We start from the raw sequence: 121,896 nt of genomic DNA on the forward strand, positions 1-121,896 counted from the left end.
GATAAGGGACTGCTTATACTTCCAGATAGAGTGTCCGTGATTAACTCCCGGTTTTGTAGGATTTCGTATTGCTTAAACTTAAGTTTCGTTATTTGCTATTATATTGACACTAGTTTTTTTTATAAAACTATTTATCAAAATTAGTCGTTACTTATTACTTAAGACATTTTTTGTATTGCTTGTAAAATGTAAATACAATAACTAACACCACTAGAACATTTCCCAAAACCACAAAAGCTTCAGCTGGATAACACAAGGTCTGTGCAACTAATGGATTGCTAAATTATGCTCGTACAAAGCATGTATCATTTAACCACCCATCTTTACAATACACATGTTGTTCTACTAACCGGCACTCAAAGACATTAAGGACTCTTATTTATAAGAAAATATCATCTTATTTTGTCTTCACTTTTATAAACTATTTAAAGCCTTTAATTACTTGTAAAATCTCTACATTATACCAGACTTGATCGTAATAACTATATACATCTTTACATTCAATCAATTGTCTTTCGAGCAATCAAGTTGTCAATAAAACATGCAACAATTACACAGATTATGCTGGAAAATATTGATTTAAACAACCATCTTTTATTTCTATAATTTTATATATGATCTAAGAGGTTTGTTAGCTAAACATCAACGAGAGAACAACATAACAACACGTAATTTCAAAATATATTTTAATTTAACATATCGCTGTCAGTCAGAATCAAGTGTCGATGCAATGTGTCAAGATCTTAATCGCTCCTTATCATAGCAAATTCCCCCTCTATCATATCAATCAGTAGAATTATAAAACATACATAAAAGAGTAAAAACCAGTATAGTTGAAGACTGAATAGTAGAATACCAATATAAAGGAAATCAAATAAATAAAGTACCCACACTACAATAAAACGCAATGCCTTACAAAAAGTCGCTCAAAGTTACGATTGGTAACTTTCCCATCATAAGTATATAATACCAATTGACACACTCCATTTAAGTTTATATCCGCTTTGTGCGTATTTGAAGTAGAGTTTCGCACTTCATTGATCTCAATATGTGTATTCAAATAAGTAAGAAGATACAAGGGAGGCTATCAAAAACCATAAAAAAGTCAGATAAAAACCGAAAAATAAAAAAAGACAAGAAAACCACACTGATCAAACTGACCCCTCGACAAGACAATGAACTCACATTCCTAAGGACCATTGTCTGACCATGACTCATTGCCTTACTGTATGACAAACAATCATATAATAATGGATCGGTAATTGTCTTCCATATTGCCCGATACATTGCCAAATATATATATACAGATGTAATTTTATAAAAACTGATTTTAACTATATTAAAATGAAAACTGTTCCTTTTTCTCGACAAAAATCGTAAAAAGATAGAAAGATGAAAATTGCATTTACCAAACGCATAGGGCCCACATTGAGGAAGAATATCACTTGTAGGGTTTTTTAAATAGTAGTGTTATTTCCAAACCATTCTTAGACGTGCAAAAAAAAATGAATGGAGTAGTATTTATTAGCTCAAAAGACAACTCTTATGTCATATTCTTTTTACGTTTTAAATGGGAAAGGTTAATGTTTTTCGTATTAAAGAACGATCAGTATTTATGTTCGCAAGTAAATGAAAAGCTTTTCTATCAACCATCATTTTGCATGTTAAACGCAAAACGGCTTTGTTGTTAATAAAAACAACCAGTTTATGTGGTGCATTTTACGGATGCTATTATAAAAGTACACAGCTTAATAGGAAAATGCGGATAATGGTATCATTACAAAAATTTAACATGATCCATGTTGTAGCACATCACAATATTAGTAAGTCGTTTCTATCAGCTTAAATAGACATGGATTAGAGTTCGTCTTTCATTTTGTAATACATTAATTATTAAAGATTCGAGGTAGCATATTTGATTAATTGCTTTCAAGCAAATTATATTCATTAAACATTTGTTTTTTTTTTTTAGAGTTAACCCTTACGAAAATGGGGAGTGACCGAAGGGGCTATCATTCTCATAATAAAAATAATTGTTGTAATGACCAAAATAAAGAGACAAAAAACAAACAAGTCCCCAAATCACATGAAACTGAAGATGAGAGAATTAATATTTATCCCCACTAAAAGCCAAAGGTGAATTCAGATAAACAAATAAGTGTAATAGTCTAATAGTGATAGACGTCTAGACGTTTGTCTGTTCATGTAATACGACGGTGACTAGTTATATTTTTTGAAAATTCTTGTTTAAAACAATCTGTGCAAAATTTGTAACATGAGGAACCTTAAAAATATACCAATATTCATATTTATCTCGTATTTGAATGTTAAACCAGTCAAAGGATGATACATGTTCATGTATACGTGCACTTGCGTAAGGTTGATTTCTGTCTGACGCAGCTCAACTCATTATTACGTTCGTATCGACGGGTTATTACAATTTTATGATTTGGAACTTCTGGTTCAATATCTTACCTGTAAGCAGCAACCATCTATCAATGAAAATATAATAAGCACGTCAAATGTGTAAATAATGAAAAATCATTTACTGATCGGGTTTATTTCACAAATCTAAGGCAGAAAAAAATATTACCATGTTGTGACCATTTAAGACAAAACTTTGTGAGATGCGTTTTTTTATCAATAATTTTAACAGTGTATTTACAACATTTAGACCAGTTATGAAAACAATCCGCTTAACTCATTAAGTATACATATATATATATCAGAAACTCCTCAATAAAAACCGGCTTACAATTTTGTAACCAATCGGAGCGTTGAGTGTACAAAAGACATAAGTAATGCTCTAATCAAAAAGGTTAAAAGTCCAAATAAAGTGCGAAGTTTAAATGCATTGGGGACGCAAATAAAGAAAGGCTTTTGTCAAATGCAGATAAGATCATCATTTTCTGGGGATATATAATCATTTGTGTTTCGAACAATTCAAAATTGTCTGTTAACTTTGGCATTTGAAGAACTTCCTCAAAATTGTGTTGAATTCGTCTTTCTATCTCCTTCAAGAAACTTAAAGCTTTATTGACGTAAATTTATCTATTCTCTTTATTTCTCCTATCAAGAACAATTTAATTACTACTTTACTATTTACACAGAAATTTCTGCATTTTGATTCACAATTAAATTATTTTTATGCAGGATTGTATCCCAACTTTCGAAAAGTCTGATTAATATGCCACTGTAAAAAAGTGTTATGAGCCAGATTACATAGTTCATCAATAACACATTAAATATTGAAATTACTGTCTTTCCATTGACGAAGATGGCTTAATTGTGATGATAATCTGCAAATTTATTCCTTTCTATTGTTATACAGGCAACTATAGGCAAAATGAGATTTTTATTTCATATGATGCGTGTTTCTTGTTCGCACGATGTATGTAGACAGCTCTTCTACATGTTTGAATACTATAATGAACACGATTTATATTCCACATACGTCAGAACTGATCATATAAACAGGTAATATTTTGATAATCGGGTTCATGTTTTTTTTTAAGAAACTCCTGCTTATGACAATGGCAATTCGTGATGACTTTGTTTTTATTTCATGAATTGCGCTGTGATCAACTGTGTCTTTAAATCATTCAACAAATTCAAAAACGTTTCATTGTTCGTATTTAGACAAGGATACAAAATATGTCTTTCGGAAATAAATAGAAAATTCAGTCACAGTTAACTGTATACCGCTAGGATATCTTCCTCTTAATGTTTTAATTTTATAACATATAGAAAATAGGTTAAAGAATCAATCAAATGTTAAATAGTCCTAAATAGTCTTCATAGGTTAAACTGTTGACAAAACAAAGTTATTGAAGCGTCGTCGGTGCCTGTTTCTCTTTGGACAATAATTCCACATGGCTTAGAAGATAAAAAAAAAATGACTAATTTTCAGAACTATGCATTATTATATACATGTGATTCCATGTCCAGATTTGGCTATACTTTAGGTTCTTATCCCTTATCCAGATTTGGCTATACTTTATGTTGGTTCTTATCCGTTGTCCTAATTTGCTTTTACTTAAGGCTCTTATTTCATGTCCAAACTTGGCTTTACTTTAGGTTCTGATCCCTTGTCCTGATGTGGCTATACTTTAGGCCCTGATCCTTTGTCCAGATTTAATTTTACTTTATACTCTGGTCCTGATTTTACTATACTTTAAACTCTGAACCCTTGTCTTGATTTTTCTCTACTTTAGGCTCTGATCCTTTGTCCGGTTTAGCTATACTCATGATTTGATTGTTTGTATAAGATTCGGGGTTTTCAAAAATTTCGGGTTGAAGCATCACTTAAGAGACATTGATTATCGAAATGCAAATATATGGTACAGTTTATGTTATTTCATCTCAATAAAAGGTATAATTATGGCTGTGCGATCTTTGCAATGGGTATAGGAAATATGTGTATGAAATTCTGTTTCGGAAAGAAGAGCGAAAGATACCAGATAGACATAACATAACAAAACAGTCAAACTCATATATCCAAAATAAACTGACAACGCCATGGCTATAAAAGAAAAAGACAAACAGACAAATAATAGTACACAAGACACAATATAGAAAACTAAATACTAAGCAACACGAACCCCACAAAAAATTGGGGGTGATCTAATGTGCTCCAGAAGGGTAAGCAGAACCTGCCCCACATGTAACAGCCTTTGTATTGCTCATGTTATTCTAATTCGGTAGGTCATATTCGTGAAAATGAAAGGGGATTGTAGTGACGACTTAATGAACATATCCGATATCATAAGGAACATATCCTACATAAGGAACATATCCGATAACAATCGGAAACTGACATATTGTAATTTATATGTTTTATATGTATTTCACATCTTCGTGTATTTATTATCATTTGGCTGCAGTGACTTAGTTTCTTTGTGTTCCCTAAAAGTTAGTCTTATACATAGAAACAAGAAGATGTGGTGTGAGTCCCAAGTCACAATGTGTAAAAGAGAACAATTATAGGTCAAAGTCAGGCCTCCGTTCATGGCATATTCGGTCATATCGAACAGAAAGCTCTTAAGGACCCTAAATTGAACAGGTGAACCAACGGTTAAATTTAAATATAATAAAACGAGAAACGAGAAACACATAAACAAAAGACAACCACTTTACAACAGGTTCCATGTCACACGATAATAGAAACTATATTTGTTTATGATTATTTTTGCATCCGTTATATTATGTATCCTGTCAAACCTTTATATTTAATCTCTAAAGCTACTTTTATCTAGCGGTATTGTGAAAATTAAATCATTCATTTGTGTCAATAAGCCAAGCTTTACTAATATTAACGCTGTTGCACAATTTTTTTAATTTTTCTTTTTTCATTTTTAAATATGAAATATGCATTTAAATTAATAGGCACATGCGTACAGATAAATAGGAAGGTTCGGGAAAGAGTAAATAAATATCTTCAATCCTATTAAAATTAGAACGCTTCTTTATTTTTTTTCGGAAACTGCAGCATTTTATCATCCCTGACATCTTATAAGATTCTTATATATTTTAAAAACTTAGCATATTGACATATATTTATTGATATGTAATTGATGTGTCTGTATGGAGCGACAAATACGTCAAAAGTAAAATAACAAAGATACCGAACTCTGCAGAAATTTCAAAACGAAAAGTCCGTAATAAAATGGCAAAATCAAAAGATCAAAAACATCAAGTACAGCAGTCTGCACTTTTGCGTTTCCCTCGGTTTTGGTTTGTGACCCGGATTTTTTCTATCGATTTATGAGTTTTGAACATCGGTATACTACTGTTGCCTTTATTGACATGAATTATATTTGTTATGAATTTAATTATAAATCAAGGTTTGAGATCTCACAAACATGTTTAACCCCGCCGCATTTTTGCGCCTGTCCTAAGTCAGGAGCCTATGGTCTTTGCTAGTCTTGTATTATTTTAATTTTAGTTTCTTGTGTACAATTTGGAAATTAATATGGCGTTCATTATCACTGAACTGGTATATATTTGTTTAGGGGCCAGCTGAAGGACGCCTCCTGGTTCGGGAATTTCTCGCTACATTGAAGACCTGTTGGTGACCTTCTGCTGTTGTTTTTTTTTCTATGGTCGGGTTGTTGTCTCTTTGGCACATTCCCCATTTCCATTCTCAATTTTATGTTAACAAAACTTTGAATTTTTGAAATACCTCAGGAATAGATTATCTTGGCTGTAGTTTGCAAAACGTTTGGGAATTTCGGGTCCTCAATGCTTTTCCACTTCGGACTTTTATGTCCTTCATAACTTTTCGAGCGTCATTAATGAGTCTTTTGTCGGCGAAACGCGCGTCTGGCGCAAATACAATATTTAAATTCTTGTATATATGATGAGTTTATATAGACAATATTGACAAAAACTGCAGGCCTTTATAAAATATATGTATGAATAATTTGTATAATATTCATTTTTTTTATATCTTTTTGTGCTTTTTTGTTTTAGCACTTTAACATTTGTTTTTTTATGTAATATCATTCGCGTTGTTATACTTCAAATACAGAAAGGAGCTGAAACAAGGTTCAAGTAGCCGCAAAGTTACTATTTGATCTTCTCTAAAAAAATAATCAGAAAAAATGGAACTGCCGTACCTTTATCCCAAGTAACCACTTACATACTTCTTACAAAACGATACAATGTTAAAAAAATATATTTCCGAGAATTTTACATATCTTATATAATATTTTGAATTCGGTAGTTTACTGGTAGTTAAAAATGAAACATGACTTTTACGATAATCCATTAAAATACCATTTATTAAAACACCACAGAGTAACAGAATTCAATACACAAGTCGGAAAACAAGTATCAAATAAACTCGTCATTTGTTACCAATAGTTAAAATAAGAATAAATATCAATATTTAATCAGCAGATATGAATCTTCACAGCCTTTCATGTTTATACAATAAAATGTCATGTACAATAAATATAGTCTATCAATTGAAATTACAGATTGATATGTCACCAATGCTAATCGACGTCAAGAACGATAAGCTCCAGTATACAATTAAACAAATATATGATGTTTTCAACATCTTAAGTTTTATTTTAAATTATCGTTTGAAATAATATGATATTAAAGTATTTTTTTACGTGTCTTTTTAAAGTTTTTTTTTCTAGAACAAGTTTGAATAGGAGTTTTTGCTTGTTTCCATTTCTTTATATTTTTTTTAAATCGTTAGTTCGGAAGATATCAAGTCTCAAGATGACGCGATAAATATAATTTCTACATGTTTTGATAAATATTAGATTAAGGTCGATGTTAAATGATGTTTGGATCTGCAAAATAAGGGCGCATGCATATACAAACTCAGTAGGTCACTATGATGCTTGCAAATATGAACAAAATCTCTCGTGTAAATATTATTTTGTACGTCCATGTAAGCTCAATTTCTCATTAATAAACATATGTCAACATAATCATTGCATAACATGTATGGTTCATTACAATACGTTATGTTGATTGGCTGAGCTCAAGTTCGCGCCATTCTGATATAAACATTCATATCAAAATGAATTGTGACAATCATGATGACATGAGGTTACACAATAAAGTACGCAAGTGAATAAAAGAAAAACTTGATCGAAATAGTGCTTTCATGATCCGAAATAAAAAATAAAATGAAACTATTAGTATTGAATGCTTCTTTCAGTAATTTTATAGGGTTTTGAAAGGTTTGACCGCACATTTTTAGAATGGAGCTCTTCCTAAAAAATGTACTTCGGTCAACGATTCTTAAATGAATGTTTGATTATATGATAATAAAGGATAATAGTTGTTCAATGCTAACCATAATTAATTAGAACTCTCGGCTCGGGACAAGATCTTAAGGAAACATAATTAGTATACATATTTTTTTAACAGTAACTTTAAATCAGTAACATAATTAAATTTTACGATTTACTTTTGTTCTTATATTGTGTAGACCTACATCTGAATGTGCAATCTCCGTCGTGCAAGGCTTTGTCATACTTTTAACGAAATGCTAACTCAAAAATTGTGCAATGCAAACTAATGTAAATGTAATCAATGTATACTTAATCATTTCAAATTGAACACATTATTTTCGGAGCCAACAAGAGAAAAAGAAAGAATCATCGGTTTCAGACATATTAAATTCTGCAAGATAAATATTTTTTTTATTTTTCAATCTGAATTTAGTACAAACGCCGTAGTTGTTATGGTGTGTTTGATTATCAAAAGTCAAACTTCTCCAGGAATCTTCACAGACAAGCCTTATTATACCAAAAGAGAAACTTCAATTCATCGTATTATAAAAAACGTAAATAGATATAGGAAGATGTGGTGTGAGTGCCAATGAGACAACTCTCCATCCAAATAACAATTTTAAAAAAGGTAAACCATTATAGGTCAGTGTACGGCCTTCAACACGGAGCGTTGGCTCACACCGAATAACAAGCTATAAAGGGCCCAAAAATTACTTGTGTAAAACCATTCAAACGGGAAAACCAACGGTCTAATCTTTATAAAAACGCTTGTCCGAGTAATCGGTTAGTCAAAAGTGAAAGATTTGACAACACTAGTGTCAACAAATGTTAATTAATTTTATCAGTACACCTTGGTCCGTTTTGGGGATCAATTGAGACTGTTTTCCATAAATTAAATGACCAATGTAATACTTTAAATATTTATTTACCTAATATTCTGAGTTTTTTTTCCTGTATCCTAAGAGTGACTGTAAGTCTTTGATTTTACCTGATCTTTTTCTTCGGTAATACTTTTTCTGTCTCTAATCTTATTTTATCTTTTGGAGCACCTGGATTTACCCCCAGGTGTTTGATAAGAGTCGTGCTACTCTGTCCATAGTTTCTATGTAGTTTTTGGTGTACTGTTCTTTGTCTTTTTCGTCGTTTCTGTCGGGATTTTTTTCGCCTTGGTATTGTCAGTTTAGTTTCTGCTAATGAGTTTGAATATCTGTTTATAAGACACTTTCGTCTCTCTTTGGTAAGTATATACCTTTGAACTAGATAAAAAAAAGTACTTGTTTGATTTGGTGAAATTTATTTGAGCTTCATAACGAATATTTTCTATGCACTGCAACCAAAAATAAGAAATGGCTGGATAATTATTGGCAATCTGGTACCTTTAATACTGATACATTTATCGATGTTATATTTATTTCTGTCTTTTTATTGCATGTACCCAGATATATGTAAAATGAATTGTTAATTTTTAAATATGATTTAACTTCAAGTCAGTGGCTTATAGTTTTTAAAGACCAACATAAATCGATTGACGAACCACAACAGAAATACCAAATGCACTCTATATCTTTATTCGTTATCCATAGTTAATAATTTAAATTAATATCCATAGATTATCAATAAAAAGGAATCTTCACATCCTTTGATGTTTACATGTCATTCTCACGACAGTAAATGACTTCCTTTAATTGGAGATTGATATGACGCCATTTATTTAAGACAGAATACTTTAATCTGTTTTAGAAGGACACTTTTTTTCAACACGGCTTAACTGAAAAATTCAGTCCACGACCATTAGCACTAGAATTATTGATCCAGTCTATTTTATAAGTTAAATACTTGATAAAACTACCTTTTTATGTAAGATTATGAAAAAAAAGATAGCAGGACAGTGAATCCAAAAATAAATGTAGAATATTGAAACATGCATTACAATCGCTTCGTCTTCTTCTAACCTCGGACAAGAATGCATTTTTCACTGACAGCATTATCAGACACCTTCAAAATAAAGCGAGTTAATTGGAGGGCAGAGAAAAGGAAAAGAAATACTGTCATAGCATGCATTGCAATGTATTTGAAAACCATGCATACATGAACATATCTTGAGTCATCTTCATATTATATTCCGGAAGTGAATTTTATGCATAAATGTGACCTATCGAATTAGACTATTTACCGGATTTGATATCTCAAAAGCAACACGACGGGTGCAACATCTGGAGTAGCATCTGCTTACCCTTCCGGAGCACCTGCGATCGGTAGGGTTTGTGTTGTTTATTCTTTAGTTTCTATGTTGTTTCATGTGTACTATTGTCTGTTTGTCCTTTTCATTTATTGCCATGGCGTTGTCAGTTTATTTTCGCTTTATGAGTTTGACTGTCCCTCTTATATCTTTCGTCCCTCTTTTAAGAGATCAAACCTGTTTATACTAGAAGTAAAAAGTCAGGGTCAAATCTCAACATAGCTGGATTAATGTTCTATTTCTCTTTCCTTCAAAAGTGTTCTAAATCTATAGGATTAGATATTATGGCCGTACACAGCACAGAATATATTAGTGAAACTTATTATTTTGGATAAACTGTAAATGCTGTCACCTTTTGAAAGTTTCGTTTCATATTGAGATTTACCCATAAAGGTTTAAAAAAAAAAATTAAAAATGTTATATACAAGTATATTGATATTCAGATGAGTAAAACATATTTTTGGGAGGAGGGGAGAGCATTGATGTGCTGATGCCAGTTTATTTTATTGGAACAATATGGAAAAGGCAATGTTTAGCTACATTGTTAATATACCACGTATGTGGTGTCCAAATATGTTTGCAAAAGACATCATTCACAAAACTATCTTATCCTATTCAATGTTTTGGAAAAATGGCTATTGTAGCTTTACAGAAGCCATGTCGAATTAATGCGGAAGTTTAATTCAACTTGTTCGGATTTGAAAAAAAGTATTATTTGACAATCACTTATCTATGTATTATTCTAATTTACCTCCTATAAATTAATGAGGATACGATTGGTTAACATGTGGTGACTATGTATATATATATTCCATATAGGGTCTCCTAAGAAATACATGGTTAGTTACTATACAGTGCTAGCAACCATTTTGGGTTAGTAAGGAGTTACTTCCCTTTCGAAACAAAAAAGATGCCACAACCCTTTATAAAATAAATACGGTGGTGAGGAAAAATCTAAAAGGATTCAACAGACGACGAAAATGACGATGAAAGGTTTACATAAGTTCATAAAACATAAAGCTAATAAGTTGTTATTGTTGGCATAACTGAACTACTTCTTTTTTCAAAACAAAAGAAGATATCTGAAAGGATTCAACAAACGAATAAATTGATTAATGTAAAGGGAAATTGCAGCTTGTATAAGACAGATATGTGAATTCATATTCTTGATTCTGAAATAATGAGCTTTTTACTATCAATCAACGCTAATGTATTATCCACACCCATTCGGATAACATATTTTAGTCTCTCCTATGTTTACATTCATCATTTGATTATTTAAAAAATTTGACCAGTTTCAAACCTCAAAAGTGCTTTTCTGGAATTTTTAATGAAGCGAAATAAGTTATAAGTTTACCACATGTTTATTTCGTGGTCATTAGTTCCATAAAAAAGCCAGTAATGGTATCATTTGACACAATATTTAGGTGCACTATTATTCTGCACTGCATGCAAATATATCAAATGATACAAGTTGTAACAATTGATAAATAGTATCAATAAAAAGTCCTTTTCAAACGTCATTTTGTTGTATTAAGTAGAAATTAAATACGCTTTCATGCAATCTCTTTGGGAAGTACTGATTAGGTAACGTAAACAAATAGGTACTTTTACGCAGACCTTACATTGTAAACTGATGCGTAAGTTAGATTTTCCTTCTAAAGTAAATATATTGAGTTATCCTAAGCGGTCTTAATTACAGTAAATGTAAACACTATGTTGATTTTAGGAGACAGTTTGCCAAAGTTGCCTTTCAAAATCCGAGTGAAATATGGATGATTAATATGGATGATGATTATCAAGAAAAATATTTATTTTCACCTTCTATCTCTCGTTTAATATTTCTTTTACCTTATTTTTGTAATTTATAAATTTCAGTTTAACTTATCCAATGAAATTCTTCTTTTTAAAAAAAAACAAGTAGTATATATTTATCTTGACAAATCATCTCAATATTTTGCCATGTTTATAGCTTAAAATAGAAAAATATATCAATGGCAATTATTCATCTTATCTTTATCTTAGCTAATTTCCTTTAAAATCTATCAAGAAACAATAAAGAACCTACAGCTAAATCTTTACAGGAAAGCACTTTACTCTATCAAAATGGTATCATAGATAACCTAACGATTGTAAGCAAAGCCACAATAAATACTGTATAAATAGTGCTTGTAGTCACTTAAAATGCCAAACGTTTCTGAACTACTTATGTAAAATGACACCGTGTAACAATCTTATAGAATACAAGAAGACACAATGCTAAAAGTAGATTTAAATCTATTGTGCAGCCGTTCTCGCACCCTTTGAAGTTCATTCGATTCCCTCAGTTTTTTTATTTGTTTCCTTGGTTTGTCTTCTAAACGATTTTTTAACATCGGTAAACTACTGTTGCCTTAGGCATGTTAGTATAGTCTAGTTTTAAATATCCTTTTTTAACAGTTAAATATCAATACGCAATTCCCTTATCAACTACAACTTTGTCAAGCAAAACATAATGAGTTTGATAATCAATTACTTAATATGTTAGCTTTAATAATGACACAACGGTAGAATTTCACTTGTTGATAGCATAGACCCTTTCAACAAGTCGACTTTGAAGTCAGAGTCAGAATAAAATATGTATCATTATACTACATCATTATGATACAAATTGATGTTTAGATTAAAGATTACTATAGAGGGCTTAAGAACGGTTGTTTTTGTTTCTGCATTTTGAAATTATCGAACTTCCTAAGTCCTTATATTCATATTATCATTCTCTTAAAATATGAATTCGAAAATTTCAGATGCAGGCGATGTGTCCATTGTGTAATTGATATGGTGCATATTATAAATTAACTGTTTACAAAACATTTATAGAAAATAAGAATTTTTACCTAGTAGATTACAATATAATGCGGCAGTATAGTTCGAAATTTGGGTCCTCAATGCTACTCACATGCATATTTTATTTGGTATTTTTAAACTTTTGTTATTGAAGCGTACATTTACCTGATGGGCCTTGGTAGACGAAAATTTCGTCTTCTGTACAAAATTTGAATCCTGATATCTATAATGAGTTTATTTTAGACAATTCTGGATTGATGGTCTTAGTGAGAGAAATCAATGGAAGTCATATTGATCATAGTTTCATAGTAGCCTTTTTTTAAATTTTAGATATGTTTCCCTAATTTTTGTTTACGTTGGACTAAGAGTGTGGGAAATTTGTACATTTGTCTCCCTTACTGACTTGTTTATTTCATTGTTTAATACTTTTATTGATATAAGTACTATTATTATTTTAGATTATTTATCACTCAATGATGTTTACGTTTTCCATAGCAAATCTGACATCGGCTTTTCTTCAAACATTTAAACACAATTTGCATCTGCAACTTCTCATTAATTACAAAGTTTATTTCAATGAATCCTTATCAGACTTTTAAGGACCACTTTCAATCATTGCAGTCGTCATTTTCACAGCTAGAAGTCTGTTTTGGTTTAAATCATTGTTGTCTCATTTGCATTTGATATATATGTATTTCAAAGCTTATCTCTGAAGTTCTGAGTGGATACATTACAATGTTTTCAAGAAATGCATGTTGCTTTACAGCTCATAAGATGGCTTTTTATTTCTTTTTAGCACATGTCTGTTTGAAAATTTGCAACCTCTTTATACAGATTTAAAATTAGTTATCTTATTTTTAATTGAGTAATCCTATTCTAATTACCATGATTTATTGTAGTTTGTCTTTTATTTGTCGGGCTTCATGACAATGTTTGCTAGACTTCTTTGTCCGATAGAAAGATGGGTATATTCCGCATTGGTGATTCTTATTGAATTAATATTATTAATTTCTGCTGCATGCAAAATACAGCTTACGATAAACTTACTTTGCAATGCAAACTTATTTTCAGACGTTTTTATTTTAATGTAAATATCACCTACACAATATATAAGTTAGACTTGAAATCATTCATTGTATTGTTGTAACGAAACAAAGGTATTCAAACGCTTCTAAATTAATTCTTCATGAAATTGATTACAAATGGCTTGAATACAGTACAAGTTATGTGTTATAGGTAGTTAATGCATACTTTTGTTTCCGAATCAAATTTCATTTTTCAAGTGAAATTGATGGTTATATGATTTTATTTCCCTATCAACAGTAAACACGGTAATTCATCAATACGAACATAAATTTCCAGGAAATCATTACCGATCAATTGCATGAACAATACTAACAACTGACAAATGACAAATCATGACAAAAGTATGAATTTATCAATGTTGATGTCATCGAGATTTCTGTTTGTACGTTTATAGAAATTCCAATAGCCTTCATTTGATCATTTGTGAAAGGATCACCTCCGAAATATAATAACATAAATACATAAATTAAATGTATATAGAGATGGAAAATATGGTCATCCAGTATGGAAACTATTGTATTTATCCAGTATGGAAAATATTCTATTTATCCAGTATGGAAAGTATTGATCCAGTTTCAGACTGTAACTAATGAGTCGAATTATAATGACAGAACTTAAGAATACTTCATCAGAGACGGTCAGTCCGATTGAACCTTCGTTTCATACTGTTGGCATGATACGAACATTCTCGCTGATCTCAGAGTCGCTGATGCGGTAGAAAAACATTGTACGTTGCAAATCCTATCCTGAATAACACTAAGATTAAGTTATGTAGCTACGGATCAAACTTGCATGAATAGAAATTGAACATAAAAGTTGAAAATAAGTTATAATACATAACAATATATATTATCAAATATTCAACATTTATATCCATACCTCGATTTATTGTCTGTGATTGTTGATATTTTACCAAAAAGGGTATAACTGCCTACTTATAAATCCCTTAAAGTGCTCTTCGGTTAGTATTTTGTTATTATATTATAATGTTACGGAAATTATTAAATCAATGCATGCATTTATTTCACTGAACTAAGTCCTTTGTGTACGATTTTTACATTGATAACCAATGGCTACGTAAAAATGGTTAAGGTCACTACATACTGAAAAGCTATCGAAGAATTGGAGGAAGGGCAGAAAATGATTTAAGATAAAGAATTTTCTTCAACAATAAAGTTCATGTTCACTTTTTTAATAGTAATACTTAGCCGTTCAAGTATATAAAACTTATTGGGCGTTAACGTCACTTTTTTGACAATATTTGGAAGAAAAACACTTTCGTGGACTACTAGTATAAGAAATACTTCTAAAATAATATCCATCTTCGATATCAAAAACATAGATCAATTATTTTGATAAAGTATGAAAGAAATGTGAATTGTATCGATTATATAACATACAATAACTATGTACTAGTATTAGGTAATTCCCTTGTACGAGCGATTATATAGAGTAACAATTACTTTTTGAATGCAAAAGACACATCCATATTAGAGTTGAATTAGTGCTACGTTAACCGTGGAGAATTGAATGCATAATAAATAAGCAAGCAATCAAGCGGTAGCATAACATTGTTTAGGTGGAGATGAAGTTAAAATTACAAACAGATATCCTGAATTCCTGGTTTATATGTCGGTAACACGAAAAGAGATGTATAAATATAGAAATAACTACTTCAAAATAGTGTATTCTCAAGAACGATAGAACCATTACTCAAGTAATATCTTAGGGTTAATCAAAACAATGGCATGATGAAGACTTGAGTAGTCTACTTTCCTCTAAGTCTCCTGGCGTAGGAACCCGATTAATTATAAGAGAAGATAAGTAACTACTGATGGAATCGGATATTGAAAGATCTTTGTGTTCAATTGTCCGTTAAGGCCTTACTTACTGGAAGTTCCTTAGTTACCTTTGCCTGGATTTTAATGGACTTCTAAAGAATCTTAAGTACCAAACGTTTTTATATCTAACTAATTTGGTATCACATCTTGAACAGTTGGTAGCCATCTTGCACCATCATATAGTTCAAAATCACATAATTGATTATCTGAGTATGTGTTTATAGTTCATATATAGCAATGTATAGTCATTCATTATTTTCAGTAATACAAATGATTGGCTATCATTTTCTTCACTTTCCATGAAGGTAAATCAAGAAACGCACGTTATATGCATACGATTTGATCAGTGTAATATTCATTTGAAAAAAACATATACAAACCGTTTTTATGGGGTTTTTTTACAAGTCGTGCACCTTTTTGTTATATGTCGCATCGAAGGACACCCTTAATAAACATTAACTAATGTATGTCTGAAAGTTAAAAAGAGCGTATTTGTTTTTTTGCAATATTTACCAAAATATAAAAAAATATAATAATTGTTTGAGCTGGGATTTTTTTCTTCTTTTTTTGTAAGTTTACACGTCAATCATACTTCGTGATATTGTTCGTATCTTAAAAAAAAAAACGCGCATAACGCAGTGATACGCTCAATGTAAGAATAGATTGAAAGACAGTTTTAAATGGTTCTGGTTTGTAATAAATTGATATGAATTTGGTCTTGCTGTTTAACAGTTAACACGTTCAACGAAAATATCATTTGTAAGAATTGTAAACGTAAATAATTCATAGCGACAAAAAAATATCCCTCAAACACAAAATGCCACTTACAGCTAAGGATGCAACGCGTTCCTGTTGAGTAATTTGCAACTGATGACATGTTATACTATAACCAAATTACAATCCGTAAGATACAATAATATTATATAGCTACGCATAAGAAAGCCTTTTGGGTGGATTGAGAGTTAGGTAAATAATTTCGTTCACTACTTGAAATGAAACATTGAAACATTTATCATGAATCGGACATGAATTAGAGAAAACAAGCCATCTTATGTGCAAACAATCTTTTAACCTTTGTTAAGTTATACAGTATATATATATAGACAGTATTGTCCTTATCTGTGATGAATAATTCACCAACCTATAGAGGTAGTCAAATAAAGAGACACCAACCTATGGAGGTAGTCAAATAAAGAGACACCAACCTATAGAGGTAGTCAAATAAAGAGACACCAACCTATATAGGTAGTCAAATAAAGAGACACCAACCTATAGAGGTAGTCAAATAAAAGAGACACCAACCTATAGATGTAGTCAAATAAAGAGACACCGACCTATAGAGGTAGTCAAATAAAGAGACACCAACCTATAGAGGTAGTCAAATAAAGAGACACCAACATATAGAGGTAGTCAAATAAAGAGACACCAACCTATAGAGGTAGTCAAATAAAGAAAAAGTACACCTGTACAGTATCAATACTATACAATTATAGCATTCATCAAAAGTTAATATCAAAAATTATTAAAGGTTTATTTTCCAGGATCTAACAGGTTATTTTATAATCATTATTATCATTATTATAAAAAATACTATAATCTGGTATTCTGCTGTCTTCTCATTGCTTGGAATATAAAAAAAAATGGTTTTGTCAAGAAAGATTGCTAAAGTTATAATTATAAGATGGTTTTAGCTATAACGATAATCTTCCAAGTGAAATATTTAACCATCAAGTGTACGGACTGTAGTAAAGACGTATATGTAATGAAATTGGGTGTTAGCATGATATTCCAGCGGAGGACAAAAATATCACATATGCAAAGAAAATGTAGCAGACGAATTTCACTATCTTTTTTTTTTGGGGGGGGGGGGGGGGGTTGAAAGGATTTTTGGTCGTAGACGTAAAGCGCGTTTGGCGTAAATATAAATTTTCAATCCTGGTATCTATGATGCATCTACACACAATTATTTTCATTGTCTTTCTACTAAATACTATGGTATCTATTCAAATTATTTGAATATGGCATAAAAAAAAACCCATTAAACACCTCGTCTTAGCAATAGGAACATTAAAAATGATATTGTTCCGGAGAAACGCTTACAGGCGCTGCATTAATCTTCAGCTAGGAAAGAACTTATAATGGAGTATTATTAATAGTTTCAATGTTTCCAATCACGAAAGACAAGCATAACTCTGACGTCATTTTCACAGACGCGTGTAGACGAAATAGTGCTCTTTTTATATTTTAGATTAATAATGACAATATTCCTTATAATCGTTATAAGTACACGTTTACATATGAAAGCCTAAAAGAAGAATTTGAATCCAACGATTTTTTTCTGCTACATGATCGATTATTCTGTGATATAGTATTTGTAAATATTAAGAACGTGCAAGAACAAGGTAATAATTATCAAGTTCCATTGTATAACATAAAACATGTAGGATACGGTATTATTATTAACAGTACTATGCTTATAAAAAAATATATGTCGACAAGCTGTTGTTGAAAATAGCACATTCTTTTGAACAAAGTTTTAAAATAGAAGAAGAGCAAACTTACTAAGCCTTTTTCGGCTTAGTAAGTTAGATTTTACGTATCAAATCTTTATTAGGTCTTTCCACTTTTCGTGGAAAGACCTTTTGTTTTTCTTCTGATTATTTTTATGCCCCACCTACGATATTAGAGGGGCATTATGTTTTCTGGTCTATGCCTCCGTTCGTCCGTCCGGTTAAAGTTTTTGGTCGAGGTAGTTTTTGATGAAGCTGAAGTCTAATCAACTTGAAACTTAATACACATGTTCCCCATGATATGATCTTTCTAATTTTAATGCCAAATTATAGTTTTGACCCCAATTTCATGGTCCACTGAACATAGAAAATGATAGTACAAAGTTCAGATTTAAGTTTTTGGTCAAGGTAGTTTTTTGATGAAGTTAAAGTTACATCAACTTGAAACTTAGTACACATGTTCCCTATGATATGATCTTTCTAATTTTAATTCCAAATTAAAGTTTTGACCCCAATTTCACGGTCCACTGAACATAGAAAATGATAGTGGGAGTGGGGCATCCGTGTACTATGGATAAAGGCAACAGTAGTATACCGCTGTTCAAAACTCATAAATCCATGGACAAAAAACAAAATCGGGATAACAAACCAAAACCGAGGGAAACGCATTAAATATAAGAGGAGAACAACGACATAACACTAAAATTTAACACACATAGACAAAATCCCACGAGAATAACAAATATAACATATATATATAACATCAAAACCAAATACATGAATTTGGGATAGACAAGTACCGTGACACGTCTTATCGCAATGTGAATTTACACTCAAAAATAAGAGAAAACAAACGACACAACGTTATAATGTAATACACACAGAAACGAACTATAATATAACAATGACCATATTCCTGACTTGGTACAGGGCATTTTTAAAGGAAAAAATGGTGGGTTGAACCTGGTTTTGTGGCATGCCAAACCTCGCACTTTTATGGCCATATGAAATATAACATCAAAATGACAACACAGGACTACAATATAAATAAATTGGAGAACACAATTGACAAAGAATCACACGAACAACAGCCAACAAAAGGCAACAAGTTCAAATTTTTTTATACGCCAGAAGTGTATTTTGTCCACACAAGACCTATGTGTGACGCACAGATACAAAAGTTTGAAAGCCGAAACGAGTACAAAGTTGAACAGCATCGAGGACCAAAAGATCAAAAAGGTTGTGCCAAAAACGGCAAGGGTTTTCTGTTAAGTTACCAGAAAATCCCTATAATTTAGAGTAATTTATACTTTTGCAAACAGTAAATTTAATAAAATGAATATACAAAAGATGTACATGATAAAGCTGAAGTATTAACTAATTACAGGAAACAACTGAAATACATTTACATAACCAGACATTTGAAACACAAAAGTAGACACATCCGAATACGTTTAAACCTCTACGCCAAGTGACGTCCTATTTGAAACTGAAAAATGACGAAAAAATGACGTCATTTGAATTAGTAAAACAGAGCATCAAAAAATGAAAAATGACGTCGCATAAGAATGAATAAGATAGAATTAGGATTAATTTAAGATTATATATTTGAACTAAATACTGATATTGCATTTAATAACAAAGCACATTTTAATTCTTATTAATATAAAACTGAGGTAGCAATTAACTATATTATAAAACTATGTCAGGTTTGTTATGAATCTAACTTCAAACGTAAAATATCGTACTGATTACTTTGAACGAAATCAAATCTGATAAATGAAGGCGGTGATTAATTTTCTTTACCATAACACATAAATATAATAGAAATGGACACATTCTTGTTTTTTTTTTCTTCTGCCGTCTGAGATGCTTTTTTGTCTTACAACATATCAAATGCATTTTTTGGCCAATGATGTTGTACAATAATGGGGGTTTCAAAACTCACCCTGTGTGATCGAAAACTTATTCTTATAGGAGTTATCTCCCCGCGTCCCCTTTTTCTTGTTATCGTATCTCTAAAACCGTAAAAGATTTTAGCCAACAGTTTTCACCTAATTGTTCGTCTACTCTTGAGAATGATTTGGTTTATTTGACTTGAGTGATCTGAAGACATCTGAAAATCCAAGGTTTTGTGGAATACTACTGGACATTTGAAATTTATCTGCACTGAAGAGTGCACCGATAAAAAAAAAACAGAAATGTTATTCAAGACAGAAACATTTAATGACATAAGTAACAGATTTTAAATCAATAATGTGTAGATCCATATTACCCTCTTGAGAAAATTTAAAGAAAAAAATAACGAAAATAAATGGTAACGTTTATTCACGTAAATTGCACTGTTTCAAATTCAGCGTCGATATGTTTGTTAAGATAGGCAGCTGCACACGTTTTGAAAAAAAGGAATTTTTGTTGTATTGTGGAATTGTTTTTGTTTTTATTGATTTCCGTTTTAAACCGTATCTGGACCTGCAGTTGATTGAAGACAACTCATCTCCTTGTTTTTTATATTATAACTCAATAGAATTTAAGCTACACTAATAAGCAACCAATCAGATCTCAAGAATAATTTCAAAAAGGGGAGTCTATCGACAGAAACTAATGGCTCTACTCCGTGATTAGTAGCAACTATTTATATTCATAAATCGAACTTGCGTTATAGATAGTGAGCGGTTGCTAGATTTATGAATTGATTATTAAATTACATGTATGTTTCATAATAAGTAGGTTAATATGTGATTGACTAATATTAAGCTCGCGTCATTCTGAAATCAACCTTCATTTCAAAATGAAATATATCTTTCGTGATATCTTTCAGTTTCCCCAATAAACTGAACAGGTAAAAAAAAAAACTTGAAAGACATTTTAATTTTATTGACCGAGCCAAAAAATGTATTTATAAGTATTGAATGCTTCTTTTGGTATATTGGGTTGTCAAAGTGTTGACCGTGCGCACATTTTTAAAATGAAGCGCTTCTACACTTCATACAAAATGTGTTTTGTTCAACGCTTTTACACCCCAATAATTTTACAAAAAGAAGCATTTAATTCTTAAATCAAAATCAAAAAGGGATTTTGTATATATATTCAAAAAAATCACAATCAATATTTGTCATGTCAGAAATAAGTTATCTTACTATTGCCTTTGTGCTGTTATGATTCCACAAATCTATCTTAAAAGAATTTCCTGCGACAAAATCGAGAAATACATTAAGACATTAAGGGTCAGCTCTCTCATGTTGAACTTTGGTACTGATGTCAGTTAAAGTTTTTAAAGCGGCTCTACGTTACTTTGAGGTTGTTAATTTAGCTGGCATCAAACGTTCAATATAGTTCAAATAAACTGTTTAAAATACTGAATAATGTTACAGCTGGATTTACTTATGTATTTTAGTATCGGCATTGGTTGATAAGACAGACTGGTCATGAGTAACTCTGTATAATGTTGGGAGTTTAACTATTAAAATAATATAACTTCTCAGTAATCTATTCTGGATGTTTGAAAAAAAAACCATGATACAATCACCAGACGAGTTTGAAATGATGTATTTCTTTCTTTTTAGGGGTAACATAGAACAACCTATAGAAACACCTAGTAAACGAGATTGTGCGGGATTTCCATGTATGTATACACATCTTTCAGCAAAAGCAGGAAGGGCATCGTTATATAGAAAATTGGCAAGACTTATAGACGACTGTATATCTGATTTAAACTGTAATCCAGGTTGGTATATATTTAAACCTATATGAAAATCAAAGAAAATTAACACAATGTTAATATGCATACATCTTCTGTACAGAACTATTTGGAAATACGAGACGTAAGCAACATCACACACTATTATACTAGTCATACTTCTATCAGTCAAAAGTTGAATTAGCATTTAACAAATTATCTAGAATCATCCAAATGACAAATTAAACTAACTAAAACTAAATTTACGTTTTTCGTATACCCTCTATCTCGTCTTGTCCAGCTACAAATGTTTGAAATAACGAGAAAATGGAATATTCGAAAACAAAAGGTATGTAAGTCGTTTGGTTAGGCTGAAAGACAACGCCATTCCAGTTAAGACTTTATAGTTATATTCATAAATTGCTTTATGTGTGTTATAAATGTATAGATCGTTATAGGTTCAGTGAATCGCGCCTCTTACAAACATTTTAAAAGCTATATTACGAAATGGAAAAACCTTGAAATTTGGAACACATCTTAACGTTTTAACTTCAAGGTTTTTCCAGTAATTCAAAAGAATTTCTAGGCACTTCCAGGTATACACAAACTAACCTTGCTTTGAACGCCTCTACATACATGACATATGTCTACATATAATCTGATATATTTAAATAAACTCAATAAAGATACCATGATTAAAATTTGTGTAACCCTGTTGCACAAGCCGTCCACAAAAGACTCATCGGTGAAACTCGAAATAGAATAAAGTTAAAACGGCCAAATAAAGTACAAAGTTGAAGAGCATTGAAGGTTTTGCCAATTAAAGCTAAGGTTATCATTCCTGGAATACAATCCTCAGTATATGAATCATGCCCATATAAATGATAGTTCATGTCAATACTGAAGTACTTGGCTGTTTGTCTACTAACACTGGTATCAAAGTGATAACCGTAATCGGAATTACGACTATCCCAAGTGACTAAGGAGTTGACTACACCTGGAATATTTTTTTGAGTTAATTGTAATAATCAGATTTACTTGTCTGACAACACTCATATCATGCAGTTACTCATGTTTTCGGGATTAGCATTAAATGTAGTATACAAAGGGTTTTTAATTATTCATTTCTTAGTTAGAAGCAGTACGTAATTATACTGAAAACTTAAGTTTGCAAATCAGACAAGTACAGCTGACCTGGGCTAATTTTTGCTTTCATGTTTATGTGATATTTGTTTATTTGCCTATGAATATAACGTTAACATTTATCTATGGTGTGCGTATCTTTGTTATCTTGTAGCACTTAAGTGTCCCAATAATAGAACATGCAAAGTTTAATACTTTTGACTTTGTATTTTCAGGAAGAAGGAAAAGATCTATAACCAGTGCTTTAGAATTACTGACAGTCAGCCAACAAAGTTAACAAGAAATTCACCGATAAGGCTCACATATCATTCTGTTGTTCAGTTTTTGTTCAAATTTATTTATTCATTAAAGAATGGAAGGGTAATAATTTATGTAAATCAATACTGAATTTGATTTAATGCGGGTGAGAGAGTGTAGTAGATTTTTATTAAGTCAGGTTATTATATATTTTGTTCACTGTTTAAACTGGCTTATATCTTTTCCTTTAATATTCGAACCGCATTCATATTAAATGCTTTAATATTCTTATCTATTTCATGATTTTTTTTTTGTTCTTTCGTTTTATAAAAGAATATTATATCTATTAAAAACTGTAAATGATATTCTGTAGTGTTCCTCTTTCATATAATCATGATGGGAGTCATGTCCCCTGCCGGTGATGTTTTATTACATGGATGTATTGGTTAATAATATTTTAATATCATTTTATCTTATTTCATTGTATTTTTTTAAGTTACATGCTTGATTATTTTGATTATAAATATAGAAACGTTCTACAATTTTACATGATGTCATATGCCTTCGAATTGAATTGAAATACTAAAATGTTTGCCACTGGACGTTAAAAAACAAAAATGAACAAATTGATAATTGAATACATATTTTACAGATACTTGAGACTATGACTAGTTTTGGTTAAAAAAAAATATAGGAAACCCATCTCAAGTCTGCCTAGGAATGTCCTCTAATTTTTCTTTTTTTTTTATGTTTGCAATTGGTTTTTGTTGGATTTTAGTTTTCAGGAGAGAGTTGATTAAACAAAAATGTTTAAAAATTATGGTATTTTGACTGTCTTAAATCAATTCATGATTTTATCTTGAATTATTCATAGAGTGTCAAATCCTGAAAACGCACATTGAACAATGAAATAGAGGATTTTCGTGGTTTTTTTAATTGGCCTGCTTGTAAGTAGAATACGCCCATTTGTAGCTTTCGGTTGCTAATACTCTTTGGTCAGGTTGTTGACTCAATGACACATTCCCCAATTTCATTCTCAATTTTATACTGAAATACTCCCCAACGTTTATTTTTAATGAGGTACGTATACATGATTAACTGATATATAATTTGGAAAATAATGTCGGTTAAAGTTTGTTTTGTTCTACTAATGCTGTATGTAAAATTGAGAAAGGAAATGGGGAATGTTCAAAGCGACAACAACCCGACCATAGAGCAGACAACAGCCGAAGGCCACCTACATTGTTATAAATGTTGCCCTGAATGTGAAGTTTTAGCTTTCCTAGCAATGTTTGATTTCATTTTTATTTATCATGTCAATTAGTGTATGAACATATATGATCGTTTTAAAAATAACGTTTAGTTTTATTAACATTCTCATGAAAGCTAGCAATAAATGGTTTGTCGAATGTCTTTCAAATACGTCTATTGCTTTTCTAACGCCTGTTAATTGTCCTGTTCATTAATTTGTCTCAAACTAATGCCTAATTTTCCAATACATTGATGACTTTAAATGGTCTGTTTTTCTTTCCATATATATTAAGTATTAAAACTCCTATGCTGTAGAAGAGGGACATTACATTGTCGTGTGTGCGTCCTTCTGTTAGTGCTTCCGATACGTGTTTTAAGATGTTTGACGGTAGTTGATCGAGAACTTGATACTACATTAATTTTAAACTTAATACACGTATGTATTGAATGTGTAAATTTAATTTTTTATTAATTTGGTATAGCTTTATCATTACCAACAATTAATTGTTATTTTAAAAAAGTGTTGTTTAACAACATGAAAGATCGAAAAACAACTTTTATCAGATAATTTCTATTTAGCAGTCACTGCCTTACCGTCATACTATTGACGTCTAGCCATTTTCTTACTTCCGACTAAATACAGGCTTAAAACGTAACGGAAGAAATGAAAATATAGAATAAAAACTAAAGTACCAAAGTGTTGATATTATAAGAAACACGCACGTTCAAAACACAGAAAAAATGCAACATTCCAGACAATTGTATACCTAAAATAAATGATGTTAACGATAGATGTCAGTATTTTCCCCCCTACAATATGTCAAAAAAGTCACTTAGGAAATCTTATTAAAGATGGATCAACTATGCATTTGGTAAGAAAATATCTGAACATGCGTGTCCTGCATACACCATGATTGTGAATGATCAATTTGATTAATGGCTGTTTGTTTAACATCCACTGACAATGAAAAGAAAATAAAACTTTATATAAGGGTGCAGTACTTATTTGGAATGTTTAAACCCAATAAATTGAAAGCCAACGATGCATAAATACACGATCAATAAATACAAGATATTGACAAATAGTCCATTCATATTTACGTCGAGAAACTCTCATACCATACATTGTTTATATATTACATTGAATAATACGAGAATGGAATTAGTTTGACTTACAAATTCATATATCGACTCTATATCTAAATTTAAGAAAAATAATTTAAAAAATGACGACCTTGAAAGCCCTCGAACAGACGGTTTTCCCGGAGTAACTATCTTCTCTATCAACCTCTCAGCTAATTGTCATTTATATGCTATGCCGTCAACATTTTATGGGAACGTCTGTGAGGGTAATGGCCAGTAACAGAGGTCAAATAACAATAAGTGTTTAACATAATTAGTTGGTTATGGATTATCCGTTTCACAGATGACAACGGATATATTTCAATTGTCGTAACTGCAATCCCATCCCCTTTTCTCTGAATGTTTTCTACCGAATTAGAATAATCCCCGGGTTTATTTCAAAATGAGCAAAACGACGGTTGCCACAAGTGCAGATGGATCTGCCTACCATTCCTTACAGAGATCACCCCCAGTTTTGTTGGGGTTGGGGTTGCTAACCTTTAGTTTTTTATTTGTGTTTTGTGTTCGTCTGTTGGTCTTTTCTTTATTGTAATGGCGTCGCAGTTTATGTTCGATTGATGAGTTTGAATGTTCCTTTTGTATCTTTCGCCTCTATTTTACATAATTAACACTCTCCATGTTAATTTTACTTAAACGTTAAATAATTGATACTAATAGGGCTTTAATGAAAATAAGATATTGTCTTACAAGTTGTTTATATTGACATTCACACAACATAATAATTGACAGTTCCACCAGGCATTGTTGTTTGTAGGTAACACATTTTTGTTCCATTGAAGACCGTGTTAAATGTCTTAGCATCGTTGTCAGTCACTTCAAAGTTAACAATCCTGTTGTCATGGATTGTACTCGTAACAACAATGTATTCTGACTGTATTGTACCTGTCCGACGTACCAGTGCATTCAAAGAGGAACTAATGATCTCTTGAGAGTTTGAGACAGTTATATCAAAATCTACAGAAAAAATTCAAATCTTCAATTTCCTGGGTTTTATTTTTCTTAAATCGCTATACTAGTAATAAAAACAACAGCATATTTGTCATTAATGTGACTGAAAAACGTATACCTATCAAGATAATTTACTCACATTAATAAGAATTCAGAGGTACCTATGGTTGTTACTTTATCATTTTATAAATCGTTTCCCACAATGTTTTAGACAATTGATCTGACCAGATGCGAAGAATAGATTTAGAAGTTTAAGAGTTTGATAATATTTCAATCAGTGTTCTGTATAATTTTATGATTTATCAATTTGTTTTAAAAATGTAGAAATGATAATGATAACAAATATCGAAAATATGATACCAATAACAGGTGTTTATATCGAGGTTTCGGTAGATCAAAAGGAACGGTACTATATGAATCAACAGTGTTTTGAGTTTAATGTTGAAAACATTCAGGGGTAATGTTCCTGATATTGGCTCTTAAGTAATACAGAAAAGCACATTATTGAGATGAAGAAAATTCCGCTCAATACTGTCAGCTCAGCACTATTAGTTGACTACATTTCATACCTCTTACGTGACCACCGGTAACTGTCCAGGGAACATCTCCTTTACAGAGAAAAAACATTGCGTTATACCACACTCGGCTTCCCGTCATTAAAGCGGATTTGATATCATCAAATGAATGCAACTGTTGTGGTTGTGATGTTTCGTCTGCAAAAAATCTCAGAACGTTGCTGCTGAAACAGAATTTTCATAGGCAATAACAAGTCAGACATCATAATGCATTTTAACCATTGGCTACGGAAAATACCAATCTGGAATTCTAGGATGAATTTGCGCGAGTTACAGTTACGAAACGTGCGTCTGGTGTAAGTACAAAATTTAATCCTGGTATCTATCATGAGTTTATTTAGATACATGTTCACCGATTTAACCCAAATTTCATTCTTGATTTAAAAAGTCCGAAAAATAATAAAAAAATAACAAACAAAAAAAACAACAATTAACAATGCATAGACTCATTAAAATGTATTAGCATTTGTGCGTAATTCAGATTTAGACGCCATAATAATATTATTCACCGAGGCTGCAGATAGTCACATAAATATAAAAATAAATATAATATAGACAGACATGCACGTGCATCGTTTTACCTGTAAAAGAATATTTTTTGTGGGCCGTCTCAGTCAAGAAAATTGTTATTTCAGGTGCCTCCCCGATTTAACTTTTCAATGTTGACATTCTTTTGTTTTATTGTTTGTTGTTTTTTACTGTGACCAGTTTTGCTATTCTGGATAACGGATCAATATCCATGTTCGTAGATGCCTTAAAATGCCACTCAGGTACAGGTAAATGGTTATACTATGATGCACCGACTAAATGTTAAGTTCAGCTTTAGTTGATTTAAGTATGTTTCCGATTACTATACATACTTAAAAGGGCACATAGGAAAATTCAATCACCGTTGGAATAACAAAAGCTAAATTTGCATGTTCGGTGTGTTAATCATTGCAAATGCATTATCATTGTCATTTAGCAATCTCTGATTCATTAGATCTTGCTTTAAGACTAAAAAGACTTATATGTACAAATACACTTTGTTCTTACTTTTTTGTATTGTTTCCAAATGCGCAAGCAAAGGACCAAGATGAGATAACTTCAGATTTGTCTGGTGTCAGAACTGATACCATCCAGTATGCTTCGTCTGTTTGTGTTAAGAAAGCTTGCCGAAGAATGGTTACCAGACCTCCTGCAATAAAAGTATCATTGGTTGTATATAATGTATTTGCAATGTGTGCTGTATTTTATTGATGATGAAAATATGCAATTAATTTGATTGTTTATACTTTAACAAAAAAAGTAGTCATTTAACTAGCAATAAAGAAAACACTTACATTAACTAACGATGACCAAACGAGATCAAAAGGTAAATAAACTCATCATAGATACCAGGACTAAATTTAATATATACGCCAGACGCGCGTTTCGTCTACAAAAGACTCATCAGTGACGCTCGAATCCAAAAAAGTTAAAATGGCCAAATAGAGTACGAAGTTGAAGAGCATAGAATTGTTTTCAGGTTTCGCATGTACCATTCATGTTTGTGGTAAATAAGGAAAACAAGGTTCAATCAATATTTTTGTTATTTCTGTATAATTAAAAAAAACGCCACTGTATAGTATGCTGCTTAACTGTTGATAGTTTGACTGCCAATAACAATTTGAGTTTTGTATTCCAATTCTAGCAATACGAGCTTAAGGTACCTGTGGAGTTTCTTTCAAATTTTGACATTGAGAATTGCGCTGTCAAAACATTGTCTTCAGTGTATTGGAAGTAGAAGTCAACTGTTCCACCAAAGGGTTCGTGAAATTCTCCAGGCAAAGACGACGGGTCATTACAGTCTGTTTCCGACACATAAAATGATATTCTGTAGCCACCAGCCATATGCATCATGACGTCTTGGAAACCAAACAGTTCAACCCTTAAATATATCATAAGTATTTATATTGTCACAAGAATACTAAGTATCCTTGCTAAACAGCCAAGGCAATTCGATAATCAACCGACAACAATCCTTATAGAAGATACTACACGTATAAGTCCAGTATACCAGTATACCCTATTTTGCCAATTTTACCTGAATTTTATGTCTGTTTTGTTCACGCATCGTTGTATTGTAAATATGACGGAACTTGTGACTGTAATACAAAGTAGAGGTTTAGCGTATAAAACAAGGTTAAATCCATCATTTTCTACATTTGAAAATGCCTGTACCAAGTCAGGAGTATGACAGTTGTTGTCCATTCGTTTGATGTGTTTTATCTATGCCAAGTTCTTCGAATCGATGTAAATGCTAAAAGTGAGTATTTGGTTTTAAAATTATATAAAAAGAATCTTTGCTGCGGGAGAATATTAATACACAACACTCTCAATACTATGAAATGTAACTGTATAATTAATTGTACTCACGTAGCGTTAGTGTTCTGCATTTTTGACATCCTGTCGCCATAAATAATGTAAAAGCAACCTATATGATAAACAATTTGTCTGTGTCATTTAAGACATCTAAAACACTTCGTTAAAGTATTTCTTAAAAAGAAGTGTTATATGTTAAAAACTCATCTAAGATACCAGGTTTAGTTTGATAGGCCACACACGCAATATGTCTATAGAGGACTCACCAATGGTGCTCGAGTCAAAACAAATAACAAGTCCAATCAAATACAAAGTAAATCTTCCCTTTGTTGTATGAGAAACTGCAAAAATTACTTAAATCAAAAAAATAAAATGACATATGAAAAACTTAACGCCTTGTAGAAGAACGATGACCGTGGTAAAAGACGACAGACGTTTTTCATGTGTCGCTTCAATCGAATGTTGTCAGGCTATACTTTAACGCGACACAATTATCGATAGAAATTAATGTTCATGTGACCCTTAATTTAACCTATAAGCTATATATCGGTTACGCATGTATAAGTCGTGGTCGGCCCATAAAAGAAAAAGAATGTCAACATTGCCTGATACACAAAAAAATCACTTTTACACAGGTAAAAATGATGATCAGCTTATCATCTAACCTATAACATAAATTAAAAAGTCCAATTGCACGAGGTCACTGTTCATTTATATTCATTTTTATAGTAGGTAATATAACCGTCGGCAGTCTTCAGAAATTACCTCGATCGATGTTTAATTAGATTGCGTCTAGACAAGCATACAGACAAAAGCCCGAGAAATATCGTCGAGTACTTGCATTGCTAATTGTTTATTTCAGAATTCTTGTAATTTTGATATACGTTTTAGTAATTCATAAATCAGCTATGAGAATTTGAGTCAAATCGATCAAAAATGAATTTGACAGATAATACCCCTGTAAATTTCTGATTTTACATCAATAAAAACCTACCAGACAACGAAGTTAACGCAAGTGACCGGATTTAGAAAGCTAATAATAACTTCATTGTCAATGTTATAAGCTGATATCCTTTCACTGTTAACTGCTTAGAAAAGAGGGATGAAAGGTACCAGAGGGACAATGAAACTCATGGATAGAAAATAAACTGACAATTCCAGGGCTAAACAGGAAAAAGACAAACAGACAAACAATAGTACACAAGACACGAGCTTATAAAACTAAAGACTAAGCAACACCAAAACTGGAGTGATCTCAGGTTTTCCGGGAGGGATTCTTGTCCACATTGGGTACCTATCGTGTTGCTCATGTTACTACAACCCCGGTAAATAGTCAATTTAGTAGATCACATTCGTTGAAATGTAGTTACGACATTAGGAAAATATCCGATATCATCTGTGAACGGATATTCCGTAACGGTGAAACAAACTTGTGATGGCGTCCGTAAAACGTACGAAGGGGGGATGAACTTCACCATTTGAAATTTCTGAAACATTTGATTATACTTAATGATTAAACTTTGTAAAAATAGTTATTACTTGGATCATAATTTATATATTAATCCTCATTTCGTATTTTTAAGTTTAATTGTATTTTTTTTCATATACAAATTATTTTAACTTGTGAATAAAGTTTGACTCACATATTGCACACACTGTCCTGAACATTTTCCACTTTCAGTTTTAATGTATCAGAAGATAAGACATGATCACACTGATAAGGTTATTGTCCATAAGATAAATTCAGCTGTCCTTAAAGTAACATTAAGACAAAAACAATTAGTAGCAGATTTCGATGGTTTTGATATATATATAGTTACCATGTTTTTTTTTTTTCTAACGAGCAAAAAGAAAATAAACGTTTCGATGCATCAAAACCAAAATGCTGATGTCGTTGTTAAAACTCTTCAAAGATGATATATAAGCTTATAGACATTTACGTGTTTCATCTACAAAACTCGCAAGTGGCGGTGGAATATTTGGAAAACCAAATCAAATACGGAGCATAGCTTTAAATCACAAATATTCTGAAAAGTTGTGCCAAAATATGCTTAGTAGTCGGAACTTCGGTACGGACATCATTCTATAACAAACCTTTCTAAAATTGTCCGTTTATAATTTTTTTAATTACAAAAAGTCTACTAAGGCATATCCAGAAAAGACGCACGAAATAAGGTGTTGTTTTCATTTTATGAGTGCGACTCTTTGATTTATAAGCTCTTAATTTTTGAAAATTAAGTAGAATTTTAGTTCCGAACCATTTCTTTTTTTTTTTTTTGTCATAATTTTGACAGATTCCAGTTGACGACACATGTAGCTGAACAAGAGTGCACACGCTGAAATGTCTCGCCTTCTATACTAATCATTAATATTATGTTGATAGTCCTAAGTATAAAGCTAAGCTTTATTACAACTGTCACATAAACTTAACATTAACCAAGATAACTAAACAAAGACCAATGAACCTTGAAAATCAGGTCACGGTCAGATGAACCATGCCAGGCAGACATGTACAGCTAACAATGCGTCTATACAACATATATAGTTGATCCATTACTTATAGTTTGAGAAAAATAGACCAAAACACATAAACTTAACACTGTGCAATGAACTGTGAAAATGAGGTCAAGGTCAAATAAAACCTGGGCGACTGACATAAAGATCATAAAATATTTCCACACACCAAATATCGTTGACCTATGGCATATAGTATTAGATAATAAGACCAAAACTGAAAAACTTAACTTTGACCACTGAACCATGAAAATGAGGTCAAGGTCACATGACATCTGCCCGCTAGACATGTACACCTTACAATCATTCCATACAACCAATATAGTAGACCTATTGCATATAGTATGAGAAAAACAGACCAAAACACAAAAATTTAACTATAACCACTGAACCATGAAAATGAGGTCAAGGTCAGATGACACCTGCCAGTTGGACATGTACACCTTACAGTCCTTCCATACACCGAATATACTAGCCCTATTGCTTATAGTATCTGAGATATGGACTTGACCACCAAAACTTAACCTTGTTCACCGATCCATGAAATGAGGTCGAGGTCAAGTGAAAACTGTCTGACAGACATGAGGACCTTGCAAGGTACGCACATATCAAAAATAGTTATCCTATTACTTATAATAAGAGAGAATTCAACGTTACAAAAAATTTGAACTTTTTTTTTAAGTGATCACTGAACCATGAAAATGAGGTCAAAGACATTGGACATGTGACTGACGGAAACTTCGTAACATGAAGCATCTATATACAAAGTATGAAGCATCCAGGTCTTCCACCTTCTAAAATATAAAGCTTTTAAGAAGTGAGCTAACGCCGCCGCCGTAGCCGCCGCCGGATCACTATCCCTATGTCGAGCTTTCTGCAACAAAAGTTGCAGGCTCGACAAAAAACTGATATATGTGGAAAATTATAGACTAAAAAATAGTTTTCTGTTAATACTTTGTTGAAAATAAGAATATACCAAGGATGCAATCCAGAAACAATAGATTGATAAACAACCTCATCTTAATAGCACGTTTCACTTCTCTAGGTCTTTCTGTATCTTAAACAATGAACGCCCTCTAATAATCAGTAGACTTATTTTAACGACTGAAATCTTTTTGTTAGTAATCTTGTATTATCGATAGTTTATTATTATTCTGTTTATAATTTCTGGCTTTCTTTTAGCAAAGAACCCCAAAAAGGGTAAACCTAAATTCAGCATTCTAGTAGAGGCAAATAATCGTATAAGAAAGACAAGTTACAATAGATCTAAGATATAAAAGAACATATGGAATGATTACCAATGAGACAACTTTCCACAACAGATCAAATGACACAGAAATCAACAACTATAAAACACAATTGATTCATTATAAGGAGACCTTACTCATCATAATTAATTTTTAACATTGTATTGAGCAGGATCTGCTTACCCAACAGGAACAACGGATATCACCCCCAGTTTTCGGTGAAATTCCTGTTGCTTAGTCTTTAGTTTTCTATGTTCTGATTTGTGTACTATAATTTGTCTGTTTGTATTTTTCTTTTTTAACCATGGTGTTGTCAGTTTAATTTCAACCGATGAGTTTCAATGGCCCTTTGGTATCGTTCACCCCTCTATTTTCTGTATGAATTTAACCTCATAAGAACAGGTCTTCAAGATGGAGAATAACTAACTTCAATAGAAATGTTGACTTGTCGCTAAAAACATACCCTCCAAATGATATATTCAATCCAGAATAATTATCAATTTTAGATACAGCGCCTCAGGGAGGACTTTAAAATGGATAATTTAACTACTAGTATCCAGCTTGGACAAATCTAATAATCCAGGAGTAACCATGGAAGAACCCGTTTCTCTATAAATTAAATCAATTCATTTAAAGAAAGTACCCTTTGAGTGCCTTCCAGATTTCACAAAGTTGTCAATTTCATGAACACCTGTTAGCATATTCTGATTTATACAGTGAGCTGATAAAGATTGTGACCCTTAAACCCATCCATTCATCTTCTGAGATCACTGGAAACTTTACCGAATTAGACTATTTACTGGATTTGTTATCACATAAGCAACACGACGGGTGCCACGTGTGGAGCAGGATCTGCTTACCCTTCCGGAGCACCTGAGATCACCCCTAGTTTTTTGGTGGGGTTCGTGTTGTTTATTCTTTGGTTTTCTATGTTGTGTCGTGTGTGCTGTTGTTTGTTTGTTTTTTTTCGTTTTTAACCATGGCGTTGTCAGTTGTTTTGGATTTATGAGTTTGACTGTCCCTTTGGTATCTTTCGTCCCTCTTTTATGAAATATTTTCAACCCTGATCAGTATGGGTCATCTATGTGATAAATGTCCACCTGGAGTCATAGAAGAATCATTTATAGAAAACCTACATGCATGATGAAAAGAGTTTTTTTTTATAATGGTGCAATTTGACAAATGAGAAAACTCAAAATGTCAAATATTTTTTTATAACTGATATTTCATGAATTCAATTTTTTTTATATACACACAGTTTAACCTGTGAAATCTGAACACTGGGGTATCTGAAAAAATGTCGGATTAAGCAGAGCATTCGAATACTCAGGTTTTTTTCTGCACGGATAGGCATATTTTGGGACTATGAAAATGTGTAGGTTCAAGCAGGCTGTTGGAATACTCTGTGTTGGACTAGGCAGGTTACACTGTAAATTAGACCATTGGCTTTCTCATTTGAATTATTTTAACATTTGTCATGTTAGGATCCTTATATAGCTTGCTATGCAGTTTGGGTTTTGCTTATTGTTGAAGTCATACAGGGTTCTTTATTTGCTAAAATCTAAGTCACTTGTCTCTGGTGGATAGTTGTCTCATTGGCAATCACTCCACGTCTCCTTCTTCAACACTCTAGATTTTTAGTACCATCTAGCATTTGGTAAATTTCTATTCAAATCCTCGCATCTTAATTCTGCAAACAGAAAGAAATCTGCACCAAAGACATTTCTACAGGTAGATTTAAATCTGATTTGAAGCATCTTCTAGATTAATATTTCTCATAAGGCTAAATGCAAAAGGATGACCAACATAAGTTAAATGGTCACCTCTTGTCAGAGAATAAAGGGGTAAATCAGTAGAATGATACTAACATTAGAAATTTGTAATTTCCTTGATGTGAATAAGTAACCAAATGTAATGACTTAAGAAGAAACAAATGCTGACTATCCACATGTTTAGAGCTTGAATGACAATAATGGAACTGATCATTTTCAGACTTTCTGTTAGTCATAAAGATGGTTGAAGACTATGACATGAACTTTATTGTTTTGATCTGATCATTTTGGTTTTTCAATCTTATATAATGGTGGAACCAAAACATGATATTGGCCTTTTATAGATGAAAAAAGATGCAGATTTGATTTTGTCAGCCAGTTTTAAGCACATGGCTCACTGAGCTGAACAAATCAATGTTTGTTTGCCTGCCTTTCTTACCTACAAAGCTTTCAGCCATTTTAACATTAAACCTCCTGTAGCTTCCTTCAATGGACCATTCTCAATCCTGAACATTTTTTCTATTAACCAAGGTAATGTTTAGATTAATGATTAGGTATGCCTAACTTTGCTTACTGCCACCACTGACATATACAAAGCCATTACAACTTCTCCCACTTAAACATATTACATTGTATTACAATCAATTAAATTGTCACTAACATCAATCATCTTTGAATTCAATATCTCCCACAACAGTCATTGTATTGTCTATATTTAGTGGAGGTTCTTCTGTGTTTAAATCTTCACATGTTAATGATGATTCCTCTGTGCTCAGTCCACATTCTTCTCCAGCATTCACAATATCATGTACAGAATTGGACTCTGCCTGGTGCTGCTGCTGAGCTAAATGCTAGAAAGAAAATTATATTTATTTTACAAATACAAGACAAACAAAAAAATCACAAATCTTTGGCATAACAGGTATATCTCCAAAAAAGACAACTACTCTCAAAATATGAATGGTATGAACCATTTTCCAATGTCATGCCAATCAACTCAGTGCAAATTGTTAAAGATATTGCTTTGACAAATGTTAAAATAGCAAAAGTCTATGCATTAATGGTGGTAACTTTAAAATGTTTCAAAGAGGTAAGGTCAATTTCATATAAAATCATTTTGCTCTTAAATAAATCCTCAACCTTTTATAAAATATACAGCTTTATATGGGGTTTTTTTCTGACAGCTTTAATAGTATGTCCTATATTTGAACATCGCTTTGTCCTAAAATGAAAACTTGCAGAATTCAATGTTGAATCTATTTACTTAAATAAAACATGCTGTTTAAATTAACAATATTGTCCAGTCATCTGTAATACAGCCATGACAAGACACATAAATAGGGAATGTGTCCATGGGACACAGATGATGACCCCTATTGCATATAACATTATAAAGGGAAATAACTCAAGAACTGTTAATTACAGATAACACGATGATCGTACACCTGTAAGGTCTCTATTCTTCAGAACAGCAGGAGTCTTACTTTTAAGAGAAACAGTGATGGTACAAAACTTACCTGTAAGGCTTCTAGTCGTGAAGGATCAGTGATTACATATACATGTTGTCCATTTTCTAAAACAGATATGGCAGTGACTCCTCCCTGCTCTTGTAGTTGATCTAGTGTCATTGTTCCAGGGAGGGTATTCTGTATAACTGTTGTGTTATTATCTGTATCTTCCTGAGACTGCTAAATAATAAATAAGAATGAGTGCCAATGAACCAACTTCTATGTATATTTTTATGCAACACAATTTGCGCAAGAGAAGAAAAGGAAAGTTTAAAACAGGGGTAGAAAAAATCCCTGGTTTTCATATATTTAAGTGTAGAATTTCTGATGTATTTTTTTTTTTTTTGCAATATCTAATTGTAAGAAAGAACAATGTTGACCAATGAGCTGTCTATATTAAGTCAAGGTTAGATGAACCCTATGAAACTGACATGTATAGCCTAAATTCATTATTAAACTGCAGCACATTTACAGTTGTACACTCTACAATTATCTTTTAAACTAAAAATAATTGACTTTCTAATTGAAAACTGAACTTATGTTTGAATATCCTTCAGATATATAGGTGTGGAGGCCACTTACTGTCTGACCAAAATATACAAATTTACCATGTATATATAGGTCTGGAGGCTACTAACTGTCTGACCAACATATGCACATTTACCATGTATACAAGTTATTCAAAATAAATGAAAAGACACAAAGATGTCTCATTGGCCAACATTCCACATCTCCTTACTTTTGCATGACCTAAACATCCTTTTTATGCAATCACTGAATCATGACAATGAGATCACAAACATTAGACATGGCATAACAGATCACAAGGCTTTCAAGAAAGTAAATATAAGTTGCAATAACTTGTTTCCTGATCCACTATAAATAAATATGCTTAAACTAAGAGTTGAATTGATAAATATCTATCCAAAGACAACTGATATATGCCAGACCAGACAGAAAGCATCTCTTTCAAAGATTTGGATTATCGATGTCTTCTACCATATTATTTATCATAACTGAATTTAAATTACCATCTTTTCAAAGACCACAGATACAAAGGCCAGACAGGAAGCATCTCTTTACAAGATTTGAATTATCAAGCTTTACATAAAAAATTTTTATACAAAAATGTATTTTTCATATTTGAGGTAAAACTGTTGAAGGCTGTGGAAAAACTAGCCCCTTCTCCAGTTTCTATGCCTTATTTAAAAAAGTTGACATTGTTCCTTCAATGACCTTATATAATATTGTATATTTACCTGTAGAGATTCCATTCCACTGTTTCCATTATTTATCACTAATGTGTCATTTCCTTCTGTGGTTGTTAAAGCGTACTCAAATTTAACTTTCTTGGCATGAGGCTCTCCAGTATCACCCTCACTTCCATTCTCTACAATTAAAATGCTTCAGTTAAAATGACATTAAAACAATATCAAACCTTTAGGACAGTGTATGGCAGGGTTTTTAAATTTTTTACTTCCTGGATCTGCCGACCCTATCTTTCCAATTTGCAGAATAAATATAAAATTGACATTGCATGCTCTTTTTTTTCCTGCCAACCCTCACAAAAACATTATCCCTGAAATATAAATAAAAATATTTTTTTGTTATGAAATGATTTGCATTAAACACAAACAGAATTGATAGTGTGGTAAAAAAAAAATTTCAAAAATTAGTCTATGTCTACCTATCTAAAAATACACAAATCGATCATAACTGGCTTTGAAATGTTGTTTGCCCAAGACCATCCCAAGTCACATTCCTATCAAACTTTATCAAAACCTGGTAAATTCCAAGCAGGAGCAGCATTCCAGTCCAATTTAATCTTATCCAGGAACATTCGAAGCATGAGGTCATTAAGAGCATTTTAATCCAACAAAATCCTAGCAAAGAACAGTCCATGCAGGAGGTGCAATCATATCCAACTTAATTCTTACCAAGAACAATTCATGCAGGAGGAGCATTCCAATCCAACTTGATCCTAACCAGAACAGTCCAAGCAGGAGGAGCAATTGAAAGATTAAATTGAGCAGAAGCAGAGTAATAACTCATTAAAGTTAATCTACAAGCATGAACATTTCAGGTGCGACATAAGCTTAAATGTCAGAAATCATTTTGAGAAGATTCAATTTAATATACTCATACATAAACTGATATATCTGATCTGACAAAGAATTTAACTGGACAACAGAGTAGAATATGATAATGGTGGCTACCCGTAATATGTTGTTGTTGCTGAGCATATAGTTCTGCCTCACTTTCTGCAGTGACCTCCTCACCATGTGCTGTACGTTTATGCATGGCTAAAGTGGAAGTCTGTCTATATGTTTTACCACATCTATTACATATGTAAGGTTTAGAGTGAGTATGCACTACATGGTGTTTATATAAACTGGAATATTCTGTAAACTTCTTTCCACAACCTGCTACTGTACAAACGTAAGGCTTCTCCCCTGTAAAAAAACATGGCAAGTATTAGGCTGTATCAAAAATTCTAAATTATAATCAAAACACAATAGGGAGATCTTGGAATGTGTCAATTTAAAATATGAATCACACTTTCCAAGGAAAATATCATTACTATTCTAAAGACTCAGTAAATACAAAATTCTAATAGCAAATATTTTTTATTGCTTTTTTGTGGACAGAGTTTAAATAATTTGAAACTGAAAATCTAATTTACTATGAATTTTTAATAATCTTTGTTGGTATCATTGTTGTGCCAATAACCTAATATCAGTAGACGAAGTTCTATAGAAAACTGTTGAGAGTGTAATAGTGTGCCACCTGTATACAACTTGAACCTCTGATCATAACACCGCAACTTACCTTAGAATACTCAATAAATATATAGAATATGGCATATTTTTATGTTTTTGATAATGACTATATCATTAAGAATATCAAGCAAGCCTACTGGTATTAATCTGTCTTATCAATTTTGGTATTTGGTTTTGATGTTATATTTGTTATTCTCGTGGTGTTTTGTCTGTTGCTTGGTCTGTTTCTGTGTGTGTTGCGTTTCGGTGTTGTGTCGTTGTTCTCCTCTTATATTTAATGCGTTTCCCTCGGTTTTAGTTTGTTACCCCGATTTTGTTTTTTGTCCATGGATTTATGAGTTTTGAACAGCGGTATACTACTGTTGCCTTTATTTATCAATATTTTTCTTGGGGTAGAATATGAAATTACAGTTGTTTGATAGTATGAATAACAATCCTGTGAATGCAATTCATTTATAAATTGATGTGAATGGTAATAAAAAAAAGTCACATTGATGCCTAATTTGTTCATTACAACACTATCAAATAGTTTTTTAGTAATGGGACCTATCCTTGTCCTAATCGAAACATTTGGCAGTATGATTATGGGCAAAATGTATAAATAATTGATTAATTATCAAATCTCCATTCAAATTACCTGTATGTATTCTGATATGATTTTTGTAATTTGTAGCACTGGCAAAAGCTCGACCACACCCTTCTTCAGTACACACATACGGTCGTTCTCCAGTATGTGTTCTTATGTGGACTTTTCTGATGTTTGATGTTGTAAATGATCTATCACAGCCTTCAAACGGACATTTAAATGGTCTCTCTCCTAAAACACACAACATTTACATTTTAATCCAAAACAAGACAATCAAATCACTATCCTAAATCACGTAAGGGTATAAATATGTATGTACAACAGATGGGAAAAAATAGTTTGTTCTGAAAACGCTATTTCTGTGGGTTCATTATTATTCATTGGATACCAATTTTCGTGGATTTTGTGGGTATAGTTAAACCACGAAATAAAATTTTCAAGGAATGACAAATGGTATAAAGGCTTGTATGAAGACTTCGCAAAACCACGAAATTAAATGTCCACGAACATGCAAGTTTTTATTCATCCACCAAAATTAATGAATCCACAGTAATTAGCTGTTAAAAAGAACCAAAAAATTTCGCTGAATTTTTTTTCAAAATTTTAGTTATGTGCAAAAAACTAGTGAAAATAAACATGAAGTATGATTTATACCTGTATGTGTTCTCACGTGTTTCTGTAAATCTCCTGATGTTTTAAAAGCTTTATCACAAACCTGAACTATGATTTGTACCTGTATGTGTTCTCACGTGTTTCTGTAAATCTCCTGATGTTTTAAAAGCTTTATCACAGTCTTTCTCTGGACATTTATAAGGTTTTTCTCCAGTATGCACTCGTGTGTGACTTTTGAGACCATATCCAGTAGCAAAAGCTTTACCACATCCTGATATTTCACATTTAAATGGCCGATCTCCAGTATGGGATCTCTCATGTACCTATAAATAAAAATTGTGTCACAATATCAAATCTTTAATCTCAATAATAGGTCACTGCGCTAGATTTAATATTATAAGGAGAAAGAGATGAGGTATTATTGCCAATGAGACTTCTATTCAGCAGACACCAAAGGTTGAGTATTTAAACAATTAAAGGACAATGTATCAAAACCCATACCATATGGTAAGCTATAAAGGCCCTGGCATGAAAAAATGTGAAATATTTCAAGTGGAATCCAACTGGCACAATTGAAATATGAAGGGTGGTGATTTTTAAAGAATTGTAGCCTGATCTTATACTGAATATCATCTTATTTAAAGCTTGGTAAAATAAATAGTGAAACTGTGAGCTATGCTCACTGATAATACCTACCATACATTTGTTGGACTGTGAAACTCAGATCAGGAGATTTAGAAATTTTGGTCAGGAGATTAAGACTCAGGTCAGGAGGTTTTTTATCGACATAAATTTTGTCATAAATGTAACCGTATGATGCAGAAATTGCCTTTTAAAGTTTTTTTTTCATCAAATTTCCATCAAATGATATATGTTTATATAAATGTAGTACCCTTGTTGCCTTTCTATTTGAATGATATATCACATTATCAAAAAAAATTAATTGAGAAGAATCTATTTCTTGTTTTGTTTTTTGTTTTTGATTGTTCACTGCTTGCAAATAAATCATTATGACCTTTTCTTTGTGTAAAGATTTGTATTCATGGCTCCATCTCCTTATCATTGGTAACTGTATAGACAAATAAGAAAGAAATATTCTATACATGTATGTTTATAACATGATAAATTAATTAAAAAACTAACAAACAATATCAATAGTATTGCATGGTCTTTAAGCATTATGAAAGTCATATTTCTAGAAGACTTTTAAGACTGAAACACTTACAGTGTGAAATGTTTTGCTAATTTTAGCTGAATCACTGAATATCTAATATACAGACAATTACTACTTTGAAGGACAAGTGAGAGGTAAAACTGTCAATAAATTTTATTCTTCTTAGAATATAGAAAATTGTATAATTTATTTTCAATGTCATAGGTCAGACTTTTATATAAATTTCAATTTAATCCTTGAAAAAAGTCTAGATTCCTAAAATAATTTATAAATTTATATTTTTTTATTTGTCCAAAAACATTTAAATTCATTTAATTACCATCCTTATATGGTTATTTGATTAAATATTATTCATTTATATTCTTAAATATTTCAATACACAAAGCTCTTATTACACAACGGCAGTTAGCCAGAGGTAAACATTGTTGATAACCAGTATGTTTGACACACATGTATGACCTACGCTAAATATTTCAGTTCACAGGGAGTAGTTGAGTGATGACTCTGAAAACGCATCACATGGTATAGCTGACTTTAATAAAACCTGAAACCAAATTTTAGAAATCCTTGTTCTGTAGTTCCTGAGAAAGATGTCGGGAAAATATTCATGAGACAGACAGATGTATAACACTATACCTCCACTTTTTTAAAGCATGGGTATAAAAAGTGCCTTTCAACACCTACATACAGCCCTAATCATAGAAAATTACTTTCATATTCATTACCCTCAGTGAAAGCTGGAATTTTAATATATATTCCAACCTACTTTTGAGGCTTGATTTTATATCTTTTTGACAGGTTTCCTATTCTTTTGTAGGATACCTTTATACTCAGTAAACTGAGAGCAACATAAAGAAGTGAAATTAAGTTTTCAATCAGTACAATTTTGGGCAGAAGATAACTTTTTATTTTTTTTTTCACACAACAAAATAATCAGAAAACAGTTAACTTTCCCCCAAAATTCTCCCACATCCATCAAAGTTACATCTGAAAGCTCTCTCTCCAATATTACTCATGAACTTCTCTGACAATGTTTACAGTACAATCTTACCGCAACAAAACTTTAGATGATGTTTAGTAGTAAATAATCTCCCACATCCATCAAAGTTACATCTGAAAGCTCTCTCTCCAATATTACTCATGAACTTCTCTGACAATGTTTACAGTACAATCTAACCGCAACAAAACTTTAGATGATGTTTAGTAGTAAATAATCTCCCACATCCATCAAAGTTACATCTGAAAGTTATCTCTCCAATATTACTCATGAACTTCTCTGACAATGTTTACAGTACAATCTAACCACAACAAAACTTTAGATGATGTTTAGTAGTAAATAATCTCCCACATCCATCAAAGTTACATCTGAAAGCTCTCTCTCCAATATTACTCATGAACTTCTCTGACAATGTTTACAGTACAATCTAACCGCAACAAAACTTTAGATGATGTTTAGTAGTAAATAATCTCCCACATCCATCAAAGTTACATCTGAAAGTTATCTCTCCAATATTACTCATGAACTTCTCTGACAATGTTTACAGTACAATCTAACCGCAACAAAACTTTAGATGGTGTTGAGTTGTAAATAATCTACCACATCCATCAAAGTTACATCTGAAAGCTCTCTCTCCAATATTACTCATGAACTTCTCTGACAATGTTTACAGTACAATCTAACCGCAACAAAACTTTAGATGATGTTTAGTAGTAAATAATCTCCCACATCCATCAAAGTTACATCTGAAAGTTATCTCTCCAATATTACTCATGAACTTCTCTGACAATGTTTACAGTACAATCTAACCGCAACAAAACTTTAGATGATGTTTAGTAGTAAATAATCTCCCACATCCATCAAAGTTACATCTGAAAGCTCTCTCTCCAATATTACTCATGAACTTCCCTGACAATGTTTATAGTACAATCTAACCACAACAAACCTTTAGATGGTGTTGAGTTGTAAATAATCTACCACATCCATCAAAGTTACATCTGAAAGCTCTCTCTCCAATATTACTCATGAACTTCTCTGACAATGTTTTCTCTGGTCCCATACCAGCTGTGATTACTGTCTAAAACACAAAAGAAATTTTCAATTTAGAAATAAATAGATGTACTCTTAAGCACATGATACACAATCCACAAGTTAAATTATGTCAATGATCCTGTATTATTAACAAAAGGAAATTAATTCAACACAATCCTTACATCATTCAATATACAACAGAAACATAAACCAGATGCTCTGCAGGGCGCAGCTTTATACGACCGCAGAGGTTAAACCCTGAACAGTTGGGGCAAGTATGGACACAAGATTCAAGCTGGATTCAGCTCAAAATTTGGATTGTGATTAAATAATTGACACAGCATAGGTTTCTGACACAGAATGAATGTGGTCTAATGAACTTAAAAAAATTTTTTGCCTTTGAGCAATTCACTATGCTGTTGAATACTAATCCTCTCAAAAAAATGTTTGAAGAAATTTTCTCTTTATTTATGAAATCTGAAATGAGAAAAATTTACCCCCCCCCCCCAATTTTTTTTCTCACATCCCCCTTTTCCTTATTCCGAAACTGATCTCAATTCAAATTTCTAATGGAGTTTGCAACAATAACTACTCATTTAAATACATCATAAATTATCAAAATGTAAAAAAAGTGCTTGTAATCACTGAATGGTAAAGATTGTTTTAATCTATTAGTTGGTAGTAAAAGTGAATATACATTGTATATTGTATAAAACAATGATTTAAGTTGATTCAATTACTTTTCTGGACAAAGAAAGATAACTCCAATTTTCAAAGAATATTTTATAAAAACTGTGCAATTGAAAATTTCTTCCTATTGCGCAATATTGTGCAATTAGATATTTCTTGCTATTGCGCAATACTGTGCCATTGAAGATTTCTTGCTATTGCACAATACTGAGCCATTGAAGATTTCTTGCAATTGCGCAATACCGTGCAATTGAAAATTTCTTGCTATTGCACAATACTTTTAAAATATAATAATGTTGGACACCGATTTGGACCAATTTGAAAACATGACCAAAAATTAAGAATCTGAATACACGGTTAGATTTGGCATATCAAAGAACCCCAATAATTCATTTTTTGACTAATTCGTTGGGACCAAAACTCCCAAAATCAATCCAAACCTTTATTTTGTGGTCATAAACCTTGTGTTAAAATTTCATAGATTTCTATTAACTTATACTAAAGTTATTGTGCAAAAACAAAGAAAAATGCTTATTTGGGACCTGTTTTTTGCCCCCAATTCCTAAACTGTTGGGACTAAAACTCCCAAAATCAATCCCAACCTTCCTTTTGTGGTCTTAGACCTTATGTTAAAATTTCATAGATTTCTGTTTCTATACTAAAGTTATTGGGCGAAAACCAAGAAAAATGCTTATTTGGGCCCTTTTTGACCCCTAATTCCTAAACTGTTGGGACCAAAACACCCAAAATCAATCCCAACCTTCCTTTTATAGTCATATATTGTGTTTAAATTTCATAGATTTCTATTTACTTTTACTAAAGTTAGAGTGCGAAAACCAAATGTCTTCGGACGACGACGACGGACAACGACGACGACTTGCCAACGTGATACCAATATACGACCAAAAAATTTTCAATTTTTGCGGTTGTATAAAAAAATGTATTTTAATTTTTTAGAAAAAAATCTTTTAAAAAATCAAGGACAGATAATATAATGAGTTTGATATGACAATTTGTGCTATTTAGATTTTTTTAAGATAGTTTGGCCTGTGACCACATATTTTTATTAAATATTTCAGTAGATTTGTATCTCTATCTGAGTTTTACTCAATTCTATAGTTAAATGTTTCCTTAACTAAAAACTAAAACCAAAGTCCCTGACCCCCAATTTAGACACCCCAGCTACCTTAACATGTTATACCAACATTTTGGCATGTCATAACATATCATAGATGATTTCTCATTGCCAGAGGTTGACAACTATGGAGACGAACCTGAACAATAATTCTCACCAATGAAACATAAAATCAGCTTCATTTTCTCCCATTCTTTAGAAAGGGGAAATAACTCTGCACTTACTATGTGTCCTGGTAATATCTGTCCTTTACTGAACTGTAAGGATTGTAGACTACCCTCTTGTTTAACTCCATCTGCCTATAAAAAAAGGTTAAGTTGTCACTATCAGGAATTTTATGGTACTTTCACAAACACTGCAGTCATAATAAGTTCTGTATACTGAAGTAAAATAATAGATGATAGTACTAATTACTTTAAAACAGGCCAAATAAAATAAATTGTTAGTCTCTCATCTCAGTCTTCAAGGGATGTCAATTTGTTGAAGAAGGCTGTCCTTTTTATGTAAAAGTCTCTCATAACTCCTTTGAGAGTGGCTCTCGAATGTTTTTAAGATTGTTTTGTACTTTTAATTAAAACATGTTGTATATATTGTATTCATGTTTGTATTGTACATGTAGAGAGGTGAGACTATAATAAAATATTTGATTTGATTTGATTTGATTTTATAAAATGCATTTTTTTTAAAGTTTGGATAGTTGAAACAATACATGGAAATTAACAAGGTATTGATAATCCTAAAATATTCAAATTTTGTATTCTGCCTACATAGAAGTAGTGGAAAAAAGAATGAAATTGAATTTTCAATCTTCTAGAAACATGACTCTCAATGGTTATCTGTATAAAATGTATATATTTAGCTATAATACTATGAAACTACAACAAGACTTTACTATTTTGTGTTAAAATAAGCTTAAAAAGTCTTATTGCCCAGTATTACCCAGTATTACCCATTTCTGGGAGTATTGCCCAGCCCGGGAAAACCCGGGAATTCCCGCCTGGGTTTTCCCGGGCGGGTAATACTTTGCCAACCCTGGAAGAAGCACTTATTGAGTAATTGTTGGCTTTACCACGCTGCTCTCCTGTTTAGCCCACCTCTTTACCCAGGCATTTTAAATGTAAATTAAGAACAAATATTCAAAACATTTCCTGATTTATGATAAATAAAGCTATCTGTCATTGTGTCTGTTAGGCATTTTCAATAAAATTTAAAAAAAAAATAAACATGTTAAACATGTAAATAAAATAGAACTTTAAGGCATCTTGAAAGCTTTTCTGGATTTCCCTGCATTGGGAATGCCTAAACATAAATTTATGAAAGCAAGGGATGCATTTCAAAATATGTGTATATGTTATTTAAATCATGTCAGTTCAAAAGCTCTTACTAATGAGAAGATGATACCATATGTGACTAACAGTCAACCAGCATCAGAATTACTGGTAAATTATATAAACACTCTATACATTGTGTGCTTTCAAAGATTTAAAGAAAGGTAATCTTTAGAGATTTATTGTATTCATGAGTTTGTTGTTTTGCAGTAAAACGTTTTGTTTCCATGGGTTTTATTCCTGTAATAAAGCTCATTGTATACATTTAACACTCTTGTACAGCATTCAGATAGTAGAGAAAGTAACCGTATTGTTCTGATATTACCTGTGAGGTGAATTGTTCCAGGTTGATTCCTGATGCATCAAGGGTATGTTCTCCAAACAATGAAATAGCTGATGGATGTGTAATATAAGCTGTTGTGCCATCTTCTAGTTGTAATGCTTGTATGTTAGTGCCATCTAAAAACAAAGCAACCAGATTAAATTCTTAGGATGGTAGAGTTTCTTTTAGTAGATTGATTAGTTTTCAAGGTATGTCACTTTGCATGGATTTAAAGAGGACAATTCCAGATAAAAGACGGAAGGGTTGTATAAACCAATATAAATAGAGTTGCTATAATTCAAACTTACATGGCCTAGCACTAAACATGGCATATGAATTTATAATGAACAATGCCATCAAACCTTTCAAAAACTGTTTTTAGACTGATTTAGAAATTAGCAGGGTTTCAAAAGTACACAGTGCAACAACATCTAAATAAAGGTTGGTGCCCCAGTGTTCTAAGCAGCCTAACTACTGTAATGTATTACTGAAGTTGTGAGTTAAGATCCCACATGTGGCAGGTGGCCTAGACTCCAATCTTCATGGACTAGGATTATCATTTTTCCTTAGATTGATGGTTTTCTCAGGGCACTCCAGCTTCCTCCACCAATAAAAAACTGACTGTTACAAAATAGCACAATAGTGCTGAAAGTTTAAGTGGTGTCAAAAGTCTAAAATATTTCTTATATACTTGATTTTCATTTAAAATGAAAGTCCTACAAAAGATCAAATAATCGTTGATTAAAAAAACTATTTAACTAAACAGAGCACCTTTGGTCAGGGTTTTTTTTTTGTATGAAGTTTCATGTAGGGTACTGTTTTATGGGTGACTATTGGCCTGTTTATTTTTATTTTAAAAGTTGTGTGTTTTTCATCAGTTTTTCATTGCATTAATAGGATACATAACTTCGTTAATGCTGACATCTTTCAAATAATAATGAATACATCTATCATAGTTTATCTTAGTTTACCTTTGACTGAATTTTGAATGTATGCTGTTGTTCCATCCTCAAGCTGGATAGAGTGGTCTCCCTGCACAGAGTTCTCCAATGTTGATGTATTCTCATGTAAAATTGTATCTGCATCAGTTGCCATAGATGATGGGTGAACTGATAAGTTAGTAACTGTAACAGATAGTCAGACTAAATTATCTATAAACTGTTGCTGGTGAAGAAAAATATTGTACCAAGTCTTCGTAACAAATTTCCCTCCACAGAACCACAAATGATGAGTGTTCTCCCCCAATGCACCATAGACATGATAGGTTGCCAACCACTGTGTTTTCTGAATAGCATTTAAAATATCGTAATTATGGTGCTATAATTTACTGGGAATTGCTATTTGAAATACCATGGTGTTATTGGAATATACAAAACTAGAGGCTCTAAAGAGCCTGTGTCGCTCACCTTGGTCTATGTGAATAAGAAACAAAGGACACAGATGGATTCATGACAAAATTGTGTTTTGGTGATGGTGATGTGTTTGTACATCTTACTTTACTGAACATTCTTGCTGCTTACAATTATTTCTATCTATAATGAACTTGGCCCAGTAGTTTCAGTGGAAAATGTTGGTAAAAATTTACAAATTTTATGAAAATTGTTAAAAATTGACTATAAAGGGCAATAACTCCTTAGGGGGTCAATTGACCATTTTGGTCATGTTGACTTATTTTTAGGTCTTACTTTGCTGTACATTATTGCTGTTACAGTTTATCTCTATCTATAATAATATTCAAGATAATAACAAAAAAACAGCAAAATTTCCCTAAAATTACCAATTCAGAGGCAGCAACCTAACAACGGGTTGTCCGATCCATCTGAAAATTCCAGAGTAGATAGATCTTGACCTGATAAACAATTTTACATCATGTCAGATTTGCTCTAAATGCTTTCGTTTTTGAGTTATAAGCCAAAAGCTACATTTTACCCCTATGTTCTATTTTTAGCCATATCAGCCATCTTGGTTGGATGGCCGGGTCATCAGACACATTTTTTAAACTACATACCCCAAAGATAATTGTGGCCAAGTTTGGATTAATTTGGCCCAGTAGTTTCAGAGGTGAAGATTTTTGTAAAAGATTGCTAAGATTTACGAAAAATTGTTAAAAATTGACTATAAAGGGCAATAACTCCTAAAGGGGTCAACTGACCATTTTGGTCATGTGACTTATTTGTAAATCTTACTTTGCTGAATATTATTGCTGTTTACAGTTTATCTCTATCTATAATAATATTCAAGATAATAACCAAAAACAGCAAAATTTCCCTAAAATCACCTATTCAGGGGCAGCAACCCAACAACGGGTTGTCCGATTCATCTGAAAATTTCAGAGCAGATAGATCTTGACCTGATAAACAATTTTACCACATGTCAGATTTGCTCTAAATGCTTTGGTTTTTGAGTTATAAGCCAAAAACTGCATTTTACCCCTATGTTCTATTTTTAGCCATGGCACCCATCTTGGTTGAATGGCCGGGTCATCGGACACATTTTTTAAACTAGATACCCCAAAAATGATTTTGGCCAAATTTGGATTAATTTAGTCCAGTAGTTTCAGAGGAGAAGATTTTTGTAAAAGATAACTAAGATTTACGAAAAAATGGTTAAAAATTTACTATAAAGAGCAATAACTCCTAAAGGGGTCAACCGACCATTTTGGTCATGCTAACTTATTTGTAAATCTTACTTTATTGCTGTTTACAGTTTATCTCTATCTATAATAATCTTCAAGATAATAACCAACTAGAGGCTCTAAAGAGCCTGTGTCGCTCACCTTGGTCTATGTGAATATTAAACAAAGGACGCAGATAGATTCATGACAATATTGTGTTTTGGTGATGGTGATGTCTTTGTACATCTAACTTTACTGAACATTCTTGCTGCTTACAATTATTTCTATCTATAATGAACTTGGCCCAGTAGTTTCAGTTGAAAATGTTAGAAAAAATGTACAAATTTTATTAAAATTGTTAAAAATTGACTATAAAGGACAATAACTTCTTAAGGGGTCAATTGACCATTTTGGTCATGTTGACTTATTTTTAGGTCTTACTTTGCTGTACATTATTGCTTTTTACAGTTTATCTCTATCTATAATAATATTCAAGATAATAACAAAAAACTGCAAAATTTCCTTAAAATTACCAATTCAGGGGGCAGCAACCTAACAACAGGTTGTATGATTCATCTGAAAATTTCAGGGCAGATAGATCTTGACCTGATAATCAATTTTACACCCTGTCAGATTTATTCTAAATGCTTTGGTTTTTGAGTTTAAGCCAAAAAACTGCATTTTACCCCTATGTTCTATTTTTAGCCATGGCGGCCATCTTGGTTTGTTGGCCAGGTCACCGGACACAATTTTTAAACTAGATACCCTAATAATGATTGTGGCCAAATTTGGTTATATTTGGCCCAGTAGTTTCAGAGGAGAAGATTTTTGTAAAAGATAACTAACATTTACGAAAAATGGTTAAAAATTGACTATAAAGGGCAATAACTCCTAAAGAGGTCAACTGACCATTTTGGTCATGTAGACTTATTTGTAGATCTTACTTTGCTGAACATTATTGCTATTTACAGTTTATCTCTATCTATAATAATATTCAAGATAATAACCATATAACGGTAAAATTTCCTTAAAATTGCCAATTCAGGGGCAGCAACCCAACAACCGGTTGTCCGATTCGTCTGAAAATTTCAGGGCAGATAGATCTTGACTTAATAAACAATTTAACCCCATGTCAGATTTGCTCTAAATGCTTCGGTTTCAGAGTTATGAGCCAAAAACTGCATTTGACCCCTATGTTCTATTTTTAGCCATGGCGGCCATCTTGGTTGGTTGGCCGGGTAACCGAACATATTTTTAAACTAGATACCCCAATAATGATTGTGACCAAGTTTGGTTAAATTTGGCCCAGTAGTTTCAGAGGAGAAGATTTTTGTAAAAGTTAACGACGACGGATGACGCCGGACGCCAAGTGATGAGAAAAGCTCACTTGGCCCTTCGGGCCAGGTGAGCTAAAAACAGCAAAATTTCCCTAAAATTACCAATTCAGGGGCAGCAACCCAACAACGGGTTGTCCAATTCATCTGAAAATTTCAGGGCAGATAGATCTTGACCTGATAAACAATTTTACCCAGTCAGAATTGCTCTAAATGCTTTGGTTTTTGAGTTATATGCCAAAAACTGCATTTGACCCCTAGGTTCTATTTTTAGCCATGGCGGCCATCTTGATTGGTTGGCCGGGTCACCGGACACATTTTTTAAACTAGATACCCCAATGATGATTGTGGCCAAGTTTGGTTAAATTTGGCCCAGTAGTTTCAGAGGAGAAGATTTTTGTAAAAGTTAACGACGGACGACGGACGCCAAGTGATGAGAAAAGCTCACTTGGCCCTTTGGGCCAGGTGAGCTAAAAAGGGAGAGAAAGAAGGTTTGACACCATTTAAACTAGGTTTCACAGATTTTATTTATAACTGTTATTAAAATTTATGTGCATGTGTGGATTTTGACTATTACAATTATTTCATAGTCAGTGCATTTTTACTTATAACTGCTTCTTGTGTATTAATGTATTTCCAAATAAAGCTTAAATTTCAATATCAATCACAAGTCATTTTTTATATTTAGAATAGATGAAGGTAAAAACTCAATTTACTATAGTACAAGTTATGGAAAAAGGGGTTAGGATCCTATATGGATCTTTCATCGTTGGCACTTGAAAGTAAAGTTATATTAAAAATTAAAGAACCTTAGTGAGCACGCTCACATACCCCACGTCCCCACATTGTCATTAGAGAAATTAAATAAGTATAAGAAAAAAAAATTGTATAAGAAAAAATACTGAATAATAATTTCCTGTCAATATACACATCTACATAGTATGTCCTTATTATCTACAAAATTTCATGAAATTCTGTAGTGTGTTTTCAGAGGAGTTGAGATGACAAACTGTTGCAGAAGTACATTGAAGCAAATAAGTTCAAAGGGGCATAACTCCTACAAAAAAATTGAATCGTAATTTCCTGTTGATATGCACATCTACATAGTATGTCCTTTTTATCTGAAAAGGTTTCGTGAAATTCTGTTGTGTGGTTTGAGAGGAGTTGCGATGACAAACTGTTGCAGTAGTACATTAAAGTAAATAAGTTCAAAGGGGCGTAACTCCTAGAAAAAAAATTGAATCGCAATTTCCCGTCGATATGTACAACTACATAGTATGTCCTTATTATCTGAAAAGGTTTCGTGAAATTCTGTTGTGTGGTTTGAGAGGAGTTGCGATGACAAACTGTTGCAGTAGTACATTAAAGTAAATAAGTTCAAAGGGGCGTAACTCCTAGAAAAAAAATTGAATCGCAATTTCCCGTCGATATGCACAACTACATAGTATGTCCTTATTATCTGAAAAGGTTTCGTGAAATTCTGTTGTGTGTTTTCAGAGGAGTTGCGATGACAAACTGTTGCAGTAGTACATTAAAGTAAATAAGTTCAAAGGGGCGTAACTCCTAGAAAATCAATTGAATCGCAATTTCCCGTCGATATGCACAACTACATAGTATGTCCTTATTATCTGAAAAGGTTTCGTGAAATTTTGTTGTGTGGTTTGAGAGGAGTTGCGATGACAAACTGTTGCAGTAGTACATTAAAGTAAATAAGTTCAAAGGGGCGTAACTCCTAGAAAAAAAATTGAATCGCAATTTCCCGTCGATATGCACAACTACATAGTATGTCCTTATTATCTGAAAAGGTTTCGTGAAATTCTGTTGTGTGTTTTCAGAGGAGTTGCGATGACAAACTGTTGCAGTAGTACATTAAAGTAAATAAGTTCAAAGGGGCGTAACTCCTAGAAAATCAATTGAATCGCAATTTCCCGTCGATATGCACAACTACATAGTATGTCCTTATTATCTGAAAAGGTTTCGTGAAATTCTGTTGTGTGGTTTGAGAGGAGTTGCGATGACAAACTGTTGCAGTAGTACATTAAAGTAAATAAGTTCAAAGGGGCGTAACTCCTAGAAAAAAAATTGAATCGCAATTTCCCGTCGATATGCACAACTACATAGTATGTCCTTATTATCTGAAAAGGTTTCGTGAAATTCTATTGTGTGGTTTGAGAGGAGTTGCGATGACAAGAAACAGGACTGACGGACTGACGGACGGACGGACGGACGGACGGATGGACGGGTCAAAAACATTATACCCTCCGCAACCCGTTGCGTGGGGTATAATTAGCCCTGTGTTAAATACTGTATAGCAGGCTATTTTAACAGGGTGTAAATTTTTCGCTTATTTTCGCGGATAGAACACAATCCGCAAAATAAATGCCGTCAATTTAAAAAGGCAGAGGTAAAGGTATTGAGAAAAGTTTTGAATCCACTAAAATAATAACTGCCAAAATAATTTGTATACCTTATTAAATTAAAATTGTGAAATTTTACACCCGCATAAATAACCCGCTATATGGTATATTAAGCTTTCCATAGCAACAGGTAAATACCTTGAACAACTGCTGTAGTACCATCCTCTAATGTAATAGTCTGTCCTTCCAAAAACTTGCCACCTGGTAAATGAAAATATCAAAATATGTGTGTGTTTATTTATACTACATGTAATATAGTTGCACAAAAGTATCTTCACAAGTCTTCCAGTTACTTATAAGTAAGCTTTTCATTTGGGAGTTTTTCAACATACTTTATATAGGGTTCTGCAATTGTTCTGAACAGTTCATATTGGTATTTAACATATTTAAAATGTATCTACTACGTCCTTTTGATCAAGTAAAAGTACCCATTACTGTACAAATGTATGCAGCTAGTTTACATAAAAACTCTCATCTAAAGTTTGAAAGTATTGTACTGAGATTTGACTGACCTTTTGGATGCTGTATAAAGGCTGTAGTTCCATCTGACAGAGTAACAGCCTGTACCGTCTGAGATCCATCTCCAGTTATAATGGCTGGGGGTGTTACGGAAGTGTTTAGTTGCTGTACAATATGACTTATATCAACAACAGTAGATGGAGTGTCCAAGGAAGTAGGGAAACTCATTACATTCTGGATATGTTCCATACTAGTGACCTTGGCATTGGTAATATCAAGGTGATTAGACTGATCTGACTGAAATAAAGTATACAGGTTACTCATTATTGTATGACCTAGCTTTACAGGTACATGTATATTTTGATTTTCAATGTTTGGTCTCAAACATACAAGATGAGGGCCATAAAAGCAAACCTGTCCACTAGTTTTGAATCCACTTAAAAAAAAAAAGCAACTAGTGGACAGGTTTGCTTACTATATGGTCTTTTCTGCCAATAGTAGACTGCTTACTCCCCAAGTGTTGACACAATACAATTGATAGTTTTCATTAACAAACACTAATTATACTAAAAGTAAGGTTACAACATATAACTCCCTCATGAGAATCACATCTTTCATATGATCATGATGATGACGTGTACAGAAATCAGTATCATATTAGCACAGAAATAATAAATTGCTCTGCTGAGCACAGCTGGATACGACCGCAGAGGTCCAACACTGAACAGTTGGGTCAAAAATGGACACTATGTTCGTGCTTGATACAGGTCTGAATTTGGATTGTTATTATATATTTGATACATATTAGGTTTCTGACACAGAATAACTGTAGTCCAAGAATTAAGAATTTGTTATATGATTTGAATTTAAAAATTGTTGCTTTTGTGCAATACACTTTGTCTTTGTGAATTGATAGTTATTGTCCAGAAACTAAATGTGTCTTCGGAGGACGATGCAGACAACGACGACGCAGACGACATGATAGCATTATATGATGCAAAACAAGTTGTATAAAAATGTGGTATTATTTCCACCAAGACAACCTTTGAATGCGTAATGGGATGTGAGCATTTTTATTTTACTATTTGTACATTTATATATCTATTAGGCAGCCTTGTAATACAACTTGTAATAAAAGGATGGATATATTAGGATGCAAAAGAATAAATAACTTCAAAACTCACTGGCAATGTTCCTGCATTTACAACTGTTGTTCCAGCTAAACTGCTGGCAGCAATCACTGTACTCCCTGTCAAACTACCATCTATGACAGAACTTACTACCAAGCTGCTTGCATCAATTACAGTACTTCCCTCAAGACTACCTGCATCTATGACAGAACTTACTACCAAGCTGCTTGCATCAATGACAGTACCTCCATCCAGATTGCCTGCATCAATGACAACACTTCCATCTAGGCTGCCTGCCTGCATAACAGTACTCCCAACAAAACTATCCACAACTGAGTTATCTGCCAAGCCATCTGTAGTAAGTTGGTCAGATGTCTGTAATGGTGGATTAGAATCCTCCTCTGAACAGTCAGTTATTGGAGTCACTTCATCATCCACAGTTAACTGGTCAGGAATTGAAGAAGGTATAGTTATTGTGTTGCTCTCCATTTAATCTTTTTTTCTTGGTATTTTCTGAGAGAGAGAAAATGTATCAGATTTTAGCATTTTAAAAGTTACAAGTTGATAGAAAGATAATCTGGATGGGCAAGAGTAAAACCTTGTGTGCAAGCTTGTTTTTAATAATTCTTTTAGTGCTGTGATTTTGTCTTTAAAAAGCATGATTTTTTTGGCAAATGGATGGTATTTTCTAATCAAATACACTGTGATCACTACATATTACATGTGTAAACCTACTACTTCTTAAACTTTTTAAAAGGTGTTGGTGAATAAGATAAAAACTAACAAACAATAACCTATACTTGATAGTACATTAGTCATGTCAATCTCTTTCATAAAATAAAAAGAAAATTGATTTATATGTTATTATGTACAGTTTTCAAAATAAAATCTTAAAATCTGTTAAAATGGGTTTTTTTGCTTCGGTTGGGACACAGATTTATCCAGTTAAATTATCTCCCCTGAATTGAAATCAAGTCAGCTGTAGTATATTTTTATATCTTTAAAGAACAAATAGATCCATATGTATGTATGTGAGATATGTGCACAGGAACCAAATGTCATAAACAACATACATTTAAACATGTTAAACATGGTTAAAGTCACCATCATGATCAAAGTCTTCAACAAAAGACTATATTATGTCAAGCTCATCCTGTACATATTGAAATTGTTGCAAGAATGAAATGGTGTACTGTCAAAGTCTTATTGTCATGAAAATTAGAAGTTACTTCATAACATGTGTTTCAAAATGGAAAATACTCTGATCTTATATTATTTTTACTGGAACAAATATAACAGTGTTTGTAACCATTGGAGTATTTTTTTTAAATTGAAAGGTAGCTTTACTTTTCCAAAAGCTCCCCAAAAAATGTGAAAGGTCTTAAGCAAATAAATCTAGACATACTTCAGACAGTACTTTGACCTATAATGGTTTTTCTCAAAGTGTGAGTTAAAATTGGATGGAGAGTTGTCTCATTGGCACTCATACCACATTTTCTTATATCTATTCAGTTAATATTTGACATGTATAAAAAATAATCATGATAATAAATTAAATAACTCCTAAGGCACAAATCAGAAACCCTTGTAGATTCTTTGAAAAAGAGTAGGCTAATGCCACTACAAGGCAGCACTCACACCCGCAAAGTGGAAAGGGATTAATATAAGTTGCAAAACTTGTTTCCCAATCCACTATAAATAAATATGTTTAAACTAAATCAGAAAACTTTCAATTTTTAAAGAACAGTTTCAAGTAAACCAATCCAAGCATACTCAACTTATAAGTAATGTTGTCGAATGTTAAAATTGCTTTTACTCTGATGATTAATTAGTTCCTAATCTCTGGAATGACAAATTTCAAAATCAAAAGGAAGATTTCTTAATTCTACTTTGACAAATATTCCATGCAAGTGTCATCCAAAAATTAAAGGTTTGTCAAGTTTTTTATGATGGGTGGATGACAGAAAGAATGACAATGGTTTACCATTTTGACTGCCACTATAAAATAAGGCACAGGAAAGAAATGTTGCCTAGCTAAGGACTTCTCAAAGAGTTGTTGCAAGGGTAAAATAAATGGTTCTATACCAGGTATGACAAGCCTTAAGTTGCCCAGTTAAGAAGAGTCTTGATTGTAAACTGTCATGATATATTCATTGATATTAGTTGCAAATGTGTGAAGTTTTTCAAGGACAGAAAATGACTACCATTTGGACAGATATTGTATATATATAATATGTCGTGTACATGTTATTATTTTGTACAGGTTATTACTTGTACAAACATTTTGTACAAATAATTACTTGTATGAAGCCATCATACAGGTTATTACTTGTACAAATACAATTGTACAAGTAATTACTAGTACAATTTTAACTGAAAGAAAGATAATAAGTTGTACAAATCATTATTCTATCATGGCCTATTTGATGTTCACATCAAATCATTTCCCGTTAAACAAATAGTGTATTAGGTACTTAGCCTAAATGTATAAACTTTCAACATGCGAGTACTTTGTATGATAAAAACATATGAGCAAAACATTTCAGTTTAGTCGTCAAAACTAAAGTGTAAAGATGGAAAACAGTGTACAAAAGTAATTTTATGATGAAGTAATTAACTTGAGTCATGACAATAAATCTTCTGATAGTTAACAAGTGGCAAATACAGATAGACTATAAGTATTGTAAAGGAAATACCAGGAAGACAAATTAAGTTCCAAAAGAGGGATGAAAGATACCAGAGGGACAGTCAAACTCATCAATCGAAAATAAACTGACAACGCCTGGCTAAAAATTAAAGAAGACAAACAGAAAAACAATAGAACACATGACACAACATAGAAAACTAAAGAATAAGCAACATGAACCCCACCAAAAACTAGGGGTGATCTCAGGTGCTCCAGAAGGGTAAGCAGATCCTGCTCCACATGTGGCACCCATGTTATAACAAATCCGGTAAATAGTCTAATTCGGTAGGTCATATTCATGTCATCCTCTTGTAGCACCATATGTGTGCCTTAGTTGTAATAAATTGTCTTGTCTTGAATTGAAAGGGAAGGGGATTGTAGTTACTACGCAAGGAACATATCCGATATCAATTGTGAAACGGTTATTCCATAAAGGTCAACCAACTCGTGATGGCGTCTGTAAAATTCCAAATGACACCATGTCCATACAACCTAAGACTCTTTCATCTTGCAATAATTTAAAAACATTTGATTTTTCTACACTTTAAACAAGTATTCCCTATTCCAAACTTAAAGACAAATTGAAAGAATTGGTATTGCTTTGTTCCATTAAAAAGAAAGGCCAACGTGGACACAAGTATCTTGTCTTAGGGAGGGATACATCCTACTTTGTAAAAAATAACTCTGGATTCAAATAAAATATTCTCTGAATGTTTTTCAACAAACTATTTGTATTCCAATGAGAACAAATTGTGCTCATCTTCTTGCCTACTTGTTCCTTTATTCTCATGAGGCTGACTTCACAAACTTCTGAGACAGAAAGAAAAGAAGTAAGCAGTATCCTTTAACTTTACTTTCTCTATATAGATGATCTTCTCTCTCTAAATAATTCAATAACTGAAGTAAACATCAGGAAAGCAGTACAATTGCTTTTTTATGGTCCTGAAACTTTTTTCTATACACCTTCAGATTTTGAGCTGATTTGAGACTACAACCATGTTTGTGTCCACATGTGTTGTTGAAATTGCAGATTTTTCAACTTTTTGAGTTCTAGTTTTAATAGGCCAAGGCTATATAAACACTTGAAAGAAAAGAAAAACTAACACAATAAAAATTTCAAAAATACATACGCTGAGTGATATCTACTACTATATAATCTACTTAGAAAAACTAACACACTAAAAAATTTTAAAATACATATGCTGAGTGATTTCTACTAAAAAAAAATAAACAATCAAATAAATTAACAAGAAAAAATATTAAATAAAAAAAATTACCCCTAACAAATTACAAAAAAATCCCAATCTAACAAAGCCAAACTAGAGGCTCTAAAGAGCCTGTGTCGCTCACCTTGGTGTTTGTCCATATTAAACAAAGGACATAGATGGATTCATGACAAAATTGTCTTTTGGTGTCAGATGGTGATGTGTTTGAAGTTCTTACTTTACTGAACGTTCTTGCTACTTACAATTATCTCTATCTACAATGAACTTGGCCCATTAGTAACAGAGGAAAATATTTTGTAAATTGACTATAAAGGGCAATAACTCCTTAAGGAGTCAACTGACAATTTTGGTCATGTTGACCTATTTGTAGATCTGACTCTGCTGAACTTTATTGATGTTTACAGTTTATCTCTATCTATAAAAATATTCAAGATAATAACCAAAAACGGTAAAAAATTTTTAAAAATTACCAATTGAGGGGCAGCAATCTAACAACCAGTTGTCTGATTCGTCTGAAAATTTCAGGGCAGATAGATCTTGACTTGATTAACAATTTAACTCAGTCAGATTTGCTCTAAATGCTTTGGTTTCAGAATTATAAGCCAAAATCTACATTTTACCCCTATGTTCTATTTTTAGTCATAGCCACCATCTTGGTTGGTTGGCCCGGTCACCCCACACATTTTTTAAACTAGATACTCCAATGATAATTGTGGCCAAGTTTGGTTAAACTTGGTCCAGTAGTTTCAGAGGAGAAGATTTTTGTAAAAGATTACAAAATACTATGAAAAAGTGGTAAAAAATGACTATAAAGGGCAATAACTCCTAAAGGGGTCAACTGACCATTTTGGTCATGTTGACTTATTTGTAAATCTTACTTTGCTGAACATTATCGCTGTTTACAGTTTATCTCTATCTATAATAATATTCAAGATAATAAGCAAAAACTGAAATTTCCTTAAAATTACTAATTCAGGGGCAGCAACCAAACAACGGGTTGTCCGATTTGTCTGAAAATTTCAGGGCAGATAGATCTTGACCTAATAAATTATTTAACCCTGTCAGATTTGCTCTAAATTCTTTGGTTTTAGAGTTATAAGCCAAATCTACATTTTACCCCTCTGTTCTATTTTTAGCCATGGTGGCCATCTTGGTTGGTTGGCAGGGTCACGCCACACATTTTTAAACTACATACCCCAATGATGATTGTGGCCATTTGGATTAATTTGGCCCAGTAGTTTCAGAGGAGAAGATTTTTGTAAAAGATTGCTAAGATTTACGAAAAATGGTTAAAAATTGACTATAAAGGGCAATAACTCCTAAAGGGGTCAACTGACCATTTTGGTCATGTTGACTTATTAGTAAATCTTACTTTGCTGAACATTATTGCTGTTTACAGTTTATCTCTATCTATAATAATATTCAAGATAATAAGCAAAAACTGCAAAATTTCCTTTCAATTCAGGGGCAGCAACCAAACAACGGGTTGTCCGATTTGTCTGAAAATTTCAGGGCAGATAGATCTTGACCTAATAGATTATTTTACCCTTCCTAAGATTTGCTCTAAAAGCTTTGGTTTTAGAGTTATAAGCCAAATCTACATTTTACCCCTCTGTTCTATTTTTAGCCATGGCGGCCATCTTGGTTGGTTGGAAGGGTCACGCCACACATTTTTTAAACTAGATACCCCAATGATGATTGTGGCCAAGTTTGGATTAATTTGGCCCAGTAGTTTCAGAGGAGAAGATTTTTGTAAAAGATTACTAAGATTTACGAAAAATGGTTAAAAATTGACTATAAAGGGCAATTACTCCTAAAGGGGTCAACTGACCATTTCGGTCATGTTGACTTATTTGTAAATCTTACTTTGCTGAACATTATTGCTGTTTACAGTTTATCTCTATCTATGATAATATTCAAGATAATAACCAAAAACAGTAAAATTTCCCAAAAATTACCAATTTAGGGGCAGCAACCCAACAACGGGTTGTCCGATTCATCTGAAAATTTCAGGACAGATAGATCTTTACCTGATTAACAATTTTACCCCCTTGTCAGATTTGCTCTAAATGCTTTGGTTTTGGAGTTATAAGCCAAAAACTGCATTTTACCAGTTGTACAAGTTACTATCTTTTTCTCCACAAAAATTGTACAATTAATTACATGTACAGTTGTACAAAGTTTTTGTACAAGTAATAACCTCAGTGGCGGATCCAGCCATTTTAAAAAGGGGGGGTTCCCAACCCAGAGTAAAGGGGGGGTTCCAACTATATGCTCCCATTCAAATGCATTGATCGGCCAAAAAAAACGGGGGGTTCCAACCCCCGGAACCCCCCTGGATCCGCCACTGAACCTGTACAAAATAATAATATGTACACGACACATGCATAAAGTTTTATTTTTTTTCAACTCTAGAATTTCATAGCTTTTGTTGTGTGAATGAAAAAAAACTCTCACTAATTATGCTAATTTGGCAAGAATAAAGGTTTCCAGAAGAGCATTAAATTGTATAAAATAAATTAATAAGCTTGATCTAAAATTCTATTTTGTGATCAAGGTTTGACAAGAATTGCAGTCTGCCAGTCCAGTGTTGTAATGAGGCTTTGACATGATCTAAAGTCTTCTTAGGTTCAATTTTACCTTGGAATCGTGGTTTGACATTCACTAGTTGCTGGCTATACTTTGATTGTAAATTGTCAAACTAGGAACACAACATGGGCATGATGGGCTAGCAAACTAGTGGACATGGTGTACTAGCACCAAATTGTCATCATTAAATGAGTAGGCTTTTCAGTGTCAGACCATGATTGAGGACCTTTGTGAATATATAGTATAAGTAGTCGAACTACTGTATCACTATCATTAGGCCAGAGCATTCACCATGTTCAACTCCAATCTTAATTGACCAGGATTGTCAGTTTCTTGCTTTTCTCCAGGCACTCCAGCTTCTTCCACCAATAAAAATTGACTGCTACAAATATCACAACATGCTGAAAGTGGCCTGAAACAGCAATCAAACCATTATTACATGGCCACTTCAACATGGACAAATCGGACTTGCAACCTTAAGTGTTTGGCAGTGATCACTTTCAGGGAAAAGAGAACAGGATAGTGTTTAAGACAATTAAAACATATATCAGTCACCATCTGTGAAGGAGATATTCCATATACTTTAAACATGTGAAAGGGTTCAAAGGTCAACCAACTCACAACGGCTGTTGTCTGTAAAAATTTTTAGGGGTCATTCCAATGCTCACATATTGTTGTCAATATAATTGAATTCTACGAGATTGTCATGCAAGTGAACACATACATGTGTAGTTCAGTCAAACTAAGTGTGAACCATAAACCAATTGCAACAGCAAATATGTTAGTTCTAATCTATAGCACTTTATAGGCCCAAATAAACACAGAAAAAAGTCCTATAAAAATCAACTTGAGGAAACCTCAAAATCATCATTTTTACATTGGAAAGGGAGATAACTCTGCCAAAATAGTCCTTTTGTCAGTTTTTTGGTTGATTTTCTTAAAATTCATATAATGTATGATACTTTGACCATGATGGGGTTATCAGTTCGTATTTGACTACATTATATAATCATCTGCTCGTGAAATGTACAAACCAAAGTGTTATGGGTATTTTTTTTGTTTTTTTGTTGTTTATTTTTGCGCATTTTATATTAATGAAATTGCAAATGTATGGCTTCTTGACCATTTTGAAAAAATAATTTGAATATTTGGTACTGTTTATATCTGTCAATTATATTTGTTCAGCATCAACATTGTTTCAAGATACTTTAAGCCACAAAAAGAAGAATAGATGCTTAATTAGTTTTATTAAATTTGAGATTCTTTACCTTGACATGTTGAAAAATCTAATAAATGAATAAATGGTCAACTTATGAGTTATGAAATCTAGGTTGTAGCTTGATAAAAGAGTTGTTTGTTATACCCTAAAGACGGCTAAAATATCACGTATCAATACAATCTGTTGAATAAAAGCGGTAAAATTATAATATATTGTATACATTTTTATTGATATTTCTGCCTTTTTTGCAGAGTTATCTCCCATTTCAAAGCAAATCTCCAAAGGAATTTTAAAATCGTTTTTGATAGTTTTCCTCAAGTTAGATTTTGTTGGACTTTTTTCTGTGTATAGTTGTGGTATAATACTAAAGATTAAAACTTAAAAACCTTCTGTTGCAATTACTTCAAGGTACTGAGGCGGATTTAGAGGTTTTTTCAGGGGACCCGGGCCCCCCATTTTTGAGGGAAAAACTTGGTTGATATTATAGGGAATCATTGAAGCATTACTAGAGTGGGCCCTCTCTTAGGCAGTCAGTGGGCCCCCTCTTATGAAAATTCCTGGATCTGCCACTGAGGAAAGGTTTAAATTTATGCTAGATTGACTGGACTATGTATACTTCACAATTTTCTGTACTAAGTCAGGAATTTGACAATTGCTTTCTATTCGTTTGATGTGTTTGAGCATTTTATTTCGATAAAGTACTTTCCGTTTGAATTTCCCTTGTACAAATGCACGGAATGCTGGAAATTGGAATGTTGCTGCATAGAAAAGGAAAGTGCATATAACCCCCCCCCCCCACCCCCCCCCCCCATTCATTGAATGAATGTAAAGGTGCTATACAAATCCTTGAATTTATATAGCATCATTTATTCAACTTGTCAATTACAAAATTGTATTATCTTACACCAGTTTTGAGTTTCTAAACTTTTGAAAGACAAATCTTAGTTGTAAACATTTTCTTGTGTAGAGAATTTCAGTGCCGGATAAAATCATTTATTGTTAGATTATAGGGAATCACTGACAGCTTTTATACAGCACTCAGCAGGATACAAAACTCATAGTCGTACATGCAATATGAAAATTGGAAAATAATTTAATATGACAATATTGGTGTGATCATTATGTTTCGATTTTATCGACTACTAAAATTTTATGAAAAAATATCAACTAACGGCCTATTATAGTAGTACTCGTCAAGATTTTCTGGACACATTCCAGATAGAACGATGTGCCAAGTAATTCTGTGTCCACCATTTTGTTTTGTTTTTATTACTTATATAAGTTATAACGACAACAGTGTAAAATTGTTATTTGTTTTATTAAAATTAAACTCTGTATCTGGTATCAGCATTACTACTACTGTGTACTTCAGTAAAAATATCCCAACAGCCTCTACTACTGCTGAACACTGGGAAAACTTACCCAAAATCCTTCTCACCAATCTAGACCGCCATGCATCATTTTCCAATAGGAAACGGACTGGTTACCGTTTTCTACTTCCTTTGCTCGTAACTAAAAATAAACCAGTTGTATGACCCACTCGATCAAGCTCTATCTCTCTCTTTCGGTTGGAATTTAGATGTATTTGTTCATTAAATAAGATAAACAGAATGTTAACTAAATAAGAATAAGACAGAGACGGCAGTATCCATTGATTGCCCGTGTTAGGATCAAATTCCGTAATATAAAAAAATGAGGCCAAATACCGTAGAGTTTCTAAATATGAGAGCAGAACTCGTATTGCCTGTTATCAGGTGACGACTCATCACTCCTAAATAAAATACTTTCCTTTTGTTAAGAAAAAGATTAAATCCAAGCACAATTTTTGGTGAACTTGAAAACGTAAGTGAAGTAAGGAAACGTATCCGATAGTAACAGAAACAATATTTAGTTCAGTGCCGTTTTTCCAGAGACTTTTAATAATAGTAAATAAATTATAAATTAGCGTCTGTCTGTTTACATGTTTATACATGTAAAAGATTGTAAATATTCTTTCAGATATAGTAATATACTGAATATACCAGAATGACATGTAAAAACTTTTTAACTTTTAAATTTGCTGCTGCTACTCTGGAATTACCTGACCATTTCAATTGAATTTTTACTGTTACGTTACGCACGCTGTTCCTGCAACCCTTAGGATTTGTAACACAATCTTCGAAATTTCCTCCGCAAAACAAAATAAAAATGTTAGAAAACACGAACCACTATTAAAACAAATTCAATATATGTTTTAAATTATGTTTTTATAGCTCTTGATCATATACTAAGTAATATCTAGTATATTTGAGGATTAAAATAACAAAGCTATGTGAAAAAACGGATGTCCAACGTTACATTTATGAAAAACTGTTTTGACTCTTATGTATAGTGATCATATTTCTTATTCTCTGATCTTCCGGAAACTTTGCAGGAACAACGGCATGTGTCGGTTCTTTGTGGCATTAAAAAAAGCCGTTATTTTGCCAAATTTCATTTGACTCGGTGGCCGCATATTAAGCTGGAATAAGAAAAATGTCCAACGACGTTTTTCGGTAACTTAACGACTGAAAGTGAATTTTATAAGTAGATATAGCGGAAAACGAGTAAGACAATAATAACATCTACCAAAAGTACAAATATTTGCCTCATTGTTCGTGAGCTCAAATATTGCAGATTTTATAAAATCTTCTCTACTCAGTCGTTTTTCAAGCGGTAGCCATTTTGTCCAAGTTGATATTTCATTTTTCAAAGCAGTTAACGCGTATTTTTTAACTGATATTTCAATAAGTTATTTATAATTGATCAAAACAAAAGTTAGATACACGAAGAGTACAAAATGCCAAAATTCTTTTCTTATTAACTACATATTTGGGTCTTAAAGGAATACATTTTTTCAACACATTACAAAACGGTAGCCATTTTGTCCAAACGTCTAAAAATCCGAAAAACGCTATTTTCCGACGTTACATGTCCTAAAGTTTCAATTAAATGTTCATGATAACTTAAACAAATCGTTTGGTGTAATTTGGAAAAAGATGTTGATGGCTGCCGAAAAAAAAAGAATAGTGCATGTTGCTACATGTATAGACTCCGGCCGGGACATAGATTCGACACAAGTTCAATTTCGCAATTTTTATTTATCGTTTATAGCTTTTATCAATTTATTTAAAAGAATCGTGAAAAGGGAAATTAAATCTCATTACATGAACTTCGTTCAACTTTTGCAAAGACAAATTGGAAACACCAAGACAATCCTCTAAATGTAAAATGCGAATTTTAATTTATGTTGCGGAAGGACTACGAAATAGATCATTTAAAGTCGTCACTTCAGTAAGGTGCATTCACCAATTATATTAAAAGACTTAATACAAGTCCATAGAATGTTTTACTTCGCAATTTGTCCTGCTATTCATGTTATAACTGAAAGTAATTCCTGTACTATATGAACTAGCGAAGCCGGAACTTTTCGTCAATATCAACTTGTGCATGAAATTGAGGTAATTGAAAGACAAATCCAAAACAGCGACGAAAACCGTTTCATTGAATTAATAAAACCCGGGATTATATTAGCCGTTTTTACGGACAATTCAGGAGTAGATTACTATATTTTAAAATGTATATCAGAAGTTAAACAATTTAAGCAAGCAACTTTAGAAGACTTGGAAAATAATTCTCAAGCCAAGATTCAAGAAATTGAAGGGGTGTATTTCGACAAATTATGTGCCAAGGAAAATACAATTCTATTCAAATTAATCAAGGTTAAAAATGTTTCGATTTACTTGCAGAGTGTCAGATATATTTGTATTGGGGTTGAATTAAGATATATAAATTCTACAATAACAGATGATATGCACCATGAAAGTTAAACATCCTATGATAAAAGTTTTGCACATTATTTATGGAAACCGTATACATGTACTTCCGTCCAATTTTTCCTTCCTACATTACTTGCGACAGTAAGCACTGCATTTTTAGGTGAAATAACTTAAAAGGTAAACATTATTAAATCGATTTCCACAACTTTAGGTAATTTATGATAAAATGATATCACAAAAAGGACAGAACCACAATCAACCAACAACATATAAAAAACACATGAAAAACGAATAAAACTTGCAAAAATTAATCAAAGTCAAAAACCCTCTTTGACGCCGAATTTTTAGTGTAACGTCGTGTTGTAGGAACATCGTGTATTAATTCTGAGCCTTATACAGTCTTGGAACGGTTCAAAATGTTATTGTTCTGCATGTGGAATCAAAATTAATTTGGTGGAACCATATAGTAAATAATGATACATCGACAAATTAAACACAGAATGGAAACTTTTGTCTAGATCATATAAAAGAAACCGATAGGTGAAAAAAAAACACTTCAAAATAGGTGCAATTTGAGAACTCTTACGTTCCTTGTATATTTTGAATTTTCATTATTTTTGTATTGTCCGTATAACATTGTTTAAAATGAATATATAACACTTCCATGGTATATACTAGTCAACAAAAGAAACGATGCAAGGCAATAATCGATTTTAAAAAAAAATCTATATATCATGCAATTGGTACCAAGGTAAATATTTGCCCATTGGTCGATCAAAGATTCATTTGGTCTAATCGATTTAAAGAGTGTTATTTTCTTATCAAAACTATTTATATAAGGCAAAAACGCTAAATAAAAATTTTGACAATGTTCTTAATCGTATTTTTACCCATAAATTATAAAATCGATAGAAAACTAAATTTTGATATTCATCTATTAAATTATAAGTGTCGACTTTTGTCATCATTTCCCGCCAAATAAATTTGCCCAATATGTTCAGTAACACGTTATTTTCGCGGGTCCGTGACTGAATATAAAAAGTATATAACTATGCGTAAGTCTTATTTTAGTATTGAGATTGCAGAGGCGGATCCAGTAATTTGAAAAGGGGGGCGAAGATTTTAAAGATCGCCGAGCGGAGCGAGGCGAAATTTTTTTTGGACCTTTTTTGGCCGTAAAAACATAAAATAAGTGTAAAATGCACATTTTAAACGGTTCCTGGCGTGGGGCATGTACATTCTATATTTGCTGTTAAGTGTATGTGTTGGACATTTTTATGCTGTTTTCTCCCTATTGATTGTCTATCATAAAATGATAGTATGGATCCAAAGCTATGTACTGATATATTTGATGTCGGACTTGTCAGTAAACAATAGACATGGAAAATTCTTGTTTGTTTTACATGTATGTTAAGTTAGCATAACCTCACAGATTTCTTGTTGTAAACAAGAAATACGTCGGGCTATAATATTCGATGAAATGTACAATACGACCGACACGAGTTAAAAAGTCAAACAAGCAATTTTCATTCAAATGTTTGGTTGATATGTTTCACCCGACAAAATTAAGGGAGGTGAGGGGTTCCAAATCAACAAAAGGCTACGAATGAGTCTGAAATGACAACGAATTTATGAATGACGGCCGATAAATGGAGATATAAAGGCCACACTCAGCAGTCAGGTTGCAGTCTGGTCTTGAAAAAAGTATTCAATATATCAGTTCGACGAAGCAGAACTTCCGCCGCGTCAGACATGCAAACCCCGGCCTAAAAAAAAATACGCCCGTTTTTTATTCATCATGTTCATTTAAGGCTAAATAATTCTGTTGGAAATTTTCGTTTCTAATAGCAAAAAAGTGGACAAGATTATTGTTTTCAATCCAGATACGGCCAGAATTTTTATTTAATGCAAAAATCAGAGTCGTATTTTTTTCTCTGAAATACCTTAGACTGCCTCCTCAAATCAAATGGTTCGTACCTTAGACTTTAAAATTTAAATCTATCTAGAGCTTATACTGACTGGGGATCATTTTTCAGCTATCAAGTTATTTCAAAATAGGCTGGGACGTTTGGGGTTAAACATGTTTACGTAGGTAAATAATATTGCTGTGTTTTGGTTTTTTTTCATGAGAGGGTTTCTGTTTGGTTGAAATTGGGAAATAGAAGTCACTACGTTCTTTCTCAATCTTTTTTGACGCACTGGTCAACTCTATCATCACGCCCTCTACGCCCCCCTCTGAATCCGCCACTGGATTGTCATCTGATAAAGTCATGCCGATTATAAGATGCTTTCAAAATCTTTCTGTTTGAACCCGTCGACCTGGAACTTATCAATCATTGGTATTATTAATATTTTGGACAACAAAAGGTCCTGGAATGGAGTATTTTTTTAATCAACAGCATTGTCCTATATTAGTTATAAATAAAGTTGAATTCTTTGATTCGCTGTTTTACTTCATGTCTGCTATTATTTTATTACGCCTTATTTTAAGTCCAGATTTTAATTTTAATATTCGTATTGTCATCTTAGAAAGTCTTACTGATTAAAATACTACAATAGGGAACAATTTGACAATGATTGAATTTAGTAGTGTTAACCCTGTGGTTATGACCCGTGTATATATAGCAAAATCCGAAATATACACCGTTTGGTGTCAGATGCGGAACGTAGAGATTAGACTAGAATTCGTGAACTTTGCCATTTCCTGTGTACTCTAGGATTTATTTTTTGCGACAATTCTTTACTTATAAAGATATTTTCGCTGGAATTTACTCATGTACAAGAATTATGGACATTTCAAGGCGAGATAACTCGTGTGAACTTCTATTCTGGTTCCCATCTTGTTCTCATCGTCTGGTGACCAGCAGATAAGAAAAGAAAACTCCCCTAAACAAACACCCCACCATCTATGTCGATTTGCCGTTAGGCATATCGCGTAATTATTTAATGATATTAGCAATTATACGATAATTCCAGACGCAATAGATTTTAGAAGGGATCCCCACTATGACTTTAAACAGATGAATGGTGAGAAACTGCTGACAGAAAAGAAATAATTAAAAAAAGAAAAGTTTTGCCAGACCTTTACGATGGACATACCAGAGACATATATATATACACATATATATGACTCTGGACATATCAATAATAAGAAAGGGGGAAAAAAGGCTAATGAAAAAGTTCTAATTCGTTGACAGATGACCTTAAAAACTCTAGGTCAGCGAAATAAAAATTAATGATCCTTGATTTTAGAAGAAATTTCCGAGGCAGATATCAATAATAAATTATCTGTTGATTTTGTAAATATGAACAAGGAGGTTATATGATACAGACCATTCTCTTAAATTGTATTTGAAAAGTAACGGTGTAAAAACAAAGTTGTGGAATAGAGAACTTGAAGCTGTAAAGTCTGATTTTGTCATTGAAATTTAAAATTATTTGCTTAACTATGTATTTATTGTTAATTCTATATACTTTATTTAAGACAAATGTATCAACAAGTTTTGATTCGTTTATTCTGCATTGGCCAGAGGTACAATGTATAGCGAGAGTGTTGAATTCTCACAAAACATGTTTCACCCTGCCGCATTTTTACGCCTGTCCCTAGTCAGGAGCTCCTGGTCTGTCTGTTATTCTTGTGGGTTGTTTTTAATTTTAGTTCATTTATGTGTTTAATTTTTGGAGTTTAGTGTGACGTCCATTTTCATTAATTCATTCACAAATATTCGAAACTCAACTAGACCTAACTAATCCAACAGTGATAAACACAAAGTAGGAAATCTTCTTTGTTCGCAAGTTTAATAGAGAAAATCGCATATTATTACCAAATACATGGTATACACGGAACAGAAATTTAATACATTTTATGAACGAAGAACCAGTAATGACCGCAAATAAACAGAAATCCTGACACAAAATTGTTGTGATTTAGGAAAGATTGTAACCCTCCTACGGATTTATTGAGTATTTCCAACAACCGCTGTCAGTAAGCAAATACACGAAAATAATTCAAAACAGAAACAAAATATCTAAAAGCGCATAACATTTGTCAATGAGGAATGTCATGACACACGAAAGTCAGGTGCTCGTTAAGTTCACCCCTTTTTTTTAATTGTTTGTTTAATCAATTTTTGAAAATATTCGTTCTTATTTCAACGTTTCTAAATTTATTTTCACTTAATAAAATACGTTTTTTATGTATAACCCTCTGTATATTCTTATGTGTAGAAACAAGGAATTGTATATTTAAATATACAATTCCTTGGTAGAAATAAGAATACTCTTATAGAAAAGAATAGAGAACAACAATATAAATAAGTATGGTTAAATCGCCAGAATAAGAGTTATACAAGAAAGAAAAAAAAATGAAATATGAAAATTAAAGAATATTTTCAAATAAAACTTAACCAAAATAAAATGAAAAAAGGGGGCACTCAACAAGAGCCTGTGTGTGAAATACTTTTTTTTTCAATATAATACTTCCATGATAAGATAAAATAGTAACATATGGTATTGATTTGGGATACAGCACTGGAAAGGATTTGTCGTGGCCCCATGGGACGCTTATATATACTATGTAAATATTGACACATTCCTGTTTATATGGCATTTTAGATCATGGAAGTATTATATAATACTTCCATATTTAGATCGATAATTATGGAGCTTTCTTAAAAAGGATTTTCGATGTATTTTGTCATTTTTATTATCAGACGACATTTTATGAATATACTAAACAATTAAATCAATGAACGAATGAGAACATACAGATAACATATCCTACATGTACATGTACCAATGATTTTGACGCTATACTGTCTTACTGTTTACATTCAAAATACTTGCATTTACCTCATTGATCTCTTTCATATAATGACAATAACAATACCCCCTAAAAAATAACAGGCAACTTTAATTCATCATAAGACAAAACGAATAACATTAAAATTTCACGTTGCCATCTATATTCTATTTCAATTTACTTTTTCAGATTATGTAATTAATTGTTTTTCAACAATACAATCATTGTGTATTCAATTAATTGATAACAATTAATGCTATTGTTACTTGAAACTAAATAAGTTTATTTAGACAAAGCCTTTTTTAGAAAAAAAAATCCTTTTTCTGTACTTTTCTCAAAGATGTCGACAGAACCACACTACTTAACTTTGATGTTACTTTAAAGACATCTTTAGTATAACAGAAAATAATGTATTGCTTAAAACCTAACTAGATATATTAAATAATGGATGTCAAAAAGAAAGGAAATTCACATCATAAAATGGAGAATTCAACTTATAACACCAACCACAATTCGTCTTTGAATACGGTCAATCTTAAGTTGTCTGAATATACGTTGTATGCATAACAAAAAATTATGAAGTTCCACTTTTAAAAGCATAGGGACAACAGTAAACATTATTTTAAAATGATGATTTTTATACCATTTGATAGGAAAACTTTTTGCCAATATTGTATAATTTATTAATTTAATTTACAATAAAAAATGAATTAAATATGATTTTTTTTATTAGACATGTATACCTCGTATTTGCTATATTCAACCAGAAGATGACCCAACGTTCAACACGATGAGGACACCAGTAAATTTCAAGATAAAGTGAATTTTATTACATCATTTTAAAGCTGTAAAATTGGTGCAATCTCTATAATTTGTTAATTTTATATGATATATATAGTATAGGCAAAGTATTCGTTTATATAACTAGTGGTCATAATTCCTCATAGACAATAACGTTAAAAAAAATTCGATGATAACTGCTCTCTGTGGGATAGTTGATAAGGCCATCCAGCTGAGCTGTCCGCAATTCTTGTGTATGGATTGTCAAAGTCATGTGATTCGCTATAGTGGAGTTGACCAGTGCGTCGAACAAACGTCACTCAGTCATTTTGAAATTCAAGTTACAGTAATACATTGCTTAGGCTGGGGATGACAATCATAACACCTTCAAAGCGACAAAGGATTGAGCAAGAACGTATTGACTTCTACTTCACTATACCACCAAACAGAAAGTAATACTCTATATAAACTATAACACTCTCATGAAGAAAAAAAGTTCCACAACAATATCATTGACACACGAAAACATGTTTAACTCCAAACGCCCAGCCTATTTTAAAACAATACAGCTGAATAATAATCCCAAGTCTGTATAAGCTCTATAGAAAGATTTAAAGTCTAAGGTACGAACCATTTGATTTGAGGAGGCAGTCTTAGATATTTGTCAGAACGGCAAAATTGAACTGGATTGAAAACAATAATCTTTTGCTATTAGAAACAAAAATTCCCAACAGAATTATTTAGCTTTAAATGAACACGATGAATAAAAACGGCCGTATTTTTTTGTGGCCGGGGTCTGCATGTCTGACCGGAATGTCTGTTTCGCCGAACTGATATATTGAATTACTTTTTTCAAGACCAGACTGCAACCCGCCTGCTGGGTGTGGCCTTCAGTCTTTTTCCATTTGTCGACCGTCATTAATAAATTCGTTGTCATAAGACTCATTCCTAGCCTTTGGTCAATTTGGAACCCCTCACTTCGCTTAATTTTGTTAGGTGAAACAAATCAACCAAACATTGGTATAAAAATTGCTTGTTTGTCTTTTTTTACTCTTGTTGGTCGTATTGTAAATTCCATCGAATAGCAAGGCGTATATCTTGTTACAGCAAGAAATCTTTGAAGTTATGATAACTTAACTTACATTATGTACAAACCAGCGAGAATTTTCCATGTCTATTTTTTACTGACAAGTCCCACATCAAATTTATCAATACATAGATTTGGATCGATACTATCATTTTACGAAAGATAATTAATCTGAGGGAGAATACAGGATCGAAAATGTCCGACCCTTACGCTTTACAGCAACTACAAAAAAAACATGCCCCACGACAGGAACCGTTTAAAAATTGCATGTTACACTTTTTTTGTGTTTTTTTAGCTCAAAAAAGGTGCCTCATCTTTATAAACTTAGCCCCCCTTTCCAAAATCCTAAATCCGTCCCTGAAAAGGGTCTGGTGTGTTGTAATTTTTAATCTTAATTTTAATTTTTAATCGACACCATTGTCCTTTCTTGGCTATATATAAAATTGAATTCTTTGATTTGTCGTTTTTACCCCATAACGGATATATAACGGCTGACAAATTGGACCTATTATAGATATGTGGATAATGTGCATGTTTGTTTTGCAAATGCCGAATGTTTTTCTTTAGATAATTTAACCCGATTTAACATTGTTTCCTAATTATTAGACTGTATCTGAGACTACTATTATAGTAGTCTCAGACTGTATGTTGTGATAAATTGGTGTTCAAACTTGTGTATTGATACTTTTGTTGACTATTATATTATTTTTGCATTTAATCCTGAATAAATAAATTTGGTGTATTTACTGTCTTCTGATTGGTTAAAAGTATTAGTTTTATTTTCAATGTTGTCAATTTTTATGGCGACACGCCCACTCTGACGTTGTGTATTCATACGCCAACATGTGTGTACGTACGTTGTTATTGTTAATATAAGAAATATAAAAAGTTCTTTGAGCCTTATTTATGATAGAAATTTATTTATAATGCATGGCAATAATTTTTTTTGAATTTATTGAACCATAAAATTAATTTTTGACTCTTCACATTGAATAATCCTGAATTTATTCCATGCAATGACATTATAGATTAATTGATATGATAATTTTTACATTTACGGTAAATAAAAATACATTTGACGATGACTTATTACTCGGGCATTTCCGTGACTCAACGGAGTTCTCCGGTGTTACTAATTCATTACCCATAATCCACTTTGGCTTTCTTTACCAAGAGGGTTTGGTTTTTGCATAACAAACGAAAATTATTTTGAATTTCAGTAAGTATTTAGCGTAAAAAAGTAACAGAATGTATTTCAGAATGAACTGTAAGATATTATATTCGAGGAGTCTACATATTTTAATACACGACTCTCTCGAAAATAGAAACTACGAAGCAGATTGGACACTTCATTTTTTGTTACGACTCGAAAATGAAAAATATCACTTTCAGCATCATGATCCTTTATATAGATCTACAACTCTTTTTTGTTTTCGGTGTGATGCCTTATTGTCAATGATGAAGATGTATATATTGAAAAACACAATTATAAATCTGTGAAGGAGGATAAATAAACAAAATAATATTGAACTCGTGCATCAACTATTTTCTTTGTTTTAAAAAAAATAATTTAAAAATATCAAAAATGAATCTATGGTACAAACTAATGAATCAGATTGGACACTTCTTTGTAGTGAATTAAGATAATGTGATAAATAAAACTTTCTTCATCATTTTCCTTTATTCAACATGTTTGATTCAGAATCACGGGATCTCCTGTCAGCTGGCCTTCATTTTCCTGCTGTGAATGAAAAAAACTTATCTGAGACCCATATGGTAAACATTGATTTAGAATTGGGCTGCTTTTCACCCCAATTGAAATAACATGACTTTTAAAAGTTCTTATTTGAAAGGTTTTCCTCCGAAATTACATGCACTTTTATTATGATGTGAATAATTTATCTTTTTTTTACTGTATCCCAAAAATCCTTTTCCATTGTTGTTCCCTTAGCATCTTGCCATAAACCTTCTAGAGCTATAAAGAGTCAACTGTAATGTATAATTTGTAATTATGCTTGATTTTATTCAGGGGTTAAAATTTTTTGTTACAGCTAACTAGCCCAGGACTTATAGGCAGCAGTATTTTACTAGCCCTGTTTGAAGAACTGCTTGTCCATCAAAACTGACTGGCTAGTCCGAGTATGCCTTAAAAAAAAGATTTTGCTTCATAATATAACAAAGTGGGTGTCCCTGTTTTGAAGGCGATATTATACATTGTATTTAATATTCTTTGTTGATCTGCTATTTATTCTGTTGGTGCTTAACCTAACTTAGTTGTTCCCACATACAAAGCAGGCTTTTTATTGGCGTGCTTGGGGAAATAACGGCAATATTCACAGAGCATCGTCTCTGGGTTTTTTTCATCAACAACAGCCGACCTTGCCCTGGGGAATCAATCTGTAATTTTTTTCCCCCTGCTTTTCTCGGTCGTATTTGGCATATTTAGGGGACGAATTTTCAGCCTCGTTACCCTCTTCATCTACAGTTTTTCGTTTTGAAACTGACGAAGTTCCATGGGTGCCTGTACTAAAATATTTAGAAATATTTTGTTGCATGGTTTAATTTCGTGCTCAACAGCTGTCCGCAACAAGATGATCAATTCTCCATACCCCCAATACGGTTAATTGAAAAATCTCGGCATAAGCATTAAGCAATCAAATAAATGTACATGTACAATACCACAGGCCATGATATGAGAAATCAATTTTTAGAATTGCAATCAATACATGATACCGGACCACCCAGAGTTATTTGTTCTATTTAAAAAAAATATGTACAAATCCATGAGTGTACAAACCAGTTCAAATTCTTGGAATCCAGGATGATGTACATTGTAATTGAATCTGATTGGCTAAGATAGAATAGTGATGAAAGGATTTTCCACTTTCTTCCTTTTTATTTTGGAAATGTCAAAAATCTTTTATTACTAGTCCCTCTGGCATATTGGGTTACACATTTTGCGCCAATGTTCGGAACTCATTTGAGTCAATTTACCTGTACAAATATCTCATAAATATTAATGATTAATATTTATTCCTATTTTTGACTAAAAATTATCACATGTTCGGAGATATTTCACCATCAAGATGAGCATCTTGGGAGCAATGACTTGAAATGCATTAGACAGTCTATGTACAGAGAGAGAAAAATACTTATTACCACATATGTTGATGCCAATGTGCTTTGTTCCCACCATCCGTATGGGCTGAAACGCTATCTACCACAAGACCTACCAGTAATGGAACAATGATTCCACAGGAAATTTTAAGATGTTTTATGCATTTCATCCCTCAATGTTTGTCTTTTTGGCAATAACGTGAAGTTACAAGCTACTACATACATTAAATTGGGAAAAACTTATGCAACAGCAGTAAGAAGAAAGAATGTTTCAGAAAAGGAAACATTTGTTGTTTAAACTGCTGGTTCCAAGTCCGATTAAAGGAGGAGGGAAGTTATTTTTCTTCTAATTGGCACATTCGTATGTTTTATTTTTGGCGCAAATGATACAATGTAATTTTAAAACGGGTGGCACAAACTTAGCAATGGGGAAAAAATGTTGTGGTGCAAAAGGACGCATTTTTGGCACAAACGGATCTCTCCCCCTAAATGTACAATATGTGTATTTTATCAAAATATTTAACATCATTCCATATTGATAAAACTTAAGTAGGTTTTTCTATATGAATGGGATTTTGAATAAATAAGCATATTCATCTGTGGAAAAGGATATTCACGCGCAAAACGTCACATGCTTTTACATGTATAATTTTTTTTAAAACGTTTGATGTACAATTGGTTTTGATACATTATTTCCATTACATACATTTCTCTCGGAATATGGAATAAAACAATAACTGTCTTTTGTTTTGGTTAATATGTGGTTTAATTGACTTTTGAAAAACTGATATTTACTTCGGCCGTTGGCCTCAGTGAATATCATTTTTGGGATACGATTGCTTTCAAGCAATCTGTAGACTTATACCAGTGGCTCAGTACAATTCCCTCACGTCAACCGTTTTATTCTAAACATAAAGGACCATCTCAGGTTCTTATGATTGTCTTGGTTTAAAAGGTAAAAACAAACAAAGGGATTGAACTTGAACAACTTTCCTATAATGTTCTTTTCATAATCTTCATGTTTGATATTTCCCTTGACTTATATGTGTGTTTTTAACAACACGGAAAATCAGAATCAAGCAGTATTTATATTTAGTGTTTTTATAAATTTAGAAACACGTCAGAGGGATTTCCCCAGTTGTGATAAAAATACGAGAGTTCTCTGAATTCCGATTAATCTATTTCTGTCATATAAGTGAAGTGGAGTTTTACTTATATGTCACCGTTATTAAACTGATATTTGATATTGTACTTCCATAAAAAATAAAGAACCATTTAGGTTTAATATACATTCTTAATACAGGGTTTGTTTAGGTAATTATGCGCATGCGTATAGTTTTCTTGACTTCAAGGGGTACTAGGTTAAATGGTTGCTCTGGATTCCCCGCTCAATTGATTAATTTATAACTCATGGGATCCTTTCTTTGTATATCTGCTATTAAGGTTCATTGTTGTTGCATAATTTTAAATCATATGCATCATTTAAATTAAAAGAAATGTAGTCCGTTACTTTCAACACCCCTTCAGGCGAAATGGAGTCGTCCATATTATCGTTTCGAGTTTCCGGAAGTCATTTCCGTGAATTCTGAATCAAAACATGTACAACACGTTGAGAAAAATTATATCGTTCTGTCGATCAACGTCGTATTATATTAAAAACGATCGCAATTTAAACCGAGGAATGTGTACGAAAAGGAGTCATGATCACTGACCCAAAGGAAATTAAATATTTAAAGAGTTAGGCATGGGATTCCTCCTAGAATTAACGTAGGAAAATAGGTGATAAGATACGAAGTGAAATACTTCTCTCACTCTGAGTCTCAGTGACTGCTGTGGAAAGTAAACTTGGAATTGATAGTACAAAAATAAAACACAATAGGCCTAAGTACATTGTTCATACACTTTTAACCGGGATTGGCTTTTTTGTAACTATTCAGATTACGTAAATATTACATTTTACATCAGTTGAATTAGTTTTGAAAATAATATTATCCAGCTACATGTATACATGTGTCAATGAAAACAATGGCAATCGTATCCCTCAGAGCAATCTGCTCTTTGATTTCAAAAGTCAATAAAACTACATATTTACCTCACCAAAAAACAGTAATATATATTGTAATAGTAATATATTGTATAGTATTGCTTAAAATTGTTTAATCATTATATAATTTGAACAAGCTCTTTATATATTTCTCTTTTATTGTTATTTTCAGAGACGAAAGCAGTTTTTTATTTTATTTATTTTTTTGTTGTTTGCTGAAGTGTGATCTGTTAATAGAAACCAGCAACATTCTGGACGGACAGCAAGGACAGGGTGGTGCTTCTCCACAAGTAGGAGGAAGGTAATTTCTTTTAATAGTAATAATGAAAATTATATTTCGTTAATAGTGTTCTCACCAGGTCCAGGATTTTTCACAGTGCTGTGGTAAATTTTTAACATCCAAGAAGGTGCTATTTCGGCTCAGATTTTTAGGGCACTTTCTTTTAAGTGAAATTAATATATCCTTATAAAATATGAACCTATAAAATTTGGCAATATTAAGCTATTTTGACAAGTTTATCATTATTGGGCTGTTACCACATCTCCTAAAAATAAAATTCCACATCTCTATTATAAAGGACAAGGTATGGTAAGGGCTATTTTTGGCCCCCTCTCCAAATAAGTTTAAATTGATATCAATGATGGTCTTAGTGTAGACACCTAAAAAAATAATGATTTTATTGTGTTCCGGTGAAAGGAAGGTTGCCTAGCAACGGTTTTTATTAAGAATGAAAATTATCACATATTAATTGCTTTATCAGTAAAAATTTAAATATTTGCACATGATATTGTTTGTCCAAGAAGAACTTGAAGTCACAAATGAAAATACCCTTTGATTTTGTTTATTATATGCTTAAAAACAACCTTGGCAACAGAAATGTTGCCTAGCAACGGTTAAAAAATTGGTTCTTGCCCCTCTTAAGTATGAATTAAGCTGTTGTTTGAAGATTTTTCTTTCCATTTGGTGTTTCATTCCAATATTTTTTCATATACATCTTTTTTTATTCTTTACAAATTCCGTATTGAGCATAGCAACACAAGTGTTGTTTAGCAACAGCAAAACATGTTTGAATTAAAGCCAACTACAAATCAATAAGTCATTTTATTGAACAAATTAAATTGAACGCAATGCAGATTGTCTGTTTGTGAACATGTTTAGTTAGAAATGAAAACTTAGTTCAATTGTAGGTCACTACACGCTGATCAACAACTAAGTTACATAACAAGTGCATATCAACCATGCAATAATAGGTTCTTTATATTTTTATAAGTATGAGCTTAGTTATTTTTTAAGAATATACTTCCTAATACGGTGTTACACTATAATATAAACATCTAGATTATCATTATTTTTTGGACGAATCCTATATCGAGTATAGAATCCCACATCTTGCTAAGCAACATCAAACATTTTTTTAAATTGTAGACCACAACAAAATCTTTGTTTCAATGTGAAAGTCTTTTCATGAAAACAAGAATATATAGGATTTAATAATTTGAGATGAGTTTGAACAGCTTTTAAAGATACTTAACAGTTAATGGAACGAAAGAGACGTGACTTGTACCACTTACAGACATTGTGTGGAATAAAATGTCTAATCCAGGCAATTACGATTTAATATGATGTAGGGGTTGGAATGTGTCCTCTGCATGGGTACAAAACCTATGGTGAATTAGAAACGACTTATCAAGGCAAAAAAGGGGGGTGTATAAATCATTTTTGGAGTTATTAACGAGGCATTAATTGACCTAAGAAATTAAGCCTATTGTGCAGTAAAGAAACTGGCATAGCCTGTAAGAACATATATGGTTTAAGGGTTGGACAATCATTTAACCATGAAAGTTAAAGGTCAATTAATTGGACCTTGAGATCAACGGTAAATGTCATAATGATATTAAAATTGAGAATGGAAATGGGGAATGTATCAAAAAGACAACAACCCGACCATAGAAAAAACAACAGCAGAAGGTCACCAACAGGTCTTCAATGTAACGAGAAATTCCCGCACCCGGAGTCGTCCTTCAGCTGGCCCCTAAACAAATATATACTAGTTCAGTGATGATGAACGATATACCTAATTTCCAAATTGTACACAAGAAACTAAAATTAAAATAATACAAGACTAACAAAGACCAGAGGCTCCTGACTTGGGACAGGCGCGAAAATGCGGCGGGGTTAAACATGTTTATGAGATATCCACCCTCCCCCTATACCTCTAGCCAATGTAGAAAAGTAAACGCATAACAATACGTACATTTAAAATTCAATTCAAGAGAAGTCCGAGTCTGATGTCAGAAGATGTAACCAAAGAAAATAAACAAAATTAGACTGTTATGATATTTGAGTCATGGCTATACACTGTATGCCAAATATCATAAGTCAATGTATAAAAGCTAAATAAGTGTAGACCGGGACAAGTGTGTATGAGAATAAAATTCCAAAAAAGAAGAAGAATAGTTATGTTTTTGAAGTATACTGATATTTCTATATGAAGATAACTTCAAATGCAAAACATTCCTAAGCTTGAAAACATGTTTGTTTGAAAATAATCATCTGTAAAGTTAGATTAAAGGGTGCTTGAAATTTCCTGAAGTTTTGTCAATGGGGGGCACATATTCGCCGTTTTTACACATCTATTTAAAACCAAATAAATGCAGCTTTTTATAATATTTATCAAATAAATTTCATTATAGATGAACAGCAGACATTTCAAAGGTGTAAAAAACAGAAATTTAGGCCAATCAGTCAAAAAATTACTAAGAAAAAAATCTTTGAAAATCCTGTTTTTCATTCAGGAAATTGACCGAAAATTGTTGTCCGTTTTTCGATCTTTTGCAGTTAGTGCCGTAATTTTGTTAAAGTTTAAAAAATAATCATATTTGTTATAAAATTATAATTTATCGGCATATTTTCTTCCATTTCAGCCATCCTTTGAAGTGTTTAAACCTCAAAATCATAAAACGGCGAATATGGGCCTCCCACTCTATGTTGCAAAAGTTATTTCTTTTGGGTGGATGTGTATGTTTAAGCGCGGATTCATATAAGATGGATTCTTACAGTATGCACCCTTTTATTAATTCATTGTACAATTTAATAAATATAATAAATGAATTAAAATGCCTGATATCGTGGGTTCTGACACCGGCCTGGTCAAACTTAAGACTTAAAAATTGGTATTTGCTGATTTCCGTTAATCAATTTGCATTAAGGGGTTAGAACAAAAACTAGTTGGATCGGAGTGTCAAGTTAGGGTAATATGTCTTCCAACGGACTGTAACCTTTTAAGGTATAGCACAATAACAATTAATGAAACAAACAACCCATGCAGCAACATGATGTCCAAAAGTTAGCACTTTGTGTAAACATGAATTATTATTGAAATAGTAACTTTTATGAATTAACTGTTAACAAAACTGTATATTGTTTGCAAAAACTAAAAATAATATATTCAGGAATAAATAACCTAATAATTCGACCGTCACTGATGAGTCTTTTGTATGCGAAACACACGTCTTACAAGCAAGATATCTTTAATTATGATGCGTTTTATTCCTTTCATATTCAATACTTATTTTATTTTCTTTGACGTGTAAATATCTGATTAAAAAATTAAAGAAGCTTTTATTCTTTTGAATATGTTTAAATTCATTATACATGTAGAGCTGTTATTTTAGAAGAAATACGAAGTAGCACGCGTTGTCGTCAAGATAGAACAACGAGAAGGCAGGTGACAATTACAAATAATAAGTCCAATAAATTCAACACCATGACCAAAAAAATATTAACTCAAGATACATAATTTAGATCATAAAAGTGTTGGATAGTTTTGTTTAATCTTGATTATTGTTACACTTACACAATTAACTAATTAAAATTGTCACATGGTGTCTACTTATGTGATATGGATAACAATGTATGTTATTATTCACAGTTCTGTAGTTTATTTTCGCCATCTGTATTTTTATTAAATGATTGTCTAAAATGTTAACTTGGCATGCCATACTTGGTAGAAATGCGGACGTGAAAGAAAGCGCTTTTCACAAAAGTGTCAACGGAGATTAAAACATTCCAGGGCGACGATTTTGTCAATTATGAAACAAAATACGTATATGCACTTTTTGAGTATGAACCAGTTATTATATTCATTCACAATAACGCTCCCAGTATTTCTCTGAAGTTTATCACAGTTCCGTCTAATTTTGGGTCATATTTCGACGGTCTGCTAAAATGTCACTTTAAATTCAAGAATAATGAGTAAAGGAATATCCTGTTTTCCTGTCTCAAATATGTTTATTTTTCTTCCTAAAGAAACTAGCCATTATTATAGCGTAGCAAGAATACATTTCTGTCGTCGGATCTAGTAAATACCGGAAATCATCTCCGGTCCGCAGTTCGGTTAAAAATTTCGATGATTCAATGAAAACAACGACGATTTGTTGTCACTTTTTTGAATTTTTAACTATGAGCGTACTTACGACCCACTAAAATATTTGAACTGCATCAACATTTATGTTCAAGGAATGCCTGGTATAAATAAGATCGTGGGTCGTAGGTACGCTCATAGCTTAAAATGCAGAAAAAGGTTTGGAAACTGCCATTTTTCTGCCCTTTTCCAGAATCTTGAGGTCTTTACAGCAACAGGGCATGAATAATATCAACGGAAGTTGAAAAATCTATTAATGTTTACAAAAATATAGGTTTTAAACTTTAAAAATAATGTATTATATTTAATAGCAAGTCACTTTTAATTTGAACGAAATTAGGGGGCCGTTCTCTGATGCTTATCGTACCTTGTCCTTTGGGGACATATTTTACATATTATACAGTTAACTCTCGTTGTCTCGAACTCGGTTGACTCGAAATTTCGGATGAGTCGAAGTTTTCATGTGGTCCCGAACTTTATTCCATACAAAAGTATGTAATTCGACTCCTGATGAGTCGAAATTTCGGTTGAGTCGAACTAAATTTACGGTCCCAAGGTTAACAAAGCATTCAAAATTCATTTTTTATCTCGAACTAATACGCATATGTCAAAACATGACCTCCGGGATTTAAATGGATTGAAGAGTTAATCTGACAATACACGTGTAATTAAATTTCCGGTCACTGACCACTGTATTGATTTATGACATGCTATTTCCATGAGTGTTTACCTAAGATTATCTTTTATAGAATTTTGATAAATAATTAGTGATACATTGTTAATGTTCACGAAAAAGTATTTAAAATGTTTACAAAACAATTAATTTGTGATTTACACTAATAAGCTTGGGTGTGTATAAAGTGAGGATTATGGCTTCCGTTGATGATCACCTAAAAACTACTCAAACGGCGTCTTTAATCTTGTTATATTTTCTTTTGAAAAGAAAGAGTGAGATAAAACAAAATGAATAGAAATCAAAATTTTCTTAAATCTCTTGTATCCGAGAATAAACAATTTTGTCAGCTATAAACGACCTGAATAACGAAACTATTGATTGGAAATTACTCTCTCAGATAAAAGCCATAGGAAAAAATTGTAACTGAAACAATTGAATAAGTAAAAATAAAGTAAGACCATGACATACAAATACATCGATCTGATACCAGAATATCGATCCCCTTCCCATATTCACCCGGATTTATTTTAGCTTTACCAAGCCAAGCAAGAGTTATGTCCCTTGTTCTGTCAAACTTCCGGTTTTCGTTTGAGTCGAACTACGTGTATCTCAAATTATTTCTCTGGTCCGGCTGACTTCGAGATAACGAGAGTCGACTGTATTTAGATGAGATGTTACTTATAATGTTCTCTTTGGATTTATATGTCTACAGATTGCTTTTTGCCACTTCTGCTCAAAACAGCTAAATTGCGTTGAGATCTAATTCAAAAATATAATTAAATTTTACATTGTATGTAACATTATTGACCAAGTTACAATGAAACTGGTTTCTAAGATCTAGTAAACTGCTTGTTTTTACAGGGACGAGAAACCACCCCACTTAACTGGATCGGATGCTGCAGCATCCAAACTGCCTGCTAACAGCAGATGGATTCCTCCAAGTAGTTTGAAAAGAGATGTTCCAATTCTTGATGATAAAAATGATGCTACATTTCGTAAAGTTAGAGGGTTTGTAAAATATTTGCATTTACAAGGTTAAATCATTTTAGAAGGCAAAAGAGCCGATGAGCTGAATATTTCCTATCTTTTATCTTGTCTTATACTATGAAGTTTCCATCTGCCAATAAATTATTCTTGAATGTGTTCATTACCTCTGACCACAATTTCAGGGTTCAGAAACTGTATTATAGGTAATCTTTTTGTGATCTATTCACTTTCTGTGACTAATGATTGGATTTTATTTGTATATTTTAGAATACTCAATAAACTTACACCTGAGAAGTTTGATAAGCTATTTGTATATTTTAGAATACTCAATAAACTTACACCTGAGAAGTTTGATAAGCTAAGTTTGGAACTACTCAATGTAGGTATAGAAACCAATACCATTCTCCATGGAATTATTTTATTGGTAAGTTACAAAGGCCAGGTAATCTGTCTCAATATTTCCACTTAGTATTTAGACTTTCGACAGCATTCAGAATTATATTTAAACATTGGACAGCATTTAAGATTATATGCATATTATCAAACCACAGGAGATGTGTAAATGAAAGTATTAAACACCATTTTGATCATGTATTAATTTTTTTTATTAATTTGGCCTTATATAATGAAAAAAATAGCTTTGAAGTGGAAAAGATTGATTCAGTTTTATTTAATTGGCTTGCATATACCAGTAGTTCCTATTTAGATAAAAATGTATGAAATATTACTCTTCATTAATTTAAGAAAGAAGGTAAGTTATCTTTGTAAACAGTTGGAAATAAATGGTGGCATTTATTTTATTAATATCTTGTGCTTGTGGATGAATTGAATCAATTTCTATACACTGAGGCTGTGTATTTATTTCAACAAACTTGCCGTTGTGGAGGAAGCATAAAAATTTACTCTTGTTTGTCTGTCTGTATCATGTATGTCTATTTGTTAACTTGTTTTCCTCCACCAAATGTTATAGAACCTATACATAACACTTATTAGCATATAACAAAGATCGAGATTGAATTCTGGTGGCATCAATTTTACCGTTCTAGAGTTATGAGTAATGAATTTCGAGTTTCTGTTCTCTTACTCTAGTTTGCCTCAAACAAATTTTATGAAACTTATGCACAATGCTCTTTACCACAAAACACCTAGATCAAGATTGAATTTTGGTGGCATCAGTTTATATCGGTCTAGAGTTATGCCTCTTAACTAATGAAAAATTACCATATTTTTATACGACCGCAAAATTTGAAAAATTTTTCGTCGTATATTGCTATCACGTTGGCGTCGTCGTCGTCGTCCTGCGTCCGAATACTTTTAGTTTTCGCACTCTAACTTTAGTAAAAGTGAATGGAAATCTATGAAATTTTAACACAAGGTTTATGACCACAAAAGGAAGGTTGGTATTGATTTTGGGAGTTTTGGTCCCAACATTTTAGGAATTAGGGGCCAAAAAGGGCCCAAATAAGCATTTTCTTGGTTTTCGCACTATAACTTTAGTTTAAGTTAATAGAAATCTATGAAATTTTGACACAAGGTTTATGACCACAAAAGAACGGTTGGGATTGATTTTGGGAGTTTTGGTTTCAACAGTTTAGGAATTAGGGGCCAAAAAAGGGCCCAAATAAGCATTATTCTTGGTTTTCGCACAATAACTTTAGTTTAAGTAAATAGAAATCAATGAAATTTAAACACAATGTTAATGACTACAAAAGGAAGGTTGGTATTGATTTTGGGAGTTTAGGTCCCAACAGTTTAGGAATTAGGGGCCAAAAAGGGACCCATATAAGCATTTTTCTTGGTTTTCGCACCATAACGTTAGTATAAGTAAATAGAAATCTATGAAATTTAAACACAAGGTTTATGACCATAAAAGGAAGGTTGGTATTGATTTTGGGAGTTTTGGTCCCAACAGAATAAGGGGCCCAAAGGGTCCAAAATTAAACTTTGTTTGATTTCATCAAAATTGAATAATTGGGGTTCTTTGATATGCCGAATCTAACTGTCATGACTGTGTATGTAGATTCTTAACTTTTGGTCCCGTTTTCAAATTGGTCTACATTAAGGTCCAAAGGGTCCAAAATTAAACTTAGTTTGATTTTGACAAAAAATGAATTAGTTAGGTTCTTTGATATGCTGAATCTAAAAATGTACTTAGATTCTTGATTATTGGGCCAGTTTTCAAGTTGGTCCAAATCGGGGTCCAAAATTAAACTTTGTTTGATTTCATCAAAAATTGAATAAATGGGGTTCTTTGATATACCAAATCTAACTGTGTATGTAGATTCTTAATTTTTGGTCCAGTTTTCAAATTGGTCTACATTAAGGTCCAAAGGGTCCAAAATTAAACTAAGTTTGATTTTAACAAAAATTAAATTCTTGGGCTTATTTGATATGCTTTATCTAAATATGTACTTTGATTTTTGATTATGGGCCCAGTTTTCAAGTTGGTCCAAATCAGGATTCCATATCAAGTATTGTGCAATAGCAAGAAATTTTCAATTGCACAGTATTGCACAATAGCAAGAAATATCTAATTGCACAATATTGTGCAATAGCAATTAATTTTCAATTGGAGTTATCTTTCTTTGTATAGAATAGTAGTTGATAATATATGTTGGAAATTTGCCAGACATGACTATGATGTCATTTTCTATTTTTATTTGCCAATAACTTTATGTAAATAACTTCATTGGAAATTTGCCAATATAAAATGTTGCTGATGAAGCTTTTTTTCCTTATCTTATCTAAAATGTTTTTAGATAATGTATGTTGGACATTTGCCAGACATGACTATGATGTCATTTTCTATTTTTATTTGCCAATAACTTTATGTAAATAACTTCATTGGAAATTTGCCAATATAAAATGTTGCTGATGAAGTTTTTTTTATTGTTTTATACAATAAACAATGTATATTCACTTTTACTACCAACCAATCTTTACCATTCAGTGATAACAAGCACTTTATTTTACATTTTAATATTTTATGATGTATTTAAAAGAGTAGTTATTGTTGCAAACTCCATTAAAAATTTGAATTGATATCAGTTTTGGAAAAAGAGAAATGGGGATGTGAAAAAAAAAGGGGGGGGTTTAAATTTTTCTCATTTCAGATTTCATAAATAAAAAGAAAATTTCTTCAAACATTTTTTTGAGAGGATTAATATTCAACAGCATAGTGAATTGCTCAAAGGCAAAAAAAAATTTTTAAGTTCATTAGACCACATTCATTCTGTGTCAGAAACATATGCTGTGTCAACTATTTAATTTTAGATTTAAAAAGTTTGAAGAAGAAATCTTTAATTGATTTGCAAAATCTTGACATTTGTTTTGTGTAAAAAAAAAACCATGTAATGTCAAAAATTAGATCACAATCCAAATCAGAGCTGTATCACGCTTGAATGTTTTGTCCATACTTGCCCCAACTGTTCAGGGTTCGACCTCTGCGGTCGTATAAAGCTGCGCCCTGCGGAGCACCTGGGTCTTTTCTGTTCTCTAACTTAAGTTTGACTGAACTAAATGTTATGAATCATATACACAATGCTAATACCACAAAACTCAGATCAAGTACAAATTTGGGTAGCATCACTTTTATTGTTCTTGAGTTATGTCCCTTGAATGTAATATTCAAGAGGGGGCATCATCTGTGTCCTTATTTATATTCACTTATGCTACTAATATTGCTCATGGTTCATTTTAATGAAAAGTCCTGCTAAAAGTGTTTTCCATTTAATACCGAAATGACTGATTTTACAGTTTTACAATGTGAGTTAAATAACATATTAAATGTTCTTCATAAAATTTCAGATATTTGAAAAAGCTCTTGATGAACCCAAGTATAGTTCTATGTACGCACAGCTGTGTCATCAATTATGTGAAGACGCACCAAACTTTGATCCCTCATCCTCTAGTGTAACTGTAAGTACTTATGTAAAGACGCACCAAACTTTGATCCCTCATCCTCTAGTGTAACTGTAAGTACTTATGTAAAGACGCACCAAACTTTGATCCCTCATACTCTAGTGTAACTGAAAGTACTTAGAGATCATTGTAAAGAAGTTATTATAGGAGTAGGAAGGAATAGCATAGCAATTCTTTAAAATAATATTGTTCATAAGCAGCTTATCCTAAGCTGTATTGTAATTGTAAGAAAGTAGAAGCTATGTCAATGATTATACCCATGCTGGTGGAGACTGTTTTATCCCTGATCAGTCAATCACATTTGAGTATTACAAAATTTTACTCTAATCAATTTTCATGTGAATGTGATGTATATTTTGTACTGTGGATTCATTTATTTTGGAGGGTACCATTTTTATTGGATCAAAAGAAAATTGCATGTTCTTGGATATTTAGTTCTGTGTTTTTGCTCAAGTCTGCACACAAGTCTTTGGCAATTTTGTTAATAGTTGAACATTTAATTTCTTACTTTACAATGTACCTGTACCCACCAAATCCAATGATTGTTATCCTACAAATAATAATGAATCCACAGTAATGCATTTTCAGATATTTTTCTGTTCAACTTCCTAATTATGAATACTAAAAGCAACGGTATCATAAGGAACAATAGCTCACAATTTTACTTGTTGCAAATATTTACTTAAATTCATCTAATTCTAAATGTTAACCATTTTGTCATCTGATCATACTTTTAAGCATTTTTATTGGTTTCAGACATTTCGTCGCCTCCTTTTAAACAAGTGTCAAGATGAATTTGAAAACAGATCACGAGCTACAGAAGGTAAAGTATATCTTAAATGGCCTAAAAATGTTGTAAGGCCAACTAAAATTAATTAGTAGATTTTCATCTGAATTTTTGAAAAAAATGGGGCGGGTGGGAGGATTTTATTTTTAAAATTTTATTTCACATGAAACCTTCTTGTCACGTGTTATTGATATATGCTAGTGTAATAATAAGCGTATATCATGTAAAGACATGCATAAGGTATCGTGTATAAGACAATAACAATCAAAACCAAGGAGCAAACAAAGACTCATAAAACCAAAATGTAATTTCCGCTTTAGAAACCTATTTTATAGTAAACAGAAGACACTTGGAGAAATGCTCTCTTCAGTTGGACTACCTACACCAAAATTGTGCTTTCTAAGCAATGTTTTGTTGTCCTATTAAAATGAAGCAAATACATTGGTATGCAGCACAAGTATGATTAGTACAGAATAAAATGAGAAGGCAAACAGTGTTGAAATAATAGGGTTGGTCCTAGTCCAAATAATTATGACGTCTGGCAAGGCTATTTTAACTTTTTTCTCGAACGCCTTCCAACAAGGGTTGTAGGACTAGGTTGGTCCTTAATATGCAAGATGCAAATATAATTACAATGTAGAACATAGTTGTTTAATGACTCTATCGTGGGTAATGGGACAGAGGATGCTAGCTGTTTGTCTACACAAAAACGAATGGCTAATCTAAATCTAAGGGCTTGCTATAAATTAAGAAATAAAAAATGCGTATGTTTGATGACTTTCTGAACTCAAAATACGGCAAACAATCTAACAAGTTCATGCTTGTGTCTATTTCTTTATTCAAGTCATGAATTGTGTACTAATGTGTTCCACGATTCTTAAGCTTTTGGGTTTCATTCAGTCCAAATTTCTGACACAAAGTTATTGTGTAATTTAAAAAATTCCAAGGTGTTTTACTCACAAACATGACATACGGCGATTTCCGTTCTTGGACGCAGCGTATTACCCGTAACCCGCATATTTCACGCCCGTCTTGTAATCAATCTGTATTTTCGGTAAATGAAGTTGTCATCATAGATCAGCAGAATATATCGACTTAATCATTTAGTAAGAATAATCTTATGAAATACGAAAACCGAAATTTGAAACGGGAAGTTTTAAATGAAACGAAATTATCGACGGTTACCGGTAATGGAAATGAACAAAATCCGGAAATCGTAATTTTTTCAAAAATAAAAAAAATTTGGGGCGGGAAGATTTCAGAGGGGCGGGCGGGGATGAAAATCTATCAATTAATTTTAATTGGCCTAATGAACAAACTAAGTTTTTACTGAAACATAACAAAAGAAAAAGAGTACAATGGCAGCTATGTCAACATTGAGGTTCAATCTGTGATTAAACTTTTTTATGCCCCCGCCGTAGTGGAGGGGACATTAGGTTTTACCTATACATCCCTCCGTAGGTCCCAAAATTGCTATCAATACACACTGCTTATTAGCACAAAACACAGATCAAGTGTGAATTTTGGTGGGGTCATATTAACCGTTCTAGATTTATGCCCCTCACCAAATGGAAAAAATAGCTTAAATTTTCATTCCCATTCTTTCACTTTAGTTCAACTGAATGTTATGAAACTTATACACAATGCTTGTGACCACAAAACACAGATCCAGTTTGAATTTTGGTTGTACCACATTTACTGTTCTAAAGTAGTTGTCCCTTACAAATGATTTTTTCTTACCACAAAACACAGATCAAGTACAAATTTTGGTAGAGCCACTCTAAATGTTCTTCGGTTATGTCCCTTTATAGCTTTATATAACATGTAAGAAAAGGCATCATCTTTTTCCCATGGACACATTCCCCATTTATTAACATAAATGAAAGTAATTGAAGCCAAGTTATTTGATACATATTGGGCTGTCCACTGTCATCAAGGGGATTATATATCATTGTATATAACAGCTTCAAAGTAAAGTTTTGATCACTCTCATGTTTAAATGCTTCAGTGACTTTGGTTAAGTTTTACATTCAAATTTCCAGTGCTAAGGAATGTAATTTCCTATAGCTTTGTTTGTTGTCTGGTTGGACCAATTTTTCACAGAATAACACAGGTTGGAATAGAAGATATTTTTTTTCGGTCTAGACACTTTATGTCTGTATATTTAAAAAAAAAAATATGAATAAGATTGTACTTTTTGTTTAGGCTCAATTAAAGTGTATTGTGCAAGATATAAAAGCATGCAACCTATTAATTCCATCTTGCTTTTATTAATATGGAACCAGCCAAATATGGTTCTGAGTTAGGAAATAACTGATATTCATTAATATAAAACTTGTGGATATTTTATTATTATTGAAAAAGTTGCTCGAGGATAGCTTTCACAAAAATGAAATTTAGAGAACATTATTATTATGCAGCATTTCCTGAAGTTGCAATAACTGAGCTCACACTTTTGTCCATCATAATGAATGCACACCAAACTTTTTGAATTTGTGGTATTTGTAATAGTAAAGTAAGGCAAAGTACTAGCATTCTAGTAAACAAAACCAAGATTTCTTGTTGAAGGTTTAAGTAATTAGTATGTTGATATATTTTTCAGCTTTTGATTGTAAAGATTTCTTGTAAGTTGAAGTAATTAGTATATTGATATATTTTTTTCAGTTTTTGATCGTAAAGATGGCCCCCTCACACCTGAAGAAGCTGAACAATATCACCTGGCCAAGAGGAAAATGCTGGGAAATATCAAGTTCATTGGTCAGTACATCAAATATTTTATGACACCTTGTTCAGAAACTACTGAGGGATATTCCATTAAATTGTATAGGGGATTAAAGGAAGAGAAGGTTAATTATTGAATGTGGTTCATGTGTCTTTTTTACCAAATGCTTCTTTTACCATTATGCCAAAAAATATCTGAAAATGGTTCTTGGTTGTAGGGATATTTTGAGATTTTCCTTCCTACCCTCACATACATTTTAATGGAATAGCTCTGAACAGAATGACTTCATATTGGTAGTAGTTCAACAGTTATCAGATATTAAGTGTAAGCTTATACATTTAATATATTAATTGATTTTTTTTATGCCCCATTTGTTATGCTCCATTTCCATTTATGGGCATTATGTTTTCTGGTCTGTGCATCCGTCTGTCTGTTCGTCCCTCTGTCCCGTTTCAGGTTAAAGTTTTGGTTCAAGTTTTTGATCGAGGTAGTTTTTGATGAAGTTGAAGTCTGATCAACTTGAAACTTAGTAAACAAGTTCCTTATGATATGATCTTTCTAATTTAAATGCCAAATTAGAGATTTTATCCCATTTACACGGACTACTGGACATAGAAAATGATAGTGCAGATGGAGTATCTGTGTACTTGGGACACATTCTTGTTCATCCCTAATTTTTTTTCTTTGAGTGTGTGTCCATGCACATGTTTTGTTCCTGCAATTATGAGCCATTTCTTTATTTATCCAAGGTGCTTAAATTCACGGTGTTGGACCTTCAAATTTAATCAACATCAAAGGTTTTAGTGTTTTTTGCTTAAAGCTATGTCTTAGAATGTTTTGAATACAGTTATGCATACATATTTTTTTTAACAGGTGAACTTGGTAAACTTGAAATGCTACATGAAGGAATTCTACACAAATGCATTAAACAGCTTTTGGAGAAGAAGAAAAGTGTTCCGATCAGAGATATGGCAGAAGACTTTGAATGCCTCTGTCAGATAATGAGAACCATTGGCCGTCGTCTTGATACATCTAAGGCAAAGGTAAGGAAAGTGTTCCGATCAGAGATATGACAGAAGACTTTGAATGCCTCTGTAAGATAATGAAAACAATTGGTCTTCCTCTTGATACATCTAAGGATCTAAGGCAAAGGTGCATTTTCGCATTACATTGAAACTATTGTTATACGACCGCAAAATTTGAAAAATTTTTCGTCGTATATTGCTATCACGTTGGCGTCGTCGTCGTCGTCGCCGTCCAAATACTTTTAGTTTTCGCACTCTAACTTTAGTAAAAGTGAATAAAAATCTATGAAATTTTAACACAAGGTTTATGACCACAAAAGGAAGGTTGGGATTGATTTTGGGAGTTTTGGTCCCAACATTTTAGGAATTAGGGGCCAAAAAGGGCCCAAATAAGCATTTTCTTGGTTTTCGCACTATAACTTTAGTTTAAGTTAATAGAAATCTATGAAATTTTGACACAAGGTTTATGACCACAAAAGAAAGGTTGGGATTGATTTTGGGAGTTTTGGTTCCAACAGTTTAGGAATTAGGGGCCAAAAAAGGGCCCAAATAAGCATTATTCTTGGTTTTCGCACAATTACTTTAGTTTAAGTAAATAGAAATCAATGAAATTTAAACACAATGTTCATGACCACAAAAGGAAGGTTGGGATTGATTTTTGGAGTTGAGGTCACAACAGTTTATGAATTAAGGGCCAAAAAGGGGCCCAAATAAGCATTATTTTTGGTTTTTGCACCATAACTTTAGTATAAGTAAATAGAAATCTATGAAATTTAAGCACAAGGTTTATGACCATAAAAGGAAGGTTGGGTTTGATTTTGGGAGTTTTGGTCCTAACAGTTTAGGAATAAGGGGCCCAAAGGGTCCAAAATTGAACTTTGTGTGATTTCATCAAAAATTGAATAATTGGGGTTCTTTGATATGCCGAATCTAACTATGTATGTAGATTCTTAATTTTTGGTCCCGTTTTCAAATTGGTCTACATTAAGGTCCAAAGGGTCCAAAATTAAACTTAGTTTGATTTTAACAAAAATTGAATCCTTGGGGTTCTTTGATATACTGAATTTAAAAATGTACTTAGATTTTTAATTATTGGCCTAGTTTTCAAGTTGGTCCAAATGGGGGTCCAAAATTAAACTTTGTTTGATTTCATCAAAAATTGAATAAATGGGTTCTTTGATATGCCAAATCTAACTGTGTATGTAGATTCTTAATTTTTGGTCCAGTTTTCAAATTGGTCTATATTAAGGTCCAAAGGGTCCAAAATTAAACTAAGTTTGATTTTAAAAAAATTAAATTCTTGGGCTTATTTGATATGCTTTATCTAAATATGTACTTTGATTTTTGATTATGGGCCCAGTTTTCAAGTTGGTCCAAATCAGGATTCCATATCAAGTATTGTGCAATAGCAAGAAATTTTCAATTGCACAGTATTGCACAATAGCAAGAAATATCTAATTGCACAATATTGTGCAATAGCAATTAATTTTCAATTGGAGTTATCTTTCTTTGTATAGAATAGTAGTTGATAATATATGTTGGAAATTTGCCAGACATGACTATGATGTCATTTTCTATTTTTATTTGCCAATAACTTTATGTAAATAACTTCATTGGAAATTTGCCAATATAAAATGTTGCTGATGAAGCTTTTTTTCCTTATCTTATCTAAAATGTTTTTAGATAATGTATGTTGGACATTTGCCAGACATGACTATGATGTCATTTTCTATTTTTATTTGCCAATAACTTTATGTAAATAACTTCATTGGTAATTTGCCAATATAAAATGTTGCTGATGAAGTTTTTTTTATTGTTTTATACAATAAACAATGTATATTCACTTTTACTACCAACCAATCTTTACCATTCAGTGATAACAAGCACTTTATTTTACATTTTAATATTTTATGATGTATTTAAAAGAGTAGTTATTGTTGCAAACTCCATTAGAAATTTGAATTGATATCAGTTTTGGAAAAAGGGAAACGGGGATGTGAAAAAAAAAGGGGGGGGGGTTAAATTTTTCTCATTTCAGATTTCATAAATAAAAAGAAAATTTCTTCAAACATTTTTTTGAGAGGATTAATATTCAACAGCATAGTGAATTGCTCAAAGGCAAAAAAAAACTTTTAAGTTAATTAGACCACATTCATTCTGTGTCAGAAACCTATGCTGTGTCAACTATTTAATTTTAGATTTAAAAAGTTTGAAGAAGAAATCTTTAATTGATTTGTAAAATCTTGACATTTGTTTTGTGTAAAAAAAAAACCATGTAATGTCAAAAATTTGATCACAATCCAAATTCAGAGCTGTATCACGCTTGAATGTTTTGTCCATACTTGCCCCAACTGTTCAGGGTTCGACCTCTGCGGTCGTATAAAGCTGCGCCCTGCGGAGCACCTGGTTGGAATTTATTTTCAACTTACACAAAAAAAGTATATCAACATGATTGAATTAAAATTAAGGATTTTACACCACCTTTCTCTTAAATGTGCTTGTACTTGGGAAAATCTTAGAAAGATTAATAAATTTTTATTCTGAAAGAAGTTAAAATGACAAAGCAACAGTTACAAGACCACATTTTTTATCTCGCCTGGGACGAAAGTCAGTTACACAAGACTGCAAATCAGATGTTTGCTTGACAGCAGAAAGCATGGAACAGAGATTTATAAAAAAAACTTGTCTATTTTTGTTAGTATATAAATGTCATGTTCTAAATTTAGATAAAAATTAAAAATATTTATTTGAATTAAAAAAATTGTTTGACAAGGAAATTCTGAAGTTAATAAGCAGTAAGGACATGATGATGATTTATTTTTTATTTCAGTCATGGATGGACCAATACTTTGAAAGGATTAGAAGTTTTTCAATGCATGTTGAATTACCTTCAAGGATTAGATTTATGCTTCAAGATATAGGAGAATTGAGAAATAATAAGGTAAGTTTCATTTCAAGATATAGGAGAATTGAGAAATAAAAAGGTAAGTCTCATTTCAAGATATAGGAGAATTGAGAAATAATAAGGTAAGTCTCATTTCAAGATATAGGAGAATTGAGAAATAATAAAGTAAGTCTCATTTCAAGATATAGGAGAATTGAGAAATAATAAGGTAAGTCTCATTTCAAGATATAGGAGAATTGAGAAATAATAAGGTAAGTCTCATTTCAAGATACAGGAGAATTGAGAAATAATAAAGTAAGTCTCATTTCAAGATATAGGAGAATTGAGAAATAATAAGGTAAGTCTCATTTCAAGATATAGGAGAATTGAGAAATAATAAGGTAAGTCTCATTTCAAGATATAGGAGAATTGAGAAATAATAAAGTAAGTCTCATTTCAAGTAATAAGTGTCATTTTCAAACACCTATTGTTCTTTGTTATTCCCCTAGTTTTTGCTTTCGGTCTGTACGTCCATTCCATCCTCTGTCATGGTTCAGGTTAAGTTTTTGGTCGAGATACTTTTTATACGGCCTCCAAAAAAATTTGCCGTTGTATATTGGTATGACGTTGGTGTCGTTGTCCGAAGACACATTGGTTTTCGCACTGTAACTAGATTTTAAGTAAAAAGAAATCTATGAAATTTAAACACAATGTTATTTTTTTCTGTAGGTGGTTGTTTCAGGAAATATAAACTTAAATAGGAATCTATATTTTTGGTGATAACTTTTTTAGAGAATTCAACAATATACAGGTGTTGTAGTATTAACGACCTGTTTTAGGATTTTAAAAGTGAAGTACAACATCTTTTAATGCTTTTTATCTTGTGTTTCTTGTTTTTTTTTCTCTTGACTAAATTTGATTTCAGAACAAAAATGGAAAAAACAATAAAAGTAGACTACCAGTGTAGTGGTGTTACACACCCACAATCAATGAACAATGATGAATCAATCTTATATTCTTTGTCTTATGCTAATTTTAGGTTTATTATTTCATTATATTTATCTAATGAACTGTTATTTATATTCCAGTGGGTTCCAAGACATGTTTCTAAGGATAATGGACCAAGAACGATAACTGAGATACGTCTTGAAGCATCTGATGTAAGAATCAACACTTTTATTCTTACAACTTCTGAATAAAACATACATTAAAATGACATATATATATAGTTTGGGTGATTTAGGAAGTAAAAGTATCGTTGTTTACACAGTGATCAGATTTTGTATTATAATAATTGATTGATGTGCTAATAATATTACACTTGCACTATAACTTGGCTAGGAAGCATATTTGCAATTTTTATACGACCGCAAAAATTGAAAATTTTTTGGTCGTATATTGGTATGATGTTGGCGTCGTCGTCGTCGTCCGAATACTTTTAGTTTTCGCACTCTAACTTTAGTAAATGTGAATAGAAATCTATGAAATTTTAACACAAGGTTAATTACCACAAAAGGAAGGTTGGGATTGATTTTGGAAGTTTTGGTCCCAACATTTTAGGAATTAGGGGCCAAAAAGGGCCCAAATAAGCATTTCTTGGTTTTCGCACTATAACTTTAGTTTAAGTACATAGAAATCTATGAAATTTTGTCACAAGGTTTATGACCACAAAAGGAAGGTTGGGATTGATTTTGGGAGTTGAGGTCCGAACAGTTTAGGAATTAGGGGCCAAAAAGGGGCCCAAATAAGCAGTTTTCTTGGTTTTCGCACCATAACTTTAGTATAAGTAAATAGAAATCTATGAAATTTAAACACAAGGTTTATGACCATAAAAGGAAGGTTGGGATTGATTTTGGAAGTTTTGGTCCCAACAGTTTAGGAATAAGGGGCCAAAAAGGGGCCCAAATAAGCAGTTTTCTTCGTTTTCGCACCATAACTTTAGTATAAGTAAATAGAAATCTATGAAATTTAAACACAAGGTTTATGACCATAAAAGGAAGGTTGGGATTGATTTTGGAAGTTTTGGTCCCAACAGTTTGGGAATAAGGGGCCCAAAGGGTCCAAAATTAAACTTTGTTTGATTTCATCAAAAATTGAATAATTGGGGTTCCTTGATATGCCGAATCTAACTGTGTATGTAGATTCTTAATTTTTGGTCCCGTTTTAAAATTGGTCTACATTAAGGTCCAAAGGGTCAAAAATTAAACTTAGTTTGATTTTAACAAAAATTGAATTCATGGGGTTCTTTGATATGCTGAATCTAAAAATGTACTTCGATTTTTGATTATTGGCCCAGTTTTCAAGTTGGTCCGAATCGGGGTCCAAAATTAAACTTTGTTTGATTTCATCATAAATTGAATAATTGGGGTTCTTTGATATGCCAAATCTAACTGTGTATGTAGATTCTTAATCTTTGGTCCCGTTTTCAAATTGGTCTACATTAAAGTTCAAAGGGTCCAAAATTAAACTAAGTTTGATTTTAACAAAAACTGAATTCTTGGGCTTCTTTGATATGCTGAATCTAAACATGTACTTAGATTTTTGATTATGGGCCTAGTTTTCAAGTTGGTCCAAATCAGGATCCAAAATTATTATGTTAGATATTGTGCAATAGCAAGAAATTTTCAATTGGACAGTATTCAGCAATAGCAAGAAATCTTCAATTGCACAGTATTGTGCAATAGCAAGAAATTTTCAATTGCACAGTATTGTGCAATAGCAAGAAATCTTCAATTGCACAGTATTGTGCAATAGCAAATATTTTCAATTGCACAGTATTGCGCAATAGCAAGAAATATCTAATTGCACAATATTGTGCAATAGCAAGAAATTTTCATATTTTCAATTGGAGTTATCTTTCTTTGTCCAGAATAGTAGTTGAATCAACTTAAATCATTGCTTTATACAATATACAATGTATATCCACTTTTACTACCAACTGATAAATTAAAACAATCTTTACCATTCAGTGATAACAAGCACTTTTTTTACATTTTAATATGTATTTAAATGAGTAGTTATTGTTGCAAACTCCATTAGAAATTTGAATTGAGATCAGTTTTGGAATAAGGGAAAGGGGGATGTGAAAAAAAAATTGGGGGGGGGGGGGGGGGGGGGGGTTCAATTTTTTTCATTTCAGATTTCATAAATAAAAAGAAAATTTCTTCAAAACATTTTTTTGAGAGGATTAATATTCAACAGCATAGTGAATTTCTCAAAGGCAAAAAAAAATTTAAGTTCATTAGACCACATTCATTATGTGTCAGAAACCTATGCTGTGTCAACTATTTAATCGCAATCCAAATTTAGAGCTGAATCCAGCTTGAAAGTTGTGTCATACTTGCCCCAACCGTTCAGGGTTCAACCGTTCAGGGTTCAACCTCTGCGGTCGAATAAAGCTGCGCCCTGCGGAGCATCTGGTTGTTAACTGCAAAACATAGAAAATGAGCACCTTGCCTGCAGATCTTGTTTAAGTTAAATGGTAATGATAAAACATATTTCTTTTGTAAGAAAATTTATCAAAACATGGGTTTAAAGTTAGAATTATGTATTTATGAATTATACTTTGTATTCAGCTATGTGAAATGATCATTTGGTACATAATGTTTGATAAACTATATAAAGTTATAAAACTTAAACTCCTACATTGACACATTGCTTAGTATGCACTAGGTTTATATGTTTTTGTGCCCTTTACAGAAATGGGCTGTCTGGACTTTTAAATTTTCTAGTTTGCAGACTTACAGTGTGAGTTGTTAATGCTGGTAATAAAAATGAGTAATTTTTCAGGAATTTGGTGAATACATTCCAACGAAACAAGGAAGGTTTACAGGACATGGACATATGAATGGTGGACTGCCACCACAGTGGGGGAGTAACCTGACAGATCTGTTTGGAATGTCAGGACCAGGAATGGTTATGGGTAGGTTGAACATTATACAAAGGCAGAAACAATAAGCAAATTTGTGAAACTTTGTTATAGCAACAGTAATCTACTAAGAACAAGAAGAGAATAAATAGATTAGAAACTTAGTTATAGCAATTAGTAAGCTAAGAATACATATAGATTGTTAAAAGAACTGAAAAGTGCACATTTAGCTTAACATTGTGTTTTTCAGGTCAATATGGTAATTTTCAATTTTGTATATTCCAGGGACAATAGGCACAGGGACAGGACCGGGGGTTATAAATGATTCACCAGGATACATGCCAAAACAAAAACAGGGATATGTCAACTACAACAAACAAAATCAGAACATGATGGGAAGGACGGGGAACCAGAGACAAAATGGTACGACAGGTAACCAGACAGGGAGACTGTCACCACAAGCTCAACCTACACAACAGCAACAGCAACAAAGAAAACAAGGTATTAATACCACCACTTAGGCAATCTTTACATGACTGAATTGACTGAAACAAGGACTTTTTCATGATGTCACAATTTGAAATTCAGATGAAAGAGAAAATTTGATGTCATAATTCATGATAATTGAGTTTTGATCAACGAAGAACTGAGTTCAAACAAACCACAGGTTGATTAGATAAAAATAATCAATGGGTCAGAAAAAAAAAATAAAACGGGGAAGAATTGGAGAAATATTTTATATATATTTGATTATCAAAATTATTGTGTCAATTATAAGAATTATTGTAACATATTACTTTGCTCTACATGTTCCCTTTAATTGGAATAAAAGCTATTTTATCATATACATAAAGGCATCAGCTGACATCATTAAACGGTGATATCTAAAATGACAGTGACTTGAGTTTATAGATGTTCATTTGAAAAAAATTTAAACTCTTTCGGGAGATAGAAATTATATTCAGCTCAATGTTAAAATTTGTATTTGTTTTTAATTTAATTTCTGTATTTGCAGCAGGTCAACAGAGTAGGGATTTGCCACCAAGATTTGCTGCTAAACTGACACAACCCTCAACTCAGATAACAGCGCCATCTACCAACAATCAAGTGCCACCTATGGCCATGATGAATGGTGTTGGTGGATCCTATCCACAAAAAGAAGAGATCAGTTTAAGGCCTGCCAAAAACTTCAATGTGTTCAAACCAACATCTCCCAGCAATTTGCCACGATCTGCACAGGGGATGCCACCTTCAAGTCAGATGAGTAAAATGGTAGTCACACCACCAGAGCCACCAAAGCCACTGCTTAATAAACAGGTAAAGGATGTCTTGTAGATAGCATGTTTGCCAATAGAAAAATTTAACATAGCTTTTCTCAATACAGTTAAAAGATTGTCATTGTAAAATAATATATGGTGTAGTTCTTGAAGTTAAAGTTAAATAGCTTACAATAGGTTTACTTTAATTTTGATAATTAGATAAGATAACAAAAATGATAAATTTTATAAGGAATAAAAGACAAAAGGAAGAATATTGATCTATAGACCACAACAATGATAACTGTAGATTAAGCAAAAAGAAGCCATAAAAAACTCTGGATCGTTGTTTCTACTCTACTAGTCTTAACAACCCTTGATTCAGTAGTTTTCTTGTTACCAATAAGTCTCTAGCAAGGATATTCTTTTAAGGAATAAAACATCTGGTATATCTAATCAACATGTAGACATGTACTATATATTATGTTGCTATGATTATAAAGTGAAAGAACTAAGAAGACCAATTTGATTTTCACATAGTACTTTGTATCTTTTATTTGATCTTTGCAATACTGAATTAAATATAAATAACCACTATATTAATTATGATAGAACATACTCATATAGTGTGCAATCTCTATTGTCCCAAGTAACATCTACATTTATCTCAACCAATCGTTATTGTTCCAGGTAACATTTACATTTTATATATTTAAGCAACCAATCTTTATTGTCCCAGGTAACATTTACATTTTGTATATTTTAGCAACCAATTACTATCAAGCAGGAGAAAGAGAAGCCTAAACCTGTTAAAAAGATTGTACCTAATAAAGAAGAGGTGGACAAGGCTTCAGTAAGTTAAACAACATTTTACTTTCTGATCTATTTTATTTTGGAAAACTTAATTACAACCCCTGTAACTGTCCTGTTGTATGGATATGTACTGCCAACTTGGGGAAATATTAGGAATAAGCTGAATTTTTAATGCCACCTGGGATAATATGTTGATATACTTAGAAAATAATAAGTAAAATGTCTGACTTGATTTTATTTGTTTCAAAACAATTTTTTAGATTTTCTGAGAATTTTTTGTTAAATTAGTAAGCATTTCACGGCATTCAGTACAAACTATCTACTTGTTCTATATAATCTTTTATTATTTTTCTATGCAAACATTGCACACAACGACAGCTTTATATGTTATTAGTTTTATTTTATGATGTATCAAGATTTTGTAACTATTATACGTTTTTGTTGTAAAAAAAAGTTTGAAATATGACTAGGGTGTTGTTAGATGTAAATGTATGATAATGTTGGTGTTTTTTAGACTAATATTCTGACAGAATATCTGGAGGCTGGTGGATGTAATGATGCTCTCAATGCATTTAAAGATCTTAATTGTCCAAAGAAGTGAGTGCACTTTTCTTTTGACAATTAAATGCAATTCCATATGATTTATTTTCCAGTAGTAATTCTTATTATTAGTATTTCAGTTCAGAAATAACAAAAAAAGGACCATTCTGATAAAGTTAAGCTTGAGATATAGGGTGTTACATATCAAATTCAAGGGTTAAAAATAGGGGGAGGGGTAACTCTATAGACTGGTAAATTGTTACATGTTGATAAAGTAAGCATCCTATCAAATACATTGTCTTTAAATAATGGACTGTCAACATTTAATGAATTAAACTCAATTTATGATCTTATAAACAAGAAAATAAAGCATTGGTGGGTTGTTTTTATTTTGCAAACTTTGATTACAAAGACAATGCTGCATGTTTTTTTGTTTGTTTTTACTCGTATATAAAACGGTTTTCATTAGTTCTTTGAATTAAATTTTTTGTGAAAAAGTGGAAACGTAATACATACTTCAGACAACATACTTATGTTAAATAGTTTTTGCTGAGAATGAATACCAAATTGTTGTTAGAAGATGCAGTACTTTTTACTTTTTAACTGAAACTTGAATGGAAGAGTTATAGATGATATGTTCTGTATTATAGGTTTATGGGTGAAGTTTTAATGAAGATGATGAAAGCTTCTGTGGATAAATCAGGTATGTTTTAGTTTATAGTATAACAGTTAATGATTGTGGTATGTTTTAGTTTATAGTATAACAGTTAATGATTGTGGTATGTTTTAGCTTATTGTATAACAGTAAATGATTGTGGTATGTTTTAGCTTATTGTATAACAGTAAATGATTGTGGTATGTTTTAGCTTATTGTATAACAGTAAATGATTGTGGTATGTTTTAGCTTATTGTATAACAGTAAATGATTGTGGTATGTTTTAGCTTATTGTATAACAGTAAATGATTGTGGTATGTTTTAGCTTATTGTATAACAGTAAATGATTGTGGTATGTTTTAGCTTACTGTATAACAGTAAATGATTGTGGTATGTTTTAGCTTATTGTATAACAGTAAATGATTGTGGTATGTCTTCATTGATTGATTACCTTTATTATAAAATCAATTGTATTACCTTCCTACAATGACAGATACTATACATCAGCAGGAAGATCTTTTACCATGAAAATGCTGTTTTATTCTATTTAACAGTTGAACTTGATAACATGTAGCTGACATTTATTTTTCTTCAATTTTAGATACAGAAAGAGAAAATGTAATGATACTGATAACTGCCATGAAATCTGAAAATCTGATATTTGCTGATCAGTTCATGGAGGTGAGTTTTAATGTAACTTAATGCCATCATTTAATCTGTAGTGTACTTGTATCTAGACTGCTGATATGTAATCACTCCATCTCTCTAATGTAAGGATCAAGCAGTTGTATTTGATCATTTTATCCTATCTCTTTAAGGGACTTAATGTGGCACAGTTGGAAGTAAATATCCTGGAAAACAGAAATTATGTAACTTATAGCAATTTTCCAGAACATCTAAAGAATAAAGATGATCTAAACCTTTTTCTGGATTTTTTTTTCTTTCTTAGGTAATGCCCAATAATTTGGGTTTTTGTTTGATTACAAAAACTTCTTTCTGGATTTTACATGTATCACATGTCTTTTTAGTACACCATGTGACTGAGGACATTAGAAGGCTTTTCTTTTTAAATTTGTATGGATTTTTAAACATTATCAAAAAAGTTACTGGAAGCTGACTTTGAATCAGAAGTTGAATCGGCTCTTGTTTTCAAACAGATAAATATACTGTAAATTCAGAAACTATTCAAGGTTTTTATTATTGCGCAAAATGCGACAGAATTTAAACTAAATTCACATTTTGAAATATTTTGTATATTTGAAACAGGATTTTTCTCAAAATTGTAAAAATTAAAATCGCATTTAAGTCTTAAATGACAAAATCACAATAATAAATGTATCAATAATTTGTGAATTTACAATAGTGTTTACATTGTGATATAAGATATAAGGGTTCAATATACATATGTTCCAATGTCTAATTATTGCAGGGATTCCAGATGTTACTGGATCAAATGTCGGCAATGGAGGCTGAAACTCCCTTAATCAAAACTTACCTGGCTAAGTTTGCTGCTATGGGAGTGACAGAAGGGGTAATTACTCTGGCAGAATTGGCTGACCCAATGGAGAATGGTGCTTATTACCCCTTGTTTCTCCTCTGTCTTCAACAGATGCATAAAATAAAGGACAAGACTTGGCTGGTGGCTTCATTTAACAACAGTAAAGTTAATCTGCAGAAAATGTTGCCAGGTAAGAAGGAAACCTGATTTACATGTGGTCAATTCTTAGTTAACCCTCTACTCCATGGATATTTTTTTTTTAAATACTTGATTCGCATAGGATTTTTTTCAGTAAAAAAAAATCATCAGGTTTAAAGTGTTAATGCATTGTGAAAACTAATATTTCATCAATGAAATTCAAGTCAGATATTCTCATGAATCTCCTTTTCATATTGGATACAAATTTTTTTTAAGTCTGATGCAGACATTTTGGAGACATAGCATTTCAACTGAGGTACTACACAGGCGTCAAAAGGCGTCATTATGGAGTAAAGGGGGTGGCGTCAAGAGGCGTCATTATGGAGGAAAAGGTTAAGTTCTTTATCTAAACTCTCTTAAACTCTGTATATGTACAAAATGTTCACCTCTCAACATGAAGTAACTAATATTCAATCAAACTAATACACAAATCTTGTAGAATGGTAATGACCGTTACTATAATAGTAATTCTCTTGTCTCCTGCACCTTGCACAAGACAATTCTTTCACACTATACACACATAATGATGTTAATATGCATCATGATTTACATGTCATGATGATATTACACCATGAACACATTAAATGAGGCTACATTTGTATTACACACCTTGATATATATGTCATGATGATATTATACCATGAACACATTAAATGAGGCTATATTTGTATTATACACCTTGATATACATGTCATGATGCTATTACACCTTGAACACATTAAATGAGGCTACATTTGTATTACACACCTTGATATACATGTCATGATGCTATTACACCTTTAAAGACATGCGACGAGGCTACATTTGTATTACATACCTTGATATACATGTCATGATGATATTACACCTTGAACACATTAAATGAGGCTATATTTGTATTATACACCTTGATATACATGTCATGATGATATTACACCTTGAACACATTAAATGAGGCTACATTTGTATTACACACCTTGATATACATGTCATGATGCTATTACACCATGAACACATTAAATGAGGCTACATTTGTATTACACACCTTGATATACATGTCATGATGATATTACACCTTGAACACATTAAATGAGGCTACATTTGTATTACACACCTTGATATACATGTCATGATGCTATTACACCTTTAAAGACATGTGATGAGGCTACATTTGTATTACATACCTTGATATACATGTCATGATGATATTACACCTTGAACACATTAAATGAGGGTATATTTGTATTATACACCTTGATATACATGTCATGATGCTATTACACCTTGAACACATTAAATGAGGCTATATTTGTATTAAACACCTTGATATACATGTCATGATGATATTACACCTTTAAAGACATGTGATGAGGCTACATTTGTATTACATACCTTGATATACATGTCATGATGCTATTACACCATGAACACATTAAACGAGGCTACATTTGTTTTACACACCTTGATATACATGTAGTGACGTTATAACATACCTTGGTATACCTGTAATGATTTAGTACACACACCTTAATATACATAGAATAATTATAAATTGTGGATTAATTATACGACCGCAAAAATTTTAATTTTTCGTCGTATATTGCTATCACGTTGGCGTCGTCGTCGGAGGCGTCCGAATACTTTTAGTTTTCGCACTCTAACTTTAGTAAAAGTGAATAGAAATCTATGAAATTTTAACACAAGGTTTATGACCACAAAAGGAAGGTTGGGATTGATTTTGGGAGTTTTGGTCCCAATATTTTAGGAATTAGGGGCCAAAAAGGGCCCAAATAAGCATTTCTTGGTTTTCGCACTATAACTTTAGTTTAAGTACATAGAAATCTATGAAATTTTGACACAAGGTTTATGACCACAAAAGAAAGGTTGGGATTGATTTTGGGATGTTTGGTTCCAACAGTTTAGGAATTAGGGGCCAAAAAAGGGCCCAAATAAGCATTATTCTTGGTTTTCGCACAATAACTTTAGTATAAGTAAATAGAAATCTATGAAATTTAAACACAAGGTTTATGACCATAAAAGGAAGGTTGGGTTTGATTTTGGGAGTTTTGGTCCCAACAGTTTAGGAATAAGGGGCCCAAAGAGTCCAAAATTGAACTTTGTTTGATTTCATCAAAAATTGAATAATTGGGGTTCTTTGATATGCCGAATCTGTGTATGTAGATTCTTAAGTTTTGGTCCCGTTTTCAAATTGGTGTACATTAAAGTCCAAAGGGTCCAAAATTACACTAAGTTTGATTTTAACAAAAAATGAATTCTTGGGTTTTTTTGATATGCTGAATCTAAACATGTACTTAGATTTTTGATTATGGACCCAGTTTTCAAGTTGGTTCAAATCAGGATCCAAAATTATTATATTAAGTATTGTGCAATAGCAAGAAATTTTCAATTGCACAGTATTCAGCAATAGCAAGAAATCTTCAATTGCACAGTATTGTGCAATAGCAAGAAATTTTCAATTGCACAGTATTGTGCAATAGCAAATATTTTCAATTGCACAGTATTGCGCAATAGCAAGAAATATCTAATTGCACAATATTGTGCAATAGCAAGAAATGTTCAATTGGAGTTATCTTTCTTTGTTCAGAATAGTAGTTGAATCAACTTAAATCATTGTTTTATACAATATACAATGTATATTCACTTTTACTACCAACCAATCTTTACCATTCAGTGATAACAAGCACTTTATTTTACATTTTGATATTTTATGATGAATTTAAGAGTAGTTATTGTTGCAAACTCCATTAGAAATTTGAATTAATATCAGTTTTGGAAAAAGGGAAAGGGGATGTGAAAAAAAGGGGGGGTAAATTTTTCTCATTTCAGATTTCATAAATAAAAAGAAAATTTCTTCAAACATTTTTTTGAGAGGATTAATATTCAACAGCATAGTGAATTGCTCAAAGGCAAAAAAAAGTATTTTAAGTTCATTAGACCACATTCATTCTGTGTCAGAAACCTATGCTGTGTCAATTATTTAATTTTAGATTTAAATAAGTTTGAAGAAGAAATCTTTAATTGATTTGTAAAATCTTGACATTTGTTTTGTGTAAAAACCCCATATAATGTCAACAATTTTATCACAATCCAAATTCAGAGCTGTATCACGCTTGAATGTTTTGTCCATACTTGCCCCAACTGTTCAGGGTTCGACCTCTGCGGTCGTATAAAGCTGTGCCCTGCGGAGCACCTGGTCTATATATTGTTGGCACCAATTGTCCGGGGTTAGTTGATTTCGTGGTTTTGCCAAAGGCTGCATACAAACCTACAGAAAATTCCTATCTTCATTGTTACTCATGAAATTCTTGAAAATTGATATCAACACATAATAACGAATCCCCAGTAATATATATAAAATACTGTTATTACACGCCTTAATATACATATGATGACTTTTCCCTGCAGAAATCGATCAGAATAAGGAGAGAATGATGGAGATATTAGAGGACCGTGGACTGAGTTTTATGTTCCCGTTATTACGTGTGCAATCCGAGTTGTGGCGACAGATCCAGGCAGAACCAAATGCCACTGCTCTGTACAAGTGGATAAAGGATAGTGTTGATACCAACCTCCAATATACCACAGGATTTATTAATGTTTTAACTGCATGGTAAGTTATAGATACAAACCTCCAATATACCACAGGATTTATTAATGTTTCAACTGCATGGTAAGTTATAGAAGCTTTAGTAGACAGTACTTGCGTAAAAAAACAGGGTAAAACTTTAGTATATCATATAAACACCCTGTATAACCCCGATACAGATGAAACCGGATGTTGACGCGTTCGAATCGAACACACCATGTAACACTGAGTTTAGACAGTAAGGAATTAATATTTTTAAAGAAAATCCAATATCTATTCTTCGCATATTCTGCTTCAATATATTCTTTGCCATAATACTCATTACTTACTCCAAGGTTTTTGAAACTTGTGACATTTTTGTACACAAACATCGCAAAACGCACGACAATATCGATGATAAAACGTGCTTGGTATTTTTAAATATTCAAAACTTAATGTTTCTCGTGTCTCATAGTTTTAAAACATACATTTTTGAAAATTTCATAATTTAAAATTAACAAATTTATAAAGATCGTTGGTTTATGTTGTATCTAGAATAAAAAAAATACAAGTTTAAAAGTGTCTTCATTTTCATGTTGTGTACGCTTCGTTGTCATAACACCTTTTTGTGACAATATTGCGTTTGTCAATGAATTTTGCGTATATTAAATTATGCTTTAATATGATTTTAACCAATATACATGTTTTAAAAAATTAATTTAACACCAAAACATGACCCATAATATCCATTGAATTGTCGAAACACTCTTGGAGATATTTTGTACATAAAAAAAAATCCTTATGTATACGAAAGTGTAAATTGGTAGGAAAACACAATTACTCGAGATGTAAATATCACTGACTGAGCATACAGATACACAGGTCCGATTTCTAATTTGATATCATTTTTATCAAGCCTTTACCATACGACATTCAATGTACGAATACACCACTGTCCCAGGTTAGGGGAGGGTTGGGTGCCCGCTAACATGTTAATCTTGCCATATTCTGTATGTGCCTGTCCGAAGCAAGAAGCGTGTAATTCAGTGGTTATATATATATTTTTTTGTTCACTATTTTATGCATAAATTAGACCGTTAGTTTTTTTCGTTTGAAGTGTTTTACATGTCATTTCAATGTGTTTTATAACTGACTATGCGGTATGGGCTTTGCTCATTGTTGAAGGCCGTACGTTGACCTATAGTCGTTAATTTTTGTGTCTTTTGATATCTTGTGAAGAGTTGTATCAAAAACAAATCTTTTTGATATAGACAGCAATCAAAAATAATCAATGGATTATAGGCTTTTGGCCTGAATAGCAGAGGCGAGTCCAAGAGGGTCATGGATTACAATAAAGTTACATTAAGGCTAATTGTGTATACAATGAACATGTAATTTATAGATCTGTCATGTTTTTTTTTGTTGATAAATAATTCTTATAACGTTATATTTAAAATAGAAATAGAAGATGTGGTATGATTGCCAATGAGACAACTCTCCACAAGAAGCCAAAATGACACAGAAATTAATAGATCACTGTACGGCCTGCAACAATGAGCAACGCCCATACTGCATAGTTAGCTATAAGAGTCCCCGAAATGATAATGTAATATTATTCAAACTTATTTATGGATAAAAAAAGAACGAAAACAAATATGTAACACATCAACAAACGACAACCACTGAATTAAAGGCTCCTTACTTAGTTTTCTAGTTTTATATGTTTCACCTTTTTTATATATATATCGGGGCTATAGCTGACTATACGGTAAAGTTTTACTTCATTGTTGATTTTTGTGTGTTGAACTTTAATAATTGCTTTATACACCTACATGTACTTCATTTAAACTTTGGTGGAAAGTTGTCTCACTGGCCAATACACCACATCTATATGTAAAAAAAAACCAGTTGGAATGTTATCTAAGGCACTCAGCAAACTAATTTCAACGAGTTCCTATGGCTGCTTTCGTTAAGGCGAATTTGGACCAACATCGGCATTTGAAAGAGCCTCAAATTATGAAAAGAAATAGTCATTAAAGTTGTTTTTTGGGCAGTAAAATACTTTTTGAAACTTTATTTCCTCTGGAATATATTTATTAAATAAAGGCAACAGTAGTATACTGCTGTTCAAAACTCATAAATCTATGGACAAAAAACAAAATCGGGGTAACAAACTAAAACTGAGGGAAGCGTATTAAATATTAGAGGAGAACAACGACACAAAAAATGTAACACACACGACTAAGCATTAGACAAAATCCGATGAGAATAACCAATATAACATCAAAACCAAATACATGAATTTGGGATAGAAAAGTACCAATGTTAATTCACAATCAAATATAGGATAAAACAAACGACACAACGGAAACACAACGTAAAAATATTACACACACAGAAACGAACTATGATATAACAACGGCCATTTTCCTGACTTGATACAGGACATTTTTAAAGAAAAAATGGTGGGTTGAACTTGGTTTTGTGGCATGCCAAACCTCGCACTTATTAACAGTTTCTTTCATCTGGAATAAAGTTGAAAGTCCCAATTTTCAATAGAAACATTCCTATTAGATGTACACTGGTTAAACATTGTAATTTTGGCTTTGGATGACTGATATGTTATGTTCAACTACTTCGACTAAGTAAACAGATAAAAATTTACAATAACATACAGAAAAAGGGTCGTCGATGCCATCTCGAATGCCTACATAAGAAAGTGATTTATGACAGTTTTTGTCAACGAACTGTACAGTGATTATTTAAAATCGCACAACGAACTCGACACACTTGGTGAGACGAACGATACAGTAAGAGAAAACTTAAGAAGTATGATATTGTGTTTATTTTGAGTTTTAGGGAACATTTGAAGGCACGTAGTAATTCAATGTATAGTTATTTGTTATTGCTAAAGGTATTAATACGCAAAAGTGTATGCACGAAAAGATATTCAGCATTGTTTATCTCATAAAACGTATGAAATTGCACCATGTATGTGCGTTTTGCATCTAGCAGTTTTATCAAATGTTCTAAGCAATATCTAAAACTTACAACAACTGTATAATTGAATAAATAAACTAACTTGCACATTGACATATTTATATATACTCAAATATGTTCTAGAGAGGCATTCGAAATTGTTGTCATCCCAAATGTTGTCCCGATTATCGCTTCAAACGCGTCAACGTCCGGATTCATTTGTATCGGGGTTATACAGGGTGATAAATGTTGAAGTTTAATTGTACTCACAGTACTACATTGAAAGTTATACTAGCAATCTTCACATGCTTAGGTACATATTTAAGTTTGAAAAGTGTAGGTCTAAAACAAACATTACATTATTGAAAATGAATTAAGATTCTCATTTTAAGTCTCATGACCAGTTTGAAAGTAAGTTTTTCATGATAAACTTTTGTGGAGTTGGTGAGTAATAAATTAAGGATAAAAATGTATTAAGTTTCAAAGTATGTGAAACATTTTTGTACCATAAAATACTGGCCAAGAATCAAAGTTCATGTTCCTATGGTCTTGTGATGTTTATGTTTGTTTTTTAAGTGTGTTGAAATATGTGACCCAGGACTGTACTTTAGGGAAAGACATAGATACATCTGCTACTCCAGACAAGACAGGAATAGAAAAAGAAAAACAGAACCTCGATAAAATGAAGGTAAATAATATATATTTTCACATGAGAAAGAACTTAACACTAAACTTGTGAAGATAGCAATAAATACCATTTTATCTCACAGATAACCCTAATTTACTGAAGGAGAAGAAATAAAACATTACAGCAGATTCCAACGAGTATGAAGCTATATGTAGATTCTTTGGTTAGCTTCCTTACTAGCTCAACCATGAAATCATTATTAGGTAAGGTACACAAGCCTGTGGGTGGAGTCAATAGTTAAACAGAAAACCAATCAGAACTAGTGACAGGATATAAACATTGTAAAACTAGTTTTACAAGTCAGTTTAAAAATAAGTTGTTTTCAATCTAAATTTAAAATTTATCGATTCACAAGCATGTTGTAAATGTGTTTGAATTGCCAATTTTATTTCAATCAATTACTCAGTTCATTTATAAATACAGTTATGTGTATACTTTACAATGGTACAATCACAGCGTAAATATCCTTCTGTTGCCTTTGAATTATGAATTTTTATACGACCGCAAAATTTGAAAAATTTTTCGTCGTATATTGCTATCACGTTGGCGTCGTCGTCGTCGTCGTCGTCGTCGTCGTCGTCGTCGTCGTCGTCGTCGTCGTCGTCCGAATACTTTTAGTTTTCGCACTCTAACTTTAGTAAAAGTGAATAGAAATCTATGAAATTTTAACATAAGGTTTATGACCACACAAGGAAGGTTGGGATTGATTTTGGGAGTTTTGGTCCCAACATTTTAGGAATAAGGGGCCAAAAAGGGCCCAAATAAGCATTTTCTTGGTTTTCGCACTATAACTTTAGTTTAAGTTAATAGAAATCTATGAAATTTTGACACAAGGTTTATGACCACAAAAGAAAGGTTGGGATTGATTTTGGGAGTTTTGGTTCCAACAGTTTAGGAATTAGGGGCAAAAAAAGGGCCCAAATAAGCATTATTCTTGGTTTTCGCACAATAACTTTAGTTTAAGTAAATAGAAATCTATGAAATTTAAACACAAGGTTTATGACCATAAAAGGAAGGTTGGTATTGATTTTGGGAGTTTTGGTCCCAACAGTTTAGGAATAAAGGGCCCAAAGGGTCCAAATTAAACTTTGTTTGATTTCATCAAAAATTGAATAATTGGGGTTCTTTGGTATGCCGAATCTAACTGTGTATGCAGATTCTTAATTTTTGGTCCCGTTTTCAAATTGGTCTACATTAAGGTCCAAAGGGTCCAAAATTAAACTTAGTTTGATTTTAACAAAAATTGAATCCTGGGGGTTGTTTGATATGCTGAATTTAGAAATGTACTTAGATTTTTAATTATTGGCCTAGTTTTCAAGTTGGTCAAAATGAGGGTCCAAAATTAAACTTTGTTCATCAAAAAAAGAATAAATGGGTTCTTTGATATGCCAAATCTAACTGTGTATGTAGATTCTTAATTTTTGGTCCAGTTTTCAAATGGTCTACATTAAGGTCCAAAGGGTCCAAAATTAAACTAAGTTTGATTTTAACAAAAATTAAATTCTTGGGCTTATTTGATATGCTTTATCTAAATATGTACTTTGATTTTTGATTATGGGCCCAGTTTTCAAGTTGGTCCAAATCAGGATTCCATATCAAGTATTGTGCAATAGCAAGAAATTTTCAATTGCACAGTATTGCACAATAGCAAGAAATATCTAATTGCACAATATTTTCAATTGGAGTTATCTTTCTTTGTATAGAATAGAAGTTGATAATATATGTTGGAAATTTGCCAGACATGACTATGATGTCATTTTCTATTTTTATTTGCCAATAACTTTATGTAAATAACTTCATTGGAAATTTGCCAATATAAAATGTTGCTGATGAAGTTTTTTTTATTGTTTAATACAATAAACAATGTATATTCACTTTTACTACCAACCAATCTTTACCATTCAGTGATAACAAGCACTTTATTTTACATTTTAATATTTTATGATGTATTTAAAAGAGTAGTTATTGTTGCAAACTCCATTAGAAATTTGAATTGATATCAGTTTTGGAAAAAGGGAAACGGGGATGTGAAAAAAAGGGGGGGGGGTTTAAATTTTTCTCATTTCAGATTTCATAAATAAAAAGAAAATTTCTTCAAACATTTTTTTGAGAGGATTAATATTCAACAGCATAGTGAATTGCTCAAAGGCAAAAAAAAACTTTTAGGTTCATTAGACCACATTCATTCTGTGTCAGAAACCTATGCTGTGTCAACTATTTAATTTTAGATTTAAAAAGTTTGAAGAAGAAATCTTTAATTGATTTGTAAAATCTTGACATTTGTTTTGTGTAAAAAAAAACATGTAATGTCAAAAATTTGATCACAATCCAAATTCAGAGCTGTATCACGCTTGAATGTTTTGTCCATACTTGCCCCAACTGTTCAGGGTTCGACCTCTGCGGTCGTATAAAGCTGCGCCCTGCGGAGCACCTGGTTCAAACTGCAATAGTATAAAAACAGCAAAGATAGTGAATAATAGAGATGGGCCATTTTGTACATGTTCAAAAGGGAAACTTCAAGCAAGCATTATTATTTATAGTTTCATTGCATTTTTAAAGTTAAACAGGATTTTGTGGCAAAAAAAACAAGATTTTTGTAGAAAATCCACAGATATTTTTGTTATAAAATTTTAAGCATAGATTACTCTCTTGATTTTCTATGATGTGCTAGCGTTTAAAGTTTACAAAAAGTCCTATTACAACCTTTAAATTAAAAAAAATCCTGCTAAGTCACGAAAGTCGAGCACACCCTAGAAGGTGTACTTGAATTGGTCCATATTTATATATATTTGTTTGAACCAATGTCTAAATTTCTAAACTTGTTTTTTTAGGAAATCATTGCTAGCACTGCTTGCAATAATCCTCCATCTATCAAGTACCAAATTGCCAACTATGAGAGTACAAGGGGAAATGATGTGGATTTTCTATAAAATTTCTATTTGTTTAGCATTGAATCAACACTAAATATTATGAACAAAACATAAACCGTAATGCCGCTTCTAATTTATTGTAATACAAAGAATTTTTTAATTCAATCAAAGACTATAAGATTTGCAAAGTTGTTTTGGTAAACCTGTTTGTATGAAATATACATTATTATTATAAACAGGCCATTGATATGAGTGTTTTCATTGGATGATGAATTAGTGCTATGCTCCTCCCAATTTTAAGGTTATAATCATTTCATGGTTGAGCTAGCAAGGAAGCTAACCAAAGAATCTACTTGTAGCTTCATACTCGTTGGAATCTGCTGTAAATAAGACTTATTTTAAAATCTACATTGTATTATATTTGGCAGTTTGGACAATGTCCAAAACTTGTAGTATGGTAACATCGTATAGACATGGAAAACTGTGTACTTCATTTGTGTAATCAACTACAATAGTTATCATCCCAGATCCCTCTAACACCACAAGATGATTGCATATATGTTTAACGTTGTGTACCTGCTGTTATGGACTGTTTGCAAATTTTGTTGTCATGTTTCCAGAATTTGGAACTTGGTTATATTTTAGTTTAATATTGAGTCACATATAATGCAACCTGGCCATATGAGACTTTGACACAATTGTTTATATAAATGGGGGTATCAATTTAAAATGTACAGGCTTGACCTCATCTCATGTGGAATTTGTTTAATGTAAAATATTTTCTATCTGAATATCTACTCTTATATTTTGTCTGTTTTTTTTTTATGTCTGTTTGTTCACTCATCTGTCCCACTTTTTGGTCAAGGTAGTGTTTGATAAAGTTTTAAAAAAGCTTAATCAACTTGAAAATTAGTATTACACATGTTCCTCATGATATGATATTTCTAATTCTTAAGTGCCATATTAAGAGTTTTGACCCCAATTTCACAGTCTACTGAACATAGAAAATGATAGTGCGAGTGGGGATATTTGGACTATGGACACATTCTTGTATTAAACAGGTTTTTTTTTCAGTTAGTAGTGACTACCAATGTTTTTACATTTTGTTATTTACATTATATATACATTAAGTATGAATTATTATAAATGATGTTAACATATTGTTGAAATGTTTGCTTTTACTATTTGTAGGGAGTATTACAGATGTTCTTACATGATCATTCAGATCTCCAAATGGTCACATTGTATGCTACACAAGTGTTCTGCCACTCACAACAATTCCCCAAAGGTAGGCAATGTTATATTTATAATTATGATACAATAATCTGTTGTGAGGATACTGTATAAACATGTCACACAAATATTTGTTTGTATCTGGCAAATGTGCATCTATTCTGTAAAAAAATCTTTTTTTCTGCACATCATACAGTCAAAATGTTGTAAATAATGAGAATGTTGAATGATATTGTTGATTGTTGTAGGGATGTTACTTAGGTTGTTTATGAACTACTATGATTTAGAGATAGCTGATGAAGAGGTGTTCCTAAAATGGAAGGAGGAAGTAAATGATGAATATCCTGGTAAAGGAAAAGCTCTGTTTCAGGTAACAATGCTCAATCATTTGCTCTTGTTTGCTTATGAATAAAAATCCACCATGATATTCACTTCTAATGAATTGATACCTCAACCAAAGTATTCAATGTCATACTGAATTCCAGTATTAAAGCTCTCAGCTACTGTAAGGGGCACTAGCTATGTAGAAAACATTTAAAATAGGATTTTTTTTTTAGTTCAATCATTAGTAAAAGAGAAATAATAATTCGCTCTAAGCAGCCAGTATGGTTAAATTTTGTTAAAATAAGGTAAGAAACACTGATAATGAATTATTCACTTGCAAGTGAATAATTTTGACCTCATGTGACCTTCAATTTAAACTCTTAGTGGATTATGCATAAATTATGCATGTTCAGTAATAAAAAGGGAAAAATGTCAACACCGTAAATGAAACAAAGATAAATCATTTGATTGACTGATCCAATCCTCACAACAACAAAACGATAACATATATTTTTAATCTTTAATTTGAAATTAATGATCTAGAAAAATCCAATTGAACACCTTCCCTATCTATCTAACTAATGCCCCTTCTAAAGATGGTTTGGGTTCCTTTGGACCTGACAACAAACTTCATGTTATGAAGTTGGGTTTTCCACCTAGGAGAGATGGGGTATACATCAATGAAATATGGGGTATGCATCATTTAGACAGCAACCAACACACATCAAGTACCAAATAAAAAGATTATTATTACTAGTTACAGATAGCAAAAAAAACAATCATATGGAACTTACCTTATACTTTGTGATATTAAAACTAATATAAAGTATAAATGTAAGTGACAGGATCACTACAACAGTCACATGATGTTCTGTTACAATACATATAAAAAAAAAAGCCCATACCGCATAGTCACAATGTAAAACAATTCAATGAAAAAACTAACGGCCGTTTATATGTACAAAAAATGAAGGAAAAACAAATATGAAACACATAAATAAACGACAACCACTGAATTACAGGCTCCTGACTTGGGACAGGCACATACATACATAATGTGACTATATATAGTCTTATCATGTTTCTTATCTCCATTATCAACATGTCACATGTATTTACACTTTATTTTGATTTATTTAGGTTAATACTTGGCTAACCTGGTTAGAACAGGCAGAAGAAGAATCTGATGAAGAGGAAGACTAAATGTCACTTCTTACAAAAGAATGCATTAAAGGGAGATAATTAATTTACAGGATAACAAAAAAAAACATACAGTGAAAAGGGAGACAATTCACAAATTGGATTATATATTTACTGTTATACAGGAAAGTTCAACCAGCTGGCTATTTATATTTAACTTGAAAATACTGTGAAAAACAATTCTTTTGTTATAACTTTTTGACATTTTATATATTTATACATAACTCTAGCTGACTTGGCAACTTTCCTGGAGATTACTGCTTTGTGAATGGCTCAGTTATTAGTAGTTCAAGAAAACAGACTAAAGTTTGTAGCTAGGAGATAGACATTTGATCATAAATTAAAAACTTGAAATTTTATATTTCTTGCTTGAACAGTATATATTGCAGTTTGGGTCAAACTCTTGATTGTAAGCCTGGATATTTATTAAGTGATTGCGTGTGATAAAAAGTGCAGATATGGATGGCTTTATTTGACCCATGACGCAAAATGTTCTGCAAGTGAATTAAATCATGAAATTATCAATACTAACGGAAATCAGATTTTATACTAATATAGCTTTATATTATGATTTATTATTTTTTGGAATATAAGGATCTCAAAAAGCATTTATATGTATGTTTTTGTAAAGCATTTAATTGCTGGATTATAAATAGCTGTCAGAGAAATTAGAATGAAACATTAGTTAGAATTTTTAAGTATGAAAGAGTTATTAACAATTGTGAAAATGATTAAAGGCTATAAATAGAAATTTATTTGTACACTGCTTACCTGCATATTTTTACACTGCCTTGAAAGAATTATTATTCATCATTATATTTATACATGTTTATGTTACTCTCATCTGTGCAAAAAATAAATGTCTAAAAAATACATGTAGAAAAGCATGTTCCATTTCATTCAGTTTTATGTATGAAAAAATATGTAAAAAATTATACTCATTGCTGCTTATTAACTTGCTTCATAATTTCACATTGTTCTCCTGATACTGGTGTGTATCGTAAGCTTCATAATTTCACGTTTTTCTCCTGATATTGGCGTGTATCGTAACTTTCAGTTTACAACAATACATCCAGTTAACTTGTTTGGTTCTAATTTCTGAAAAAAACTTGTAAATTATCTTCATCAGATTACAGTACAGTTAAGATCCAATGTTAATTTAAGGTTAAGTTTTTAAACAGAATATTTTGCACTTTTCACAATACTTTAGTTTCAGTTTGAGGTTTACAAGAAAAATAAGACAACATTTGTAACAGAAATTAAGGGACAAAGTTTCTTCCATATTCTAAATTTCCTTTGACTTTAAATTTTGATTTCTATTTAAGCTAGGGTTTTTCTGACCTGCCAAAGGAATGACGGTCCATATTTGCTTGTTATTAGATATTTAAGGACAAAATCATTTTCTGAATGAAATCTATGGGTTTACTTTATCATTAAAACATAATAAAATGTCAAACTTTATTACCCCCTTGCAAAATTTTGGAATGTCTTGACATATACATACATTGTAGGTGATAATAAAAGTCCTTCCACAGTGTGATTAGCAGGCTCTGCTGTGAATGTGCATTTTATTAGGAAAATGAATGCCTAAGTTGTGAATTTGCTTCTAAGATTCAATTATATTGATCTCTAACATTTATATATGAAATGTCATTATTGCATCATGAATGAAAAAAATATTCATTTATCATAAAAAATAAATTTTCAAGTGACATGAAGTCATATAAGATTTTATCATAATATTTTTTTTCACTGATCCAACTGGCATGAATCATCATTAAGAGGCTCTATTTAAAAAGTATATCTAGATTCAACTGTTTCCACTTTGTTGTCATGAAACTTTTTGACCATCAAATTTATCTGCATTTTTTGTAATAGCCCTTTTTCTCATCAATATTAATAGTTGAAATGTATATACAACCATAAACAACAAGAAATGTGTAAGATTAATTTTTTAACATGTGATTTCTTTTTTTCATTATAAGTATCTCAATGTGTCTTGATTAATATAAATTAAATAGATAATAGAGTTTATAAAAGGATCATATAATAAAATTTATTTTTAATTCCTAAATGCCAGTAAATGAAAGTAAAAAAATAAGTATATTTGTTAATTATGATTAAATCTCTTAGAATTTATAAATCTATGAGTGTTGATGATTTCTCTTTATCTTGTTGTTATTAACAAATTTCTGCTTGTCCATTGATTAAATCACTTTGTAAAAAATAAGATTATAATTTCAACATGTTTGTCAGTAGAAATAGATCAAATATTACCGATTGAGTGATAACTTAGTTATAGAAAATGTTTTACAGGAACATGACTGTTTATATTGTATACTACACGTTGTTGTCTCTAATGATATAGTCTTCTTGGTTTTGAATTAAATTGGAGAGGTTTCTAAAAAGAGAGAATAAGTGTCGAACAATGGGGAGAGGTTTCTAAAAAGGGAGAATAAGTGTGGAACAATAGGGAGAGGTTTCTAAAAAGAGAGAATAAGTATGGAACAATGGAGAGAGGTTTCTAAAAAGAGAGAATAAGTGTGGAACAATGGGGAGAGGTTTCTAAAAAATAAGTGTTGACCAATGGGGAGGTTTCTAAAAAGAGAGAATAAGTGTCGACCAATGGGGAGAGGTGTCTAAAAAGAGAGAATAAGTGTCGACCAATGGGACATGAGACAATCAGTTTAGGTTCAATTTATTTTATAAGATCCTTAAAGAGAGTTTTGTTACAAGGTCTGTAAAGATTATCTGACTGAAATGTCCTCTTATGCAAGTACATTTAGGGATGACTTCTAACATTTTACAGAAGCTGCGACTAACTTACAACTTTTTTAGTGTAGACAATTCTACCATCAAATAAGATATGCTACATTAATAGATATTTAAGTTTCATGACAAAGAGTCTTTAATACATGTTATTGCTTGAAATGCTCACTCTTAAGTTGTTATTTTTTGTTTAACTTGGTGGTATATTACCCGTTGTAATTTGAAACAGTCTTACTTCTATTTGAAATTATTTTTTGATCAAAGGCATTTGTAAATACTTCCTATCAGCATTGAGCTTCTAGATTTGTTTGATAAACTGTGTATATATAACTTCAGGTGCAAGTTGTTGAAGAAAGTATAATCAACCAATCAAAATGCTCATTATCAACAGCTATTGCACATATTCACTTGATTTGCATAATAAACAGAGGAATGATTCAATGATCTGAAAGATCAGGCAATTTATAAGCTCAATGTAGATGGTTAGTACTGGTCAAAATTCAGGAAATTATCGTGTTTTTTTTTAAATTTCATACTAAATAAGATGACAAAATTTCTAAATTCCTGGAAGATGTTTATTTAAGGAATGACTGTAATATTTTTTCTGTCTATGAAGAAATAACATAAAAAATGTGGTGCACACTGAATAACGCGCGTAGCGGGTTATTTAACAGTGTGCACCTCATTTTTTATGTTATTTCGAATAGACAGAAAAAATATTACAGTCATTTCTTATAATTTAATTCTAAATTCCATTTTAAACCGTAGAAAACCTTGAAAAACGTTAATGACGTCATGATCACATGACTAAATTATGTCTATGGTCTGATAACAAAATAACATCAGCCAATCAGAAGACGCGTTACATCCAAAATTAAATTATACTTTTATGTTACTGTAATCTGTGAATAAATTTAAGATCATGACAATTTCTATTCTTGTGCACTGATTATTGATGATTTAATTTGGATACAGATTACTTGTTTCCAAAATGATTTTGAAAGAGTTAAAGAAGTGTTAAATAATTGTAAACGTTTTCTTTGAATTTGTCAAATTATGCATTGATAAGATTTCAGTGTACTGTTTTTGTAACTTTCTATTGTCTTGTAGAAAATTTATGTCAATAAAAAAGATTTATGTTACCTTGTTTTTTCTATCTCAATCATTGAGAAAATATCTCAATAATAACTGACCATGACCTATTTAATATGACAGCCAAATTTTGCTACTGTATAATGGTATGATGATGTCGTTGTTTGAAGACATTTCGTTTCCAGATAATGAATTGAGTATAAGTGTAGATATCTATGAAATAGCACTACAAGGTTCCATATCACAAAAATATTACCTCTATCATAAATACAGAGAAAAAAATCCAGATATTCTCTCCATAAAGCTGGCAAATAGTCTGGAATGAAATAGCACACATTTTTCATTCT

At 32.0% G+C, this 121,896-nt stretch overlaps 3 protein-coding genes across 7 annotated transcripts; 1 reads left to right on the forward strand and 2 right to left on the reverse strand.

Moving 5' to 3' along the window:
- Window positions 1-26,390: 26,390 nt before the first annotated feature.
- On the reverse strand, window positions 26,391-31,320 carry LOC143083798 (uncharacterized). Of its 2 annotated transcripts, none has more exons than XM_076260160.1 (6): window positions 31,222-31,320; window positions 29,633-29,690; window positions 28,927-29,144; window positions 28,271-28,412; window positions 27,230-27,396; window positions 26,391-26,666 (listed from the first exon to the last, which is right to left on the reverse strand). In XM_076260160.1, exons 1-6 carry the CDS (start codon window positions 31,244-31,246, stop codon window positions 26,419-26,421), a joined length of 858 nt encoding a protein of 285 aa, XP_076116275.1. In that variant the 5' UTR covers window positions 31,247-31,320; the 3' UTR covers window positions 26,391-26,418. The 2 variants fall into 2 exon arrangements, with proteins under 2 accessions (XP_076116275.1, XP_076116274.1); XM_076260159.1 differs by having other exon boundaries at window positions 27,230-27,399.
- A 3,960-nt stretch (window positions 31,321-35,280) lies between these two features.
- Window positions 35,281-64,769, reverse strand: LOC143083800 (uncharacterized). 2 transcript variants are annotated; one of them, XM_076260162.1, is made up of 14 exons: window positions 64,372-64,769; window positions 55,284-55,742; window positions 54,153-54,396; window positions 53,779-53,841; window positions 48,247-48,399; window positions 47,279-47,412; window positions 45,850-45,924; window positions 43,715-43,846; window positions 40,719-40,920; window positions 40,037-40,216; window positions 38,836-39,072; window positions 37,879-38,009; window positions 36,629-36,796; window positions 35,281-35,962 (listed from the first exon to the last, which is right to left on the reverse strand). In XM_076260162.1, exons 2-14 carry the CDS (start codon window positions 55,716-55,718, stop codon window positions 35,774-35,776), a joined length of 2,343 nt encoding a protein of 780 aa, XP_076116277.1. In that variant the 5' UTR covers window positions 55,719-55,742; window positions 64,372-64,769; the 3' UTR covers window positions 35,281-35,773. The 2 variants fall into 2 exon arrangements, with proteins under 2 accessions (XP_076116277.1, XP_076116276.1); XM_076260161.1 differs by having other exon boundaries at window positions 36,629-36,799; window positions 64,372-64,764.
- Window positions 64,770-74,551: 9,782 nt separating this feature from the next.
- LOC143083801 (eukaryotic translation initiation factor 4 gamma 2-like) lies at window positions 74,552-121,599 on the forward strand. Of its 3 annotated transcripts, none has more exons than XM_076260164.1 (23): window positions 74,552-74,633; window positions 78,748-78,876; window positions 84,537-84,683; window positions 84,930-85,086; window positions 88,470-88,580; window positions 89,340-89,406; window positions 92,035-92,127; window positions 92,966-93,135; window positions 95,948-96,058; window positions 97,090-97,161; window positions 99,791-99,923; window positions 100,155-100,370; window positions 100,885-101,186; window positions 101,892-101,978; window positions 102,453-102,535; window positions 103,129-103,181; window positions 103,735-103,814; window positions 104,563-104,821; window positions 108,235-108,439; window positions 111,950-112,061; window positions 116,123-116,219; window positions 116,413-116,534; window positions 117,629-121,599. In XM_076260164.1, exons 5-23 carry the CDS (start codon window positions 88,509-88,511, stop codon window positions 117,689-117,691), a joined length of 2,397 nt encoding a protein of 798 aa, XP_076116279.1. In that variant the 5' UTR covers window positions 74,552-74,633; window positions 78,748-78,876; window positions 84,537-84,683; window positions 84,930-85,086; window positions 88,470-88,508; the 3' UTR covers window positions 117,692-121,599. The 3 variants fall into 3 exon arrangements, with proteins under 3 accessions (XP_076116279.1, XP_076116281.1, XP_076116278.1); XM_076260166.1 differs by having other exon boundaries at window positions 84,984-85,086; XM_076260163.1 differs by lacking the exon at window positions 74,552-74,633 and having other exon boundaries at window positions 78,792-78,876; window positions 84,984-85,086.
- Window positions 121,600-121,896: the final 297 nt, after the last annotated feature.

The sequence above is a fragment of the Mytilus galloprovincialis genome, chromosome 7 (genome assembly GCF_965363235.1).
Source record: "Mytilus galloprovincialis chromosome 7, xbMytGall1.hap1.1, whole genome shotgun sequence".
Taxonomy (NCBI): domain Eukaryota; kingdom Metazoa; phylum Mollusca; class Bivalvia; order Mytilida; family Mytilidae; genus Mytilus; species Mytilus galloprovincialis.

Coding starts and splice junctions, on each gene's coding strand:
- LOC143083798 (XM_076260159.1), bottom strand. CDS start 31,246: ATGTTCAGGACAGTGTGTGCAATAT. Junction 29,145..29,632: donor ATGCAGAACACTAACGCTAC/GTGAGTACAATT, acceptor GATATATTTAAG/GGTTGAACTGTTTGGTTTCC. Junction 28,413..28,926: donor ATTTGAAAGAAACTCCACAG/GTACCTTAAGCT, acceptor CTTTTATTGCAG/GAGGTCTGGTAACCATTCTT.
- LOC143083800 (XM_076260161.1), bottom strand. CDS start 55,718: ATGGAGAGCAACACAATAACTATACCTTCTTCAATTCCTGACCAGTTA. Junction 54,397..55,283: donor TAAATGCAGGAACATTGCCA/GTGAGTTTTGAA, acceptor ACTTTATTTCAG/TCAGATCAGTCTAATCACCT. Junction 35,963..36,628: donor CACGACTAGAAGCCTTACAG/GTAAGTTTTGTA, acceptor TTTTCTTTCTAG/CATTTAGCTCAGCAGCAGCA.
- LOC143083801 (XM_076260164.1), top strand. CDS start 88,509: ATGTACGCACAGCTGTGTCATCAATTATGTGAAGACGCACCAAACTTT. Junction 93,136..95,947: donor TTGATACATCTAAGGCAAAG/GTAAGGAAAGTG, acceptor TTTTTATTTCAG/TCATGGATGGACCAATACTT. Junction 103,182..103,734: donor AGCTTCTGTGGATAAATCAG/GTATGTTTTAGT, acceptor CTTCAATTTTAG/ATACAGAAAGAGAAAATGTA.